This window comes from Saccostrea cucullata, unplaced genomic scaffold (assembly GCF_032062105.1).
Source record: "Saccostrea cucullata isolate Sc308-1 unplaced genomic scaffold, CSIRO_AGI_Scuc_v1 ctg376, whole genome shotgun sequence".
NCBI classification, from domain to species: Eukaryota; Metazoa; Mollusca; class Bivalvia; order Ostreida; family Ostreidae; genus Saccostrea; species Saccostrea cuccullata.
Window position 1 is genome coordinate 32,190 of NW_026933720.1, and position 119,630 is coordinate 151,819.

The 119,630-nt window shown below is 34.7% G+C and overlaps 7 protein-coding genes across 9 annotated transcripts; 5 read left to right on the forward strand and 2 right to left on the reverse strand.

The window, feature by feature from the left end:
• Positions 1-8,576: 8,576 nt before the first annotated feature.
• LOC134239055 (neurobeachin-like protein 1) lies at positions 8,577-52,374 on the reverse strand. The gene is given in 60 exon segments (XM_062721199.1): positions 8,577-9,668; positions 9,897-10,045; positions 10,332-10,493; positions 10,647-10,763; positions 10,988-11,082; positions 12,051-12,223; positions 12,398-12,507; positions 13,706-13,795; positions 13,904-14,017; positions 14,251-14,348; positions 16,500-16,523; positions 18,997-19,224; positions 19,756-19,886; positions 20,025-20,165; positions 20,436-20,560; positions 20,660-20,755; positions 21,460-21,567; positions 22,815-22,945; positions 23,049-23,191; positions 23,647-23,779; positions 24,177-24,301; positions 26,070-26,227; positions 30,447-30,596; positions 30,832-31,016; positions 31,431-31,551; positions 31,972-32,103; positions 32,391-32,497; positions 33,325-33,441; positions 34,303-34,435; positions 34,736-35,428; positions 35,672-35,760; positions 35,916-36,075; positions 36,299-36,457; positions 36,720-36,807; positions 36,809-36,829; positions 37,480-37,582; positions 38,027-38,183; positions 38,400-38,533; positions 38,878-39,049; positions 39,280-39,369; positions 39,716-39,804; positions 39,919-40,198; positions 40,359-40,478; positions 40,605-40,737; positions 40,918-41,045; positions 41,320-41,421; positions 41,611-41,714; positions 41,823-42,063; positions 42,191-42,289; positions 44,287-44,370; positions 44,501-44,607; positions 44,758-44,866; positions 47,352-47,531; positions 47,700-47,782; positions 47,867-47,940; positions 48,075-48,187; positions 48,259-48,340; positions 49,599-49,760; positions 49,953-50,044; positions 52,225-52,374. Coding segments are annotated over 60 exon segments (8,046 nt in total). The 5' UTR covers positions 52,285-52,374; the 3' UTR covers positions 8,577-9,526.
• Positions 52,375-59,439: 7,065 nt separating this feature from the next.
• Positions 59,440-80,345, forward strand: LOC134239085 (trafficking kinesin-binding protein 1-like; the record flags this gene model as incomplete). Its single annotated transcript, XM_062721243.1, has 17 exons — positions 59,440-59,617; positions 62,573-62,776; positions 67,005-67,081; positions 67,464-67,580; positions 67,875-67,969; positions 68,448-68,544; positions 68,714-68,792; positions 69,059-69,189; positions 69,918-69,992; positions 70,290-70,513; positions 70,717-70,995; positions 71,329-71,478; positions 71,799-71,953; positions 72,659-72,805; positions 75,465-75,561; positions 75,878-75,916; positions 77,199-80,345. Coding segments are annotated over 17 exons (2,820 nt in total), but the record flags the coding sequence as incomplete, so codon positions are not given.
• A 529-nt stretch (positions 80,346-80,874) lies between these two features.
• On the reverse strand, positions 80,875-100,206 carry LOC134239056 (uncharacterized). Of its 3 annotated transcripts, XM_062721201.1 has the most exons (16): positions 94,897-94,997; positions 93,703-93,738; positions 92,736-92,817; positions 88,259-88,339; positions 87,909-88,005; positions 87,413-87,532; positions 87,159-87,222; positions 86,818-86,955; positions 85,688-86,048; positions 85,064-85,487; positions 84,588-84,810; positions 84,040-84,236; positions 83,635-83,813; positions 83,240-83,418; positions 82,984-83,071; positions 80,875-82,798 (listed from the first exon to the last, which is right to left on the reverse strand). In XM_062721201.1, exons 3-16 carry the CDS (start codon positions 92,770-92,772, stop codon positions 82,530-82,532), a joined length of 2,457 nt encoding a protein of 818 aa, XP_062577185.1. In that variant the 5' UTR covers positions 92,773-92,817; positions 93,703-93,738; positions 94,897-94,997; the 3' UTR covers positions 80,875-82,529. The 3 variants fall into 3 exon arrangements, with proteins under 3 accessions (XP_062577185.1, XP_062577186.1, XP_062577184.1); XM_062721202.1 differs by lacking the exons at positions 93,703-93,738; positions 94,897-94,997 and adding an exon at positions 100,132-100,206; XM_062721200.1 differs by lacking the exon at positions 93,703-93,738.
• On the forward strand, positions 100,117-105,983 carry LOC134239058 (prolyl 4-hydroxylase subunit alpha-1-like). The gene is made up of 11 exons (XM_062721204.1): positions 100,117-100,437; positions 100,556-100,607; positions 100,740-100,873; positions 101,190-101,351; positions 101,493-101,545; positions 101,661-101,781; positions 103,137-103,187; positions 103,317-103,412; positions 103,565-103,633; positions 105,229-105,325; positions 105,579-105,983. Exons 1-11 carry the CDS (start codon positions 100,168-100,170, stop codon positions 105,647-105,649), a joined length of 1,176 nt encoding a protein of 391 aa, XP_062577188.1. The 5' UTR covers positions 100,117-100,167; the 3' UTR covers positions 105,650-105,983.
• A 2,889-nt stretch (positions 105,984-108,872) lies between these two features.
• On the forward strand, positions 108,873-114,346 carry LOC134239057 (flavin-containing monooxygenase 5-like). The gene is made up of 10 exons (XM_062721203.1): positions 108,873-109,000; positions 109,642-109,708; positions 110,947-111,064; positions 111,625-111,839; positions 112,040-112,196; positions 112,290-112,432; positions 112,526-112,623; positions 112,717-113,176; positions 113,358-113,523; positions 113,747-114,346. The coding sequence occupies exons 3-10, from the start codon at positions 110,947-110,949 to the stop codon at positions 114,007-114,009; spliced, it is 1,620 nt and encodes a 539-aa protein (XP_062577187.1). The 5' UTR covers positions 108,873-109,000; positions 109,642-109,708; the 3' UTR covers positions 114,010-114,346.
• Positions 114,347-115,444: 1,098 nt separating this feature from the next.
• Positions 115,445-116,968, forward strand: LOC134239086 (uncharacterized). The gene is made up of 2 exons (XM_062721244.1): positions 115,445-115,549; positions 115,667-116,968. The coding sequence occupies exons 1-2, from the start codon at positions 115,445-115,447 to the stop codon at positions 116,966-116,968; spliced, it is 1,407 nt and encodes a 468-aa protein (XP_062577228.1).
• Positions 116,969-117,528: 560 nt separating this feature from the next.
• LOC134239087 (uncharacterized) lies at positions 117,529-117,972 on the forward strand. The gene has a single exon (XM_062721245.1). The coding sequence runs from the start codon at positions 117,529-117,531 to the stop codon at positions 117,970-117,972; it is 444 nt and encodes a 147-aa protein (XP_062577229.1).
• The last annotated feature ends 1,658 nt before the right edge of the window (positions 117,973-119,630 follow it).

Below are 119,630 nucleotides of genomic sequence, written 5' to 3' on the forward strand. Positions count from 1 at the left end.
GGATATCTTTCTCGCTGGCTGAACAAAGACTCATCTATGCAATGAACCATTGCCAGTTTTCAACTTATGGCTTATTGAAAGTCTTTCTAGCTGAAGTGATTAATTATGGATTAAGCAGCGACTTTTTATTACTGTGTTCTTATTACATGAAAACTGCCATTTTCTGGGTACTTCAACAAAACCAAATGCTACAATGGTATCCACAAAATCTTCTAAGATGTTTCTGGGTATGGTTAAATCTTCTACTTAAATGGGTTTATGAGGGAGTGTGTCCTAACTTTTTTATGCCAGAAAATAACGTTTTTAAGTAAGATTCATGGCAATTCACAGGAAATGCTATTCCATAGACTGTTGACGCTATATGAAAAGGGTATATCATGCCTGCTACTGAGTCCTTCAATAAGGTCTTTTATCTTACCTGCACTTTTAAACCCCAGACTCTCTGTTTGTGAACAAGGAAAAAAATATTGTAATTTCGGAGGGAAATTTTGATGTAGAACTATTCAAAGAAATAAATAGCAATGATCCACCATTGAAACTGAATCTCTACACGCACATCATGGCATTGTACCAGATAAAAAAGTAACACGTTTTCCCCTGTCAAAGTATCAGGTTGTCATGCTACAAAAATATACATCAACAATCCTTCAGCGAACTGCATTTCTAATATATAACATGCACACAGGTTACGATATTCACACAGGAAATAGCAAAAATAAACAGATATACATTTTCGATAGAGTGTCCTATCACATGCTTAAATTAACAGCCAAGTTTGGTTGTATAACTGACATGTTGTACCTTGCCATGTATTATTACCAAACATGCAGATACGAAGAAGCATTATCTGTTATCGAAAGAACAAAAGTCAAATTAGCAAAGCCATATCTGATGTATCTGCCTACGGTAGATACAGACAACTATACAAACGCTGGTGGTGGGTGGTCCTGGACTAAAACTTCGCCTCGGTCAATATGAATATTTTTCTGGTGAATAACAAACCATATTCAACACCAAAAGAGTCCATAATTGTATATTATTATATAGTCTATTTATAGTCCCTATATAATCTATACAAACGCAAACAGTTCATTACACTACATATTCACCGGATTTTAGGCCGTATTCACCGGAGGGTCAATGCGCGTGCAGCGGCATTGTGACGTCACAATCAAAACATCGAACGACGTTGTAAACAATGGTTGCAACGGCCGCAGCGAGCTACGTATCTGAGGAGGAAAACAACTATTCAAACCTATTTCAGGATTATTTTTTAACATTTGGACGTCTTACACATAACGGAAGTCGGAAAGGAAAACACGGAGGTTACAAACTGTAATCTGGAGATTTTCTTCATTTTCAACAATGGAAGATCGCAAATGAAAATGGTGTCATACAGCCTTCAATGTCTTATCTATTCAAATCCCGACTATACAATAAAACAATTATGGACTCTTTTGGTGTTGAATATGGTTTGTTATTCACCAGAAAAATATCCATATTGACCTCGGCTTCGCCTCGGTCAATATGAATATTTTTCTGGTGAATAACAAACCATATTCAACACCAAAAGAGTCCATAATTGTATATTATTATATAGTCTATTTATAGTCCCTATATAATCTATACAAACGCAAACAGTTCATAACACTACATATTCACCGGATTTTAGGCCGTATTCACCGGAGGGTCAATGCGCGTGCAGCGGCATTGTGACGTCACAATCAAAACATCGAACGACGTTGTAAACAATGGTTGCAACGGCCGCAGCGAGCTACGTATCTGAGCAAGAAAACAATTATTCAAACCTATTTCAGGATTATTTTTTAACATTTGGACGTCTTACACATAACGGAAGTCGGAAAGGAAAACACGGAGGTTACAAACTGTAATCTGGAGATTTTCTTCATTTTCAACAATGGAAGATCGCAAATGAAAATGGTGTCATACAGCCTTCAATGTCTTATCTATTCAAATCCCGACTATACAATAAAACAATTATGGACTCTTTTGGTGTTGAATATGGTTTGTTATTCACCAGAAAAATATCCAAATTGACCTCGGCTTCGCCTCGGTCAATATGAATATTTTTTCTGGTGAATAACAAACCATATTCAACACCAAAAGAGTCCATAATTGTATAATATATCAATGAGATAATTACAGAGCAACAAACTGCTTTACAGAATGGACGAAATGGCTTAATAATTCCGCCCTTGGCTATTTCTCATATGCTAGAGATCCTATGCTACAGACACAATGACCCTGTAAGAGCACAGACGGTATTAAAAGATCTGTTGGAGCTAGTTCACTATGATCAGGGGATACATATACCGACATTACTCAGAGACATGCCATGGCAGATCCTAAGGATCTGTCAACAGAGAACAAAAGACATGAACACTGCTCTATATTCCTACCATCAATCACTCAGACAACATCCATACCACAGAATACAGGCGGCTTCTCTGAAGAGAATACAGAACATCATGGACTACATGTAGATATTGTTATACCAAGATATCTGTCATACTTTTGTTTGTAAAGATGTCTATATATTTCTGTTTTAATTATTTTTGTTTAATGTTTTGGATATTGCTGATGCATTAACTTTATTTGCAAATGTAATCAATATATGACTATGAAAATAAACCAAGATTTTAACTTGAATTTTGTCATGATTTTTTTCAGTCTAGTCTAAATCCTTTCACGGAGTAAATTTAAAATATTTCCATTTATAATTTTTTTCTGTGATAACTCTTTTAAAGTTATCGGAGTTTATATCTTGAGAATTCTACCTCAATGTAAATTAGGCAGGTCGATAGGTCAGGAGCAAAGGAATCCTAACATGCATGCAGATCTATATGATTTCTTTCGTTTGAGGAACGAATTAGACAGAAATCAATTTCTACTTGGTGTGATAATGAATTACTTTTTCGGAATTACAAGGTTTTCATTCGAATACCTGGTGTATATCACGTGGTTCTTTAGAACCGGTCTCGTTAGCAAGGCTATATAAGAGGTGAATAGTGGTTTAAATACCAGTTTAGGACGACACGTAGAGCACGATAAAGTTTAAATTTTATCATGATTTATTCAATCCAACATAAACTTGTATATACAAATTGATTTTCATATTTTGCATATGTTATGTACACTGCACAAATAAAGCTACTGCGTGTCGTTGCTATGTCCAAATGGTGTGTTTGTTCTTTATTGTACTTTCATTTGAAAGTAATGAATGGATTTAGAGTAGAACATGCGCATCTTTCTCTGTGTCTGACGCTAAGCCCTGCCTTTGTGTTTAATGTCAATGGACAAGGACTATTAAAATGGTATAGGATTCCTCGTGTAATTTAAATATATGTCTACATCTTTAAATCTAAATCTACAATTTTATTTTACAATGAAATGGAAATATAAGGAATCACTGTCTAGTTAGTAAAGTATGCCAGGAATATCAACGATAGTGGGAAACATGGGACAATTTATGCAAACGGGCTTCGCCCGCTATGCAAATTATCCCATGTTTCCCACTATCGTTGATGCCCTGGCATACTTTACTAACTAGACAGTGATTCCTTACATCATTCATACAAAGAGAAGTACACACATTCCTGTAATCCCGTCTAAAAATACTAGTAGTTTGTACTTATGTTGGTGAAAAGAAATCAACTTATTAAAAGAGTATCCGACAGCCATTTGACAGTGAGATTCTTAGGCCTCCATGACACCCGATCCCACCTGTGATATTTTAGATCTGTGTTTGCTCTGCTCATAATTTATAATATAATATAGTTTCAATGGACTCAAGAGTTTGGTTATTGTGCACTGTCTTCATATTTCACAGAGAGAAAGATTATTGTCATTTAAAAACAAGAGGCCCAGAGGCCACAGCGCTCACCTGAGCACATCGGGCTTGAATTTACTAACCCCCCCCCCTTCCAGGCGTTCATCATTTGAACAAACTAGAATCTACACTACCTGAGGATGATTCCATATAAATATCACTAATCATAGCTCTGAAGTACTTGAAAAGAAGATTTTAAAAGGTTTCCCTATATATCCCTATGTAAAACTTGGGTCGGCCATTTTGGTCCCACCCTATCCCCAGGGCCGGGGGTCATGATTTTAACAAACTTGAATCTGCACTACCTGAGGATGATTCGACATGAGTTTCATCTTTCCTGGCCCGGTTCTTTAGAAGAAGATTTTTAAAGATTTTTCCTATATATTCCTATGAAAAACTTAGGTCGGCCATTTTGGCCCCACCCTTGCCGCCCCAGGGGTCATGATTTGAACAAACTTGAATCTACACTACCTGAGGATGATTCCACATGAGTTTCATCTTTCCTGTCCTAGTGGTTCTTGAGGAGAAGATTTTTAAAGATTTTTCTTATATACTCCTATGTAAAACTGGGTCGGCCATTTTGGCCCCACCCTTGCCCCGGGGGTCATGATTTGAACAAACTTGAATCTACACTACCTGAGGATGATTCCACTTGAGTTTCATCTTTCCTGGCCCAGTGGTTCTGGAGAAGAAGATTTTTAAAGCTTTTCCTATGTATTCCTATGTAAAACTTGGGTCGGCCATTTTGGCCCCACCCTTGCCCCGGGGGTCATGATTTTAACAAATTTGAATCTACACTACCTGAGGATGATTCCATATGAGTTTCATCTTTCCTGGCCCAGTGGTTCTGGAGAAGAAGATTTTTAAAGATTTTTCCTATATATTCCTATGTAAAACTTGGGTCGGCCATTTTGGCCCCATCCTTGCCCCGGGGGTCATGATTTGAACAAACTTGAATCTACACTACCTGAGGATGATTCCACATGATTTCATCTTTCCTGGTCCAGTGGTTCTGGAGAAGAAGATTTTTAAAGATTTTTCCTATATATTCCTATGTAAAACTTGGGTCGGCCATTTTGGCCCCACCCTTGCCCCGGGGGTCATGATTTGAACAAACTTGAATCTACACTACCTGAGGATGATTCCACATGAGTTTCATCTTTGCTGGCCCAGCGGTTCTGGAGAAGAAGATTTTTTAAAATGCCATTAATTTTTAACAAATTCATGATTATCTCCCCTTGGAAAAGGGCGTGGCCCTCCATTTGAACAAACTTGAATCCCCTTCACCCAAGGATATTTTGTGCCAAGTTTGGTTGAAATTGGCCCAGTGGTTCTGGAGAAGAAGATGAAAATGTGAAAAGTTTACAACAACGACAACGACTACGACGAAAACAACGACAGACAACGGACAAATTTTGATCAGAAAAGCTCATTTGAGCCTTCGGCTCAGGTGAGCTAAAAAAGAAGTGAGTGTTGGGATAAAAAGATATGCAGCAATATACAAAACCTGACTTTGAGATACCTTTATATTTTAAATACCAGTGGTATTTTTAGCTCTTCTGAGCCAAAGGCTCAAAGAGCTAATGCTATGGCCATTTGTGTGGTGTGCGTCGTGCGGTGTGCGTTAACGTTTTAGAATATGGGCCATAACTCAAGAATCCCTTGGCCAATCATTGTCAAATTTGTCACAGGGTATCCTTGGCCCAAGGGCTACCTTTTGTACTAAAACTAGGGTTGGGACCCTAAAACAAGGGGAGATAATCAGGAAAATGAAACCAAAAGTACTGGTTGCTAAAAAATCTTCTTCTCCAGAACCACCAGGCAGATTTTCACCAAACTTACATATAAGGGTCAGGATATGTTGAAGATTGAAAATTGTTCAAGGCATGACCCTGGGGCAAAGGGTGTGGTCTCAAGGTCACTTCAAAGTTAACCAAAATTTACAATTAATAAAAACGTTGATATTTTGCTTACTATAAAGACTAGGATCATCAAATCTTATAAGTTGATGCATCTTAAGACTTCACATAATGTTAACACAAAAGTAGGTCATGGTGACCTACTTTTTAAATTTTACAGACTTTTGTTTTCAAGTTGATTTGGAGGCATATTTTGGACACTTTAAGGCCTATGATCATTAAATTTGGTCAGTTGATGCATCTTGGGTCTTCGAACAACGTCAACTTAAAAGTAGATCACCGTGACCTACTTTTTGAACCTTATGACTAATCCTTTCTAAAACATTTAATCCCATTTTTTGAGACACTGAGAGGTTTAGAATCATTAAATCTTGTACTTTGATGCATCTTGGGAATTTAAAAAATATTTATGAAAAAGTAGGTCACTGTAACCTACTTTTTGAATTTTGTAGGCATTTGTTTTCAAATTGTTTAAAAGACATATTTTGATTACCTTCAGACTAACGATCATCAAACTTTGTCAGTAGATGCATCTTTGGACTTTGAAAAATGTCGACCAAAATGTAGGTCACGATGACCTACTTTCAACATTTTATGGATAGATTTAAGTATCCTAGGTATTTATTGGCTTAGAATCATTAAATTTTGTGAGTCGATGCATCTTGGGTTTTCAGAGAGTGACACCAAAAACTAGGTCACAGTGACCTTCTTTTGACATTTTATGGCTTTATTTAAGTATCTCCGTTACTTATTGGCTTAGACTCATCAAACTTTGTCAGTTGATGCATCCTGGGTTGTCGGAAAGTGACGACCAAAAATTAGGTCACTGTGACCTACTTTTGCGGTTTTGTGGTTATATTTAAGTATCTCTGGTACTTATTGACGTAAAATCATCAAACTTTGTTAGTTGATGCATCTTGGGTTTTGGAGATTGTCGACCAAAAAGAAGGTCACGGTGACCTACTTTCGACATTTTATGGCTATATCTCAGGCACTTATTGGCTTAGAATAATCAAACTTTGTCAGTTGAGGCATCTTGGGTTTTAGGTGAATGTCGATCAAAAAGTAGGTCACGGTGACCTACTTTTGAATATCTCAGGTACTTAATAGCTTAGAATCATCCAATTTTGTCAATTTAGGCATCTTGCGTTTTCGAGAACTTCGACCAAAATGTAGGTCACTCTGACCTACATTTTATGGCTATAATTAATTATATCTGGTACTTATTGGCTTAGAATCTTAAACTTTGTCAATTAATGTATCTTGAGTCATCAGAAAATTTCAAACAAAAGGTGGGTCACTTTGACCTACTTATGGTATTTTATAATTATATTATAATATTTTCAGTCTTAACTGGCTAAATATTTTCAGCCTTTGTCAGTTGATGCATTTTGGGTCTTATGATACTAATAGAGTTGGAGGCTTCTAATAGAAGTGATAGATTGTACAATTTATCAGAAGAGCGATTCAAGGCCCTTGGGCCTCTTGTATATAACTAAATGAAATTTTACAGTAAAAATCAATTTAAGACATGGGGATGTAAGTATCGGGGTATCTAAAATTATGTTGATAATATTTGATTAGATATTTGAGAATTTATAGGAGTGATGACATTACTTTGGAATCAAAGTGAAGACAAAGAACAGGATTGATCTAAAGAAATTTACATACAAATATGTAAACAGGGCATAAAATTCGGGCCCCCTGAAATTCCAGAGGTGGAATAAGGTGCCATGGAGGAGTAAATAGCTTCTGTTTACTGGTCACACCCGGTGAACCCTGTGTACAGATCAAATAGATGGAGTATTCAGTAGTCAAATTTTGTATAAAAGCATGAGATGAAACATATAACAGCCAAAACAGCAAAAACAAAGTGTGATCAAATCATGGCCTTTGGTGCTAGCATGGGGTTAAAATAGGCATTCAAAATTTTCATCAAAATATAAGGAAATTGTTTTTAAAATTGGACTACCCAATGTATATTAAATCTGATTGAGGTAAGTATTGATTCAAATGTGTTGAAGTTTTTGCAATTGGGATTAGGATAAAACTAACAAGAGAATAAAATTTTCCATAATACAGGTATAAACATGGAAATTTTTGAAAGAGCAAGATCACATTACTATCCAGTTCCAGTATATCTTTAAATGTGGCAGAGGGAATGTGAATACTGCTGTGTGCATCTGTAGAAAAACTATATATCCATAGCCTATAAACCCTAGGCCTCGATAGCTAGCAAGGGACATGGGAAAACAAAATGCCTCTAGCTTCAAGTGTATAAAATCATATTCAATTTCTGAACCAAAAGGTGTGAAACAAAACATTTCTTTGGAAAATTAATCTATGGTAAAAAAAAAGAGTAATATTCCCATTTCCTTGGAATTTTAATTCAAAGGGGAAAAATACCTTGAGCATTAGTATTTTCTTAGAGACTTGTATGTCGACCATTACACTGAGATGGTTTCATTTTAGACCCCCTTTTTAGTGGTATGAACCTTGAATAAATGGATTTTAAAAAATACCAACGTCGAGGCATAAAATTGTATTTGAAGGTAAAGTATGCCCTTATGTCATCTTTCTGTTAAAAATGCATATTATGTCAAATCTCACCAAAGCTTTATTTCACCTGTTTAAGAAATGATGTTCATTTTGGTCTGATTTGTTCTACTTCTTTATGATCTCCCAATTCTCTGTTATAATTTTGATTGTTAGTGAAAATTCAAACCAATAAAGATCTTTGTAGCTGGCAAATAAAAAAATAAACATTATAAATGATAAATCAACATTTTCATTCTCAAAGACAAAAATATCAAAAGACTTTATTTCAATTCCCATCAGCAAATAAAAAATAATCTTTATAATAATACCTTTCCATGTATAAATCTGCATTGTTAAAATTGGATGCTGCAAGGAATTTACAAAGAAATATTTAAGTTACATGTACATTAATTCTTTAAAATGCAATAAAAAAGTCCCAAAATAAATCAGTTCACATTGCACTTTTTTAAATGCTCTGTTGATATTTCAGGAAACTATTTAGATATTACAGAATTTTTAAACAGATTGAATGAAACAATGTCATCAAAATACTTGATTTCAGATTTATACTGTGTACCAGATGATTTGGAAATCAATTTTGGTATAAAATTTCATATAGCACCAATTTTTGGCCTTGGAAATTCAACAGCTTATGTAATGTGTGCATTATTCTATACAACTGAGTGAACAATGCAATTGACAAAGATATGTAAACAGACAAAGTACATATTGCAATTATTGAGATATGCGAGTTACATATTAACACTTGAACCTTATTGGTGCAATAAAAATATCTTTTTAGGCCATAAAAACAATCTCCCATAACAAATAAATTACAAATTTTGAAATCTGTATATAAATATCACATTGACATGAGTAATGGTACAACTTTGTGGCATATCTGATAATAAACAAAAACAATAATCTGATAATAAGAAACAAAAACATTACTTATTCAGTAAAAATTCTCAAATTAAGTGACTGTATAACCCATCTCACACATGATAAAAAATAGCCACCATAGACTCCTCTTAATTATTGACCAGAGTAAAAAAAAAATTCAGAAAAAAAAAACATCCAGTAGTAGTGACTGTTACATATTTTGACACAGGCAATAAATTAATGAGTTCAGGGTCCATACCACAATGAATAATACAATTTCTTGATGTCTTTGACAATGGTAAGCTGTTTTTTCTCCTTAGTTTTCAGTCCCATGCCATTATCTGATTTCTGATCGATTTTTCACTCCTATGATGATCAATTTTCCGTCTCTCAGACCAGCGAAGATGTGGCTGTTGCTATTGGTGATGGCCAATGAATGAACAGGGACATGGAGTGGCAGGACTGTTAGTTGTCTGAGTCTTAAAATAACAAGAACGATCAACATAAAGCAAAACTTTACTAGTTGAAAGCATACACTAATGCCTATTTATTATTCAGAGTGGTATTTTTTGCATAATTATGATAAACATTGCAAAGTAATTAAGCACACATCAGCATGTAAAAAACTAAAATCAGATCATTTTCCACTGTTGTGGAATAAAATAACATAATTGATAATGACACATGATATAAAATTCTGTTCCTACCCAAACGTTTCCCAGATGCAGAGTTGACCCTGATTGTCGCCTGTGATCAGGTGATCTTCCACATTGATCACATGACCCAGCCCCTGACTCAGTCTCTCAGTACACAGGTGCTGTCCATTGATGGAGAAGAGATGGAGGGAGAACCTCTCCTGTTAAAAAATACTATGAAAGATAGATCACACATAAAGCTAAACCTGATTACCTCAGCTGCAATGGGACCAAGAAACCTTCAAGATACATGTATTTGAAGGTTTGATATGTTATGGTTAGAAAACAATGAGAATGAATCACATCATTTTGACATACCCATGGTATTTGAGATAGCAGAGTTTGAGATACTGAAGTTCTACTGTATATGAATTGTTTCAGAAAGCTTCAAACAACATGTGTTCATTTACTCATTACTACAGGTTGTATGAAGATTATACATTTTACCTTTGGTTCTATAGGCAATGTCTCATGGCAGTACAACACAATACGTCCCATATCATCCATTACCATGTGGGGGATATTTAACGTGTATCCCATAGTGCACGGCGGACGGAGGGTCCTCATGTAGTGTCCTCTACGAACGGTGTGTATAATCACAGTGCCATCCTGACAGTACAAAAGTTATCATTACCATTGAATTTATTTAACATTCCTTAAGACTAACACCTCCAAAATTTGAGAAAACAATGCATGATTTAAATTTATCAAACATTAAAGCATGCCCTCTCTATAAATTGATTGATTATGTAAATTAGCAACCTTTGAGGCTGACACAGCCGTATCGAGCTCCACAGAGATCTGGACAGCGGTCACCTCAGCATCATGTCCATACAATGTCTGAAGTCTCTTTGGGTTCACATAGCTGCTGTATCCTCCCTTAAATAAATCATACATTTCTCTACCACAAACACTTTAGATCAAATTTAATACATCTCAAATAAAGATACCAGTAGTTAACAATAAATCAAACACAGGTATCAAATAGCATTGACATAAAACAAATTGATTTCCTTTAAATAATTAAAATAATATTGAATTGATCATTAGAATCATACAAGGCCCCACTGTAAATAACCTTGACCTTTTGACTTTGACCTTACCTGCATGACCACTTCCCACACAATGCAGGAAGTATCCGCGGACCCAGTAATCAGCTGTCGTCCACAGTGATCCAAGGCCAGACAGGTCACCACATCTGTAATGTTCAAGCAATATGAAACTTATTACCTGTATATAAGATCTTTAATAATACATGTAATAATCTTTTGTAAATCTCTTAGATGGTCAAGACTTAAAACTCAAAGACTGTCAATATTTTTCAAAGTAACTAATATTAATTATATTGACTCTTTCTTTAAATAGAGAAATAGAGAGATTCTTTTTTACTGAATATAACAACATAATTTCAGTTGTTTTTTGACCCCTGCTGAAAGTGGGGGATATTAATTTTGGTGTGTCTGTCCCTCTGTCTGTCTGTAGTTCTATTTATCTGTAACACTTTCATTTCCAAGCAATATCTTTTGAAGCCTTTGAGCTTTTGCAATTAGGTTTTACACAATAACTTCCTATACCCTAAGGAAGATCCCTATTAATTTTGAGGTCAAAAGGTCAAGGTCATAAATTCAAAAATTTTGTCTGTTTTAACACTTTTGTTTCCACATGAAATCTCGAGAAGCCTTTGAGCTTTCGCAATGACATTTTATACCACAACTCCCTATAGCCCAAGGAAGACTGCTCTTTATTTTAAATTCAAAAGGTCAAGGTCATAAATTCATACATTATGTGTGTTTGTAAAACTTTCGTTTCTGGGCTATATCTCAAAAAGCTTTTGATTTTTTGCAATTAAATTTTATACCATAACTCCCTATGGCTCTTCCTGCCCCCCTTGAAGCCCCCCCCCCCCCCCCCCCCCCCCCCCCCCCCCCCCCCCCCCCCCCCCCCCCCCCCCCCCCCCCGCCCAAGTTCATCGCATTATCTACTTTTTTCCTTAAGTAGGGAGCAATGATTCCCCAATTAGCCTGTTTTTTTTAGCTGAGGGTTAATTATCATTGTACATATATGTAATGACACTGTATATAAAGTCAAACTTGCCACTAGTCACTAGTAATTAACATCATTAAAAATAAAGTTGATGTCAGGTGATCTCTGATTTAATACATGTACCTATATGTTGTATGATGTGGTTGACTTTCTTCCCCTTTCCCAGGTGATACACCTGTAAACTATTGTCCCAGTGACCAACACTGAATAGGAGCTTGGCATCATGGGATACCATAAAAAGCTTGGAGTCCACTTTTAGATTCGGTGAAAAGGGACAAGGCATTCTTCTTTTACTTCTATAAATAAAAATTAAAATATTCATAAAAACAATAAATACAAACAAATGTTTGCAAATCAGTGAAAAATAAAGGGATATTCAAAAGACACATCAATTTAAGATTTAGAAACAAAGTAAATTAGAGCAATTTGTATCAAATAAAAGCCTGAAATTCAATGGTTTTATGCCATACTTTGGGTTGCTGAGAGCTGGGTCCTTTTCAAATGTGAAGTAGTTAGAGATGGATTTATCATAGGGCAGCCAGCCATGTAGACCGATAATTCCACTCTCAGAGATTGTCACCTGGAAATAAGTCAACAGAACTCAGCAATACACAGCATATCTATCTTAGATGTTACAGTACTATGTGGAAAAGGTAAGGGTAACCAGAAGTCTCTGTCGAGACTTAAGCTCTACTGGTTTTTACTTAAGAAAAGTAGCAGTTGGGAATTGAAACTTTACAACAGCAATAAATAGAATAATGATCCTTGATTATAAGTCTCTTTATGTTCTTAGTGTAGTCTACTTGCATGCCACATTATATTATAATCAGACTAAAACTGTGTTTGGGGTGGTATTTTACAGAAATTTCTATCTTTAGTAATCAAGGCAATAATGTTCATCAAAATCAAAAAATGATAAATAGAATTGTGTATTGTATCTTAGTGTAGTCTTAACTTCTGTGCAAAATTATACTGAAATCAGAACAAAACTAGGAGGAGTAGTGTTTTGAAGTATATCATAGAAAGTTCTATGTTTAGTAACCATGGCAACATCATTCATAAGAATCAAAAAACCGATAAACTGAATTATGAATCTTAGTGTAGTCTACCTGTGTGCCAAGTTAAATTGAAATCAGACCAAAACTGTAGGAAGAGTAGCATTTTGAAACAATTTCACACAAATTTCTATTTTTAGTAACCATGGCAACATCGTTCATCAAATCAAAAACCAATACACAGAATAGTGTAACTTAGTGTATTCTACTTGTATGCCAATGTTATATTGAAATCAGACCAAAACTGTAGGAGGAGTAGCATTTTGAAACAATTTCACAGAAATTTTACTTTTAGAAACCGAGGCAACACTGTTCATCGAAATCAAAAACCAATACAAAGAATTATGTATCTTAGTGTAGTCTACTTGTGTGCCAAGTTATATTGAAATCAGTCCACAACTGTAGGAGAAGTAACAATTTTAAACAATTTCACAGAAATTTCTATTTTTAATAACCATAACAACATCGTTCATCGAAATCAAAAACCGATACAGAGAATTATGTATCTCGGTGTAGTCTACTTGTGTACCAAGTTATATTGAAATCAGACTAAAACTGTAGGAGGAGTAGCATTTTGAAAAATTGTTTACAGACAGACAGATGGACAGCTAGGCGGACGGACGCCAGAAGCATTACTATCACATAAGCTCTTCTGGTCTCTGACCAGTAGAGCTAAAGACATGGCATTTGAAATTTTAGTAAACTTTAAGTAAGAAAGTTTACCATAGTATCAGCCATTCCATGCTGTATGATGGACCTCGCTTGACTTCTAGGGACGGAAATGTACACCAGAGGATCAGTTTCCTGGGAAACCTGTACACAATATTTTTTTGGTAATTTATATAAATTCAAAACAAAGTAACATATGTCTAAACCCACAGTTATTGGTTTTTGTGAGTTAGTCTGAATGTAAACACTGACCTCCACAAAGAAAACCTTGAGCTGATGGAGAAAATCAAACACACACAGGGGGCGGTCAGCTTTGATGGCCTTCAGGGCCACTTCTTCCATTGTCATTCTTCTAGGATGGGCCTCCTGAAATATACGACAGAAAAAAATGTGCATTCATTTTTCAAAATAAAATGGAACAAATACCGGTAAGTACAATGTAGCTCTTTCACATGTCTTAACTGTTTAACTTCATAAAGTGAGGTGCGTTTCTTTCAGTCATGTGTAATAAGCTCACGCAAAATTCCCTCCCATTCCATATTACACTGCCTCGTAAGTTCACACAGAATTCCCTTCCATTCCATGCTATATTTTCTCACCTTCAGAAGCTGACAGGGAGTCTGTCCAAAGTTGTTGATCATCCCCTCTATAGCCTTCCTCTCTTTGTCATCCTTCACAGCATCCAAGTCAACAGCACCTGTAACCACAAGGAGCAGGTAACTCAGAATAACACTTACAGCATTACAAGACTGTAAAATTACTACTACATTGAATGTATAATCCAATTATTTTAATACCTACTGAAATGTTAGGTATACATGAGATGCAAGATAAAATACTGTAAATGTATTACATTTGGCGTGTATGATATTTGGCGGAAATTCAATTTTCAACAAGTTAGCGTAGATTTGATTTAGCGCTGTCTGAAGTTGCTAGTTAAAAAGTTAATATACAAGACATTTAGCGATGTACTTGAATTAGCGGACAATACTTTCTGCCAAAATCGCTTAATAGAATACTAAATGTAATACGTTTACAGTACATCATAGTAAGTAATACAGTAAAACTCGTTTAGTACGAACACGGATATAGCGAATTCACAGACATAACAAAGTTTTTCTGGGTCCCCGGCAAAATTCTTAACAAATCTTTGTATAATTTTACGGTTATAACGAACTCTGATATAATGAATTTACAGATATAGCGAACTGATTTTGAGTCCCGTTGAGGTTAAATATAATAAAATTTACATCTTTTATAATGACTTTAAAGATTATAAAAAATGATAAATTGAACTAACTTTATTTCCTTTTAGCATTTGTATAGACCATTCAATTCATAATAAAACCTTAGTTATCCAAGATATGTTTTGTAATATTTGCTTCCCTAACATATTTGGTAGTAATACTTGAAGGAAAACATGCACATTGCGAATTCGCTATAATGGTTAAACGAATTCATTATACAAATATAGAGAATTACGGATATAGCGAATTAAATTCACAGGTCCCAAGGACTTCGCTATAACTGAGTTTTACTGTACAACAGACAAAAGGGCTTTTAACACTTTACAACTTACAAAATTGTATGCAAAATAAACTGAATCCTCACGTCACAGAAATATTACGTTACCATTTCCCTGCAAGCACTTTCTAAAGTTTAGTGTAAATAATGTCATGACGTAATATTTTAATTAGAAAATAATTTTTCTTATTTTATGAGATTATGCAAGAATGAAATGGTTGGAATTTGGCAATAAATTGAAGATTTAATGAACTTTTTAAAGTGCATGAAAATGTGTGATTGTGGGGAAACGGTAAATGCGTGATTTTTTGTCAGAAATAGGAAATGGTATATGCGTTAAAATGCGTGACTGCTGGGAAGGGGGTTAAATGCTTATGTCACCTAAGCCCTGCTCTTCTTCAGAAAGTTATTTTAAAAAGATTTTTCTCTTAGTATTTTAATAATTATTTGGACTGTATATTATGGTCCCATCCTAGAATTTGCCATGACACTCAGTTAAAAATCTTATTCTGGGTCATAACACAAATGCATCTTTACAGCACATCAGCAAACGTTTTACAAAAAACTTTAGAATTTCTTATATATCTCAACTCTCAACTATAAATTAGGCTCTGGACAAGAAATCAACATTTGTTCAAGTGATCATGATTTAAGTCAAAGACTTGATTTTAGTCATAAGCAACAATTATGCCATAAGTGAGCTCCTATGGTGTGAAAAGCCCCATAACACATTAAAAGGTAGGCAAAGAAATGGAGATTGTGAATCTACCCTCATAAATGAGGGAACAAAACAAGTATCTTTATATACATGTATATAACTTAGTAATAAAATATTCAGCATTCCAGAATGCCTCAAAATTTCATTGTTAAAAGACTTTACAACAGGTTAATTTTGCAAACTGAATTTTTTTTAAATCAAATTAATCCTTCCAAGAAAGCATCAAAATTTCTTCATTGACCTAATTAAATTTTTTATTTTTGTGATTCTTTTGATGTTGCTGGTATACTATAATTTTTTTTTGACTACTGTAAGATTTTTTATAATGTTGAGTTATAATATAAAACAATAAATTTTTTGTAAAATTTGGAAAACCAAAGAAATTAACTAACCACAGAATAGGTGAAAGAAGGAATAATAAAAAAATCTTTTGTAACTATTGCAATAAAGTCATGCAGAGTTATATGAAGGTAAACTCAATTTTACTTCATAAAAAAAATAGACAGAAATGTATAATTTTTTAGTTTGAAATACTAAAAAAAGACTTAATATTAAATATGCTGAAAAATTTGAGTAACTTTTAGTAAATGCTTCAGCTGACATTACCAGAATCTAAGAAGTCATCATCTTCTATAAAAACAAGATATATTTTTGAAACAATGCTCTTACTACTCCATACTTAAAGTATTTGTCAGAGGCAAAATCTGTATGAACATAGATTACTTAATACATGTATACTGGCTTCAAAGCAATATTTTTCTCTTCTTCAAAATGAGCATTTCATAATTTTTTTACCATTCTTTACATTGATGTACTTTATTGACTAAAACTGTAAGGAAACAAGAGGCCCACGGGCCTTATAGGTCACCTGAGTATTGTGTAACAACTTTCAAACAATTAAATTTCGTGTTTTAAACCAGAGGCGATGAAATTCACAATTCACAATTTTGAAAGAGGCACCATTGTTTATCATAATTATTAACTTAGCATGCTTACTCTATTTACTTAATACCCAGAGGTAGATCGGAGTAACAAAGAGAAAATGTACTTCCACTTTATACCCAGTTGTGCACCTCACCCCAAAGGAGCCACTGACCCAGGGGCCACATATTTCAAAATTTTGCAAATTTTATCATAAAATGGTTTATTAATACCAAAGAGCAGATTTCAAAGCATTAATTTATTTTCAGACTATGTAACCCCCGACCCAGGGGGCATTTAAAAAAACACTTTGCTAGATGCACCTTTCTTCATCATAAATATATATACTTGGATCATTGGCATAAAACCCGGAAGCAAAAGAAAATATTTTCAAAAAATTATTGTATTTTTACTATATAATCAATAGAGCCCCACCCTAACTCCAGAACCCATGACCCTGGGGCCATAAAATTCACAATTTTGGAAAAGGCACTCTTTCTCATCATAACTATGTGCTTTGTTAGTTTATTTAATACCCAGAAGCAAAGAAGAAGATTTTCAAAGATTAAATGCATTTTCACTATATAATCCATAGAGCCCCGCCCTAACACCAGAACCTCTGACCCTGGGGCCATAAAATTCACAAATCTGGAAGAGGCACTCTTGCTCATCATTACTATCTACTTATTTACCGGGTAGTTTATTTAATACCCAGATGTAGAGAAGAACATTCTCAAAGAATTAATGCATTTTCACTATATAATCAATAGAGCCCCCCCCCCCCTTACACCAGAACCCCTGACCCTAGGGCCATAAAATTCACAATTTTGGAAAAGGTACTCTTGCTTATCATTACTGTGTGCTTAGTTACTTTATTTAATACTCAGAAGCTGAGAAGAAGATTTTCAAAGAATAAATGCATTTTCACCATATAATCAATAGAGCCCCGCCCTAACACCAGAACCCCCGACCCTCGGGCCATAAAATTCACAATTTTGGAAAAGGCACTCTTGCTCATCATTACTATGTTCTTAGTTAGTTTATTTAATACCCAGAAGCAGAGAAGAAGATGTTCAAAGATTAATTGCATTTTCACTATATAATCTATAGAGCCCCACCCTAACACCAGAACCCCTGACCCTGGGGCCATAAAGTTCACAAATCTGGAAGAGGCACTCTTGCTCATCATTACTATCTACTTGGTTAGTTTATTAAATACCCAGAAGCAGAGAAGAAGATTCTCAAAGAATTAATGCATTTTCACTATATAATCAATAGAGTCCCACATTAACACCAGAACCCCTGACCCTGGGGCCATAAAATTCACAAATCTGAAAGGGGCACTCTTGCTCATCATAACTATGTGCTTAGTTAGTTTATTTAATACTCAGAAGCTGAGAAGAAGATTTTCAAAGAATAAATGCATTTTCACTACATAATCAATAGAGCCCCGCCCTAACACCTGAACCCCTGACCCTGGGGCCATAAAATTCACAAATCTTAAAGAGGCACTCTTGCTCATCATAACTATGTATTTAGTTAGTTTATTTAATACCCAGTAGCAGAGAAGATTTTCAAAGAAATAATGCATTTTCACTGTATAATCTATATAGCCCCGCCCTAGCACTAGTACCCCTGACCCTGGGGCCATGAATTTCACAATTTTGGTAGAGGACTCAATGCTCATTACATTCATGCCAAAAGTTTGCTTGCTTGATGTCCGGGAGTAAAGAAGATTTTTAAAGATTGCACTAATTTTAGTGGTTTTGGCCCCACCCCTCAGGCCCAGGGGGGTGGGGACCATGAAATTCACAATTTTTGTTCCTCTTCACCCATAGATGCTCTATACCAAATTTGGTTGAAATTGGTTCAGTGGTTTTAGAGAAGAAGCTGAAAATGTTCAAATGTTAACACACGACGCACGACGACGGACGAAAACAGATAGCAATAGGTCACCTGAGTTACTCAGGTGACCTAAAAAGTGAATACTTGTATGCTCAACTTTACTAAATATGAAACATTCCATGCTGACTTTTAAAACTATTTGTGCAATTTCTGTTGTGTAAACACTTGTGACATCAATGTCAGGCAGGTTAAATTTACCGTTCATGATGAAATGACAATCAGACAGTGTCAACCTTAGAGATCTTGTACCACTGACTACCCGGTGACTATGACTCACCTTCGTAAGTACAGTAGTAGAAGACATTGAGCGCCTCCACGGCCGCGGGTCCCTTCTGTTTGTATCCGAATATCAGATCTATCCAGTTGTGGAGGTTGGCCGAGACGTAGTCTGACTCCAGGGCCTTCCTGTGTTTGTAGATAAAGTCCTCCGGAGACTTGGCCCACTTAGGGAGGATCACGTGATTGACCCGCTCCTTACAACCTTGAAGCTTACCAAGGTCAAAATCTGTCAGAAAAAATAGGACTCCATATCTTGTTAAGATTAACTAGCATTCACTCAAGAAACCCAATATCAGGGGAAGGTAACTAGATAACAACTTTCTCTCTCTCCATACTACTCAACAAATGATAACAAAAAACCCTAGTGTTTATTTATTGAATACTTATAGCTATATGAATCTCTGTTAATTTACAGGACTCCTGAAAAGGACGTAACTAAAGCATGATGCATGTCTTACTTCAGTATAAATTCATAGAAACACCAGATACTGTAAACCAACTTTTATTTGCGACAACTTTATTTTGCGACTTACCAGGGATAAACTAGTTCGCGACGATTTATTTTCACGATCAAGCCTATTTTGGATCTGTATTTAATAGGCACACAGACTTTAAGGACCGGTTCACGGCGAGAAATATTCGCAATATAAGAGCTCCTGCGAACTTCGTGAAAATTTCTCGCACATGAATAAAAGTTGGTTTACAGTACTTTACACTGTCTTTCTTGGGATGAGGGGTAATATAAGAATCCACAAACCATTGGTATTGACAAGAAACTCTGGGAGATAGAAGAATTCTGGGATCAGCTCCTTCACGTCATTAGGATTGTCCATCAGGGATTGCCAGGTAGCTGGGATAGAGTGGAACTGTCGGTCAGCTACGTCAAACCTAGTAAGAAATATCACATATAACACACACAGTCTGTCCACTATGTAAAACCATAGTGATACATAGCATTCAAATAAATCACAGGCAGGTTTCAGCCCACCATGTGGAGTTTGATGTTTGCCAGCAGATTAGAATTACCTGTTACTCTGTAGCTGTATGTGGAGGGTGGTGAAGGGCTCCATTCTTATCATGTAGTGCATGACCCCTGGGGCATTAGAGTAATGGGTACCATAGTGGAACTTCTCTATCACACCTGAGGGGTCCTCAAAACTATCATACCTGTGTTACATAAAATCAGAGTTGTAAAGAAGATGCATGTTACGATTTATATAAAATACATGTACAAATAAACTGTAGGATTTGGGAATTTCATTGTCATAAAAGCCACTAAGCAAGATACTGTGTATTCAAATCAAACTGAATTTTCCCCTACAAAACTTTGGTTAATGGACTTGCTTTCTCCAAATTTTCTTTTTAAATTATAAACTCACTCTCTCTCTCTTTCTCTCTATCTACTATTTTCAGGACATTGGTCCCTAACAGACTTACTTTTCTTTGACCTCTCTTTCATTTTTTTCATTGTTGGCTCCGATTGGTTTACTGAGATTTCTATACACTTTGGGATTTTCCAGATCTAAAGTGTCTGAAGTGTAATCTGCCAGTATCCATGGAAACTAAAAGATGAACATCAATAGCACTCAAAGAAGGGAATGAAACAAATGTTACTCTGTGACAAATTTTATCCTCTATAAATGTAAACAGAAGAATCCTACCACTGGGTACTGGCTAAGATCGTTGTACGTTCTTCCTGCTATCGCATTCAACTCTATCAGGTACTCAAAGTTACTGATCTCCCTTTGTATCCATTTCTATAAAACCACAAAAGAACTTTATTCGGTAATAACCAATATTTGCCCCCCAAATCAAACTTTGATGAAGATATATTTAATTAAGTTCTTAAACATGGGAGTATATGCTGACTTCAAAGCACTGAATATTTTCATAAGTAATGACGCCATATGTACGTAATGACGTCACAAACATGACGTAAATTTCAGTTTTTTATGAATTTTACAGAAAAATGCACATATTTCGTCGATATTTTGAGTAAAACTCACCGAGCTCATGTGTGTTCAGGATCAATATTTTGATATAATGTGTAGAATGATAATATCAATGAAATATGTCAATATTGTTCCTGAACAAACTTGCACTCTATAAATTCTAAAGCTAAAATTGTTGAAATTTTGTCCATTTTGTCCTCTTTCTGAAAAAGGATATAAAATCGGACTAGTTTGTGACGTCATAAAAACAGAAATTGTGAATACACTGCTTTGACACTATAATATTTTCTGTTAATTTATATTTCTCATACAATTTATTGAATTCAGCACATTTCAGGAAGTTTTCAAAATTTGACTTTTGTGGGGGCAAATATATGCAATATACCGCATATAGTTCTTTGTCACTATGAAAACCCTTGCTCCAAGGAAATGTATTAAAGCTTCAATGTATTAAAGAATAAAGACAAAAGTCTATAGAACATGTATATACATTGTGTATTTTTGGATACCTTGGTGAGTCCTGAGGCTTTGAGCATCTCTGCTGGTGACCTTGACACAGTATAAATCAGGTTTGGAGGTTTCAGGCTCAAAATCTTACTGTACACTTTATTTCTCTTCTGAAAATACAAAATCATGGGGTTAAATCAGTTCTCAATATACATGTATGTACAGTTCAAAAACAGTACATGTACTTATAAACTTGATTATTTAAACAAGAGGCCCATGGGCCACATCGCTCACCTGAGAAGCTTTGACCATTCTGTTCTTTACCAGATTTCCCCCTTGTTATACATAATGCATCCCCACCCTACCCCACTGATCATAATTTAGACATTTTGAAATCTACACTACCCCATGATCCTTCCATGGGCACATATGTTTCAGCTTTTTTGGCCCAGTGGTTCCTGAGAAGAAGATTTTCAAAGATTTTTCCTATATATTTCTATGTAAAATTTTGATTCTCCTATAATGGCTCCGCCCTTCCCCCGGGGGTCATGATTCCTACAATTTAGAATTTGCACTACCCCAGAATGCTTCCACATAAGCTTCACTTTTTCTGGCCCAGTGGTTCTTGAGAAGAAGATTTTCAAAGATTTTTCCTATATATTTCTATATAAAACTTTGATTCCCCATTGTGGCCCCGCCCTTCCCCCGGGGGTCATTATTTGAACAATTTAGAATCTACATTATACCAGGATGCTTCCACATAAGTTTCAGCTTTTCTGGCCCAGTGGTTCTTGAGAAGAAGATTTTCAAAGATTTTTCATATATATTTCTATGTAAAACTTTGATACCCCATTGTGGCCCTGCCCTTCTCCCGGGGGTCATGATTCCTACAATTTAGAATTCACACTACCCCAGAATGCTTCCACATAAGCTTCACTTTTTCTGGCCCAGTAGTTCTTGAGAAGAAGATTTTCAAAGATTTTTTCTATATATTTCTATATAAAACTTTGATTCCCCATTGTTTTTTCTCTTTTCTTGATTATCTCCCCTTGCGAGGGGATATGTCCCTTCATTTTAACAAATTTAAATTCCCCTTCACCCAAGGATGCTTTGTACCAAGTTTGGTCAAAATTGGCCTAGTGGTTCTTGAGAAGAAGTCGAAAATGTGAAAAGTTTACAGACGGACAGACAGCTAGACAGACAGACGGACGGACGGACGACGGACAAAATGTGATCAGAAAAGCTCACTTGAGCCTTCGGCTCAGGTGAGCTAAAAATCATTTTTCTGTGAAAGGTTATAATAAAGTACAGTAAAATTTTATACACTGCTTAAATCATGCCTTCTCTCTCCTCACTTAACTCCTCTCTCAAATTACAAAACTAAAGACAACTTTAGAATTTGCAATAAGAACTTTACCCTCGGTTCAAAGTTAAGGAAGAAATTTGTTTGGTCAATCATGAAAAGTTCAATAGCACTCCTCCGAAGATTATAACGACGAAAATGGATTTCTCTTAGAAGAGACAGGGACCACTTAAAATCTTCACCACCTGGTAATGAAATCAGTAGGAATTTAATCAAACCAAATATGACATAAATCAAAGTCATAATCAACTGTTCAAGGAGAAAGTTATAAAAACAGTGGATAGATACCCTCTTCTCTGTTTGAACTGCAGTCAAAAAAGTAAATATTGGAGGTTGTGACCTCTAGTCGACCTTTAACAACATCCACCAAAGTCACCAATTCACAATCTTCTGAGAGAACCAGTTTTTCTTTCCCTTGAGGTTCATTGTTTCTGCAATAAAGTAAAACAAAACATGTAAATGAAAGACACTTATGTTACCTTGCTATGAAATTTAGCTGACAACCTGTGATATGACTTATAACCTATCTGACCTAAGATCTGTGCTGATGACATGGGATATGGCCTATAACTTTCTAACCTGAGGTCTGTGCTAATGACCTGCGATATACTGTAAATGTATTATATTTGGCCTGTACGATATTTGGCGGAAATTGAATTTTCAACAAGTTGGCGTAGATTTGTTTTAGCGTTTTTTGAATGTGCGTTACATAAACCTTCATACACAAAGCCTTTAGCGATGTACTTGATTTAGCGGAGGATGCTTTCCGCGAAAGGCGCTAAAAAGAATACACAGCCAAATGTAATACGTTTACAGTATGACCTTTAGCCTTTTTGACCTAAGATTTGTGCTAATGACCTGTTATATGCCCTATAACATTTCCAACCTGAGATCTGTGCTGATGACACTCCAATCCTCCTCTCCAATGAAGTCCTCATCAATCTGATCCTTGGAGACCAGAGCCTCCCTCGCCAGCTTGATTTTCTTGATCTCTTCTGCAATGTCTGCTTCACTTGCCCCTATTATACAAGTATAGAAATATAACAAAGTTCACTGAAAATTTTGAATTTATGAAAAAATATTTAAACAAGGCTTTCATTTATCCCTATCTCACTTGTAGCAGGTTCTCAGCTTATACCTGGAGAGTCTATCTGCTAGTTGGGTCTCAGCCCTTAGTTAGATTGTCTTTCTGCTAAATGTAGCTGGTTCTCAGCTTATACCTAGACAGTCTATCTGCTAGTAGGGTCTCAGCCCTTAATTAGATTGTTTCTCTGCTACATGTAGCTGGTTCCCAGCCCTAACCTAGATTGTCTCTCTGATATCTGGTTCCCAGCCCCTACCTAGATTGTCTCTCTGCTATCTGGTTCCCAGCCCTTACCTAGATTGTCTCCCTTATTGCTGGTTCTCAGTCCTTACCTAGATTGTCTCTCTGGTAGCTGGCCTCTGTATGGGGGTCAAAGTAATAATTAGGAATCATCTTCACCTTCATTCTCTTAAAGTTTTCTTGATTTGATAACTTCCAATGCATCACAGCTGTGCCACTGAAATGAAGTACATCATTGAAAAAAAATGGGAAAAACCTGAATCTGTAATCTAAAATACTGTAGATTCCTAAAGATACGCGAGGAATTAATTTCCGCGTAATTTCGCGAGAAACATTACTCGCGAAATAATATAACTCACTTTTATTTTTATAGTGTTGAAATCCATGTAAATTCCATCGATCAACCGTCCATTCGTGAAATATTATTCTCGCGATTTGTAAGAGCCAGCTTGTGATAATAAGTACTCGCGAAATACATGTATAAGAATCTACAGTAATTTAAAAAACATTCTTTAAAAGTAGTGCATTAACTTGCAAAAATTTGATGATGCCATATTTTTCAATGCTCATGAATAATTCCATAAAAAAACAAGAGGCCCATGGGCCATATCGCTCACCTGAAAAGCTTTGGCCATTCTGTTCTTTACCAGATTTCCCCCTTGTAATACATATTGTGACCCCACCCTTCTAACTAAACATAATTTAAACAATTTGAAATCTACACTACCCCATTATGCTTCCAAATAAGTTTCAGCTTTGATTTTCAGATTTTTCCTATATATTTCAATGTAAAACTTTGATTCCCCATTGTGGCCCGCCCTACCCCCGGGGGTCATGGTTTGAACAATTTAGCATCTACCCTACCCTAGAATGCTTCCACATAAGTTTCAGCTTTTCTGACCCAGTGGCTCTTGAGAAGAAGATTTTCAAAGATTTTTCCTATATATTTCTATGTAAAACACTGATTCCCCATTGTGGCCCCGTCCTACCCCCGGGGGTCATGATTTGAACAATTTAGAATCTACACTACCCCAGGATGCTTCCACATACATGTAAGTTTCAGCATTTCTAGCCCAGTGGTTCTTGAGAAGAAGATTTTCAAAGATTTTTCCTATATATTTCTATGTAAAACTTTGATTCCCCATTGTGGCCCCGCCCTACCCCACGGGGTCATGATTTGTATAATTTAGAATCTACACTACCCCAGGATGCTTCCACATAAGTTTCAGCTTTTCTAGCCCAGTGGTTCTTGAGAAGAAGATTTTCAAAGATTTTTCCTATATATTTCTATGTAAAACACTGATTCCCCATTGTGGCCCCGCCCTACCCCACGGGGTCAAGATTTGTATAATTTAGAATCTACACTACCCCAGGATGCTTCCACATAAGTTTCAGCTTTTCTGGCCCAGTGGTTCTTGAGAAGAAGATTTTCAAAGATTTTTCCTATATATTTCTATGTAAAACATTGATTCCCCATTGTGGCCCCGCCCTACCCCCGGGGGTCATGATTTGAACAATTTAGAATCTACACTACCCCAGGATGCTTCCACATAAGTTTCAGCTTTACTGGCCCAGTGGTTCTTGAGAAGAAAATTTTTTAATGACCCAACCCTATTTTTCTCTTTTCTTGATTATCTCCCCATGCGAGGGGATATGTCCCTTCATTTTAACAATTCAAATTCCCCTTCACCCAAAGATGCTTTGTACCAAGTTTGGTCAATATTGGCCCAGTGGTTCTTGAGAAGATGTCGAAAATGTGAAAAGTTTACAGACGGACAGACGGACGGACAGACGGACGACGGACAAAATGTGATCAGAAAAGCTCACTTGAGCCTTCGGCTCAGGTGAGCTAAAAACTATTGATACATTCTTTGTCACATTTATAACATCAGGCTGCAAATTTTTGTTTTGATTGATAAACTTACTGTTCAGACCATACTCCTAGTGGCTTTCCATTTTTTCAGTGTTTTGATTGATAAACTTACTGTTCAGACCACGCCCCTCTTTCCCCGGTGAAGAACCGCTTGGTGGCTCTCCATTGTTTCAGTGTGGACTGATGCTGACTCTTGTGCTGGACCTCAACATTGTGGAACCTCTTCTGCTCGGAAGATTCTTTACTGTGGAACGGATCCAGGATTTTGTTCTAAGCAAATGAATCAAAACATTAAATCAAACATTAACATCTGCATCAGAATTTGGAAAATAAGACATATATGTACTGTATAGTTTTTTCTGGAAATGTGATCACCACATAACTTCACTCCTTTGTTAGGATTTCAGTTTTTGATCATACCAAGCTGCTGTCAGGTATTTTGTTACATTCACTGTAAAAATGCATTTCATGAACAGTTACTGAAGCATCCAAATATCCCAGAAAAATATACATAGAGTTACATGCACAAAACATCTTAAGTATATATACTTAAGATGTTTTGTGCATGTATCTCTAGTTTCTTTGTTTGAATAAGATGTTTTGTGCATGTATCTCTAGTTTCTTTGTTTGTGATATTCATCTCCTAAAGCCCTACCTTATCAGACTTTCTGATAGCTAATCATAGTTAGTGTACTAGATATACAGTGCCATTGTACTGTGTGCATAGAATCTTATTATGTTCCCCAAACGAAGTTGGGGAACATATTGTTTTTACTCTGTTTCTTATTATTATTATTAAGGTCTTCCGTTTCCAACGGAAGACCTTATTGTTTTCGTTCGGTTTCTTTTTCCCTATTATTATTCTTTTTTCTTCTTACCGATTTTGTGCATGCGAGTTCTTGGAAATGGCTCGACCGATTTTCACCAAACTTTCAGATCTGATAGATATTTATCTGAACCTTGTCGGAAATTTAAGTCATCGATGACGTCACTTCCGGTCGTGAGATATGGACGATTTTCTGATTTTTAGAGGGTCGGCTTGTCCTGGAAACTCCTTCGGAACGTCTTAAAATATTGACTCACGATTTTCAGCGAAAGTAAGGGAAGGTTTGCTGAGTTGCAAGCAGGCGTCCAAATCTTCATAGCGCAAAAGGCGCCGAAGCTCAGTGGAGCCAAAAAAATGTCTCGGAAATATCTCACAAAATTTGACATCTTTTGTTTTATATCTTCGTATCTGTTCATAATTTGTTAAAACATATAGAAGAAAAGTTGTACAGATTCACAAGACCTTTCATATGAATTCAAGAAAAAGGGGCTGTCCCCTCAAATCAGGGGCTCAGAAGGGCCAAAACTCTTTCATTTATATCTCTTTATTGATCAATAGTTTGTTATACATTACAGAAGCAAAGATATTCATCATAACAATTTGTAACAATATATTATAAAATTTTGATCATATGTTACGTAATTAGGGGTCACAAGGGGCCAGAATGTCACATCTTTGACTCTTTATATCTCAAAAAGGGGGAATATTTTGATAAGCAATATTGAACGAAAGATGATCAAAATAATGTTCTAAACAATATGCATACTTTGAATTTTTATAAAACGGCCCCATTAAGGACTTGGAGCGATGGCCCCTAAATATTTCCATTCAGCATATCTCCACCACGAGAAAAAATCTCTGAATAAGTGTTGAACAAAAATTTTTTTGAATGACAAGACCTTTCATTTGATATCAAGAAAAAGGGGCCGACCGCTAAAATTAAGGGCTCAGAGGGGCCAAAAGTCTTTCATCTATAACTCTATAATGATCAATATTTTGTTATACATTAATGAAGCAAAGATATTTATCTTAACGATTTGCAACAATATATTATAAAATTGAGATAATATGTTACGTCATTAGGGGTCACAAGGGGCCAGAATGTCAAATCTTTGACGCTTTATATCTCAAAAAGGGGGAATATTTTGATAAGCAATATTGAACAAAAGATGGCCAGAATAATGTTCTAAACAATATGCATACTGTGATTTTCTTTTAAATGGCCCTATTAAGGACGTGTAGGGGTAGCCCCTAAATATTTCCATTCAGCATATCTCCACAACGGAAAGAAATCTCTGAATAAGCGTTGAACAAAAAGTCTTTGAATTTAAACAAAAAGTGTTCAAAATCACGAGACCTTTCATTTGAAACCAAGAAAAGGGTCTGGCCCCTCAAATTAGGGGCCGAGAGGGCCCAAATCACTTTCATCTATAAGTTTTTGAGATTGTTGAATAAATCAAAAGAATTTAATCAAGTGAGAGAAGTGTTGATATTTATTTTGCAACAAATATCATAGTCAAAATCATATCTCATCTTATTGAAAAATCGGACGGAAGACCTACTCGTTGCTCGCAACGAGATCTCATCTAGTTAAGGTCTTCCGACTTCCTTCGGAAGACCTTATTGTTATTCGTCTGTTTTTTATTATTATTATTATTATTATTATTCTTTTTTTCATAGTTAGAGCGATATCTCAGCTGTGCGTGGATGGATTTAAAAGATTTTCACAGGGATGATGCATCATGAGAATATCTCCAGACGTGTTTTCTATTTTTTCGAAATTCACTTTCGTTCGCGATTTTTGGGGATTTTTGTTTTTTTTAAAAGGCATTTTGTCCAGCATTTTTCTCGAGAACGGCTAAAGATATGAAAGTGAAACTCACTGAGGTGACAGAACATCGAACTCCATTATGGGCAACGACCTTTATTTTTCGTCGTCTGCACTTCCGGTCGCAAACGGAAGTGAATTCAAAAAGTCTCATTTTTCAACTTTTTTGTTTTTCAATATTTTTCTTTTTGATTTACAGGGTTTATAGTGTGTCTTATGAGAATTCTAAATATGTATTCAGAAGCTTGATGCGTGCATTTATTGAAAAGATATGATCGAACCAAACTTTGTCCCACTGTCGGGGGTTCGAATCCTGCCGTGGGCGTTCCCAAATTTTTTCTTTGTTTCTATCATTTTTCAATTGTAAATGACTTTTCTCACTTTTTATAACATGTATGAAATATTTTGCCGATTTTTGAAAGCTATATTTAAAGATATTTCGAGGTTTATCTGTAATAATCATGATATATGTTGAGAGACTGCTGTATATGAACGTAAAGGGAAAAATACATTCTGAAACCTATTTCATGGGATGACGCAGCATAGATATCTAACGAAAAGTCGGTTTGAAGACAGCTTGTTGCTTTAGCAACAAGAACGCATCTAGTTCTTATTATTTTTCTTCCTGGGAAAATTTTGTCCGCGAGTGATCTTGTAAACTACACATCCGACTTAGGTAAAACCTTTTTAGGGTCAGTAGGGATGTTATGTAGATTTGCCGAACGAAGGTCATTTTGCGCGCACGTGCTTGCAAGAGTAAGCACGTGCAACACGTTAAATGGCCAATATAATGTATATTGCCTTAACTTTTCTATTTTTTGATGAATTGCTTTGAAACTCATAATGTAAGGATATATTAGTAGTATAGACAAGATGACATGGTCAAAATAGCAAGATCTCACGCGCATGCACGTGCGCTTTGCTCTGATTGGCTGAAACTAAAGTATCAATATCTTTCTTGTTTTTCGACGAAATCCTTTGAAATTTTGAACATAGCCATGTATTACGATATCCTACAACATGATGTATAGCAATTATCATGAAAACACGTGTATGCACGTGCGCTGCAATCTGATTGGCTGAAACTTTAAATAGCTATAACTCCATCGGTTTTCAACCAAACAGGATGGGATTTGGAACATAGATATATATAATGAACTTCTACAAGATGGTATGGTCACAATGCACATGCATACACGTGCGTGTACGTGCGCTGCAATCTGATTGGCTGAAACTTTAAACAGCTATAACTCCCTTAGTTTTCAACCAAACAGAATGGGATTTGGAGCAGAGATATATATAATGGACTTCTACAAGAAGGTATGGTCACTATGCACATGCATACATGTGCGTTTACTTGCGCTGCAATCTGATTGGCTGAAACTTTAAACAGCTATAACTCCCTTGGTTTTCATCCAAACGGGATGAGATTTAGAACATAGATAGATGTAATGGACTTCTACAAGAAGGTATGGTCACCATGCTCATGTATGCACGTGCGTGCACATGAAATGGGTACAATAAAAGATACCCTTGAATGAGCGTTTTTTTTTTTACTTTTGGATTAAATAATTTAATATTTAGCATATTAAAATATATAGATTGTGTAGACAATATGATATGGTCATTACGCACATGCATTCACATGTGCAAGTGTGCATGATAAAATTTCAATGAACATTAGTACACTTTTGGGTAAACGTTGTTAAAGTCTCAAATGCATAGAGTTTGTCTTATTTAATTACGCTTACAGGGAATATGACTATAAATTGGAGTTGGGGAGCGTTTGGGGAACATCTGTAATGGTCCCCGTTACAATTAGCACTAGTTATTACCTGAAACTTGAGCTTGGATTCTCCCTTCTCTCTGTTTTTCATGTGCATATTGACCATCATGGCTTCCTTACACTGTCCCCAGAACTCCCGAATGTTGGATTCTAGTTCTCCAAACGTACTCTCGTCAAAGTGCTGCATCTGAGGTTTTACCTATGGAGGAGAAAAGGATTTCAAAGTTTTTTTTTTATAAGAGCAATGAAATCATACGCTTCAATCCAATCTTGAAATAGGAACTTGTACACTGACCTTTATTTTTTATAAGATAATATTACTTATCTTAAAAATATATATTACATTTTACAAAAATAAGAATTTCTTTGTTGCCTTCTACATCACGTAACCATGTGAAATATTAGTGGTATCATTAACAATGAGTTTGACTTACATAATTCTCTATAAACTGTTTCCACTGCTCTGATACACAGAAGTTCTTAAAGTCATCAAAGAAGGTCGGACTGTTACTGGTCTGGGGAAGGTCAGGGAGAAGTAGGTCAAGGTTAAGGAGACCGCTGGCCTTGTCTAGTAGAGCCTTCATCACAGGAATCAGGAACGAGTAGGTGTCCGAATTGTCTGTTACCATGGAAATATAAATATACACGGTTTGACCTTAGAACAATACATATACTAGAAATGAAACAAAAAGAGCAATCACAAAATTTGTCTCTTATCTTTAATCACAGAAAATCATGGGGATTACTGTATGTGTACTATAAAAAGCAGGCTTCAACATTTAGTAGCTTTGGCAGGGACAAAGAATTTGCTAATTTATGAATATTGCTAATAAATCATTCATTAATACAATATATGGCATGTTAGTGTGTACCACTAATTCATGAATACACCAACAACTCAGCATCCAGTGATTGCACAAAATTTTTAATACAGCAATTTATGTACACATGCAGTACATGCCTGACTGCTTTAAACATAACTTTGTACAAGCTTCAGTTTCAAATGAATTCTAATTCTGACATTTTCACTTACCCCTAACAGCCTTGAGCACCATAAGATTTAAGTTTCCAATGAGAAAGGAAGCCTCGGCTGAGCTAGAGATGAGTTTGGTCTGGACCAGGGTGTGGAGTTTAGCTGTTGCTACAGCACACAACTGTAAATAGGCAACTTACAACTGTACAACTAATTACATATACATAGAAATTAAGCTGATTTTGCAAGTACAAAGTCCAATTTTACTATACTTTAACATGAAAAAAGCTTTCCAAATTAAAGCAAAGAGAGTTAATCCTTTCTGAGATTCTTTTTGGTGGTCTTACCTCTAGGCCTGGTTGACTAGCCAAAACTGGTGGCCTTACCACTAGGTCTGGTTGACTAACGTAGACTGCTGGCCTTACCTCTAGGCCTGGTTGACAAGCATAGACTGGTGGCGTTACCTCTAGGTCTGGTTGACTAACGTAGACTGCTGGCCTTACCTCTAGGTCTGGTTGACTAGCGTACTGTATGAGTAGACAGAACTAGACTGGTGGCCTTACCTCTAGGTCTGTTGACTAGAGTAGACTGGTGGCCTTACCTCTAGATCTGGTTGACTAGCGTACTGTATGAGTAGACAGAGGCCTAGGCGAGCCATCTCCTTCCATCCTCCGTCAGACTCTACGTCCCATACAGCCAGATTGTCCAGTAACGCCATCATATCCTCTATCAGCTGATCAAACAGAATTCTCAAATTCATATTTTATTCCTTTAATTAAATAATACATAAAAAGTTCAGGTTTATATCAAAAGAACAGGTAAAGAGGTTCCATTTTGTATGCATACTGACTGGGATACACATTCTAAATACATGTTTATACCTACTTCATAAGCTTCTGTTTTTACTAAGAGATACTTTTTCCCATTTTTATGCAACATTCATATTAGTTTTGAATGATAAAGGGCCTTTTAGAATGATTTGAAAGTATTGTACTAAGTACACTCTGCAATCTACCTTACCCTCTCACTGAATTTCTCCTTGTCTTGCTTGGCATCCTGGGACATAAAACAGTGAACCAGTTTAACCAGTTGTATCGCGTTCTCTGTAGGTGTGGCTGTATCCTGAGCTGTCAATCAAATAAAGCAGCTCCTACAGGTTCCCATACATTGATAATCCAAATAGTAATGGAAGTAAATTTATTCATAGAATTCTTCTTGCTTATTCAACATTCAGATTCTTTACTAAATCTACATCAAACTGTGCTTGTATGTTAAGTTTAAAGAGTAAATCTTAATTCATATTTTAATTAAATTGAATGTAATTGCGATTATATCTTCAAGAATCAATAATACTTGAAAAGAGAAAAAAAAATCTTGTAACAGAAAACATTTCAAATTCTCAATTCTCTTATCATTAGCTTTTTTCTTTTATTATTAGATAAAAAAAAAAAAGACTGAAAAAATGTGAATTAAGTTGAGTGTGATGTGAGTGTCTGGGTAAATATCTGGTTATTTTTTTATTACCTTCTCATCTTAAGCAGTTATAACATGCACCCAACATACACAAGGTTAACAGAAAATGTAAGCATGCAAACTAAGGGTGAACAAAAGCAATCATTAGGGAAACATTCTAAGCAAAACCTCTTTTTAATTTCATACTTCTTGTTTATTTTCAAAGTCTAAAAAAAAATCCATTTGAATGAACTTGACTAGATATTATGGTATACATTCTGAAAGATGTTTTGTTGTAGCATTTTAGAAGTAAACTTAACATAAGACTCACCAATACTGAAAATGAATTTGAAATTTCACTGTTTATAAAAATAAGTCATCAGCAGTTGTATATAGAATGAAAAGATGTAAAAGCAGAAAGTTTTGTTTAGAATGAGTTAAAATATGAATGTAACGAAAGGAATCAACTGATGGATCTAATGAGGGATAAACAAGCACTAACACAGCTTGATACTGTCAAGGATCTGAGAGGCGCTTTTAAGGGTAGAGGACAAAAGTTGTTGCATTTGATTGGACGGATCTTTTTCCAATTCAGGTGACCTCAATTGTTTCTCTTCATCTAAAATCAGACACAAGTCATCAGCAAGCTTAAATTAAGTGAAGTGACTACCCCCATACCATCTGCCCATAGCCATTACCCCCTCCCTACCACATCTGACCCCAGTCCCCATCCCTCCCATATTTACATGCCTGTACCTCCCCTAAAAGTTCAACCCCCATCCTACCCCTTTCTAAAGGTTCAATCTTAATTCTTTTTCCATGGAGTTATTTATTTTTCAAACCATAGGAGATTCCTTTTTTGTCATGATTTTAATATGTGTCTCCTTAAATGCACATTTTATACTTAACATTTTGATCAATCTTTAGTATTTTTTGGTAATACATGTATGTAGATGCAAATATATACTCTGTAGCACTATATATATTTTCAGTATTAAAAATGCTGTCAAATCTAGAGAGTCAATTTCTATGGAACCAGCTGTGTCTTGTTTAGACAATTTTTTACTGTAAAACCAAGTTTAACTTGAAAATGTAAACCTACATGTACCAAAAAATTACTTCAGCAGCACTCTTCATTAAAAATTGGGATAAAAAAAACAGTGAAAGCTAAATTAAGATGTGAGTCTCCACTACTGTTTAAAACACAAAGAAATTTAGAAAGACTACACAACATTCAAATACATGTATCAGTTATTATTATTACATATATACTGCACATGTATTGTAATAATGTGAGAAAGAAAAGCAAACACACTGTAATAACACTATAGAATACAGCAATATAAAACAAACACATCAATAATGCATATTGTGGCTATAAATATTGAAATAGATATCTTATTTACTGACAGAGCTGTGCACATTATATCACATACAGATTTATATAAACACACCTCGCCAAACATCAATGAATTCTAACCTGCGTCCTTTAAATCTGAAGTACAGGAGTGGATCATCATTTCTAGGAGGCGTCTCTTGATTTCCCATGGTGATCTGATCAATTCATGGTCTTCACATAAATGATCCACCCACGAAAAGACAATGCCTCTCTCCTACAAAAAACAAAACAAGAGCCCATTGACACAGCAGTCACCAGGCTTACCGAGGTAAACTCAGTCCTTCTGTTCTTCAGATTTTAAAGTTTCTTTTATCACTTCACAGAAATGTTATACATCAAGAAATAATAAATTTCAAATTTCTTTTTAAAGTTAAAAATTGATTAGGACATTTCAAGAAAGTGAAACTATCCTGGACAATACACGATCAAAATTTAATTTTAATCATGTTAATATTGTTCAAACAGTGCACAATATCTGTCAGTACAAAACAAACTTTTAAGAGAGTTGATTTACCTTCCAGGCAGCATCGTCAGAGCCCTCCACGCCTTTCCACATTATTGTGAGGAGGACAAGCAGCAGATTCTGACACAGCTCCTCGGTCCTCTCCCCGCTGTCCTTGACATATATTTTGTGGATTCCAAGGTTATCTAGAGCTCTCTGAATAGTATCCGCCTGCGTGAACCCTGAACTGACCCGCTTCTCTCTAGACAAGGTCGCAGAATTGTTTAAATCTATTGCACTATCACTGATTGAGAAAGAGGATGAAGAGGCCACGATGGAGGATGACCTTTGACCTACTGCTGTCAAATCCTCAACACTGGCACTGGAGCTCCTGCTGACTGACCTTGACCTATCATCCTCTGAGCTATTAATATCATCAAACGTTCTTGAAAGATAGAAAGGTGTTGTTGGCTCTTTTGGGGAAGACACTTTTTGACTATTATCACAGACGGAAACTGAAAGACTGTTAGGAACACTGATACTTGTATTGCACGAATCATTGAGTTGGGTTTGAGAATCACAGTCTGTAGCTGACTCCTCATTGAGAGTAAATTCCACATTTTTATCTTCAGAAATAAAAGAGTCTGACTGCTGAATTTCCTCTGTTTTTCTGAAGATGAAAAGCTTAGTTAAGGCTTCCTGCCAACCAAGCTGTTTAACAAACTGCTTGGCAGCTCCTGGCCTGTTCACCAGAATAAAAAGCAGCTGCAAAATAAAATTAATGAAATGAAATAAACGAATGCATAAAAATTATCAACCTTTAAGGGCCAGATCTCTGGACTGACAATTAAACAATAATACATGTACCTAATAGATGTACTGAAGAATACAAATAAATGTACAAGAAACTTAAATCATATGTACAGTTTACATAGGGACTCATAAAATTAGACAAAAAAGAAATTTCTGTTATTGTAACTGACGTTTTTATAATTAGCTGACACTCACCTGTCTACTGGCCTCTAACTTGATGTCTGATGCCGAGTAGTGGATCAGTTGTAACAGGGCCAGGATAGAGTTATAACTCTGAGGCACATCTGGTAAACAGATGAAAATTTCACTGATGATTAAACATTTAATGTTACTAAATATATGTTAAAATCAAATCACAGTTAAGACTATCCACTTTTTGTCAGCTATACAGCCAATAATTTATAACTCAGCTGTTAGTTTCTATATCCACCAGGCTTACCTAGTGCAGAGACTTGTTCTAGGAAGCGTTTGAACATTGGTCCCGAGACATCACAGTTTCTCATCAGCTCCACTAGACCTAAATGTCCAGTGTCCGATAAACGCAAAGGGAGCTTACTCTTCTCGTACACTTTGTCCGAGTTTAACAGCAGGTAGAGTACCTAATATCAGACAAGTACACATGATATACACCACTGTAAAGATCAAAATCAGAAATTCTAAATCAGGAGAACAATCTATATCTCTTATTTCTCTGCTGTGGTTCTAAAACATTTAAAGCTACATCTATAAACTTACACTGACACTAAAATATACATGTATAATGCCAAACACAATTTACCATAAAAACTGTCAATAATGAATGAAATGAAATTTTTTCCATACCTTGATTATTTTTTCATAATAAATGACAGATTTCCCAGGATGCACCAGCAGTCCGTACATGAGTTCACCCGTCTCTGGTTCAAACATCAGTAGGTGTAGCTGGTCGTTCTTTGTCTTACTTTCCAGCAGAGAAATCAGGACATCCATTGTCTCACACGCCTGGCAAACATCATTATACACAAAACTTATTATCTACATCATACCCTTAATTTATTTTTATATATTGCTTATCCTTCACTTAAATTTTGATGTTAGAGGAGAGTGCAGATTTTCCTTTTTAATTAAATTCTCAGAAAATTGAAGGAATGTAAAAAGCATTAAATTAAATCTTGAAAAATTATCTTAAATCTAATATATTATTCATTGATTATATAAAAACAAATGGTTGAGCAATGCTTTTTTAATTTGTTTGTAAACTAACCATATCTTCATCCTTGACAGCAAACAGGAATTTCAGGATGGCGTTCAGCTCATCATAAAAATTCAAAGATTGCAAAGACATAATCATTTATGGCTGGGGTAGAGGCTGGGCTATAAATCAACATTCAACTTATCATAATTCACCTTGACCAAAGAATCTGCATTACGAATAACAGTTAAACTTCATTTTCTATATGTTGATCAGAAGAAGAAAATAATCTTGTGCTTGAATTTTGTTTATTTTTTTCTCTTGGACACATCAGGTTTGGCATAATACAGTTTCAAAGTACATGACTGCATTAATTTACTTTCTCAAGGGGACTATGAGTTATCATCATAATAGACAAGATTTCAGATTACACAACATCTGGATTAGCATGTTTCACTGTCGCATCATGCTTAATGATCTTTTTGTCTAAAGTACACATAAAATTCATAAAAATATGCTCATTTGATAAACCACATACATGTATTAACTACTTTTAATGAAACCCCACAGCTTAAGTGAGTTATCTCTTTGTATTGACTGATTACCTATAAGCCAGATGTAGACTTACCTGTAGAACATTCTGATGATGTAGACTTACCTGTAGAACATTCTGATGATGTAACTTATAGAACATTTTTGTAGACTGACTTACCTGTAGAACATTCTGATGATGTAGACTTACCTGTAGAACATTCTGATGATGTAGACTTACCTGTAGAACATTCTGATGATGTAGACTTACCTGTAGAACATTCTGATGATGTAGACTTACCTGTAGAACATTCTGACGATATCCAGGACAAACTGAACTCCAAACCGCTTCCTGAAGAACTTTTTATCATCCTTAATGATGGTGGACAGGTACTGGATGTGACCTAAAACAAAATTTATCCAACTACAACTCAAATTAACTCACACATATAACTGTGTAAAAACACTGTAAACCAACTTTTATTTGTGTGTGAAATTCACGAGAGCCTCGTCACCGCCAAAATTTCTCTCCGCAAACCGGTCATAAAAGTTTCTGTGTCCATTAACAACATATCAAAATAAGATTTGATCGCGAAAAATTAATCATCGTGAACTAATTTACCTCTGGTAAATCATGAAAAAAAGTGGCCGCGAATAAAAGTTGGATTACAGTATATACATGTAATATCAGATTCTTTGAGAGATGAGGATAGTATCACATGGCAGTTTTCTATTTCTGAACGCAACCTCTGTACTCTCAAACCTCAGTATATTTTGATTATGTTCTCTAGATTAGGTATCTTGGTAAATTTTGAGTGGATTATTTGACTGATTATATAGGTACCCACCTATTCTGACAGGAAATTCACTGCTGCTCCAGATCCTGAAATCAAACAACAAGTACTGGTACATCTGGCTCAACAGAGTCTGGTTCACACTGGCTGTTGTTTCCAATAGCAACTGAACCGACATGAGCACATTCACATCTATCAACCGGGAATTCACCTTCAATGAAACACAATATCACATCTCAACAGTATTGTATGATTTTATTATTTGTAGATTTTACATTTTAGAATTCATTATAAACAAAAAATATTTCTGTAAAAATTATTTTCAACAAGTCATATAATTTAAACTTTATTAGTAGAAATCTTCTAACACACTTGGCTGTAATTTCATAGAAGTAGTTCTAGAATCTTAGTATCTGTCTACACTTACTTTTTGCAGTAGAGCCCCGATTGTCGCAGCCCCTCCTGTTCTGATCATTGCCTCCTGATTGGTTCCCTGTGAGTGGATCATGTGTCGCAGTAATGTAAGAAATCCCGCCACCTGATTCTGCTCCAGCTTGGAATCTGTCAAAACAATAAACAGAGAGTACTGTGCAAATTCTGTCTATATCATATTTACTAATAAAGTCAAACCCTTAAGGTGTGACACTTTTCTGAAAAAAAAATAATGATGTGCTGGACAATGCATTTCACCTACATACATGTGCAGTATTTGATATTTTTATGATAAAATTTCAATTCTCTTTCTGTTGGATATAAGTGTTTTCTAAAAACTGGTTACAAAAACCAAATTGAGCTGCAAGAATAAAGGAAAGACTCCACTTTTGGTGTTTAATGTCTGATGCCGAGTAGTGGATAAGTTGTAACAGGGCCAGTTTACACCAGACTAGGAGCACCCCATTTCTCACCTGAGTAGGAGCTGCTGGGGACGACCACCCAATCATCCTGATCCTGGTCTGGAGACATAGACTGGACAGCGTCCATCTGCTGGACAAGGTCAGAGTCAGGGACTGGTCCATTGTTGACTTGTTCCAGGAGTGGAAACAGAACCTGTATCCCCCCTATTCCGTTAATCACATCCTGAGTAGAAACAAAATTACCTGGTTCATTCATTTCATGTATTGATAAATTTATATGATGCTAAAGGAAATTTTATTATAATTTTTCAGGTAAGTTACATGGACTTAACCTAGTATTTAGTTTTGTTTGATAAGTTAAAATACTTCTAATAAGAGAAAACTTAATTTTACATAGAATCAAAAGAGATGTGTTTATCTACAGATATTTCTTTTATCACACCATAAACCTACCTTGATATCCCAGGTAACACACCTCTGGCCTGAAAAGTGTCCGTGATTTTGGTTAGGGGACAAGTCTACACACTCTCCATCTTTACAAGCCTGAAAATCAAATCAGGGTATTATTCAAACATTTCATCTGCTGCCTCTCAAAATATATTTGACTATACACAGAAAGCATTTCATAAACTCAAGTTCCACTTCAGCATTAAAGTAAAAGCTGCTCTATACCTTTCTTGTGTATTTAACATGTAGTTTACTACAACAAAACTTGGTTATATCGAAATCAACAGGACCTATGAAATTACTTTGCTATATCCATAATTTGTTATATCTGTACAAGAAATTCATTAAATTTAAATAGCTAGGGATCCAAGGTAACTTTGCTATAACCATAAATTCGCAATATCAGTGTTCGTACTTAATAGGTTTTACTATATTGCCTTACCTTAGCATTGTAGTAAACCACTGTTTTACCAGGAAAGTCTGTAAAATCTGGGAAATCGTCATCAAAAAATAGTACTGGATGATTTGGCCCTGAAAAATACACCAAAAGAAAATACTGACATTGTGAAAAAAAAAAATCAAGATGACACAGACAATGATGCAGCTGAATTTCACCACCAGATGCTTTCTGTACACTATACTGACCTGCCAGGTGCAGAGCTTTGACCTGAGCGGGGGTAACCGTGTCATGGAACACTGAGACTGACCCCAGCAGTCCCCCTAGATTGACTGGGACCCCCCACACATCCTCGTGGGTCCCTGTGGGGATGGTGGTGATCTCAGGATCGTCTGCGTTCTTTCTCGTGAACAGCCGTCTCAGCGGAGATTGTTTGATACTCTCAGTGTTTGCCGACTGGTTCTGATCCAGCAGTGCCTTCACCACAGCCTTGTTACAGGGACTACCTATCCTACAGTCTGTGAAGGGCTACAATTATACATGTACAATGTTGAGAAAATTTTTTAAATTGGTAAAATCTAACATATCTATCTGGAAAAATTGCATGTTAATTTATAGATACATGTCATTTCTGCAAGTCTGAAATAAAGAAACTGAATGTGGAATAAGACTTCTAAAATTTTTTCACCTCTGAGACATTGGGAAACTTGAGCTGTGAGCCGAGTTTGAGTTTTCCGTCAATGTAAATAAACAGCTGACTACTTGTGAAGGGTCGTCGGGAACTGCTATGGACAATGTCAATTGAGTGCTGCAATACAACAACAAATTAAACACAATCTTTTCTGCTTCCAAAACATGCATAAAATAAAACTGATATCCCATATTTTACAATTTCTATATACACTCAGATTAACAGCTACCCGTGGAGACTTACCCAGTGCTCGTCCCCCAGTGATGTGTCTGTGACCTCCACTGAACTGTGCTCTTTTCTGTTGTACACAGACACCACAAGGTCATACTCCATTGTAATGAATGCCTCAAACCCACAGCCAGAGTTGGAGACAAAACTGTCAATCAGAAAACATAATGGTAGTCTTATCCTAATTCTATCGCAAAAATCACAAGAAAATTTCAAACACATGATGTGAAATGTTTAGAGCATGTATTTATATCATACACAATATTTCTTACACACTGACATGTAAAGCTGTCTAGTGCCATACACTAGCTATGTTTTCTACACTGACCTGTAAAGCTGTCTTCTATAGACCTGTTCTGTAGTTCCAGCGGGGGAGGAATGGGAGTTTAGACAAACCCAGGTATGAAAGGCAAAAGCATTCCCTGGCCACTTCCTAATCCCAGGCATAGAAATAATCTATAACAACAAGATTAACACAGTCTACAGCAGTAAAAACTTCTGAATCAAAATCTATCTTCTATACATTCTCATAATTATGCTAATGCAAAAGGACCATATTCAACAATCATGTCATTTATTGGAGGATATCAAATCTGAAAGTATGACAGTTGGATTACACTCATATATTAGAATATAGAATGCACTGTACAAGATTACTATCTGGCAATTACTTGTTTACATCACAACTTGTTTTTGTATTTTTTTATGTTCGTAATGTCAAAGTTAATACCTCACTTTCCTCCATCAAAGTCAGGAAGTAATGAGCACCTTCCTTCCCATCATGCCTTGCCATTGTACATAATGCCCTCATCAATCTCGAAAAGTTAGGATTCTGGACAGGAAGAGTAAAATCATCAACATGATCATGCAAATGTAAGAGAAAGAAAACAAACAAAGTTAAGTTCAAGACTTAAAATTAACATTGGCACATGTATTGTTAGGTCAATTCAACTACTCAGGCTTTATCAAGTTTTGGGACCTGATGTTAAGATTGTAATTGTACATGTATTGTAAAAAGTACCTGATTTTCTTCCTCATCCAACTTTAAATGCCCTATCAGTTGCTTTAACTCTATAGCAGTAATCGAATGTGTGCCCAAGGTTTCCAGTAGATTTATTAACATTGCTGAAAAAAAAGGATGAAGTAATTGGTCCCTTAGAAACAACCTGACAGCACTCTTATATGCAAAGAAATTATCAAATTAACGTGAATATTCCAGATTCAGGTCCTTACCCACAGCTTTAGGGTCAATCTGTTTCTGTCTGCCCAGAACTTTGATGATGACAGAGATCATTCCCTCATTACAGCAGTTCATCTTGTTCTGTTTCTGAGAGCTCAAAGCACATAAGTGATCTGCCAACCAAATCTGTAGTTCCTTAGACTGAATATCAGGCAACCAGCACAGTAACATCAGTGCTGATTGAACATTTCTGATCATGTGACTTTTGCCTTCACAAAACTCCTCCTCCACCACCTGTAAATCAAATTATTTCAAATAACAATGAACCTGCATGTAGATAATGTACATTTATTTTAATATCAAAATTTGACATTAACTTTTATTCAGTATAATAATCAATCTATTCAGTTTGTGGATTCACCAGGTTGAGCACTCCTTTCAGCAGAGACATGGATGGCTGACCCAAGCTTTTTAGAGCTTCCACAAACTTCCAATACCCAACTCTTAATGCAAATCTCTCCTGAAACAACAGAAGATTCAGTTTAACCTTATACAATTATGGACTGTTAAGAAGGGAGACATCATCAATTATCAGGTCTGAGTAGGGTTGTCACCAGAGGGCGCTTGCGCCCGAGGGTGACAACCCTTCTCAGACCTGATAATTGGTGATGTCTCTCGTCTAAACAGTCCATGATAGTTTTTTAATCCTGAAGAATCAAAATTATCAAACAAATAGAGTAGAAAATAGTTAAGTCCTTGTGTTTCCCTACTCTGCTCTGATTTCATACTTTCAAAACATGTAAACAGACAACTTTGATGTCATAGTCACTGCATATTTAGCGGTCCTGCATATTAAGTAATTGTACGTTTATAATTATGAATAGGAGTTATCTGGCTTAAACTACTGTAATTTCATTCAAAGGGTGACAACACAGTTGTAACTGTGCATGGTCGCTATTTCATTGTCATCTGAAGGGAGACAACAGTTGTCACCCTGAGCGTGAGGGAGACATCATGAGTTGTCTCCCTGCATGTGACCTGCTCTAAACCAATCAGAGTCACTGTATAATATTGAAGGATACTGTATGCAGGGAAACTTTCACCTCCATTTTATTTTGGCTCCTCTCGCCCTACCCTCATTTGGGCGAATTTGAAACGGGACGAATTCAAAGAATACAGTATAATTTCTTAAACAAAACTATGACTGGGCGAATTTAAAACGGGGCAAAATTGTTTGTAAGTGTAAAAGGGCTAAAATAAGACGGGGCGAAAAGAACCCTGTATACAGTAATAATACATCTTTTGTTGTACATGATTGACAGTTTTAAATCTACAAAATGATATCTTACCTTGGCATTGATGGAGCCGGTGAGTACAGAGTTATCTTACCTTGGCATTGATGGAGCCTGTGAGTACAGAGTTATCTTACCTTGGCATTGATGGAGCCTGTGAGTACAGAGTTATCTTACCTTGGCATTGATGGAGCCGGTGAGTACAGAGTTATCTTACCTTGGCATTGATGGAGCCTGTGAGTACAGAGTTATCTTACCTTGACGTTGATGGAGCCTGTGAGTACAGAGTTATCTTACCTTGGCATTGATGGAGCCGGTGAGTACAGAGTGATCTTACCTTGGCATTGATGGAGCCAGTGAGTACAGAGTTATCTTACCTTGGCATTGATGGAGCCTGTGAGTACAGAGTTATCTTACCTTGGCATTGATGGAGCCGGTGAGTACAGAGTTATCTTACCTTGGCATTGATGGAGCCTGTGAGTACAGAGTTATCTTACCTTGGCATTGATGGAGCCGGTGAGTACAGAGTTATCTTACCTTGGCATTGATGGAGCCTGTGAGTACAGAGTTATCTTACCTTGGCATTGATGGAGCCGGTGAGTACAGTTATCTTACCTTGGCATTGGTGGAGCATGTGAGTACAGTTATCTTACCTTGGCATTGATGGAGCCGGTGAGTACAGAGTTATCTTACCTTGGCATTGATGGAGCCGGTGAGTACAGTTATCTTACCTTGGCATTGATGGAGCCGGTGAGTACAGAGTTATCTTACCTTGGCATTGATGGAGCCGGTGAGTACACAGTTATCTTACCTTGGCATTGATGGAGCCGGTGAGTACGGAGTTATCTTACCTTGGCATTGGTGGAGCCGGTGAGTACAGAGTTATCTTACCTTGGCATTGATGGAGCCGGTGAGTACAGAGTTATCTTAGTACAGAGTTATCTTACCTTGGCATTGATGGAGCCGGTGAGTACGGAGTTATCTTACCTTGGCATTGATGGAGCCAGTGAGTACAGAGTTATCTTACCTTGACATTGATGGAGCCAGTGAGTACACAGTTATCTTACCTTGACATTGATGGAGCCAGTGAGTACAGAGTTATCTTACCTTGGCATTGATGGAGCCTGTAGTACAGAGTTATCTTACCTTGGCATTGATGGAGCCTGTAGTACAGAGTTATCTTACCTTGGCATTGATGGAGCCAGTGAGTACAGAGTTATCTTACCTTGGCATTGATGGAGCCGGTGAGTACGGAGCAGATGACCTGTAACACAGACAGGGCCAGACACTGGGCCTCGGATCCCGTTAACTACAGCGGGAAATAATAAGGTTAGTCATATATAGCATTAAAATGTAAATACATGTAAAATGCTAAAACTGTGTCTTCTTTACCATTACATGTTAAAACCTATTAATTCTTAAAGTGCTTGAAATCTCACAGAAGTTTTCTGTAGGAGGGCCACCAGAGAATCAAACGTTCCTCCACTGACCAATGTGACCTGTAGAGCACCGCGATCCTGACAGGCCAGCATCTCATTGACAGCATCTACAACAGAGACGGAGGAAGAAGTGCCGAAAATTATGTACCATGGTATATAGACTAGATATTCACGAGCATTGTCCCCTTTTTTATCAATTCCCCCTGGTATAAGCCTTGTTTCCTTTAATTTATTGGTTTGTGTGCCTTCCTACTTACGGATCATACTGAGCTGCATCTGTTGATTAAATCCATTCTCTGATTGGATGTCGGCCGAGGTCAGTACCTCCATGTAACCCTCCATCACCTGAGACACCTCCACTTGTCTCTACAATCAACAATACACACCTGTCATCTTATCTGATACGGTATAGCGGGTTTTCTTGGTGGGTGTAAAATTTGGCGTTTTGCCTGCTGAAAGGTATGCCAATAATTTTGGCGTAATTTATATTAGCGGACACAGGGTTTCATCTCTTTGCAGTTGTACACTAAGAAGACTAAGTTAATTGTTAACTGACTATTTTAGCGATTAAAATTTTAGCGGGCTGCCATCAGAACGCCAAAATAAGCCAAAATTAGCACCCCGCTAAAATAACCTGCTATAAGGTACATTATTCATATCCGGGCATGAGAGGGGACCACAGAAAATAACATTTCACCATTTTACAATGAACACCATTTACTGTTTTTGTGATTAGGCTAGACAACAAAATAAGTTGATCACATATAAAGAAATTAGAAATTTAAAAAAAAGAGAGACTAAGAGGTAGTCAGTCACTAATTTGCATATGATGAAAATTGTCCACACTACCTGAAGATGATTCCATATAAAAAAACAGCTTTGAATTCAAATTTGATATATCCTATGTAAAATTTACTGTACATGCCCTAACAATCTTGCTACACTACCTAGAATCCACATATACAACATCTGAGTCCAGTGCTTCACTGAAGGATAGAGATATTTCCTATATATTTCTATGTAAAACTCTGACAATATTTTTGGAATGTACAAGTGTCTAAAAAACACTAGATCAAACTCCAAGAAAAAGCAAAGCAATATTCCTATAGATGCCTTTATATATACACTGACAAAAAGATGGATTATTTATGTCAAATAAGTTACTTTGTACATGCTTTTTAACTTTAGTTAACTCTTTGAAAAGAGATTTGTAGATTTTTCCTATATATTACACTGGAAGAAATATTTCATATATTGATCAAAGATTAGATGTTATGTATACACATGACATGGTTGCAGTCAAATTTGGGAAACATATATTCCTATGTAGAAAACCCACTTTTCATCAAACTTTTTACATACATGTTAACCTATTGTGATGAGAAAAGATTTTTAAAGATTTTTCCTATACATTCCTATGTCAAAAGCGGTAGCATTGCGCGCGTGTTGTTTAACATTTGGATTATCGAGGATCTTCCACATGAGTTGTAATATACATGTATATTTTAAGCCTATATAATGAAATCAGGTACCTAAACTAATTAATCTTATTTGAACAAATATCAACAGCAAAGAAGAATTCCACATGAAACACCTGGCCCAAGTTTGACATAAATTGTACAAATTCCTATATATTCCATGTAAAACATCGTTTTGCTTTGATTGAACAAACTGAATCTACACTACCTGAGGATGCTTCCAAGAGTGATCTTTGCTGAAATAGCCTAGAAGCAACAATTCTGAATGTTCATTCAATTTTTAAACAAAACAAGTGATGGCATGGTTTAATCTAGATCTAAAACAAGTTCGTATCTTTCGTTGTATAAATCAGATTTCCCGCGATGATCGAAAACGAAAGTAGAGATGTGCCACATGGCTTGGTCAATCGAATGATTTCTATTGACTTTATTGATAAAGTTGTGAGCTTCTGTGCTTTTAAAGATGATGTCAAATTTGTATTGAAAATTTTACTTCTTGCAAAAAAACATGAATTCAAATTTGATTTCCATGAAATTTACTGTACATGCCCTAACATCTTGCTCCCTAGAATCAGTCATATACAACATCTGAGTCCATGCTTCACTGAATGAGAGTGTAAAACTCTGACAATATTTTTGGAATGTACAAGTGTCTAAAAAACACTAGATCAAACTCCAAGAAAAAGCAAAGCAATATTCCTATAGATGCCTTTATATATACACTGACAAAAAGATGGATTATTTATGTCAAATAAGTTACTTTGTACATGCTTTTTAACTTAACTCTTTGAAAAGAGATTTGTACATCCACAGAATACACTGGAAGAAATATTTCATATATTGATCAAGATTAGATGTTACGTATACACATGACATGGTTGCAGTCAAATGGGAAACAAATTTCATGCAGAAAACCCACTTTTCATCAGACTTTTTAACAGTTCTCTGCATAAATGACCTTGATGTCAAAAGTTATGACCACAATACAATGATAAATCATTTATTTTTTTCTTTTATCTTTTTATTTTATTTTATATTTGCAAAATGATTGAAGTATAGAGTAGCAAAGAGTTTAAAGTTCTCATTCCAGAGATATTCAGAATGCAAGATTTTGAGTTTGAGTGTACCTACCACCTTAGATTTATTGTGCTATTTAAAAAAAAAAAGTACAAAGTAACAATAATATGTTACTTTCAGAAAACATTTGGTGCTTCAAGATAACTTTTCAGAAAACATGGGAAAAACTCTCAGATTCTCTTTGTAATCACTAATCAACAGTACAGAGTCTGTAGCTCTAAAATTCTTAATATGGTTTCTGCAATCATCTAAATAAGATAAGAGCCGTGCTTTGCCTTTTGGTGCCCTGCACTGACCTGGTCTGGACTTGATCCATGGATCACATGAACCATACACACAATACACTTGAGAGCGAGGTCCTTCATTTCTAGGAGATCCTGCCGCTGTTCATTGGCCGGTCCTGACAACTCGTTAGATGACATCATCTGTAGCAGAATGTCTAAGGTGGCTGGTGTAATTACCCTCAATGCATTGCTCTGAAGGAAAAAGGTTGTCTAATCAAAAAATCAGAATTTACATCACCTTCTATAGAACTAGACATTATCAAGATGATTTAAGGAGGAAAAAAACATTTATAAGTATCTTTCTCTCTCCATGCTCTCAGGCGACCATTTTCCTCTCCCCCTCTGAATGTTATCCTGTACCTGTGTTCCACACATCAGAGCTCCAAACAGATGGAGGAACGTAATCTTCAATGACACAGACAGACATGGCTTGTTACAGCAGTCTGAAAAGCAAATCACTCTTTATTTGTAGGGCTGGGCAGGGTACAATATATTAAAAAGGAAAAACATTAAATATAAAGATTTACCGTAGAAGAATGGCACCACCTCCACATGTAGTTCAGCTGGCCGGTATGTCATCCGACTCTTGTCCACAACCCAACTACAAATGTAACGTCAATAGGCAGTATGAATTGATAGATAATGCTTTCTTTTTGGGGTGATATGGAGCTTCAAAAACAATATGAACATGATTAAAAAAGAAATGCTTTAGGTATTAATTTTCCAAATTTTAACCTTTTGAGTCTCTTCCTCCAAACAAAGTAGGGATCGTATAAACATTCAAAGAAATGAACCATCAGTTTGAGGAACTCCTTCATCTGGACTTCCTGTAGAGCATTCTGGGATAGCTGGAACAGAAACTCAGACTTATAATACAGTTTTTATCAATATCAAAATAATCTAATTGAATGCAACTTACTTTTTCTGTTAACACTGTTCCTATGGTAACCAGGTGTTTCACAAACTGACAAGATCCCAGCAGTGGCACGTTATCATAATTCCTAGAAATAGAGAAGTCTAAAGGTGATATCTGATATCTCTAACTGATATCTCGAATATTATGGGAACATTGAAGCAAGTTGGGAGTTCTTCCACATGCTCTTTATGTCAGTCTACTAGAGTGTCTCAAATCCTTGGAAACTGAGGACCTTTTTTCTAGGTCAAAATAATGAGGTTTGACTGTATTTACATAGCAGACCAGCTTCTTTTAGACAGATTATAGATGGTTCTCATAAAATCATGCCATATGATATCCAATGGTGTCTGTATCTTAAATGACAGTCTAACTAGAATAAAAATATTTCAGAATACATGTATTAAACCAAACATGCACCCTGAGAATGCTAGAGTAATTAACTTACATGAATACATGAAATACTATACAATTATTGCTGTGTTTTGAGGTCAATACAATGATTTAGCCATCTGAGGAGTACAATATTCACCGAATACAATATTGACCGAAAAAAACAGCAATAACTGTTTTATTATATGATTAAATTATAGCAACTGCTTTATTATATGATTACATGTTAGCAATATGATTAAATGATAGCTAAATCATTGTATTGACCGAAAAAAACAGCAATAACTGTTTTATTATATGATTAAATTATAGCAACTGCTTTATTATATGATTACATGTTAGCAATATGATTAAATGATAGCAAACTCCAAAAAGTCTGTTTTTCGATTTAATTGAATATTTTAACAAGAAATTTCAACAATATTTAACACATTGTAACAGAATAAATGGTACAATAAAATATTGAAACATCAGCTTCTTTTGTCAGGTCAATCTGTCTATCACTGAACATTATAACCATTTTCACTTGAAGTTGACATTGTAATTGATAGTAATATTTGATGAATTGTTTAGAGTCAAAACTGGAAGGCCTGAGGCAATAGACTGAAAAGATGTTCTGGACATCTCTATGTGCTCTGTAACTGTGGTCTGTCCACTTTTACTTACTGAGTTACAAGTACTTGCATTCAGATTCGACAGTGTATTCGTTTCAGAAATACATGGACCCCCCACATTTTGAATGCCATATAATAAATATATTTATTCATTACATTGATACATTGAAACACAATTTGTATGAAATATTTCAATTTTTGTTTCATATTTGAATATAATGCTGAAAAAATAAGCAAATAAATACAGATCAATCAGTACTAACACGTATATATCTTTACTTACATGGATACAATGTACATACATTTGTAACATTTTTTTTCTGCTTCTGTTGAACTCACCTTGATATGATTATCAAACATTTTACGATGGACTCAGCGAAATGAATATGCTCGATACTCGAGTCCTCGTTGAATTTCTCCAGACATTGGTTGAGATGATGAGACAACATCTGTAGCAGGCCATCGGGAAGCTTAGTAAAATGGGGGCCCTCCTCTGAATATCTGAAAGTGGATTCATATTTATAGAGATTACAACTGTCAAAAACTCCTAATTATTAATTTTTCATGCTTTCTTTTTCAACTTTTCAAGGAATAAATCTGTACTGTTATATATAAATAAGGGGGAAAAAAGAATAACTACTACATGCACAAAAATTTTATTAAATATAATAAAGTATAGAGAGAAACAATTACCCTTCATTTAAATGCAAAAACTCCAGGTCAATTAAGTTCTGGTATGTGTCAACAAATTCATCTATGAATTCCTTTAAGATTGCAACATCATTCTGAAATAGAATTCAACAATATTTCAAACTAAATTGGCTATGTTTCTAAGGATGCAATTTAAAAATGGGTTTTTCTTCAAAACAATATCAATATCTTCACATTGCACATTCTGAAAGTCAATCATGTCAGTATAACACTCCTATAAAATATACAGTAATTTTGTAAATTTCTGAAGAGCTTCCGTTGGGCTCTCCCCCCCCCCCCCCCCCCCCCCTTTGGATGAGAGGAGGGGGGGGTGTCAAAACAGCATCCAGATCATTTGTGCCTAGCTATGCCTTTGATTGAAATACTGAGTCAAAGCAACATTTAATTCAGTGATGCAGCATGGTCAAATGTACATTAATACAAACCATCAGATTTATCAGAATTCTTCCCATATTATAAAATTTAAAAACTATTTCCTATAAATATTTGTGTAAACAAGGCCTGAATAAATACTTCCCTCAATGTGTATTAAATTTCAGAAGACAAGGGATATTCTACATATAAATATTGAACTTTACTGCTCTTTCAAAATGCTGTGTTAATTTACATTCCCTGTTAGCATGGTTAGTTTTTATCATTATAATTTATAGAATATCATAACTCCTTCATTCCTAACCAAGAAATAACATACATATTATATAGTTTTGTACTCAGTCTGATGTCAATATTATAAACATTTTAACAAGAGGCCCATGGGCCACATCGCTCACCTGAGCACTGTGGCTAGGAAAAAGTAGAACTGGTTTATTATTGAAAAGTTTAAATCCAAAAGTAGTCCCATGACTAATCATGGCTTTGCTATTCTTGAGGAAATGATTTTTAAAGAATTTTCCTATATATGTCTATGTAAAACTTTGATCGGCCATTGTGGCCCCGCCCTACCCCCAGGGGTCATGATTTGAACATTCTTGAATCTACACTACCTGAGGATGCTTCCATATAAATATGATCAATTATGGCTTTGTTATTCTAGAGAAGAAGATTTTTAAAGAATTTTCCTATATATTTCTATGTAAAACTTTGGTCGGCCATTTTGGCCCCGCCCTTCCCCCGGGGGTCATGATTTGAACAAACTTGAATCTACACTACCTGAGGATGTTTCCCCATAAGTTTCATCTTTCCAGGCACAGTGGTTCTTGAGAAGAAGATTTTTAAAACATGCCACCAAATTTTCATCAATTCCTGATTATCTCCCCTTGAATGAGGGCATGGCCCTTCATTTGAACAAACTTGAATCTCCTTCACCCAAAGATACTTTGTGGCAAGTTTGGTTAAAATTGGCCCAGCAGTTCTCGAGAAGAAGTTGAAAATGTCAAAAGTTTACAGACGGACAGCTGGACGGAAGACGGACATCAGGTGATAAGAAAAGCTCACTAGAGCTTTCAGCTCAGGTGAGCTAATAAAGAGATTTACGAATTAAATGTACATATCAAATGGTAAAAGAATGATTATGATTTAGTGTCAAGCATGAATGCGCTATGTAATACATCACTCAAGGTATAAATTGTTGTGTTCATAAACATGACCTTCTGTCATGTTAATAAGTTTAAATGAGGATATGAGGGTTGAATAAATATGATGATCAATGTATGGATTGGTACCAAAATTAAAGAGTATATCCAGTATCAAAAGATGAACTTCCATTATGTATTGGTCAGGCAGTTTGTCTCTAAAATTCTGCACAAGAGTAAGGAAATCAAATATCACTGATCACTTTACAATATATCTTAGGCTGTTTTGAAATTAAATTCTTAATGTAACCAGCAGATTGAACTAAATCATGATACTTGCTGTAATTCTGACTGACTGAGGCAATTATCTGGATCATTTGCTCTTGTTTATTTCTAATATTTCAGCATAGAGCATTGTAAATATAAACATATCTAGGGCCTAACTTTGTGCATCATCATGGTAGTATCGTTTATATATAAGATATATTTGGAAAAGGGGGAAAGTTCATTAAAATAAGGAGGGAACCTAACTCGGTCTAGCTTTCTAGTTAACTCAAACTAACAGCAATAATTATCACGTTTCGATTTTTGCAGATTGTTGTGTACCAATAAATGCACGATGTATTGAGATATAGGTAAAGGTGTGACATTGGACGTCCCCTTTCAAGCAGTCAGCTCTCCATGTCTATTTTTGGAGAGATGATACAAACTGAAACGGTAAACAAAGTTTGGGTGTATCTCACCTTGGAAGAAAATCTCATCCATATCTGAAACAATTTTTCAGCCGGTGTCAGCTCGGCCATGGTTTTAAAACATTGACTGAACGTTTCAGTGCATCCTATTTTCCCCTCTTCTCATCATCAGGTTAACAGCTTCCGGCTTCTTGACACAGGTGTTCATCGCTTTTGTTAAACGCTTATTGATTGGCTCACTGGAATTCCCGTTTTATACCGGTTGTTTTCATTCGGTTGCTTCTCTTATGGGGATCATTTCAAAACAGTTCCTTGAGAGGGAGCATATCAGAATAGTAGAAAGTTTTGATGTCGAGAAACTCGGCATAATCACTGCAGATTAAATATTTTTTTTGTATTTTTTGATATTTAAAATGCCCCAATCTTATGTTTGAATTAGTGTCATACCGACAGAAAAAGATAAATCTTCAATACTAGCACTTTTAATTGTAACCCCCCATCCAAGCTTCAGCGTGCAAGATTTAATTTGTTTTCTAAATATATTTTTTTTTACAGTAGACAGAAATGTTGGTTTATTATTGTACATAAGAGCAGAATCTTCAGTGGATTCGAATACAACATGTAGCTCACGTCATTTCCATATGTTGCATTCTTGAAAAATCATCGATTTGACACAAATTAACGTCTGAGAAAACACTAGATGAACATGATGAACAAAATACCTGAGCTATTTTCATAAGGAAAGTACATCTATAAAAAAAATTTTATCCAATAGTAAAATAATATCATATTATTACAATGAAAGCCAAAACATTATTGCGGAAACAACCGAAGTTCCTGTGGGGAAAGTGTTAGTGTATGGTGGGGGGGGGGGTCCTCAATAAAACAAATACCATGACTTTCCTTTTTATTTTATTTTATTATTATTCATTTATTTTCATTTTGTTATTATTATTATTATTTATTTTTTTTTTTTTTGCTTGTCAAGGAATTTTTGATAGATGATGTGTCCCCGACTGAAATGAAATTGCTCTCTATGGGCCCGAATCTCAGATAGTAAAATTGATGTCTATAGATCAGGATTTCCAAACCAAAATTTCAAATGACATGCAAACAACTTCAACTACAGATTTAACACCCCCCCCCCCCCAGCCCTTCCGGATCAAATGGTGATAATATCTCGAAAATGTTGGACTGAAAAACTGAAACTTTTTCAATCATTTCAAAATTGACATTGTCTGTCATTTGGATAAATCATTAACACCGTGCGTATGAGAGTAGCTAAGGTAGATTGCAATTAAACGAATTCCGAACTAAAATTTAAAAGCTGTTTAGTTCCAATATTGCAAGTAAATATTCCACGGTCTTGCATTTTTAAGGCTCTGTAAAGGTTGAGGATCAGTTCTTGAACTTATATATCGATTGTGTTCAGAGCCATAAAAAAATTGTTCGTTATTCTAACGGAGGAAGGGTACGTGTGGGTGAATGCTGAGGACAGTATGGAGGGAGCGATAAAGACTGCCCATGCGCCCCCTAAAAAAACGAAATAATAATTAAGATGAATGGCAAAGGAATCTAAATTAAGTCTATTCAATAACTTTGATGGAAGGTTATCCGGATTGAGAAGATTTTCCTTTATTTTTTTTATAAACTCTAACTTTTCCTAAAAAGTGCCATCCTACACTGTAAAAACAGTGTTTAGAATCTAAACACAAATCTAAACACATTTTTTGTATCAATTTTTTTTTTTTTTTTTTTACACATTTAGCTCTAAACGTGTCTCGTTTCTAAACACGTTAGACTTCATGTGTTTAGTTACTAAACATCGATGTTTAACCCCTAAACACTTAAATCTAAACACATTTTTTGTTTCACTTTTTTTTTTACACGTTTAGCCCTAAACACATCTCATTTCAAAACACATCAATTTTTAAGTGTTAAGTTGCTAAACATGTTTACTTCCACAACATTAGATCCAAGAATAGTTTAAATTATAAACTATCGCAGGAAAACATATATTTGGAAGAAAAACATTATTAAATAAGTTTCCTACAAATACCATAACATTATTGAACATTCAAACATAGATTTATTTTGAAGAATTTTAAATTCAATATACACATATAAATTAAAAATTATAAATATTTTTTTGCTTGTGTCAATATTAATCAGCTCAGCAAGCATGCACTTATTCCTCATGTCCGTAACAAAAATTAATCAAGCTTATTAATTTCCTGCAAGTCTTTCACTAGAAACACACGATCACATGTTTTCGTCCATTACTGCCAGAAAGGAATCCATTCCCATCATACAAATGTTTTGGGGCTGTTTAAATATATACCGCACAGTACACTTCACGAAATTCAGTTTCCTCTTAAATGCAAAAAGTGCTGAAGATGTACCAACAATTGCGTGGACTTGGAAATGACACCATCTACTCTGAGACGTGTAGTTTTGCTTCGGTCTGGACCATATCTTGTAAGAAAGAAATGAAATTATACTAAAAATATGCCCCTTGCTGACTGATAGCTAACTGGCTAATATATGCAACTTTTATTGAAATCCATTTCACAATTATGTATTTTTAATACTGATACGGATATAGATATTTTCAATGACATTCTATGTAATATAAACTCCTTTCTAGCTTTCAGGAATGCAAAAATAAAAGAAGGAAATCTTGATCTACAATTGTGTACTTGCAACGTTTCTCATTGTAGTCAATTTATGTAAACAGACCTTTTATTGTAGTAATATATGTTGCATTTCAAATGCATTTCACAATCCCTTCCTGGTTATCACTTTGGTTATGATTCGCCTCATTAAATCCATCATCTTTAGCTTATTCTGGAATTTTCTTTAATTGTTTCGATAACCGCCGCTCTATTAACGTTCAAATATATTACGCGTAAACACATTTAAGCACAGATGAAGAAACAAACTTTTGTCAAAGAAGAAAATAAAAGTGTTTAAATTAAAATCTAAACACGTAGTTTTTAATTTTTTATACAAACACAAAAATGGAATTGAAGTGAAAAATATTTGTATATCTAAACACGTTTGAACACCACAGATATATATAGAAATTTATTATTTGCATCATTTGCAATGAAATTAGGCCAAAAAATATATACCAATCCAGGCATCCATTTTTTGTTTGTATCATCTGTCCTTAAACATGTTTAGGTCTAAACACGTAATGGAAGTGTTTATTTTCTAAGCGCAGTTTTTACAGTGTTGTTATCCATATAAAGATAAAAATCTTTGATTGACCAGCTAAGTGTTAGTTCACTTTAAGCTGACGGCATTATAAGGATAATGCACTTTATGGTGTATCTAAAGAAAAAAAAGGTTTTCCATATTATATTAAATCAAACAAGGACATAGCTTAATTAGCCTCAAACTATATTTGATTTCATTGACTGAAATTCTGAATGAAGATTAAGCCTTGGGATGAACTCGAACAGAAGCACGCTAATCACTGATACCTTCAGAGGGAGAAGAAAAAACGATTGATGGTAACAGCAGAGGTAGATTTGAGGTTCAATATAGAATAAGATGTTTTAAAAATCAATTAAAGTCATGACCAAACATTCTGTTCATGCACAAGGTACATCTTTGATTTCATTCTTAATGCTTGTTTATTTGTGTATAGATGGTCATCAAGACAACACTATATCTTTTACCCCCCTCCCCCTCCCCCACTCCCTTACACACCCCCCCCCTCCCCCACTCCCTTACCATTTACAATCAGAGCTTGAAATCATAATTAATTATAATTCAAAGAGAACCTAAGAAAAAAATAGAATAAAGTAAGATTAAAATTATTTTTACATGTATCTATTGTCAAGAAAGTACGTAGTATCATTCTTGGAACAGGTACCCCCCCCCCATTATTTTAATTTTGTTTAAATATACCAAGCATTAATTTTTACTATTGAAAATGTTCATTCATTTTCAAAGCCCCCCCCCCCCCCTTTTACATACACATAAACTTTCTGTTTTATCATAGAAAAAACAAATCAATTATTATAGTAATTTGGAAATGTATAAAATAAAATTCAGCTGTGAAAGAAAGTTGGAATCTACCCACCCCTTTCGCCACAATCTTCCTAACCCCTCGAAATCATTATTTTCGGCTTTGGAAAGTTTTCGTTTGTGGATCCGCCACTCATCTTTGCAAGTTTCTTTCACTGTATTTGATTGGTGAAATTTGTGGAATTAAACCAATCAAAATTGCTTTTGCATTTTAAGAATAAGTTTTAAGTGTCATGGCGGACAAGGGTAAGTCAAAAACATATGAAAAGTATTCAGACGATAATTAATAAACAAGTATGATCTTTTTTGACATTTCAGTACTATAAAATGGATCCATAACAAATGTTTTTTGCAATTCATTTACTAAATACATGATCTGATCATTCAGTTTTCGTAATAGTTTGGTGAATCATCTGATAAATATTCATAAAGCAGGTAATACTTTTGTTCCAGTGTTTAAATTGGATATTTCCTTGTTTACCTTTGTATAAAGACACGTGAGGTCCACTTATATATTATATCCGCAAATCTGGAGCGAAATATATAGATAAAGTTTTGACATGTTCGAATTTCCTCTATTTACATAGCCCGAGGAAGGAATTTTGATGTTAGATAACATTTTTATTTAGCAAACGGACATTGAAAACATTAACAATCATTAAATCGAATATTTTTAATATAGTATGAAATCAGACTGTGTACCAGCTGTGTACCTTGCTGCATTGCAATAATAACAAGAATAGATATGGGTTACCCCATATCCAAAGATATTCGACTTTTAGATTTAATATGTTTAACAGTGTTTAATGACGTTTATAAAAATAAAACTGCACTGTCTAGTTATAGAACTTGTGTAAATTTCGATTGAATAAGTAAATTTGGTCATATAGTCTCCTAACCATGCTAACAAACAGTACACATACCTATGTCCGCAAGTCCAGTTAGCCTTGGTCTATACACACGTGCGATGGAGTTGTCAAACGGACTCCCGCGAACAGAGAAGTGACGATGGCAGACAAAACTTTTTTTCACATAGATCACATGAATACAAATTCTGATTCATAAAAATTAAACGATTGTCAGTTTAGAAATCCCCGGCCAGTTCGGGTTTTGTTACACATTTTACAGGTACTCTCCCCATGTGTAGTTTGTCTACACACGTGCAGGAATCTGCTCAGGGATTGAAAATTCCGTCAGTTAATGTGCTACACACACAGAATGATTTTTTTTTCTCTTAGAGGAAACTATATGATAATTAACGAACAATTAACATGATTTTAATACTGTTGTTGATATATAATAATCACTTCATCAGTGAAAAAATATCAACCGAAGAATGACCTAGATATTCTCTGTTATCAAACATGTTAAAAAAAAAGCTGAGGAGGGAGCAAATTTTACGATATGTAGGAATATTAACATTTTTTATTTGCATTTAGGGGGGAAAGTGATCTTTGGAGGAAAAATTAAAATTAATTTTGGTTTCTTTTACGTATGACATACACAACATTATTCTTATCATGAACAATTATGTTGTATCTACTTATTAATGATGGAACTATTTTCGTCGGAACAATTTGTGTGAGTCGCTGCTGACTACAGTAATATATCTTGAACTAATAGTATGCACTGATCGAATATATTAAAAACCCTCTCCAAAAGTATTTTTATCAATTCCATTTCATTTTTTCTGCATGACTGTTTTTGAGAGAGTACTACAAATCCAAAGGATCTTCATGTTGATGCAAAAATAAATTATCTGTCAAATGTTAATTAAAATTTAGATCTGATTGATTAAGTAAATTTGGATATAGATGAGTAAAAATGCCATATGCCATTACTTAAATATAAATTAATTTTAAAAATAGGAATGATGAATTCCTACTACATGTACATGTATAAATGTCAGAGGCAATCTGTAAATGGATAACAATGTCTTTTTATAGTTGATAATCCAGAGTCTTATGCTTTTGGCCAGGGAATTTATTATTGTGCAGTAAGAGTGAAACGGTTCACAGTGGTATCGATTCACTGTGGTATTTCTTCTCGGTTCGATGCACAGTACAAAATCTCTATTTTCAGTTCGGTTCGTTTTTCGGTCAGGATCTTTATTCAGTTGGGTTTGGCATAAGGTATAAACATGTTCCTCCATATAATTCAGTTGTAATTAGTTCAAAAACGTAAATTTTTGTGGACTTAAAGTTTGTAAAATACTGTTTATTAGTCAAATCAATGAAATTGATTTCTTCTATCCATTTTGCACATGAATTATTTGACTAGATTAAGTAAAGGAAGCATAAAACAACAGTTGAATTTTTTTCCTTCTATCAAAAGGTATCGTATCGAAAATAACCGAACCGAGACCAAATTTTACGATATGTATCGAACCGTGAGGGAGGCATATTGTTTCACCCCCTATTGTGCCACATGAAATTTGTATTCATTGATAGCCCAACGACAAGAGTTGTTCAAAAATCACCTTAGTATATAGTGGAGAAAAATAGAATTTTTTGTTAAAAAGCAATTATTTTAGCTTTATGAGCATGATAAGGTTAACTATTTCATTTCACATAAAGGAAGATTTTCATAAGATACAAATAACAACTAAGCCCATCTTTAAAAATTGTTTGACTGTTTAATACCCTGTCTAAAACTGGCAGGCTAAAATGTTGAAATTTTGTGAGAAAAAAGATTTTCCCACTTTCCTACCAACCCATTTTTGTTAAGGGGGGGGGCAATCAAACATTATTTTAAAGTAAGATGGCCTAAAGGAGAAAACATTTTATCGGTAGCGGAAGTAGTGGAAGTTTAAATTTCAATAGAAAATGAATGTAAACAATGTACCAGTGCCTGAAATAATTTTTTTTTTGGTCAGTTACTGGAGACCATGTAGCATATCATCCATTGATGTTAAATTCATTTATTATTCTCAGATACGAAATAATTTTTGGTTTGAATCAAGATCTTTGTGGCAATGAATCACAGTCTGCCCTCCCTCCTCCCAAGTCCAGGACCCCCTTCCTCCTTACCCCATGCAGCTAGCCATTAACCTAGAAGCATATTTTCCCTAAATTACCAGTTGTATGGTCACTTCTTCACTTTAATAAATGATATATTTTGGAGAAACACAGAATAGTAAACCCCTGATTCTCATTTTTGTAATCTTTATGACACAGGTTCTACTCTTTTTTTTTAGGACTGTATTGTTTGTTCTCTGTATAATTGTGATACAAACCAAGGACGAACACCCACACCCTGTATGTGAGGGTGTTTTGGAATGGTGTACTGTTAGCCAACAAACTGGACCCAAATGATGAAACCCTCTACGCAACCTGTGATGTAAGTGCCCAAGATGGAGCCCCAAATGACCCCAACTTAGAGACCTCAGAAGCTGGATGTCTGACTGGTAAGATTATATTGCTAAAAAAAAAAACAAAAAACTAAACTGTCTAATAAATGTATCAATACCAAAAATAAACAACTCTTGAAGGTCTAAAACTGCAATATTGATGGTAGAGATAACCATAACCCAAAATGGCATTGCTTCAAGTATATGTAGATAACATAGCATATACAGGTAAACCTTATAAGTTTGTCTCGAGATTATATATTCATTACCAGCACTGTCTATTTGTTTCTGTATGCTATGATTTCATGATGCAGTGTTTCATCAATATGAATGGTGAGTGTGAATAAAAAAAAATGTACTCATGAATCTACTGTATTTGGAAATAAATCAAAAAAGGAAAGCATAACAGGGACAGTAACTCTTGCATCCCTATCATAAAGATCTCAAAGAACTTCATAAAGAAGTCAAAACCTTAAACCATAAAAACAGAATTAAACAAGTCAGGATAACATTTTTTTGGTGGGGGGGTTATTATGACTTAGTTCTAACATGAATGTATATATGAACTAACTTCATGTACCAAATGTAACAAATGCTAGCCAGATCATGTGTCATGTACACTTCACAGATTTCCTTTTACGGTAGAGCAAATAAAAAAAAAATAAAGATGATCTTTTGTGGGAGGTTTAGCCAAGATTAGAAGATGTTACACATGTTACATAACCAGGGTTTGATATGGAGAGAAAAATCTCAGGATTTCGCTAAGTTTGCATAGGGTTTGTTTTACCTGTAGGTTCATAGTGACATAGGTATTTAGGTCAGGATATATATATTCTATAAGTGAACTTGAACTCACCTGTGCAAATGAATGCATTTACTGTTAATTTGTTTTGGAGGTGTGATAACGTATATAAATATAAGCACAGGTACATTCATATCAAAGATCACCTGGATTTATATATTAAACAGGTAATGATTTATGTATATTGATTTTAATACTTATAAATACATGTTTTCATAATATTTTACATGTTTTTATCAATTTATATGTGGTAGGAATGGTAGGCATATTCTACCCCCTAATTAAACAAGGTAATTGTTTAATTAATTTTTACTAAATGACTTGTACTTGTGTGTAAATGGATTTACATTCATTAAATTCTTGGCAGATGTTTTATCTTAGATCAGTATTTAAACAAAGCAGGAAATATATATCCATTACACAAATATACATTGTATTGTTACAAGTTTTAAGTTTGTTTGTTTGATGACGATTTTTCTTTTTGAAAAATTTTCCTGCTCTACACATTGTATAGATAACATATAGTCTAAGGTCTACAGCTTGCATAGGTTGAAATAGAGTCTAAAAAATTAATTTTCTAATGAACTATTAAAGCCAACTGCAGGGTTTCATTAGAAAATGGAACATAAAATTGCTATTTCAGGAAATCCCATTGAAGATTTTATGCATAAGTATGCATATTTAATTAAGTATATAGAGTGGGAGATTTATTAAAGTTTGATTTAAATTATGAAGATTTACAGTTTTTTTAATTCAATATCATTATTATGAATGTAATTTTAAATGCACTGTATATGAGCAAATGACAAAGTTATGAATTAGAACATTCCTTTAACTCTCAATGTAAGAGGGCTGAGGGTCGCAAAGTCAGACTTTAGATCTTAAGTTTATTTGTTTCAGTAGCATAATTCCTCATTTAATTGATTTTTAAGTTTTAAGGGAAAAAACTACTGGTAAAATTGTCATGGTAATTTATTAGTTGAATAAATTTTGATGGAACAATGAGGATTCAGCTTATGCATGTATTAATCAGCGAATAGATCAGTCCAAAAACTAAATTTAAGAAAGAAATCAATATTCCATGAGCTATATAAATGTCATGTCAAACTATGCTTTGAAGCTTATACAGTAAGAGAAGGGATGGATGAGGATAGAGATTCTGTCTATACAAACTAAACAGTACTAAGGAACTAAATTATACAGCTATATTATACAGTAGCCTGTAACTGTCAATTTATTCAGTTCTGTTAGACTTGATAATGATTAAAACACAACATAATTAACATTGGAACACATCCCAGACAATGCAGACTATAGACAGAGTACGGTTTCTGATGCAAGTTTTGCGCATCATTGACTGACGTTTCTGAGAATCAATGTCAGTGAGGAGCTTTTGTATGTAATCCAATGTTAAAGAGCTGATGTAGTGTTTGTGATGTAGATTTCATAGGGATAAGTCTACAGCTGGTAAAACATGTGGGTATTTTCATATATTATGCATTACATTGTGTGTATTCACTTTAATATTTTGTCAAAGATAATTTGTAGGCTCTGTGGATATCTGTATTTTTTTGGTGCTATTTGGTAGACAACTTTTAAATGTTTGATATAGAAAGACAAGTTTATCTAAACACAGTTTTAAACAACATGCCTTTAATAGCCTAGATATATACATTTAATCTGTGTTTGAGCAAATTGTTTTAAAGCAGAACTTCTTTGTCCCAGATTTCTTTGTTGTTAATGTAATATGTCCCAAATGGACCATTATCCATGTCTGCATTTAGCAGTTCATATAAATAAGTCACAGACATATGCATGTATTATACACAGACTCCCTGATTTCTTCAACTGGTTTACATTTATTGGGTATGTTGAATTAATTTGATAAGATAATACTGTAGACTCCTAATTATTTGCGAGGAATTAATTTACGCATAATTTCACGAGGAGCATCGCTAGCGGAAAAATATTACTCACTTTTATTTCAATGGTGCTGAAATCTACGCAAATTCTGTTGATCAACCATCCATTCGCTAATTATGATTCTCGCGATTTGACATTAAAGAGCCAGTTCACAAAAAAAAAAAGCACTCAAGAAAAATAAGGAATCTACAGTATGGTTATAAAATTCCTCTTTATTTTATAGGTGTGTTTTCTTGCAAATCCCTGTCTTTATACCTTTTTCTATAGAATTCCTCTATGTTTTGTAGATGTGTGTAATCTTGCGAACCTCCCTGAAGTAGAGATCCTCAGTCTTATAGAGGAGCAGATTCCCAAGTATCGCCTGCGGGCGGACACCATCACCAACTTCTGTGGGTACGAGAACGAAGACTGGATCCAGACCCCCCTCATCCCCATAGACGAGGATCTAGAGCTCTCTAATGAGCAGATCCAGGAAACGCTCAAGTACTTTGGTAAGGAACAGGGATGGATTTCGTCTGGGGAGGGGGTAATGAGGGGGGGATTTTATCAGGAGAGGGGGTAGTTGATTGGGAGGGATTTTATCAGTTGAGGTGGGAAAGGAATGGGGAGGGATTTTATCAGGGGAGGGGGTAAAGAGATGGGATTGTTGATGGGGAGGGTTAAGAAGGGGGAGGGATTTAATCTGGGGAGAGGGTAAGGAACAGGGAGGGTTTTTTTCAGGGGAGGGGGTAAGGAATGGAGAGAGATTTTTTCAGGGGAGGGGCTAAGGAATGGGGAGAGATTTTATCAGGGGAGGGGGTAAGGAATGGGGAGGGATTTTATTGGGGGGTAGTAAGGAATGGGGAGGGATTTCATCAGGGGAGGGGATAGGGATGGATTGTGGCGACAATTACACAGAGAGAAAGAGGGGGAGAGCTTTTTTAAAAAAATCTTTATACCATGGACTGTTTCATGTATTGATTTTGCTGTAGGCTGATATAAAAGAACTTACCGAAATGAATTTAAGCAAGAGTTGTATTGTCTATGTGAGATTAAGTGTATTGCAGAAATAAATTCATCAGTAATGAAAAAGGGGACATCTTTTTGGGAAATCATCTCCTTTCACAATGAATAGCTTTATAGAGCTGTATAAAGATTGATTGATTGTATACTGTTTGACGTCCCTCTCCAGAATATTTCACTGATATGGAGATGTCACCATTGCCGGTGAAGGGCTGCAAATTTAGGCCTATGCTCGGCACTTACAGCCTTTGAGCAGGGAGGGATCTTTATCATGCCACACCTGCTGTGACACGGGGCCTCGGTTTATACGGTCTCATCCAAAGGACCGCCCCATTTAGTCGCCTTTTACGACAAGCAAGGGGGTACTGAGGACCTATTCTAACCCGGATCCACACGGGGGATCTGTATAAAGAGGTTTGGGATGAATTGCTGTGTAACAAACAGTTGTGATCATTTCTCTAAAGATAACAAAAATTCTTCACAAGATTTTTTAAAAATGAGATTAACTTTTTATTTTGTTTATTTACAAAGGCGTATATTTTGAAATGTGCAAAGATGGCAGTGTTTTTCAAAGATTATTAAAGTTCAGGTTTACCTTTAAGGAAATTAGTTCTATTTTTGTAAGCTAAGATTTACTTAACACCTTTGAACTAATTGAACATATTGTGACCTATAATGTAAAAAAATTACAGTGTATAGAAAACGTGTTCAAAAATGTTATTGAAGCGGATAATAAGATTAGCAAACTTGCAGTCTATGTAGATTGTCAAGTATGTATACCTTGTAAAAGAAATTCAATAGGATTCTAGTTATCCATTCATAATGTATGTGTGAAACAAAGCACTGTTCCAGTGTGTACAAATGTTCTTTTTAATATTTTACCTTGAGTAGTTCTGATGTATGTCTGTTGGGTGATACCCTCTGAAAGTTACTGGAGTGAATTTAAACTCGCTGACCTAAACCCACTGAAAAGAATAAGGCAGCAGTTTTGAGGGTGTAATAGTCATTTCAATCAAAGACCTTTTTATAAGGTGTAAGATTGTTTTGGCAAAGTGTCTTGCTTTAAAATTTCAATAGCTTTTAATTAACATATAAAGTAAGATTGGAATTTTGCCATATGTTGACTTCAACAATAAGAGTATTGAATAATTCTCTGTCAGACTTGGACTTATAAATTACAGAATATTAATTGCTTACAGGATTATTTTATTTGTGTACCTGTAAAGCTATACTGTTTACGTGAATTGTCATAATTGGATTACCTATTGCTTGTTGTTGTTTGATGAAATATAAATAAAGGATATTGGCTCATCATAGAATCTTGACAAACCTGACAATGCTGATTTAAAATTACAAGGAGACTTTGATCTTCCATCCAGAATTGCTGAACAAGTTGAATGCAAATTGTGAAATATGAATTTTTTTCTATAATTCCTTCCATCAGTTCCTAAGATAAGGCATTGTAATGCAGGATATACTTTTTGTGTATATTGAAAATTAAATTGCAACATCAGCATAAATAATCAGTCATCGATATTTTGATTGGATTCAATGTCATTAACCTGGTGGACTTTGAGATTTCAGTCCTGTCAATAATTCCAATGATAAGTAAAGGACAGAAATTTAATTCCAATATTGATGTGACAGCTTTGTTTACAATAGTTCAGTTTGAACATGTAGTACGCAAAAAATGTACCGAGAAAAATTGATGCCATTTCCAATAGCAACTGATGAGACCTGTCATTTGACGGTGATTTTCTGGAAAATATTGGCTACCTGGGAATAATTTTCCTCATGGAATATTTATCCTGGTGACTGGCTGATTTGTGTACTAGTGGCAATAGATTGGATATTGATCTGGTGATGTGTATTGGTTAGTCCTGTATATGGGTGGATATTGGCTTTGTTATACATCTCTCTGCCAAGTGTACAGGGATTATTGACAAGAACTGCGGGTATTATTGTGTGTTCCCAACGGTGATAGAATTGTCATCCCATTAACACTTCATTTGATGAAAAACAATTTATTTAATGGAAATATTAGAAATGTATAAAGAAGGCAAATACGCTTCTTGGAAAGTATATATAATACTGTTATTAGGACTGGTTTGCTGAATATTAAAGTGAAAAAAATGACTCTGAAGTTTAGGAAAATGAAGTATGAATGTTGACTCAGTAGAAATGAAAAGTTTATAAAATTGTGGAGATTGAATCACAAAGTTCGTAAGTTAACATACTTAACAATGGAGTATGGATGATCAGTTTGAATCGGGGAGCAGTGCAGACAATAGCCTATGGAACCTAGCAGGTACACAGATACGTATTTAATCTCCATACTCGGGGTTTTTGGCACATATAGCATGTCTTTTATGTAGGCTGCATAAACATTTTAATACACTCCTTTTGTAGACGACGTCAAAAGTTTAACGGCATGTTTTGATCTCTATTTGAATATGAGCCAGGCATTTAAATACACAAGATTAGTTTAGCAAATTCAAAACATAAAATTAAAAGGAAAATTTTTGTGTCAAGTTATGCAATTTCTTAGAAATCAAGTGTAGAAAACTTGATTGTTTAAGCTTTGTAAACTTGACAAATATGTATTAATGGACGTGAACGATCCGGGTAAAATAAGGTTGGGCGATAAAACAATCATTTGGGTTTGGATTATTTTTCGAGCTCTATGATTTTTCTGCCAACTGGATTCTAATACCAGGGTACATGCACAGATTTATGCATAATACTTCAACATGTTAAACTAGTTTGTTTTTGGCAGAGGAGTGTGCATGGGTTGGCCAAATATTTCAGATTTAATGGTAAGGTTTTGAAATTGTTCATTTGCGAGATCTTCAATATCCATGCAGAACTTATAAATAATTTATTACGTGTAAAATTCTCATTGTCAAATATTCTTGTTATTATAGTTATTATCCCATTCACCCAGTTCTAGCTTTGCAATATTATCTGGTACACATTGTCTCAAAATTGGTAAATAGCCAGTAATTAGAGATTTTACTTTTTAAATTATTTTTAAAGAATTAAAATCATCAATTTGCAAAAAAAAAAAAAAAATAAAAATAAATTCAAACAAAATTCAGTTAATTAAAAGTTGTCTTTCTGTGGGTTCAAATATGTGATTTTTACAGTTGTTGGACAAAATTTCAATTTATATGGAAATATGGACATCTTAGGTCTTACACTAATGAATAAATTGCTAAAATGTTTGTTCTGTAATGGATGTATCTCAACATATTTACTCCAAGGACATTTATTAAAAAGATGCAAAATTACAGATCATTTTACTTTTCAAAGACATTGCTTGAAAATGAAAAAAAAAAATTACATTCATTTGACAGCAAAAAGGGCTCCTTTTAGAAAAAGAATCAGAGAAATTTTAGTGAGGATGCAATTTTGGTATTTTGAGCAAGGGTATTGGGATTGCTTGAATTGAATTGATTAACAATTCATTTAAAATTTTAAGTTACAGTTATCTTCTGTGTAATCACCATAAATTGCTAAGATTCACTTTTGCTAAAATTAAATACTTATTTTTTTAACTAAATGCTGAATTTTCATCTTTCATTTTAAAAATTTCCTTATATGGTACTTTTTAAAAGAAACAGTTTTAACTTTAAGATAAAGAATTTCTGAGGTGACCGACTATTTGCTATCTCTGCTAGAGCTGTACATTTATGTGATCTTTGTTTTTTTTTTCAGTGCTATGTTCGGACCGCGTGACCCAGATGACTAAGACGTATAATGATATAGAAGCAGTAAACAGACTCCTGGAAGAGGTACATGTCAAAGTCTAACGACACAAGTATTATCCCAGAAAAAGAAAACCCTGTCAAAAGTACATGCACGCATTGCAAGGCAACTATTGACCGGGAAAGGGGGATTTAATAAATGACATGAAGAGGCACTGGTTCATTGCATTAAAATCAAGGAATTATTTGTACAGTATTTTATCAGGAAGTCTTGCCAAATTTATGATGTCTGGCTTTGATATGCAATTGAGCCAGAGATATCCTGCAATATTAAAATTAGAGACCAACTTGGGATAATGCTTTCAATAATGACACCTTGTTATGTAATTTTTATCAATGATAGAGAATGCAGAAGCTTATTTCATCTCCTTGCATGCAGAGGAATTTATAATTTTATTTTATTTTGCAGAAAGAAAGAGATTTAGAGTTAGCAGCTAAAATTGGACAGACCTTACTGACAAAAAACCAAGAACTTTCAGAAAAAAATGATGTATTAGAGGAACAGTTAGTTCTACTTACAGAAAAGGTACACAACACCAGCCCTGATTGGTCAGTCTCCTGCAGTTGAGTTGCAAGAGTACAATGTATAGGGGCAAATTAAATGCAGCAGAAATGTTTCCAACACAGTCTTAATGTTTTATACTTGTATATACCAGTGAATTCAAGATATGAAGAACACCTTTTTTCCTACGTGTTAGAGTCTGCATCTTATGTGTGGTTGGAGATTTGTTATGTGAATGTTTGGATTTTAAATTGTAATTCACTTCCATTAGACAAATATCATTCTTTGCTTTTAATTCCCAATCTGTATTTTTTGTAGGTAAATCAAATCAAACATGAGTTATCACTGAAGGATGGGCTACTGCAGGCCTTCTCAGAAACAGCTGATTTGTCACCGGGCGAGGAGTCCTCCAGGTATGCTAGAGTAATCATTAGTGAACTAATAAAGAACAGTTAGAGAGCAGAAACTTTGTCCAAACTTTCACACATGTCTCTGTTATTACCTGTTTGGTATGTAAATTAATGTCACATGAATAGATTTTTACCTGCTCTTTCATGAGTTGATGCATGTTGGTTACATAATTTATTTCTAATTATAGGTGTAGGTGTGTAATCTGTAAAAATTATACTGTAATTACAGGTGTTACTTGTATTGAAAAGTTATTTGTTTTCATGTATTCATGTACATTATAGATACCTTGATATGTCTCAACTTTTAATTACAAATGTTACCTAGTATGGCATAGTGTCTGTACTACTATGTTATACATATACTGTACAACTGATTTATGTATATGCGTTAAACCTATGAACTGTATGGTTCTTGGTAATAAACAATACAATACAATACTTCATTACACAAGTAACTTGAATTGTCTCTTGATATTTACAGCAGCAGTAATGACTGCTTACAGCACATTGGAGGAGCCTGCGCTCTACAGACAAAAGTCAAAGATCTCGAGGAGGAAAATCTCAAACTCCGATTAGAGGTCTCTATTAGATTTAGCTCAATTAGCTGTAAAAATCTTCTCTAGAGTTAATTTAATGTAGAAATTTGTCATTTCCAAAATTTAAAATTTAAGAACATGAGGCAGATATGAAAAGAATAAGAAGAAACTGAGAGATATATTTAAATGATATTAATTTTAATTTGAACAGACTGAGCAGCTTTCAGCAGAAACCTCTAAGTATGAAGAAAAAGAACAGAGATTGGTGGATGATTGTGTGGCACAGCTAAGTATGTACCAGAGTATACAGAATGTAAATAAATATGTCATACAAAATATGATTTAGCCTATAATACATGTATTATTCCCTAAAGTTATATAAAGTAATAACCACAATTCGTGAATTTTTTTGTCTCGCTTAAAAAGAGTTAATGTCTACCTCGCGAAAATAAGGTCTTGCTAAGATTTTGTGATCTGCAGAAATCTCATTCTATCATTGACCTTTGTATGTAATATTGCATGCTCTTTTCACTTAACAAAAATACTGTGTCCTCAGATGCCAAGAAGAAGGAACTGGACCTCCTGGTTGAAGATTTACTGAAGAAGACAGAGGAATGCAGTGGTCAAAAGGAGGAAATCACCAACCTGCTGGCTCAGGTGGTGGATCTACAAAAACGCATCAAGATCGTAAGTATTTCTGTACATGTCTGGTGGTGGATCTACAAAAACGCATCAAGACTGTAAGTTTTACTGTACATGACACGTAATGCATAAAAAAAAATTAAGCTGTACATGACAAAAGGTGGACCTACTAAAGATCCTTCAGGTCTCTGTCTCTGGCAAAACAATTGAAGGGTTGAAAGTTTGATGATTTTGGTATATTATAAAAATAGCGAGTGGAAAATTTGACAATCTACCAGTATTTAACAGTGCTCTCTACCTTGAATATGAAAGTTGATGAGTGAACATTTTGACAATTAAAAGAAATTCATCAATTTTGTCAATGTTTTCACATTGTCAAAGTTTCCACTTTTACAGTATATTAATGAATTAATGAATTTCATTAAAGAAATTTCTAAAATGCTATCAATGTCCACATAAAATATTTATAAGCTGTTGAATGCATTTGCTAAATTGCATCACATGCAGATAAGAGACTTTAAATGAATGATTTCAAGGTGCATTAAGATACATGTATGTGCTCTAGATCTCTTTAAATATAAGACTAGGTAATGTGTATGAGGTAAGGTAAAGGGAAAATCAATATTTCCTGGAGAGCTACGTGCTCTAGATGAGGATGTCAATGGTTTTAGGTGACAGAACAAATCTAATGTACCGAGTGGATTTACTGGATAACTATAAGATATTTATTGTAATTATCTGTATATATATATGTGTTGTTATATTTATTGTAGGTGACTCTGGAGAACATGGAGTTACAGAAGCACCTTGAAGCTTCACAAACTGCACAGAGACAGCTGACTTCAGAGGTCTGTATCAAATCTCAGACTGTGTGTATGTACATATTTCTATTCTTCATTCATTCATTCACTCAATCATATGTTCATCCAAAACATTCATTCATTTAATAATATATCATCATCCACATGATCAATTATATTTTCACGAAACGTTTCATGATTACAGTCATTCAGATTCCATTTCTATATTAAATGCTTTAAGGGAAGAAAAAAAAACACATTTAAATAGGTCTTAATCATTTTTTTTAAAAGTACCAAACACATTACTACATGTATTATAAATGGCTAATTTTCTTTCCTGATCAGCTTGCCAGTCTGAAGGACAAACATGACGAGATGTGTGCGATGTACGAGCAGGCTCAGGAAGAGATCCGTGAGCTGCGACGTAAACAAAAGCCGGGGGCGGTCAGACATAACTACATGTCCTCATCAATGCTGAGTCTCCCCTCAGACTCGCTGGCCTCAGAACTGGAGAGCTCACTCAGGAGCGAGTGTGATTATCCCCCCGGTTACTCACCAGCTGAGAGAAAGTAAGGCACTCTCACTGTCTTCTCTATAATCAGATTATGCACAGTAACACTATTTAACAGTCTTGGAGAACCTGTAATTTTTTTCAGAAAAATCGTAAGTCATAATGATTATATCTATATAACATATCAAGAATGTACACTGTTTATCATTCTTTCTTCAGAAGCAGTGATGCCTTTAAATATTATTTTTCCAAATTCTTCAGAGTACACAACTGGAAGATCTTCGAGACTGCTAAAGCTGCACTAAAGGCCGGAAATTCCCGCAGCTCTATGCCCGGATCAAGAAGTTCCCTGGCCCCCTCTGTTAGCCCGAGCATGCTAAATCTAGGTCACAGTCCCCCCGGGGCCAGTAGCCTGGACATGAGTCGTAACGACAGTGGTGGAGAATCAGCGTCTGTATCTACCAGGAGTTCTATGTACTTCGCTGACGTGGAGGGGAGTGAAGCTCCGACAGATTTAGCAGGTCTCAACAGTCTGTACAGGTAAATAAAAAACAAGATTGAGAGCATTTAGCAGTCTACAGGTAAACAGGTAAGGGACTGGAAAGTCTGTAAAGGTAATCAGAAAAGATTTACAGCATTCAGAAGTTTGTAGTAAACAGAAACACATGTTTTACTTCCTTTTACATTCTCTATAGGGAAACAAAAGAACAAACATGAGTTTTACAGGATTTAACTTTGAGGTCTATACCAAACTTACTGCTTAAAAATCAGATCTTTTGAAAAATTTTAAAAATGATTGATAGATACTGACAGGTTAGACTAATTATTGTTTTATTTAAAGGAAAACTTATTTAACCACATATACCTTTGTAGGAATGAGAAATGTCAGTATGGTAAACCAGGGATTCCTGGGTCGAATGATCTGGAGACAGCCCTACGTAAGCTGTCAATACGGCGAGCTAACGAGCTTAACGAGCGTGACTTCAGGGAAGACGAGGAGAAGAGACAGAGAGAAAGGAATAGGTATGACTTGTTAGGGCAGAAATAGGCTGTGTAAGGCCAAAATAGATGGAAAAAAATGTAGAGAATTGATTTAGTTCAGTTAATGTTTTTCATGGATAACAACATTAATATTCTGATACAGAACAGTGACTCTTTAATACCATAAAAGATCAAATCAGTCAGGATCAGTGATTGTGTGTTGAAGCTTTGCATTCAAGTTCACATTAGCTCACAATTGATATGAATCTTTTGAGATATTTGTCAATAAGATTAACTTGAAAGGAAGAAAAGTTCTCCTCTGACATGAACCTCTAACTGACTATATGTCTTTGATGTGACAGGACGGAGAGTGATTTGTACGACACGCCGGGCACCTGTCGTACCCCGGACAGCACGCTATCAACAGGAAGTGGACTGTCTCAGTTCTCACTGACAGGAAGTAACAACCCGTACTACCGTCTACCACAGAAACTACGAATCATCAAACCACTCGAGGGTAAATCAGACTTCTGTAGATTTCAAATTTATGTTTCAGCTTTTAAAAAATTACCATTTTTTCCCCTAATTACATTAACTTAAGATGCCAGAGATGCTAGATTCAAAACTCATAAATGTGATAGACTTGAAGTAACAATTAGTATCTTGTAAAATGTTAGTAAAATCCAGTGCATAAATTTTACATGTAATTAGAGGATCAATTACATGGTAGTCAGGATAGTTGGTTGCACACGTCTAGCATAAGCAATGTATATGCATGTACTGTAACTGCATGTAAGGCACCATCTGAGTTGTTAGATAGGTTGATGTGAAGCTCACCTGTTGACTGGCTCTTTTGTTTTCTGTACAGGATCTGTATACTATATATATAGGGTTATTTTCACCTCTCTTTATTTTCGCCTTTTCAGTCTTGCAGAAAATTTTGCCCCATCTTAAATTCGCCCAGTTACACTTTTGTTTAAGAAATTTTACAGTATTCTTGGATTTGCCTGTTTTAAATTTGCCCAACCGAGGTAAGGGCAAAAGGGGCGAAAATAAAACGGGCAAAAATTTCCCTGCATTCAGTACTATATTGACAGTTGATTGTTGTTGAGGGCACCTGTTGACTGGTTCTTAGGTTTCCTGTACAGGTTCTGTATACTATATTGACAGTTGATTGTTGTTGAGAGCATCTTTAGACCGGCTGCTTGTTTTTTTTGTACAGGATCTGTGACCTTGAGACAGTGGCAGCAGCTGGCGACCCCTAAGATGGACAAACTGTTTGAGTCCAGACCTGGAGTGGCCACTAAAGGAGAGAGAAAGCTGGACATTGAGGTGGAGACGTATAACCTCAGTGACTTTGAGGAGGATGGTAGGAACTACTACTGATCACTATAAAGCTGTATTCTCCTGGTTTTTATTACAGTTTAAGATTTATCATTTAAAAAGAAAACAATTCCAAACTGAAGTGTTAAATAATGGGTTTTATATGAATTTTTAGCTCACCTGAGCCAGAGGCTCAAGTGAGCTTTTCTGATCAAAATTTGTCTGTTGTCTGTCATCGTCATTGTCGTCGTAGTCGTCGTTGTCATAAACTTTTCACATTTTCATCTTCTTCTCAAGAACCACTGGGCCAATTTCAACCAAACTTGCTACAAAGTATCCTTGGGTAAAGGGGATTCAAGTTTGTTCAAATGAAGGGCCACGCCCTTTTCCAAGGGGAGATAATTATGAATTAGAGAAAAATTTTTTTTAAAAATCTTCTTCTCAAGAACCACTGGGCCAGGAAAGATGAAACTCATGTGGAATCATCCTCAGGTAGTGTAAATTCAAGTTTGTTCAAATCATGACCCCCGGGGGCAGGGTGGGGCCAAAATGGCCGATCAAAGTTTTACATAGGAATATATAGGAAAAATCTTAAAAATCTTCTTCTCAAGAACCAAAGGGCCAGGAAAGATGAAACTCATGTGGAATCATCTTCAGGTAGTGTAAATTCAAGTTTGTTCAAATCATGACCCCTTGGGGTAGGGTGGGGCCAAAATGGCCGATCAAAGTTTTACATAGGAATATATAGGAAAAATCTTTTAAAATCTTCTTCTCAAGAGCCACTGGGGCAGGAAAGATGAAACTCATGTGGAATCATCCTCAGGTAGTGTAGATTCAAGTTTGTTCAAATCATGACCCCCGGGGGTAGAGTGGGGCCAAAATGGCCGATCAAAGTTTTACATAGGAATATAAAGAAAAAATCTTTAAATATCTTCTTCTCAAGAACCACTGGGGCAGGAAAGATGAAACTTATCTGGAATCATCTTCAGGTAGTGTAGATTCAAGTTTGTTCAAATCATGACCCCTGGGGGTAGGGTGGGGCCAAAATGGCCGATCAAAGTTTTACATAGGAATATATAGGAAAAATCTTTTAAAATCTTCTTCTCAAGAACCACTGGGCCAGGAAAGATGAAACTCATGTGGAATCATCTTCAGGTATTGTAGATTCAAGTTTGTTCAAATCATGACCCCTGGGGGTAGGGTGGGGCCAAAATGGCCGATCAAAGTTTTACATAGGAATATACATGTATAGGAAAAATCTTTTAAAATCTTCTTCTCAAAAACCACTGGGCCAGGAAAGATGAAACTAACATGGAATCATCCTTAGGTAGTGTAGATTCAAATTTATTCAAATCACGACCCCCGGGGGTAAGTTTGGGGCCAAAATGGCCGATTATAGTTTTACATAGGAATATACATGTATAGGAAAAATCTGTAAAAATCTTCTTCTCAAGAACCACTGGGCCAGGAAAGATGAAACTCATGTGGAATCATCCTCAGGTATAGCTGCAGATCTGTATGGTTTTATATATTTGCCTTTGACCATAACGCTACAGCTCCCGTAATGCAAAAGAGGGTGCAATTTACAGCGCAATATTTTTTGCGCACTTTTGGGGAGAATTTCTCCACCTTATAGCATTGGTCAATCAACTACCTTTCACCCCCTAATTCTAGGCACATTATTTAACTAATCTATCTATTTTATCCACCTCCCAACCCTTATTAGTCATCTCTACAAGTGATAAACTTGCTTGATTAAAATTATTTGTTAAATTGCTGAAAATTCACTTCAAGCGAGTTTATTGCCTGTAGAGACAACTATAAATGGTTGGGAGGTGGATAAAATATACATGCATATTGCTACAGAACATGTCTAAAACTGGGGAGTGAGAGGTAGGTTATAATGCTATAAAGTGGAGAAATTCTCCCCAAAGTGCGCAAAAAATATTGCGCCGTAAATTGCACCTTTTTTGCATTACGGGATCTGTAGCGTTATGGTCAAAGACAATATATAAAACCATAACGCTACAGATCTGCAGCTACCTCAGGCAGTGTAAATTCAAGTTTGTTCAAATCATGACCCCCGGGGGTAGGGTGGGGCCAATATGGTCGATCAAATTTTTACATAGGAAGATATAGGAAAAATCTTTAAAAATCTTCTTCTCAAGAACCACTGGGCCAGGAAAGATGAAACTCGTGTGGAATCATCTTCAGGTAGTGTAAATTTAAGTTTGTTCAAATCATGACCCCCGGGGGTACGGTGTGGCCAAAATGGCCGATAAAAGTTTTAAATAGGAATATATAGGGAAACCTTTTAAAATCTTCTTTTCAAGTACTTCAAAGCCATGCTTAGTGATATTTATAGGGAATCATCCTCAGGTATTGTAGATTCTAGTTTGTTCAAATTATGACCCCCTGGGTTGTTAAAATTCAAGCCCCACCCCAACCTCAGTAAACTATCAGTTCTGATCTGATATGTGCTTTTTCCAAATCAATTGCTCAGGTGAGCAATGTGGCCCCTGGGTCTGTTGTTTTTATCTGATGTGGATAAATTAGATGTATATTTTAGAATCAGGAGCTCACTGAATAGAACTTCACTAATGAATTTAAAAAATATTTGCCAAAGAAAATGATCAAACAGCAATAGCAATATCAGTAAATTGTGTAGGTAAGTTTCAGTAATGTGTAACTTTCATTGATTACAGATGATTACCAGGAATGTCCCAGTAAGCGGTTTGAGGAGAGTTCTACCATTAACACACTGACAGACTCCAAAGTCAAACATCCATCAGACTACAGCAGGTACGAAGGGGCATAACTCTTATAGACAGCATGAATTCTGTATGATTGTATAATAATGTGTAGATTAATAACATTATAATAATTTATTAAATAATTATCATATTTATTATTTTAATTCATTATGATATTGAAAATAAATTTAATTTCATCATACATAAAAAAAATATTTATTTTGCACATGGAAGCATTCTCTCTCCTCAATTTTCAGAGTTTAATTTTTTTTTTCATTTTTGATTACGGTACATTTTTTGTTGCTGAAGCCTGATTTTGATTGGTGTGAATTTTTGAGTTTGATTTGAATGTTACTTTTAAACAGTGATGAGGAAGAGACACTTTCTGAATGTGATAAAACTGAGTGAGTTATCTCCTCTTGAGTGAAATATAAACAATAACTGGGATAAGATTGCTCTGTAGTGCTACTTATCTATATAACCCATTACTGTATGCATGAAACAGACATCCAATATATTCCAGGGTTTACTTCATGTCTTGAATTTAGCATGCAGGTGTTTTTACCCATTTTATGCTAAAGATATACTGTACATACATGTACCTGATCTGCACAAGTTAGATTTTAAAATTGATTTTACAAATTCAGAAAAAAATTAAATGTAATCTTCTGGAGTGCAATTTTATTCAATTCCTTCCCAGTATCACCCTTTTGTTAACACATAGAAATTTTCATCCCTATTAATGCAACTATCCCTGCACATGTGCATTGATGAGAGCATTTACAGTATCAGTAGATAATCTTTATTTATTTAAAGTTGGATTTCGTAAATATAAAACATTGACCCTCAGGAGCTATTTTTGGACTGCACTCATTGAAACCTGTAAATATAAAGTTCACAGCTAGCTCTGCTAGTGCTGTGTGGCTGTGCTTGTTTGCTTGGTCAGATTAATACATTGCATGTAATAGGTGTAGTCCTTACATTTTCCAGAACCAGGCGAGTTCACTTCGCTCCAGGTACAGAAAGTGCCCTGTTATTTTGTTCTGGTAATGCTTTGGACTGTTCAGTAATCTATCACATTAAGTTAAAGTGATACTACATGCAAGATTTCACTACACATTTTCGTTTTTGCTTGTATTTTTTTTGTATTTTTATTGAATCAATGTCACTGCATGCTTTTTTGGTTTATGAGGATTTTGGTTTCAGAAAACAATCTAACAAGAAACCACCTGTAAATACGTCTCACTGTGGTGTTTAAATTTATATAAAACAGGTTTAACTTAGAATTAAAAAAATTTATAGTATATAACATATTTTCTAAATACTACATGTATATAAACCAATTTTGATAAGTATATGACAAAAACCTGTGAGACTAGCAATCAAACTAAGTTCACTTTAAACTGTTACTAAGAAAGTAAACCTCAGATCAGTTGTGAAATTCAATTTTATTTATATCATACTGTTTTTCAATGGGTATTTCACAATATAAAAATTACATTCAGTCATTGGAAAAAAATGTAGATCAATCATATAGTTGCTCATGAAATATACCTTAAATGTTATTCAAAGTCCCTTTATTATAATTTCTTCTCAATATATCAGACTTTTTAAGGTGGATATGAAAAGGATCTCTTTTACTTTAGTATATTGTATAACACTTTAATTTGTGTTTGTATTTTTTAGCCCCAGAGTTACTCCATCATCCTTTACCTCAAGAATGGCAACAGGTCAACAAGGTCACGACAATGCCACTAGTACATTCAGCGTATCGATGGGACTGGCATCCATTCTGAATGAGAGAGATCTGTTCCCGCCATCCAAGGATCCAAAAAGTAAATCAGAACCCGCCGGGAATCCCGACAGGGTTGACAGCATTGTGTCCGATTCCCATTTTGAGATTTCCAAAATCACAACGTCTTCCACGTACACCACCAAGACAGACAGCAGGACAGAGGTGTCTATGGGACTAAGTTTACCCACTTCTGGCACTGGTATACCAGAACCGAGTTTACCCCACTCTTCTGCTACACCATACAGGGGGTTACCATTTGATCACCTTAACCAGGGCACTCATGTGTTGATGGACACCCTGAAACATACAGGATACTCAGTCCTAAACTCCAGGTACCTCGGGGGGTTTCTAGGTTCTCAGAAAAAAGAGACAGACACTGCGCCTACTTCCGTATCCAGTAGTCAGACTCCAGTGTCATCAACAGCTGACAAATCGGATGTGATTCATGTGACGGCTGGGAGCATGACAAAGGCTGAAGTGTCAAGGATAAGCTCCTTGTTTGGGCGTGCCCTACCAGGGGGCGTGTCGGGGGCGTTAACACAGCTACGCCAAAACGGTATCTTCTAACAATACAGCAATTAAGACTGTAGAGAACATGATTAACAGAGACACTGACTCTAGGTGATGGGTTTCTGTGGTGTGTGCCTTATCATGTAGCATTCAGATTCACAAGCATTAGTTATCTACCTTGACCTATATACAATCATCTGTGTGGCATTTGTTATCTGCTTTATATGAATCATTGCAATCGTTATCTTAGTTTTTACCACCACATTTGTTGTAATGACATACTGTATATGTACTTAGAAGAATTGGCAATATTATAGCAAAGGACTAAGTACCAAACCTTGCCAAGGCCTTTAACAGGGTCTGAATTGTCTCACACTAGTCAGGTTTTAAAGCATTTACAGGAGAAACATATTGTACTTTTAATTAATATCTACTCTGAGGTATGCATTTTATTTACTTCCCAGCAAAGTCTTAAATTAACTCTTCCACAAGGTTAAAGATTTACACCAAAAAGAAATACTTAAGCATTGATCTTGTAAAATAAAATAGAAAGAAGTTACAAGTAGAATTTTTGCTCATGTATTGATCTCTCTCATTTGTGTGCTAGTAGGAAAAAAGGTTAAAATGTTGAATTATAGTTAAATTGTTCACATCCATGTAAGAATTCCAGTGGCAGTAGATAGACGTTAGATTGATATTCCATCAGTTAGAACTAGGTCATGTTGAGTTTACTTTATTGGCATTAAACAGTACATACCATATGTGGTCACACTGTATATTTTACTGCTGGTTAATTTTCCCTGATGGCTGCGTATTAATGTTTCCCAAGTATGGGGTTGGTGTAGTCACACACATTTACGTGTACATGTACATGTTTTACTAGGTAAGTGTTTGTAATATCTACCTGCTTTTATCATCCTCCATGAGGGAATTCCAGTTGATATGTGCTTGTTTAAGTTTTCACTGTAAACATTATTTTCATAAATTTATAAGATTTGTGCTGTAGACCAGTAATTAGTCAGGGATTCCAGTGTTTTTGTGATATAACCTTTGTGATCATGTATATACTGACTGTATATAATATAACTGTGCTGATTTTATGTTAATGAGAAATTTTTACCTGGAGTTTTACGAAATCGGCAATTAATGTTCCAAGACACAGATTTGGGTCAGAGACTGACAAAGTTAGGGCTGTGTTGTGTCAAATGTTGTACTAATCAAGTTCTGTACTAATTAATACTGTGGTTAAAAGTGAAGATGTCAGTTTACTTAGTCTAATGATTATATATCTGTGAAGACAAATTGGGTGCATTATAAGAATCTCAGTCTCTCAGTGTTTAGTGTGAAATACAGCTGTTACAATTACGTTTCCAAGAAATGTCTTTCAAATGTGTTGTTCATTTAATTACTAAAATGACCCTTTAAAAATTTTTAGAGATTGAAATATAATCTACCCTTCTACACAAAGTGTGAAAAAGTTCAGAAAATTGAAGCTTGTGAATATATGTATGAATATATATGTCATATGCAAAAGCAGAAATTGTAAACATGTACAAAATATGTAGGAATTTAACGTTACGTCCAGTTTGTTTTATTTTCCTTTCGTGATTGTATCTGTTCAGTGTTGATGACAATTGTTCTTTCTAAATGTAAAACATTCACCTGCCATTCATTCAAACAAGAATTTTTGTAATCCAGTGCTTAGATTAATTGTCCAATTTTTGTTTTGTTTTAATAATTTGGGTCCATTAATTTGTGATTTCCCTGTTCTGAAAGTTAAGCGGATTCAATGAGCAGGGCTGAGATTTATTTGACAAAGAAATCTTTTCACTAATGAGAATTTTTTTGTGTCATGACTTTCCTATTTTGTAACCAGAATTGTGTTGTGATATATACATGTATTTTATTTTTTACGTCTAGGATATATATACGTTAAAGGGGATTAAATAACTTACGTCTACACCTGTAAGCGGAATCTTGTAATCTTAGTACGGACAAAAGGCAAGCTCTTTTGCCCTAAGACTTATTAAAATCTTATATGTTCATATGTGCCAAAGTTTTAAATTGATTTTGGATAGATTTTGTTTTAAGTGTAGATAGAAGTCGGGAAGTATATCCTGAGTAGTGAATATTAAGTCGTTAGTTCTATACTTTGCCTACACCTGATTTTGTACTTTAACGATATTTTTTTTCTCTTTCACTTCTTTACAAAAAACTTTAAGTTAATGTACACCTGTGTCATGTACAAATTCTTTTCAGAACCTTGGAAAGTAATTTACAGAGTTTTTATACATAGAATATTATTTGTATTTATTAAGCAAAATTTACTAAATTGTCCGAGATAAATTTACCGTTCTGATTTGTGGGCCGTTGATTGTGGGATGGACACATCCCAGTATGGGTGCTAAGTTTCGCTGTAGGAAGCCTGTTTTTATTGTTTTTGATTGTTTTCCTTTGATTACTATGCAACAGACCAGAGATCTATATTCCCTGGATTCTGTTATAGAAAATAAACAAAGAGTAAATTATTTAGTGTTTTTGTTGTTTAACTGAACAAGGGTACATCTGTGTCCTGCAGGATGAATACAGCCTAGATAAAATAAGATTAAACTTTGAGGAATTTTGGAGAGTACAGGAAAATATAAGATTGAATGGTAACAAAGATGTCCAGCTACTGGAAAGAAAAACATTGATATAATCAGCTGTCAAATCAGCAATATGAAATGGAAGCTGGTCTAAGTGTGGCGACTGTCCTAACTGTATACGAAGAAACATGAGGGCAATTTATTTGGTAAATTTTTGGTCTTGCATAACTTCCTGGATGTTTTTTAGAAAAGATGAGTTAAGGTTTCATGCCGATATATTCATGTAAGGGGATAAAAAGAAGGGGGGAAAAATACATAAGTCTAAGAAAAGAACATCAATGTAATGCCTGCATCCTCATGTAGTGTTCCATTTCGAAAAAAAAAATTAAATAATGATAACAGCAGTGTGAATCAGATTAATATTATAGCCCTTCTGCTTCATGTTGATATTTACAGACACTTTTCAAACACAACAGTTTTAACAGCTATTTATTTGTTAACATCATATGTAAAATTAGTCACAACATAAAAAAGTGTACATTTAAACAAATAACTCAAACAAGAGGCCCACGGGCAGTGGTGTTCAACTACCGTTAAGTATTTTCTCAACAATCTCGCTACACATATTTAATTTTAGCTCACCTGAGTTGAAGGTTAAAGTAAGCTTTTCTGATTAAAATTTGACTTTTGTAATTGAGGTCAGCATTGTCAAGGTCATAAGCTTTTCACATTTCCATATTGTATATTGCAAATTTGTTATGCCAGACTTCATTTTAATTTAATGTTAATTTTTTCAAAGAATAGTTCAGAATTTTAAGGGATATTCCAAAAAACTTAGCTTAATACATGTACCTGTAAATTTGCAATACCGTATATATGTGTTCATTGTAAATCAGTTTTAATGTTGAGTAATGAAAGTTCATTAATTACTGTAGAATTTAGTTAAATCAATACATTACACATGTACAATAATCCATACACATCAGAACATACGAGGATCAGGTTTTTATTTTAATCAGAGCCCTTTACTTGATCAGGTAAAAATTGTGGCCCAAGGGCCTCTTGTTCAGTCCACGGCAAAATATTGTAAAATAAATCACTAGTCCAAGAAAAAGGGATGGAAATGAATGACTCCAAATGTTTGAAAATTGTTTATAAAGTATATGTCAACATCAAAAACAGCAACAATGCTGGATTCATGTAAATGATTGGATAACATACAAAATATGTTCTGGTATTATGCATACATCTGAACATAAAAATAAAACTTCCATGACTTTAGGAATTACTTAATTATTAAAACACTATAAACTTCGGCACTATGATAATGTTAAAAGTATAAAAATTATAATATCATAAAAATCTCAGGCTTTAAAGTGTATGACAGAAAAATAGCTATAAAACACTTTGAAAAAAATATCATGCCTCTTGTACGTACATGCTTTGTATACACACATACACAATCTACATCCAACCAGCCTAGCTGTTCTACACAATGGTCAAGCTAAATTTACAACCCTGAGTTTTGAGACAAAAATATTTTTAAAAAATTGATATTTCCTATTTTGAAAGAGGAAACTATAAACATCTTTTAAAAAAATCAAAGTCATGCAAAAAAAACAGACATAAAAAAACAGATAACAAGTGATTCATTAATAATGCAAATGATATCAAGTTTTAAATGGATATTTGGATGTTTGGCATTTGTGGGAACATTGACAGGACTTACAATTCACAGTCTGCAGTATTTCAGTCACAGTGTATCCATGTTCAAGATACTGAGGTTCAACTGTATATATGTTTATAACCTAAACAGAGGTTTAACAGTTCTGAATTGAGTGAACCTGACATAAAATCATTTATTAAATCGCGAGTGTGCCACCATTACATCAGATCAATTTTAAGTTCTCAGTATCAGTGATATTATTCTCTAGTCTATGTGACATTAGTGAAAATGTTATAAATTATTGTAAGTATATTGAAACATTTCTGTAACCAGTTATTGCTACGAGACAGTGTAATATTAAAACAAGTTTTAAAAAATGTACATTCAAATATTTCATTATTTAATGCCCATTTACTGGTTGTCAAAACTGACCTATCGGTATGCTTACATACACTCAACATTTATCCTGCAGGGAGAGCGAGAGGGCGACTGTAGAGAGTATGGTTGTCGTAGCCGTAGGAACGGTACAAACTGCCCTTGACGGCGACTTCCTCGAGGACCCGCATCATCATGATGGACAGTTTGTGGTCCTCCTGCGTGACCCCCAGGGTGGTGTACATAGACGACAGAGCCCCTACGTAAGCCGTGGTCAGGTTAGCCTCGCGATCCGCCTCCGATATCACACGGATTTTATCAGCCTCAGCTTTACCAGACTCTTTAATCTCATTAGCTGTGGAAACAAAATGTTCTTACTTTATGTTTTTTGCAAAATATAAATATTTTGTTCAAAAATTTATTAAACATATCTCAAAGCACATGCAACAGAGACTAGACATTTATAAATTGTAGTATTTATGAAATAAATTTTCCTGCATACGTATACTTGACTTGCTTGAGGTAGCGTAATTCTGTTACCTTGATTGCGTGCTAGACTAGTATTACGTTCTGTAATTTTGTCTTCAACAGCTTTGTCTTGCTTCAATTGCTCTGTAAACACTTGCTCCTGTGAATAATTTTAAAAAAATCCATTAAAATATCTATGAGGGAAGTCTTTGAATTCAAATACTGATTGCATATCTATGAATTAATCCATTACTATGTAAATTTAAATGCTTTGATATCCATTTACTTTTACAGCTTTGCCTTTTTACCTGGGTGGCTCCCCTCTTACCTGAAGTATAACACTTGTGAGGAACCGCTCCAGCACCTCCTGTGGTATGTCGACCTTTGTGAGTTGGAAGTACACCACGTAGATGTGGTATCCCTGGCTACAGTTGGCGGGTCCCAGACAGGTGGTACAGACTGTGTTGTTAGTACAACTAGTGGGACAACAGTTCGGACAACAGTCACCTGCCAGGGTAAAATACACAATCAGATCACATGGAATCTAATGGCCACCAAAAAGAACTATATACAACAATTGCCATTATCTACCCCTTAAAACCGAACTTTAATTAATTAAGAGGAAAGTTTTAGGGTTTATTAAAACAGTTACTTTCAAAACAAAGAATAGAGGCTCAGCATAATCTATGCACAATTTCTGATCCAACTTTTATAAATACTCACCCTCTAGCCTTTTCTTGAGTTGGTTGTGGAAATACGACTCTAGATAAGCCCGCTGGAATCTGAAGTAGTCCACACTGATACTAACAGCCGAGTTCTTCACTCTGCTCTCTGTGATGGAGCGAATGACAGAATCGTACCCCGTACCAAACTTCCTGTGTAATGTCCCAATCTCTGACTTCCTGTTCAAACAAAATCAACAGCATACCCAATGGAATGTGTGAAATTTTTTTAAATACACTTTACAATACAACAATGGACTTTCAGGTGATTAATATCATAATCTCAATGGGACTGCAAAAACAACTTCCAGACATGCAAAAAGGAGACATTGACATCATAAGTAAAGATTTTAAATATTTGTGGACGATTATGAACATTTTGTATTGAGATCATTAAATGACTTACTTGAGGAAGTACTGCAGATGATACGTAATTTGGATGCTCAGTTTATCAGCAGTGAACACTTCATGTGACTTGGTGATAACGTGAGCGCTGCGTGAAAACCTCAGGAAAGCTGTACTGGGGCCAAGGATATAACAACCAAAATCATATGTTGTCGACCTATCGACCACACCAGTCACTTTGTTGTACTTCAGAGCATACTACAATAACAATGAACTCGCTATAATTAACATATCTACATATCAGGATGCCAGTAGTTTCTGTCTGCAAAGAAATTCAGACTGTAAAATATGTACTACTAACTCAATAAATCTTACAAGTAAATGATGGTGAAATACAGATGATTTTTAAAATGGATGTTCCACAATTATTTTCCACCAGCATTTTTGCAAGCATTAAGATCCATTACGGTAGGTCTTTAGATTTTCGTGATACCTTATTTTCACGAAATAAACATTTCCTCCTTATTAGTGAGACAATAAAAGTTTATTTACACTATAAACATATTATGTTTTATCATAAAAAAAACAGATATCTTCTCTTTTACCCACCTCATGATAATCCAGATATACGAAACTGCTGGGGAACAGACCCAGGAATACAATGGCCGCCACTACTGAAATCGCTATGGCGATGATACATTTACTTTCTCTTGAGGTCCAGTCTCTGTTTCTAAATAGGAACCTCCAGCATCGAGTCAGAAACCTGCCGACTGCTGTACAACAGGAGTTCAGGCGACCCATGCGTTTACACTCAAATTCCTCAGGCTCACTCCTGAAAAAAGATGCACACCATTTCATCAGTATATTATTGTTGACTAAGTCAGCAGTGGTGATATTCTGTAATACAAAATATCTGACAATATATAATTAATATGAGTTGTTTGTAAACCTTTGTTAATCAAACAGAATTGCAGTGAATGCAGAGAATTTTCACATGTTATTTTGATATACTCAAAAGAAATATGTTGTGATACTAAATAATTTTCCAGTCCTTTGTGAGTGACAAATACAAACTCTAACGATACCTGTCTTCAGTGAGTGACCCCTCCTCCATTCTCCTGAGGTGTGTTCTCCTCAGGTCCTTCATTTTGTCCAGTAATGGCTTCCTCAGCTTTGCCTCCTTCTCCTCTGCTCCTTTCTCCTCCACTCCTTTCTCCCCCGGACCCTCCTCTACCTCTGACTTCTCGCCCTCTCCTTTCCCCATCATTGAGGAGATAGGAGGGAGGGATTTCCCCACCAGTGTCGTGTCCTCTCGTAGCTGGTCGGGGAGACTGTCTACAGGCCCCGAGTCTTCTGCGTGGATCTTGTTTTGGGAGGACATCCGCTTTAACAGGAGGGGAGGGAGGGCTCGGGTCTCCTTTGTTTCTGGGGTACAGGAGGGCTCAGCTTCTACATAGGCTGCTGTGGGAATCTGAGGGGGGAGATTTTCCTGATCAGGAAGCTCCTTACCTGGTAATCAGAGTAAAAGAAACATCCTTATCAAGGAGTAACAACAAACCTGAGGTATGTTTTTGTTTTGATTTACCAAAATATGTAACAAGATTGCAATTTTTGTAAAAGCAATTTACTACAATATTGACTTGAACATTTTCAAAGGAAATATCCTGTATTCAGTATTCCACACCCAATGAATCCCAATAGATGTTCACCTGTCATTTCCTCTATGACCTCTCTCTCCCCGATCTTCTTTTTCTTCTTCTTTGATTTTTTCTTGGCTTTCCTCCAGGATGATTCCTCCTCCCCCTCTAACACCCCTACTTCTGTCACCTCATCAGGACTAGTGTCGCGGCGCTTCTTCTTTTTGGACTTTTTACCTGTCTGCTCTGCCTGCTCGTCTAGGACTGAGTACTCCCCGTTTGTTGAAACCAGTGTCAGGGCTCCATTCTCCCCCCTCTGTGACTGATCAGGAGGGGCCTGTAGCTCTACATCAGGGATTTCCCCCGCCTGTCTCTGTACAGCCTCAGCACTCATTTCAGTCATGTCTCTCTCAATGGCTTCTCTTTCAAGGAACTGTCAATAAATGTCAATATTAAGAGTTGTTTATATACAGTTAAAGTATATCACTGAGGGAGTCAGCAAGATTCCAGTTCCCCAAGAGTAAGTCTATTTCCCGAGGCGCTTGCGCCGAGGAAAATAGGCTTGCTCGAGGGGAACTGGAATCTTGCTGACTCCCTCAGTGATATACTTTAACTGTTTTATTATACCGATACAAACAAGACATTTGAAAAAAGTTATATTCAATACTGTATTCTGTAAGAATGCTTAATTCCAACAGAAATAAATAAAAAAATAACAACAAAACAGAATACAGACATGAATAGAATTAAATTTTATCAATAAATCAGTTCATTGTCCGAGTTTTTACCTAGTAAAATGGAAAGTAACATTACGCAATTCTTGAGATCGCCATTTCTGTTGTCGTTTGCTACCAGTAAACTGGTTCTTTTTGATTGATATTGGACCAGTTGACTCGCGATGCATTTTGATTCATTAATGAATATTCATAAGTTTATTCGGAACATTTCTAAGTTTGTCGTAAGTTGAAAGAAAATGCAAAGTGTTCCGAATAGGTGTGTATCAGTTCATCCAAAAAACATACTTTTTTTGCAGGGAATCAGTCTGTTTTGCAGGGAATCGGTTTATTCACGGTGATTTTCAGGAAATCAGCAAAATATATCGATTTACTTTTATATAGTGAAAAATTGGTAGAGGTATAATAATATATCCTAACTCTAAAAGAAAATTCCTCTAAATTAAATCCTCATAATAACAATCTTACCCTCTTCTTTTTTTTCTTTTTCCTGGACTTTTTTGGGGAGTCTTCCCCCTCTGTGGTTCCCATTTCTGTTTCTCCATTCATGTCTTCTGTCCATGTGTGACTGGAGTTATCCGACCTCACCTCAATCCTCAGTGGAACCTTGAAGAATGAATTAGAACAGATTAATAAATTTGATTTCACCTGCTGTCAACTTCTACTAAAATTGCTTTTTAATTAGAGGTACAGTGTACATGCATGTTAATAATACTTTTACTTTCTTTAAATCTAGCTGAAAACCAAATTATATTCTATTGATTAGCAATCGACATATGTACATGTAATTGAAAATAAGAGCTATTTACCATTTCTACTTCATTGGTGGGCTCTGACTTTATTTCACTTTCTTCACCATCTCTCCTCTTTGATCTTCAATAATTAACAATCAACATAACAATAGTCTTCTCTCTGAGCACAAATCTAATAAGATTGTGCCCTGGCCTGTTTCATATCAACATCCTGTAGCTTTAAATTTTTTAAAAATTATTTCTTTGACTAATTAAACTACCCCTTCCTCTTTACATCACCATTACCTGATTGAAACCTTAATCGTGCTTACTTTTTACTCTTTTTCCTTTTTAGTTTACTTTTGTCCCTCCCTAGGAACACAGTTTCTCGGGGCCCTGACGCGTTACCCTCCCCGGCGTGGGTGGGACTTGCATCCTCTGTCAGCTCCTTACTGTCAAAATAAAAAACATCATCTCAATTAAGACTCTAAATAAATATAAATAAAACAAATAGTAACGAATAAAAAACTGTCAAGATAAAAAACATCATCTCAACACTCATATTCACATCAAAATAAATATAGATAAAACAAATATTTCTCAAAAAAAAAAAAGCTTACATGAAAATATTCAAAGCAGTTTTCCATGTATCGTACAAAAATGATAATTAAAAAACATTCAGTTGGTAATCAGGGGAATTTGTAGATTGTAGGTAGAAATACAACTTACAGATCACATTCAGCCATATACACATAGTAAACAGGAGAGTACAGATTATACGTTATGGGTACATTTTCCATAATACATGTATGTAGAAATAAAACTTACAGTCCTTTATATCCCAGGGCCACTGCCTCCTCATATGAAGGTAAATATTCCGCGGGAATCGCTGGCTCAGGGTGAACAAAACTGTCCTCCCTTTGTTCTACAGAATACAGGAGAGAAAGAAAAGCTTATAACAAGGTTTTATTAGATTAGTACCATTAGTAAAAACAAAGTCAAATATAAACTGTTTATGATAAAACTGTATATTTTGTGTGTATGATGAAGTCAAATCCTAAAGTGTATTATAAAATATTTAATGTATATACTGGTACCTTGCCATAAAACTGATCTTTTAAAAATTATGATTTGGAGCTCTTTTACATATATTTCTAACACTTGGGGATAAATCTTACCTTCATATAGCTGTCTGAGGGCATTTCTGTCCACTGGAGCTATTGACAGTGTGTTACTCTGTATTCTGTCGCGGACTTCATCTATATTTCAAATAAATACATTTTAAATGACTAAAACTTCATTTTATTATACTTTCATGTTACATACTAAAATCTGATTGGTTTAGACGGAGTTAACAATCCGTTCTATTTCCCTCAGCCTCAGCAACACACGTGACAAAGTGTAACACAATGGTAATGTCACATGCGTGCAAATCATGCACGTACGGTTCACCATAGAGTTCTCAACACGTCAATTGTGCGTTTGAAAGAAGCCAAATAAACGACGTCAATAAAGCTTGTGTTCAATGTAGCTTACTTGAAAACAACAAACGACAGAAGAAACATGCTTGCAAGTGCAGAAATTGCAAAAATATAGGATTTTCTGAGAATCGGTTAATCTTTTTCGAAGCTTTCTTATGAATAAAATAGAAGTGGGAAGTTTGAAACCTTTTCTAAATGTGAATGTCAAGACGATTGACAATTTTTTTCTGTCATCCTTAATCAATAAGACATTTAGTATAATAAAATAAATGGTGTCTTTTTTGGAGGGTAACAGTTGAAACTGACACCTCAAGGAAAACCATTGTCAATCTCTGCTGACACGTTGGTTGACAATGGTTTTCCTTGGGGTGTCAATTTCAGCTGTTACCCTCCAAAACAGGCACCATTTATATAGTAACACATCCCAAAGGGCATATAATATAACAAGAGGCCCATGGGCCACATCGCTCACCTGAGTAACTTTGGTGATGCAACTCTTTACCAGATTTCCCCTCTCGTTATACCTATTGTGGCCCCCTACCCCCTCCCCTGTCATGATTTTAATACTTCAGAATTTACACAACCCCAGGATGCTTCCACATAAGTTTTAGCTTTCCTGGCCAAGTGCATGGTTCTTGAGAAGAAGATTTTTCCTATATACTGTATTTCTATGTAAAGGTTCATTCTCTATAAGGCCATTTTCCGGCCTACGATAAAACCACTTTAAAATGTAATTTTATATAACTATAATCATTCTAGTTCATCATTTTGATGTTTGTTTTTCAACATCGATCATCTAAGTCACGTGATTTAGAGATAAAAAATGGCTGTCAGTTAAAGAAAAATTGAGGGTAGGTCTATTTAAATCATGTTTTTATTCATGTTTCTGAATGTAAATGATCAAAAATTGTTTATTTATGTCGGAAATACATCAGACCTAAGTACTAAATTCGAAGATTTTTTAAATTTAAGTTTCAAGATATTTTTTATGACAAGAATTCTAATGCATCCATTTTTGGCATATTTTGAACGTAAATCTTTACAAAATTCACACTGTATGGTGCTGAAAAAGTTTGATTTGCAATTTATTGAAAAGTATTATATCATATATAATTATATTGTAATTGTATATCATTTCTATAGATGTGGTACTTATTTTACGCATAAAAAACCATGTTAGAAATGAGGTTTCTAAGTTCCTATTGAACTCTAAAAGTTATGTATCAAATGTTGAAAGCACTGAATGGATTTTGATTGTGATTAAATGAAACTGAAGTTGTAATTAAGAAAAGAAATTCAACAATTGCAAAAAAATAAAGAATTAACAGCATAAGAATGTCAATGCAAGTACATGACTTTCCATATATACATGTAAAAAGTCAATACATATATAACTCAGAGCCGTTGCATTAAAATATACATCTCTAAGTAAAATGAAATAGCGTCGTAAAATGGCTTTGCTTTTATTCAATTACTCGTGCTGCACGATATATTCAATTAGAAATGCCTTCTAAACTTTATGTATTTACATGTATAAAAGTTGAGACCCCCCCCCCCCCCCCCCCCCGCCCCTCATGTGTAACGGCACAGCATAAAATGGATCAGAATTTTAGCAGTTCCTTCAACTATGCATATGGACCCTTAGGGTTTGATGCTCCTTTCCCGTTCTTGAAACCTGTAGGTTAAATTCAGTCTCTTTCCCAGTGCAGCGTCAAAAACTTGTTTAACACGGACAGTGACAGTTCCCTACCTAAGTCTTTAGCATTTAAAGTAAATGTCATCGGTCTTTTGGATACTATCTTTCTTTCTTTTTTTTTTTTTTTTTACAAAAAAGGGTCCCGTCCTGCGTTGGGCGTTGATTATTATTGCAACTATGCATTAAACACTTGATCTTAATTGGATGATTTCTTTATATGGTTAAAAAATCCTTAAATGGGGTAAAGCAACATTCATTTATCAATCACATAATACATTTAGGAATCCCCCTGCACTTTACTAGTTTATTTTCTAAGACAGGACTAATGTTATCGTAACATATGTCGATGATATCAAACAAGTGTGATGAAAAGATTAAGTCCTCTCAATATTAAGACCCAGTTAACAAAATATGGATCACGTGATACTCGTACGGAAGTGTCCATATAAAAATTTTGTGTTCCCCCATAGGAAGAAAGTCTATAATACAAATAATAAATGCATGTTGCCACTTCAACAAAGATTAATTGCTTTCATCATTTCTAGAACATATACAGTACTCATAAGGAAATACAAAGAATATTTGCAGAACTCATAACGAAGTTCAAAGAAGTAGCATATATAGTTATACTAAACTATCATTATAAATATAAAAGATAACTCATATTCACACCTTATATTCTATAAAAAGTTCTTATTTCTTAATTTTTATTAAACATTTCAAGGAAACGTCTCCACTTGTAATTTCATGACATCCAGTCTTCTCAGTCCTTTGATTTTCAGATTTTTAAGTAAAAAGTTCACTTTTTTTTAGTAAATATGCATGGCTGATATAAACCTTAGTAAATTAACAGAAAATTGAAATGTAACGAAAAGTTTATAAAAAGAAATAATCTACATAAGCTGATATCCTTCATTGTGAGTAGTTAGCTTTTTCTGCAAATATCGTAAAAATGAAGTGAAAAGTTTTTTTTAGATGTCATAACCACCTTTAACCAAATTCATAATTTGGTAGTCACTTTTTATGTTTATTAGAAATTTACATGCAAATTTTGGTGTTGGTTAAAGGTGGTTATGACATGCTTAGGAGTTATCAAACACAGCCACCCTCTTGTGTTTTCCCATTACTCTAATGCTAATACGGACCGATAGTACCCTACTTTGTGACCCTATATCATTAAAAATACTATTGTATCATTAACCAACCAATATTTATCATTAAATTGGAACACAAGTCTAGTGATTCATGCAATTTTTAAGGGAAAAAATACTATCTGAAAATTTGAAGTCATTGTAGGCCGCAAAACGGCCTTATAGAGAATGATCCTTTGGATTCCCTATTGTGGCCCCGCCCTACCTCTGGGGGGTCATGATTTTTATAATTTAGAATATTTACATTTGCCAATGTCTTCCCTTGTATGACAATACAAAAAAAAAATGAAATTCAATTTTCGATGACATGCAGTCGGTCACATGATCTGACTTTCTTGCGTATGGAAAGCAAACTGCACGAGACATTTGGAAATTCTTGACTGTGACGTAATATGACGTCGTATTTATACGTTATATTGCATTCAATAACAAACTCTAAATACGACATTTTATCTTTGTAATGTGAATAGAAATAAAAATTTAAATATAAGAAATAAAATATCATTTTTAGAGTGTCAATGGGATATGACATGAAGTCGGTACGTGATCAAATCTACTATAAAACGCCCTTCGGGCATTATAGAATTTGATCACGTGACCGACTTCATGTCATATCCCAATGACACTCTAAAAATGATAGTTTATTTCTTAAATCAACACTAACCAAAGATGCTTCCACATAAGTTTTAGCTTTCCTGGCCCATTGGTTCTTGAGAAGAAGATTTTAAAAGATTTTTCCTGTATATTTCAATGTAAAACTTGGATTCCCTATTTAGGCCCCACCCTACCCTCGGGGGTCATGATTTTAAAAATTTAAAATCTACACTACCCCAGGATGCTCCCACATAAGTTTCAGCTTTTCCACCTAGTGGTTCTTGAGAAGAAGATTTTTTAATGATTAACCCCATTTTTGATTTTTCTTGATTGTCTCCCCTTGTAAGGGAAATTGGTCCTTCATTTTAAAAATTTAAACTTCCCTTCACCCAAGGATGCTTTGTACTAAGTTTGGTTAAAACTGGCCCAGCAGTTCTTGAGAAGAAGTTGAAAATGTCACACCGTGAGACGGATGGATGACGGATATTGGGTGATCAGAAAAGCTCACTTGAGCTTTCAGCTCAGGTGAACTTAAAATATATCATATACACAAAGGGAAATGTTCAGAAACTTATTTATGAATTTTCTTCATAGTTCTTAGTAGAAGTTTGGAGGAACAGCAAAGTTAATTTTTCATTTTTACTTAATATAAGGGACACAACCCATGTACATTGTATGGGAATTCAAACCCCTCAAACAAGTAAAATAAGTTTAAGCATTTTTTAATTCTCACCATTTCCACCTGTTTTGTGACCAGCTGGATCAGCCATTGCTTGGCTTTAGCTACAAATGTGTCAGTTATGTGTCTCCATTTTCTACAAAAAGTAATTCAGCTGTGACAATTTGAGTGCAAATTAGTTAAAACTCAGGATCTGTCAAACAAATTAAACAGCAATTAAAATTGTGCATAGATTTATTTTAGTTCAGAGGAATATAACTTTCACAGTGCTTTTAAATTCAAACATATCAGTAGTTCTTTTTTTCATGAAATTAAAAATACAGTCAAACTTCGTTATCTCGAACCTGAAGGGACTGAGAAAAAACTTCGAGACATCTAAGGATTCGAGATATCAAAGGTTATTTAATAAATACTTAAAGAATATTATGTGGTTGGGGCTTCCAAATCACTTCCACATATCCATGGTACTCAAGATATCTGGGTTTGAGATACCAAAGTTCAACTGTATATTGAAAGTGTTCGCAATCCTCAATTCCAGTACATCAAAATTGAATATAATTGTGATGAAAAATGTGTCAATTTTTGTGCTATTACTGAAATTCATCATGAGGACCATCTTTAATAAAATTTGTTTGCCCTCTCCCTAATCTCAGCCAGATCTTGAAGCCAAGGGACTAAAAATTTTGGTCTGCTGTCCCTGGAAAATTTTTAGTCCCTCCAACATCTCGCTGAGATTACCCTCTCAAGACCCACCACTAAAAGGATTGGGTCGGAGGGTAGGTAGTATACCCCCCCATCCCACAATTTTCAGCGTCAATGCTGAATTTTCTAAATTATTAAAATTGAAAGAATTTAATTTGCATCATGACGTAAGAAAATTTCGATACCAAAAAATTGTTTATGGAGTTTTAAAAAAAGGTTTGAAACAGGTAATTAATTTATCTTGTAAGTAGGAAGAAGGGAACTGAACATTAAAGATGGTCCAGGCCATGTTATGTTATGTTCATAATGTCTACTCTACCCCATTTACTCCGTGTTGTGTCACCATCTGACATCTCTGAAACTATATATGTTTCACTGAAAAATTATTTATGCACAAGATGTTCATCGTCGCAAACCACGGTCAAAATGTATCCTCTCCCATTCTGGCAGTGGTTGAATGAGAATAGAATTTTTTGTAGCTCATTAAAATATTGGTAAAGCATATAGTTGGATGATGAACTATGTCGCGACCTTTCACTATCCAATCGCATTATACAAAATATTTCTTGTATACTTATGATGTCAAATGTTGATTTCAATTGCAATGGAAACAAATATTGTCATTGACTGAATATGATGTCTCAATAGAGAGGCGTAAATATTCAATATTACGACACTTTTCTGTGATCAGAGCAGCCGTGGGTAGAAGCACACTGAGGCACCTGAATTTTTTTCAGTAAGTCGCTAAATTAGCCAAATATCGAAAAAATCTACTCCCTCTATATAATAAATGTATTTATAGCGAGCGCAGCGAGCTCAATAGACTAACGTGTAAGAACAGAGGGAATTCGGATTGAAATCAGCCAAATTTCTCTGTGCAACAAAATTCCTGCACTACCCAATGTCCTTTGCGCGAATATTGCCGAATAAATAAATAAATAATAACGTAGTGCATATATGTATTTATATATATGTTTTTCGACAAAAATTGCACTATATAGAAGGGGGTAAGCTCCGACGAGCTTTGTGACGTCGTATGACGTCAAAGCTAGTCGAGATATTCGTGCGGCTTGACGTTCGAAGTGGCTGATCTCAAGTGTTTTTGATGGTACAACTGCGCTCGCCCCAACGGTCACACCGTAAAACATATTATATAGAGGGGGTAGAATCTTTCAATATTTGGCTAATTTAGCGACTTATTGATAAAAATTCAGGTGTCTGTGGTAGGAGAGACTCAGGACCGTGGCTTGAGATGATGCAAGATGTTCTAAGTACACATAACTGTATTGTAGCCCTTTACCACAGGAATCGGCAAATTTATTTACAATTAAACTGTTAAAGGGAAAATGAAAATCGGGTCCTGCCAGTGAGTTTTGCAAGTGTAAGAAGCAATTAAAGCAAGAGGTCACTTGGCAGGAAAAACTCATTGGTAAGATAACTTATTTCTTGAGTAAAAATGTGACATTCAGCCAATGTATCTATACAATGTGTCAAAATACAGCCATTTTCTCACCTGTCACTGTCTATTTACGTCGGTTGACAGGTTCGCCAGAAAGACGGATTGTTTTTGTTTTAGATACAAGCGCCAAACATTTTCCAAACGCTTGAATGACTAATTGTTAACTTTAAAACTTATTGGGACAAATTAATTTATTCCGAAATTGTCCCGAACCTAAAAAGTAAATGAAATGAATTCAACATTTTCTTAAAATTAGCATTTTTGCTTGAATAAAATTTTTCACGATCTCAAAACATTAAATCTAGCAATAACAGGCAATTTTTAAAAAAATTTTGAAACCACACTTGTTTTACATTAAAAGGAAGGTCATCTTTACAAGGATTTCAATGGTGTAAAGGTTATTTAATTTTTCAAAAAAGATATAAGTATTTGAAATTCGTAGCATTTGTTTGTGTAGCCAATTTTTCGGTTATAAAGAAAATAATAATAACACTTGAAGAAATGTAAATTGATATATAACAATTTTAAGTAAAGCATTTACTGCTGCATTTTAGTGAAATCAAATGCAAAATCTATTAAACTTTTTGTTTTCAAGCCCCTGATTCCAGATCATTTTTCAGTTTATAAGTATAAATTGTAGGACAAATACCTTAATGTTATACCAGATAGGGAAACCAGGCACTTAGTAAGATAGAACATGAGTACTTTTAATGAAGTACACATCAGCAAAGAAATTTAGATTTTGTTTACATAATGGATTTTAAATTATTATATAAATATGTTGTTATAAAAATGTATTATCAAATATTGCAAAATAATATTGTTAGAATATTTTTATTTCTTTTTTGTTGAAACAATTTGATTAAAATATAAATCTAATATTTAAAGAACACTTCAAAAGTATTAGCATTCATTGTTTTTATTTTGAGCAATTCAAATTTTAAAATAATGCTAATCTAGCTGTACGATATACTGGTGCATGTGTATAAATCTGATAAAAAAAATTCCTGAAAAAGAAATTCCAAGTATGAAACATTCCCTTAATCTGTTCAATCACTTGATATTCTGTTATAAAAATTGTTTAAAAGAAATATATGAATTTATAAAAATGAAAACATATAGATCTATTATAATAATTATAATTATCCATACATTACACCAATTACTGCAAATGGTATCCTAAAGTTGCAGAATGCAATGATACTAATCAAAGTTCATAGATCTGATTCATTAAAATCATGCATTTTATTTACTTTATTATCTTTTTTTAGCATTGTAAGAATATAACAGCTTGAGATTGACATTGATCAACAAATATACAACTTAGAAATAATGCCTCCTCAGAATCTCCGATGTTGGCGGGAATTTGTGCCCCTGTTAAAAATGTCGACGTTTTTGTCAAGCATAATAAATTATTGCGCTCCTATGCGCAACGATTTATTTTAAGAAACTATATACCAAATGAAAGAAAAATGATTTCTCCTTCTGTTTATTGCTGTCAAAGTATTGTCAAAACGGCAAATTAACGAAAGAAAAAGTTGAACACGATATGTCATCTACTTTCGCTTTAAATTTCTATTTATGGGACTTGATCTACGTACCCAAGATGTTTTTAGAAATCTCTATCTTTCAGCCTTCATAAAACATTCATATGACTGTCTAATATCACGTGCTTAAGCATTATAATGCCTATTTATAACATCAGGGTTTTCTCACATAATGGCCGCCATTACGTCTTTGTTATCTATATAACCGTGCGAGTATCTCGTGTTATGCATTTTTTACGCCCTTTTGTCAGGAATCGATGTATGTATTATCCAAAATGGTCTTTTAACTTTTAATCTGAGTCAAGAAATTAAAGTATGCACAGAGATTTAAGCTGTTAATTCACTTATAAACATGACCTATTTAGCATGGAGCAGAATAGGAAAGTGCCATAACTCGCGCATGCCTGTCATTGCTATTAAATCTAGCCATCAACTTTTCATTAGTGAATAAAATTTAACATAAATGTATTTCATTGTGCAAAACGTCTTTAGGGCCTTCAGTTTCTGTCAGACATCTTAATGAATTTTTCATATTATTAATTATGATACATGTACAGATAGACGGATTGTTTTTGTAGATGTAGATGAAATACAGTATACGAAAATATATCAATTAAAGTCTGGTGCAAGTGAAATAACTGTCGAAAACTTTCAATTTCAATCTATTTTAGCCCAATGTAGAACAAAACCTTTTATTATACCTCATTATAAATATTCTAAACAACGTCTTATCTGATTGGTTCTAAGTTATCACGTGATAGGGCCGTAAAACTTCATATTTCCGGGCCGTCGGCACGCTTTTCATCATATAGCTATGACGTCACAGCCTACTCCACTGCGTCACAAAACTGATGACAATGTGTTGAACAAAGGGTTTTATAGTAACTTTACGTAAAAAATGAAAGTGAATTTGAGAGCGGTGCCGAATTTGAAAGTTTATGTTTATTTCAAAGGTTTTGTTTGTTTCGGTATAATAAACAATCTTTTGAATTTTTAGGAAACTGAAGAAAGAATTCAGCCAAGTATTCCCCCCAATCCCTCGGGGAAGAGATTCTGAATAAGTCTTTATATTTCCCTCACTATCATGCAATAAATGTATAATGTTCACCTATAGAAAGTCATGTGAATTCACCAAGTGAGCTTAAACCCCCCCCCCCATTTTTTTTTTTACATGCAAACAGAAATCTAGGAATTATTCAGTAAGTAAATAATAAAATACTATAAAGCGCTGACGATTATTTAACTTTCATAAGTTTTTTGCCCCCCCCCCCCCCCCCCCCCCCCAATGTAGGAGCTAAGCAAACCAATGATAAGAAAGTGGACTGCGGACTGACGGAGTTAACACTAATTAAATCCGAACATTTCATAGAAAGACTTTAAGTTCCCGGGTATCTTACTGCGACTGGAAAATAGTAAAACAGTTTCCCGAGGCCATAGTGCAATGATGTTTTAATTCCCTGGCATGCATACATAACAAACTAGACAGTGATTCCTTATATTTCTGTTTCAGTGTGAAAAAATATTTTAAATGTAATTTTTTTAAAGTTTTCTAATAGATTTAAATTAAATTGAGATTGAAACTTCCGAACATTTTCTCCTACACTGTCCCTATTTCAATGATCTCAGAGATAGATTTATCTATACTCTTCCGTATTACATAAACAATATATTATTATTTGGTGAACAAAATCTTTCATTGGCAGATAATGTTCTGATCTTTAAATCTGTCCAAAAATTTATTGTAGCTACAAAAAGATTCATGTGATCAGTTTTCCCCATAGTAAATATTCACTACTCCATCTCTCTTGGGTATGTTACATCCTGTCAACTGCATGTAAATCATTTTTTTCTCTTCACTATATCCCCAATCTTTTATTGTTATATTTCCCAAAATAGTATTTATATTTGTAACTGCACCTGTAGTTATTCATTAATTATCTTCTACTTTATGTCAAACTTTCTTTTGTTTGTTTTTTTTCTTCACATACATATTGTACATCAATAATTCCACGTATAATTAGAACGTGTTTCATTTGTGTAATTTAACATGATTTCATATTCAATATGTATGTCAATCTCAAATATAATACAGCTCAAAACCGTGTTATATAACTATCTAATAATTCTGTCATCTTTATCATTAATAATTAGGAAACGGAAAATAAGTTTTTAAATGTAATCCTTTTTTTTTTACTTCTTGCCTGTATTTCTTGCTAGTCATGTTCAAATAAAATATGGTTTAAACTAAATTACACGAGGCCTCCCATGTTAATTTCAATAGTTCCCACCCACTGACGTCAGATATAAAGAAAGTCGCACGAGATTTACATGCATATTAAGCTTAGCAGCTCCTGTGCTAGGCCTATCGCTTTGCGAAATTTACATTCCGATCGAATGGTCAAGAAATCAACTCACCTTAACTTTCAAAGAGTTATAATCACAGAGAAAAACAAACAGAAATGGAAATAAATACGAGGGTTGATCCAAAAATAATGTCACAACTTCGATAAAATTGCTGCTAGTCGACGTAAATTAACGAAATTATACACGATCGAAGCTATACATATTACAAATAAGTCCTGAAAAATTCAAATTAAAATGATTTATACTTTTCAAAATATCGAATTATATACAAAGTGCAATTATGGTAGTCGCCGCAGCTAAATAACATCATGTGCTGGATTCGCGCCGTCATCACTTATAATCGCTTCCCCTTCCTTTCATTAAAATATTAGAGATTCACGAACACATTTACATAATTTATGTTTCACATAATTATATATTATAGGCACCCATTGTACATTCACTCTATACATAATTTAGTTCTCTGCAATATTTTTTTTGAACAGTACCATGAAACAAACTTAAAGTTTCTCATATCGCTCTAACGGTCTCACCGTCTCTGTTTTTGGACAACGTCAGACACCATTGAACATTTGCGTCCGAACTCTTTTTATTCGGTCTTTTAGTCCTCAGCTGATCATTCAGTGACCCATGATCCGCTATAATAGCTAAAACCACCTATAAATAAGTCTCTAATTTACATTCTATCCTCTGTGTGTTTGATTAATCATCGTAACTGTTTTTACCGGCGATTTCCCGATTTTAAAGCAAAAACGCATTACAGATCGTTCCAGCGGTTTCTCTCCATTTTGACATTTCTTTTGTTTAATACAGCAAATTAAAACAACAATGTTTATGATCAAAAAGCAATGACGTCATTTTATTTTCATCTTCAGACTGGAAAATGTCGTAAAATTTTGTTTATTAAAATATTGGGCGATTAAACGTTTTTTTAGATACTTTTTAACGTGTTTGTCTTTTTTCATTCTAACAATTTACACTTTAAAACGTGACGTTTAGTTGTGACGCGGCGACACCCCTTATGTTTACTATTTTAAACGTCTATAAAATTAATTCATGTAAACATTATTAAAGGAAATTTTCAACTTTGATTAGTTTTATTTTTTTGCATCTTTTGGTATATTACATTTGATAATCTGACGTCAAATATTAAAGATATTGACACAGTGATATTATTTTTGGGTCAACCCTCGTACGTGTTCGGGCTGATACGTGTTTGAATTGTAAGTAATACTGATCGATATGAATGAATTCACGTTAAATAGGCAGACGTTAACAATAAACATGGATGCATTTATGTTTATATTGTTCATGTTTGCCTATTAGAAGTGTGTTATTTAGTTTTTATCTTCTCTTCAAAGAGTTTCGAGAATTTTACCGCAAGAAGGAACTTGAAATATCAAAATGGCCGACGATGGATGACCTTCACGGTGCCATGACAGGACTTCTCCAGGTTTGGTCAGTTTATCACTTGAATGCAGATGACGTCATTGCTGGTGTCATTTTTGGTGCTCCATCAACACCGTTGTCAACAGATGATATACTTCTTCTGGCTGAGCATGCGCGGAAACTGGAGTTTTACACAAAAGAAATTGCTCTTCGCCAAGAGTTCATGAAACGTCTTCAACTGGAAGAAAAAGAGCATTTAAAACATACTTTAAAGTTGGCAAAAGCTTATCACAATGTGAGTTCATCAAAATCATTTTACGGTCTAAGAATTTTTAACTAAATGCATACCTGTATACTGTATTTCCTTTTTAAAAAAGAATTAATGGTAACAATTTTTTAAACATTACATTTAGAACAAGATGTCAAACACAGCAATGAAACTTTTATCGCCTCTTCTACTGACAGGTTCGTAATCCAATTAATATGAATTATAATCAAGCGCATAGATCTAATGAAATTGGAATACGTTTTGAAAATCTTCTTTTGACTGAAAAATAGTATTGTTTGAAATAATTTTTTGTATTAAAATAATTTCAGCACACGGCAAAGTAAAACCACTTCTGATTAAATATGGACAAGCAGCAAAAAATCAAATTACACCGACAGGAGAAGTCAACGAAGAAAGACAGATTGCTTCTGAGTCCGACCCACTTTGTCGAGGAATCACCAAGGTCGACATTTGTTTTCAATACTCAATGCAATGTTAAAAGGTTAAATGTATAATGATGTTTGATAAATATGTATTTAGGAATATATTTTTTAAAAAGTACTTCTAACTTGTCTTAGTATGCTGGTATTTTCTGAAGATGAGGTATATCACCTGTTCTGTTTGATTAGTTTGGGTCTATTTAAAAAAAAAAGAATATGACCTCTCATTTGTTTATACTTTTTTACTCACACTCCTTGGTTGGGACGGTATAATTGAAATATATAAATCTTTAGATATTTATAGAAAATTTAAAAAAAAAACTATATAAATCTTTACAGACACCCAAAGAACGTTCAGAACTGCACTGCACTTTAAGAACTAAAATCCCGTATTACTTAGTCAAAGAAGAGGTCCTTCATGTTCACCCGAGAGTGTCGCTTTTTCACGAGGTCTTATCCGAGGACGATATCAAAACTTTGAAAAGATACACAGCTCAACAGGTGAGAAAAAATGAATTGAGACCAAATGATATTTATAACCGATAAAAAGTTACTAATAATATTTTCAATATTTTTTAACGAATTCCTTCATATGTAATTTAAAAATGATAATTATAAATTATTTCCTCTCTTTCTATTTAGGTCAGTAAACCCTCTCCAGCTGAGACTGAATTCGTCGACCTTGCAATGACTATGTATGTATTTGTCATATATTAGAATTAATCAACCACAGAATACAGTAATTTCATTTATCTAATACAGTGTATGTAACACATACAATGTATATGCTTTTCTTGTGCTCCATTTCAGATATCAGTTAAATGAGAAAAAATTTAGGAGGTTGTCTGACAAGTTAAGCAGGAGGATGTCCCTAATAACTGGATTGGGTACTCACTTAAAGACCTCCCAATCAGATGTCGAGGACTTTCAGGTATACAAGTGAACTGATTAACAACAGCCCTAAATACTAAGTAATGTTTTTTTTACACTGACTGAGGTCTTTTATACAAATGAAAGTTCTTAATTGAATTCTGAATTGTCTACAAAACAATCTGATTAACTCAGATTTGAAGAGAAGCACGCGGTGGGTTCGACAGGTAGAGCAGCAAGGGAAGATTTATTGTTAATGGCACCTGATCCCACCTCTGATTTTCAATGTTTTGAAGTTGCTATATTTTAGCATGATCACATACCATCTTTCCAATTGATGTACCATTATACGATGAAATTATTTACTTTAAAAAAGCCCATTTTAAATTAAAATATTGGGCAGGGAAAAGAAAACAAATTGTGTAGAATTGTATATATGTATTTACGTAAATAATTTGATAAAGGGGAAATGAAAAACTCATGGATATCATTTGTAAAAAAGATTTTTGATAGATGTGGTTTATCAAATATACACGAGGAATATTTTTATAACTGCTACACTCAAACAAAGATTAAAAAGGTCAATATATAAGTGGAATAGTGAAGTTCAAGAATCTCAAAAAGTTTAAATTATAGAATTTTTTAAAATCAATTTTTAGTGCGAGAAATATTTAACACTGTTATCATATAAATTTAGAAAAACTTTCGTTAAATTTAGAACCACAAATCACCACCTTCCAATTGAAACAGGTAGAAGGAATGGTTATTGGTACTCAAAGAAATGAAGATTTTGTAGCTTATACAGTAGTAACCAGATAGATGAATATCATTATATATATAATTTAAGAATGTAATGCTTTAAACCACTGAGGAAAGTTTATTTGAACCAAAAAATCCAAATATTATCAAGTTTTGTGAAGTCATGTGCCAAAATGATGCTGATTCCTTGAAAAAAAATTATGTACATTTATTTCTAAAATTAATAGTATTGTCTGTTCTCCTTAGTTATCACCTTCTGCTTGACCCACTGTATTATATGTATATATGTTTTATATGTTTCTGTACCTCGTGTACCATTTACATGGTTTTGAGTAAATAAGTTGAGTTGAATTATCTTTAAATGTACAATATATGTTTATCACCTTAAAAAAATGAATGCATTCTGCTTCAAATGGGTGTTACAGTTGGATAGGGTCTTAGCAAAGGCATTAATGTGATAAAGCTTAGAGTTAATGCAGAATTAAGAATGAAGAAGATAACAATTGTATGATATTTTAATTCAACTGGAAATAATTCTCTTTGGTACAGAGATGTATTAGCACATGTAATATATTTTTGGGGGCTTTGAAATGTCCATATATATTAGTTATACGAGTCTAATTTTCTTCGCCTTCTTCCACGTTTCTCTCTATAAAGGTAGTCAATTACGGAGCGAGCGGTCAATTTCCTCTACACAGCGACTGTAGGGTACGTAACATACACTGATTCCCTCTTTAATCTGATTTTGAAGTGTAAAATATCAATCGTTTAATATCTATACTTTCCCCATATGTTGCTTTTTATAATCTGAAGACTTGGTTATTTCTTATTATTCAGTCTGAGGCACTATGGACGAGCACAGACGACAACCAGCTCCCTCTGTCTCCCTATGTCAGATATTCAGGTGACAACATAGCTACCTGGATCTACTTCGTAAGTCAGATTTTTTACACTCAATATTTATCAAATTTTAACATACGTGTGACAATTCTGGACCAGGAATTAGTCCCTTATTTCTTTCTGTGGTCCAAGAAAAATTGGAAGGTTAAATAAAATTTTAACATTTCATTTTTGTAATTTTACAGATGAGTGATGTTGGTGAAGGTGGTGCTACAATAATGCCAAATCTGAAAGTCCGAGTAACCCCTGTTAAAGTAAGTGGATACATGTATATCATATATATTTCTAGAAGATCACGATTATTAATTATCCCTTATATACATACCTGTAGCACTTAGTAAAATAGCATTAAAAATCAGGGTTTAAAACTCTTACAGTAAGTTTTAATTATTATCATATTTCATAAATATAATTATGTAACTTAGATAAATTCCTTTCTTTCAAAATGACTCTGCACAAGCTTGAAAAATAACTGGGTTGAATTGAAGAACTAAATTATAATTATAATTTTCAGAATGTACGACATATTCAAATCAAGATTTTTTTGTAAATAATTCCAAAATTTAAATATGGAAATAACTATAAGTATTCAAGCTAAGTTCATTCAAACAATACAGATTGGAAGCAGAGCAATCAGGAGCCTCCAGAAACATCAGAAGCGGGATCAGATGCTATGGATGAGTGAGCATCCCCTGTTGACCGAACACACCCACCCGGTGCTCTTTGTCATGACATGCTCGTGTGTGGTGGTTAGCATGGGTTGCTCACTTCTTGAAGGCACCTGATTCCATCCTTGATGTTTTAGATGTCAGTGTTAGCTAAACTCCTTAATTGTATTGTTTTAATGGACTTTTGAGCTTGAATACCGCTCTTTATTCACTTCTATATAAAAGAGCTGTTATAGTGCCATGAAAACAAAGACTGAGAAGTTTAAAGTAATAAAAATGTGAACATGAACTTCACACATTAGACAACATTGCTTTTATGATGCTTTTATGATGCTCGAATTTTTATTTTTATACATGTTCATCAATCTTATTCTGTGGCACATATCAGAACAATATATGGTAGGAAGTTAAGAGAATTGTTTTATACGTTGACTCGATATATGCCAGAGAACTTGAAATAAAGCATAATAAAAGTGTCATGTATGAAAATTTTAACGAACAGGATGTTAATAAATACTCAAATTACTAAGTTACGTAAATTACGTAAAATTACAATTAAAAACTACAGTATGACAAGACTCTCACAAACCTGTTTCATATTTAGATAGTTTACTGTTTATGATTATCCAAAACCATAACTTTATGAAAAACGTGATGACTTCAAATTTTCTATCGCAGCGGCTAACTTTCCTTACTTATGTAGCAATATACTCTTTATAACCTGCATATGAGGTTGATGTCTTCTAATTGTACCCAAAAGCATGAAACACATTCGAACATTTTCTAAAATGAGACAAGCTAAATTGGCAACATGTTGATAAACAGGGAATTCACGAGTCTCCTTTAAAGTCACCATTTTGCAAGTTTTTTGGTCAATGCAATGACATTTTCATCTTATACAACTTAATCATGAAGTCGAATGCCGACTGTTGTAATAATGTAATTGTTAAGTCATTATTTACGCCCTGATTTGTCTAGGGATTTTTCCGTATTCCGGATCAGGAACACATGACGGGTGTGACCAGTCAATAGAGATGTTTACTCCTCCAAGGCACCTGATCCCAGCTCTGATTTTTTGGAGACCAATCTTGGCTCTGCTACCAATTTAAATAGCTTCAATGGACGTTTGCGCTTGATTATTGTACTTAATCTCCATATTTCATTCAGTAACGTATTTGTAGGGATCAGCTTTATTTTTTTACAATTACACACCCGACGGAAACTGTGATTTACTCACTCAATATGGCACGTGTCCGGTGGCGCTAGGCACGCGGTGGGGTAAGTTTGATTGATTGATTGGTTGTTATTTCTTACTTAACATCGATTTTGTAGTATTTCAACCATATTTCAGTGGAATAAATTGTTCGAGAGTCCTTATTTATCAGATTTAATGATTAGTTCTACTATAGGGATTAGTTTCTTCTGTGAATATCTAGCTTTAATTATCAGAACTTTATTTACCATGCTGGGATTTTGAATCATATCATATCAAATGTGTATTGTATTTGTGAACAATAATATTTATTTGCAGATGCTGTAAAATTAATAAAACAAGGCGGACAAATTTTCCGAAGATTGTGTGACATTTCAAATGATGAATAAACTTTCGCATACTAACATTGTGCGTAAGAAGTGTTGCTTGTCTCATTGTTGTTTACTTTGGTTACTGTAGTAGTATATTTGTAATATATGGCTAACAACACATTTCTGTAAAATATGTGCTTTAGTGCCCATAAAGAATTAAAAAAATTAAATAGTATTTTACAAAATATGGGAAACTTAGTTTTAGAAATTGTAATTTAATAAAATGTGGAGCACGTAGTTCAATTAGAATAGGTCGGTATATATGGTTGTCTATTTCTTTTTGCGAGTCATACATGATATTATAAGGTATAGCAGAATTGTTTTATAACTTTTTACTATGTATTATTTATTTATTTATTGTTGTTATTTATTTATCTAAAATATGTGGTTGAATTATATTCGACAATTGCAATATTTCGATTTTTGAAGTGTAATTTTAAATCATTAAATGACATATGTTAATATAATAATCTCTGCAAGATATGCATGGAGACTTAAGACAATTATTAATGAGTACATTATAAAATGTCATTTTAATATTATTGAATAAATTTCTATGAATTCCTCTATAGAATATTCGTGTTCTTTGTTTTCGTCTCCAGATACAAGAAAGATCCCTCTTGCCTCCAATATTTCTCCGAAGCTCTAAACATGCTAAAGTTTGACTTAAAATTAGACCTTTTCCTCTATGGTTATCCTCAGTGTCCCCACCTATAAAATACAAGTTTAATTCGTTTTCCGTCACTTTCATGTTAATTATCAATTTTATCTATTTGTATAAATTCTATTTGTACCTGTACAATTTTTTGCTACCATGCAGTTGTGTTCACTTTAGTTTTGATGGAGAAACTCCGATATCTTTAACAGCTGGCTTTCTTTATGCCTTCACGGTCAGTTTGTTGTTTTCTCTTCGTTATTTTATTTTGTTCAATGTTGTGTATTTCTTCAATTTTCATTCTTTCATCCCTTATTTCTTTTTTGAAAAATGAATATTTTTAGGAGGTTTTGTCGTTTTTCGTTTAAAGAGATCATTTCCTAAGTTCTAGGGTCGGTGCATTGACCTTGTCAGCAAATACACTCTATCAGTAAGTCAAATGCTAATGTTTTTCACACAAATTGTTTGGCCATTATTTATACTGCATTCTCGACGGATTTTTTGGTATTTCACTCCGATCTAGACAAGGGGCACACAGCGGATGTGACTGGTCGGCAGGGAATGCTCACTCCTCTATGAAACCTAATCCCACCTCTGATGTTTCAGGGGTCCGTGATTGCTCTGTTCTTGAATTAATTAAATGATAAGACTTTTGAGCTTCATACCGTTCTTTCCATATATTGCTTTTTCCTTAAAACTTCAAAGTAAAAATTTCCCGTCCTTTTCATACGTTTGTTCTGGAAGCAATTTAGATTTTTTAAACTGTATTTTTCTGGGGTACTTTGTTAAACCCCCTTTCACTATTAAAGAACATCTCTCGTCTTGTAAAACACAATCTCGCTTTTTTGAATTCCTTCAACTTTAAGTTGTGTAGTTTAAAGAATAATTTTTTTTGCGAAGTTTTTCCATTCATGTTATGTGTATCTTTTTCCATCATAAGAAACTGTAAATCAACAAATCTTTGCAATTGTCTTACAAGTTTCTCATTAATGTTTCATTTGCTACATGTAAAAAAAAATAACATCTTTGATTCTTAAAAGATGGAGCAAATTATGATTCTGAAGTTCTAATTCTGATTTACATTAAAGACAAAGCATATACATAGTTCATCCTGATATCTATTTAAAATTGTACATTTGTTGCATTATTTGTAATTTACGTTCAATAAATGGGTCTTGTATTGGAAATTTCAAATTTATATATTGTTTGTTTTTGTTTTCGATGTTAATCTGAATGCCTGAAAAGGCCTTTTTAAAATCCTTTCAGTATGATCTCTGCATGGTATATATAATATCCCTTAAGCTTTAGAGTAGTTCTTAATTCGTCCTCCAGCCTTCAATCCTTTCAGTATGATCTCTGTATGGTATATATATAATATCCCTTAAACTTTAGAGTAATTCTCAGTTCGTCCCTCCAGCCTTCAATCCTTTAAGTATGATCTCTGCATGGTATATAATATCCCTTTAGAGTAATTCTCAACTCGTCCTTCGATCCCTCGAACTCCAACTGATTAAAACGAAACATGCAATTCCAATCCATTCTTTTTTAAATTTAATTACGCGTGGAAACTTACTTTTAAAATTCTTTTTAATGGAGAATTTAGAAACAATATTTAAAGGGATCTACTAATTTTTTCTAAACAAAAAGTTATCATTTTTTAAAATTTGATATATTACACGAAACTCAAAATAGATACACCATCGTGTGTGACACATACATCCATTTCATAATTGGTCATTTTATTTGAGATAGACAGTTATCACAAACTAGCAACAGACTTTATGATAACATAACTTCGATTTTCTCATCGTTGACTCTCAATTTTCATGTTACAGCTAGCTAGTACGCATGTACCATTGTCAGCTGTTTATCTCTCCTAGATGATTCGATGCACGGGAGCATGTACATGTACTAGTAGTCTGTAAGTAGTCTAGTGCTAGTATTTTTTAAATTATGAGATGTTTGCTTATTTTACCTTCGATGTACAGTACATAACTGCAATATGATTTTAAATCCTTCAGAATGCAAACATATGTTTTTACGGTTCCCGTATTTCTTTTAAATAAACTTCCATTTTATTTTTGAATAAATATATATTTATAAAAGAAATTAAATAATATATATAAAATATATAAAAGAGGCCTGAATTAAATGGCCGCCATATTGGAAGCAATTTGTCTTACCAAGTTTAAGAAAATATAGCAGAAATATTTGGTGGAAAATCTTTATCAAATAATTTTTTTTTAAATACAAAAATTTATATACTTCAGAAAAATAATGATTTCTAATTCAAAATAGCAAATATAAAAATTTTAAATTGGTTGAACAATGAAGGAATATGAGCATTTGGACCTCCAGTATGGCGGCCAACGGGAAGTAACTCTTGGTCAATCGAAAACTATCTATTTCATGTAATCCATTATTCCCGGATGTTTAGACTGATTTTTAGTTCCCTAATTTATTCAGTTGTTAAATGTTAATTATTTGTCAAGAACATACCCATGCAGTGTTTTGGGCTTTGGTGAAATCTATAAAAAGTCTCAAGTCAAACTAAGAAGTTCATCCGTGTGATTTAAATTTTTGCAGTTACTGCGCTCCATACATTTTAATCCCACAAACTGAACTCTCGACTTTGTTTATTATCGTGTAATATAAAGGTACCCAGGGGTAGATATGATTGTTCGGATCTTTAGATATCTGTCTGATTGCTCAATGTAAGTACAATATCTATATCATGCATTTATCAGGCTAAAACAGTTTCAGACACATTACCAGCACTACATTTCAGTGATTTCTTACCAATGATACAGCGATTATATGTCCAAAACAAGGTAGATTTGTAACTAGATTGCGAAGATTTTAAAAGAGTAAAATATCTTCTAAACCAGCTGCCATTACAATTATAGCAGACACTTTTGGAAAATTCGCCAAGTAGGGAATCTCCCATTTGTAATCATTGTGAATGTATTTTTGCCCAAATTTGATCTTTAACAGTTTCTGACTACACGTGGTTTTCACGTTGAAAGGGGTATATTTTTAAATGCCAAGAATGTCGACTAGTCTGTTTTATTATTTAATTTTTGTATTTATATTATAACAGACAAATACTCCACTTACACTACGAAAAAGAAGGCTAGGGCTCTTGTAATATCTATACGGTACCACATTTTTGCCATTATCCCTTAATAGAAAAAAGGAGCACCTGCGTTACTCTTGGAGCAGATATAGGAATTGAAGATTAAATGGGGATTTTTTCAATTAAATATAACATTTTATTTTTCCCCCAGTTTATAGTTTTTTGATATTAAAAGAATATTTCATATAACTTATTTTCCCTTTTGATTTTATCCTCAAGATGAATTATTTGGTCCAGTTGGCCTTGTCGACGTCATCTTGAAATTTCAACAAAAAATAATTTGAAGGTATGTATCGTTACAGTAATTATGTCACACACAAAACTTGCCTTCTGTGTATAATACTGTAATATGTATTTCCAAATCTGTTTTAAATCACTACATGTGATAAACGTACCTAAAGTGTATAAAAATATGCATTTAAAATAAATCAAAATAGTAATTTTGTAAGATTGATTATTACGTACTGCAGCAGAAGTTCACGTAATTTTGTTTAATGTTAAGGTAAGTCACTCCTGAAATTTGTTAAATCAAGGATTTTTTGAGAAGTATATTTTGGATAAGTACTCATAAAGTGTAACTCAAACTTGCAAAGAAAATAGGGGGTCAGTATGCATCCTACTGATCTACGGTACATTTAAGTTGACCTTTTTGCACTTAAATTTCATCTCTTTGGTTAATTACTTTAACCCTTATTATATTTGATCAGATGTAAGCATGGCAATAAATATAATGTTATTTTACGTAAAATAGTTTGAATAATATTTATCCTTAAACAAATCTTGCAAATTAATGCGCGTAAATTATTGTGTGACCATTTTGCACTAAAAAATAACATATTTGGGGTATTAAAAAACTTAATAGGCAATAAAAAAATTTCTTATATCAAACTTTTTACGACTTAAGTGCTGATCAGTCACAAGTATCGAGTAGTTTAAAATAATGAAAGAAAAAGGTGATGTTAATTTTGAAATATTTGTCAAAATATGTGATTTTCAGGCAAAAAATGGTGTAAATTTGATCTTGACTTCTTTAATATATTTTCATTTTTTGGAAAAGTTTGTTGAGGGAAGGTGTAAAACTTAGTTTAAAAATATAAATTAAGACCTATATTAAATATATTTAGCAATATCAAAACGGAAAATATTCTCCCAGTAAAAGTATGTGAGGCTAAATTTCCATTACATTAAATTTTATAAATATGCAGATTTGCAGAATTTTCTGCTAGATATCCTTCCACCAAAAGAAATAGTCCCTCATAAATCTTGCTTCTTTGTAGATTTTTGAGCAGTTTTTTCATTGAATGTTAAAAAAATTTACATTGTTGAATTTAAATATGTTATAAAAATTGAATTTTAATAAGTTGTGTTGAAGTAAAAGCTTCTGCGTGAACTTTTCTAAAAAGCTGACGAGTGACTTACCTTAAGTGCACTATCCGCAAAAAACCCACTGTGCATTCAATAACATAATTTGCTTACAGTCAATAAATTTTAGTTTTTCATATATTATTTGAACATTTCTTTTAGATGACCACTGCTAAGCGTGTAGCAGTGATTGGGGCGGGAGCTAGTGGACTGACCGCCATTAAATGTTGTCTGGACGAGGGAATCACCCCTGTTTGTTTTGAGAGGTCAGACTACATAGGTAACCAGATTTACCACTTGGACTGTTGACAAACTGTACTTTTATATCTGTATTTTTTTTATTTTCTATCGTCAACTTCCGTTATCTATGTAGCAATATGTAGTAGTATACCCTTATACCTACCTGCAAACAGTTTCTACTTAGAGATAAGCAAATTAAACAGTGACATCCACAGTCTCGTTTAAAGTCAAAATTTGACTTTGTGGTCGATATAATGAACTAGTTAGCAAATAAACAAAGTCAAATGTTGACGAACATTATGTAAACTAATTATTATGGTGTCTGACGATTTTTCACTTAATCCTGTCATGATGACAAGATGCAAACGGCGTTTGTGACTGGCTAATATGGGATGCCTATTCCTCCATGACATCTGATTCCACCTCTGGTGTTTTAGATATCCATGTTTCCTCTGCTCCTAATTCGTTTGGTTCTGATAGACGTTTTAGCATGGCTATTGTTCGTTTTCTTCATATTTCATAATGAAAGCAAAGTGTTGAATTTTAATGCTCCCTATACGTTGCAGTACTGTAATATCCATTTACTGCCCCCTTTTATAGGAGGTCTTTGGCACTACACCGATGAGTCACGTGACGGCCAGGCCTGCGTGATGAAGTCCACCGTCATTAACACCAGTAAGGAGATGATGTGTTTCAGTGACTTCCCTATTCCCAAGGAGTACCCCATCTTTATGCACAACAAATATGTCCTCAAGTACTTCCACCTGTATGCGGAGAAGTTCGACCTCACTAAGCACATTAACTTTCAGACAGAGGTAATGAACTTTAACAAAACATAGAGTGTTTTGGAAATAAAGAGGTCTTCTTTTTTGTTTAGATACTCAACTTGTATGAATAAGAGATAATCTCGCATACCTGCAAATGACATATATATAGTTTCTCAGAAAGGTGTGCTGAGATAAAATCTTGTCCTTCCCCGTAAGTATTTTGAGGCGAATCCTCTCCATATTTTTAGGTCCTAAGTATCAAGAAACACAACGATTTTAAAAACAATGGATGTTGGGATATCAAAACACGTGATCTAAAAACCAATCAAATTAAAGAACAAACGTTTGATGGTGTGTTAGTCTGTACTGGACATCACGCAGAAAAAAATATTCCTACATTTCCAGGTGAGACATTAGACTGTACATCGAAATTCAAGTCTTTACGTGTATCTTAAGTGAATTTCATTGAACGAAACTCAAACTCTTTATATTCTTAAGGCCTGGATAAGTTCAAGGGAGAGATAATTCACTCACATGACTACAAAACTCTGAAGGGATACGAGGATAAGCGGATAGTTATTATTGGCATAGGAAATTCGGGAGGAGACGCCGCGGTGGAACTCAGTCGTGTAGCTAACCAGGTTCTTAATTCTGTCTTCATCACTATTTAAAGTATTTTTGTTTACTTTTTAAACCATACGTCCAGTTAAACAATAAGCTTTTCTCTTGTGTAGGTTTTCTTGAGTACACGGCAAGGTTCCTGGGTCATAAATAGAGTAGATAGCTTTGGATATCCAGTGGATATGATGAGGACAACGCAATTCAATTTTTGGTAAAACATTTCTTAAAAAAGTAAATGATCTTTACGTCATACCTATTTTCCATGTTATATTCAAAATTAATACCTTAATGCCTTCGTAAACAGGATGATGCGGAAGATTGTGCCCGCTTCTGTTACTCAATGGATCACCGAAACAAAACTGAACATGAGATTTGATCACGCGCTTTACAGCCTTAAACCAAACTTCCCGCCGTTATCCCAGCATCCAACAGTCAACGATGACCTTCCCAATAGAATCATCAGCGGCAACGTCATCGTCAAACCCAACATTAAGTGCTTTACTGAAACTGGTGTGGAGTTTGAGGATGGTACAAAAGAGGAGAACATTGACGTCGTGTTTTTGGCTACAGGGTATATCTTTGGGTTTCCGTTTTTGGACAAGTCTGTACTGGAAGTAAAGGAAAACCGAGTTAATTTGTATAAATGGATGTTCCCACCTGATCTGGAACACAACACATTGGCGGTGATAGGTTGTATACAGCCCTTAGGAGCTATCATGCCGCTCTCCGAACAACAATGCCGACTCTACACAAGGGTTTTAAAAGTATGACGTTTCCTTTCAAAGTAGCAGTTAAGACAATTTCAAAAGTAGTTTGGAAGTAAAAGAGCACAGATGTGTTCATTTGATTGAAAAATAATGAGCTATAGGTCGTTTCACAATTTCATTACAAACTTTGCACATTTGTTTATTTTTTCCTATAAAATAATCCTGTTTTTTTCTTCAGGGTGAAGTGAAGTTACCGCCCTCAAATGAAATGTGGCAAGACATAAAAGATAAAGTGACAGCGATGGCCAAACGTTACGTTAAGAGCACCCGTCACACGATACAAGTGGACTACGTGGTGTATCTGAACGAGTTAGCTGCCTTGACTGGCAACTGTCCTGATCTCGGTACGTATTCATTTTCTATGCTCAGTCTCTGTTGTCGTGATCTTATGTAGTCTCTGTAAATATATTGATTTATACAAGGCATCAGTTTAAATGTCTAGTCTACTTTTAAAAAAATTAGTATCAAAACTTTGGTAAAAAATATTGCAATAATAATATAATGAATAGGAAAAAATGGGTAAATGAATATTTTTCTCCATTAATGACCAATATTTGTTTATTTTAGTAAAACTGTTTTTCAAAGACCCTCGTCTAGCCATGGCTTGTTTCTTTGGCCCCTGTACACCGTATCAGTACCGACTGGTGGGCCCCGGAAAGTGGACAGGTGCCCGGGAGAGCATTCTGACTCAGTGGAACCGGACCTTTTACCCACTGAAAACGCGACCCATGAAAAACCCTCCCCGGGAATCCCAGATCACCTTCTTCTTCTTCTTTCTGCTCATTGTTGGGTTGTTTACTTTAACTATTCACTTACTCTTTATGAGATGAATAAATATTAGATTGTGAAACTACTGACAGCTATTGTAGGTGCTCACATGATTGTGTTCTCTGGATATAGCCGAAAAGTCTAAGTGATACGACACTTCTGAAAAAAAAATTTAATCAAACCAGACATCAAGAAACCAAAACTTTACTGAACAACTTGGAATGGGAAGTGAAAATACATTTTTCCTGTTTTGGATGACATTGTACTTATGCTGTTGTATCAATAGAATTTTGGATGAATAGATATTTTATACAACATAAAAGCGTAAATTTGATTATATTCTGATTCTTTTTCATGATATTCATGTTGTTTCAGGATATTAAAAAACTGTGATATTTATATATATATATATATATTAATGGACTAGTAAATATTTAATTCAAAATATATTATATTCTTGAATTATGTGTTGTTGTTTTCGAAATGAAAGTGAAATTAGAAATTAGAAATAAGCTGTCAAGGCAATCTTGAGAAGTGTAAAACTGTGTATAGAATACATGTAAAAGTCGTTCAATTTCTTGATTAAAAAATACTTTAATTTAGTGAATAATTTTTAAAGCTAATGTTAAATAATATTATTAAATAAAGATTTGAAATGTTTGTTCCATTTAAAAAAAAATAAATTCACATATGAAATTTACTTGCGGGAAGAAGATTCTTAATTGCAACACAACTACATACGAATTAAGTACTGCAAATGACCCAATCTATTAAAACAGTTTACATGTATTAAATATAAAAAAAATAATCAGATTCATTTATATATATTGCTTTTTTATACCCCTACATACGATAAGGAGAAGGCAAGAGAGCATATTAAATCTTACTTGAACATTTCAATGTATGATAAGGCCTTGTTTTCAAAACCAAAAAAAAAAATCACAGAAATGCTCGCTTTCTTAAAAGAAAAATGGGATTTTGTGTAGAAGTAAATCTGCTAAATGTTGTGTGATGCGTCTAGTGTGTTGGTGTTGGTGTCTGTGTGCTTGTCACCTCTCGCTTTCAGCCCTCACTGTTGGCTAGCAACAAAGCGAAACGGGAAGCAATTTGTAAGTCTTCCTCTGCCAGTACATACCCTCTCCACAACAAGTCCTATGCGATGCCTCCACGTGGAAGCAGACGGATACTGGGCACCTTTCGGCCCCAGGCTAACTTCGCAAGGGCGTGCGGGAAGATGAGGCTCGAAAGCCTTGGTCGGCAACTCATCTAGGAGAGAAAACTCTGATTACAATCCGGATTTAGTAGGAGACCGTTAGCAACTACTATGTTGGCCCTCAGACATAAAATTGGGGGTTGGACTTAAGGCTAATCACCTCCTTCCATAAAAAACAATTGATTACGGAAACCGTTGCAACAATTAGTACCACTGAAAGAAAGGCAAGCGCGACATGCGAGATTCCGGATGAGGATAATTACCTTCATTGGGAATTCGAGAGAATGACGGCAATCAGGAAAAGCCGAGAGGACCCTAGCGGCCTGACAGGAACGCAGATGCCATCCATAACAACACCTAAAAACATCACTAAGATCGGATGTTGGAACGTAAGAACAATGTTCCAGATTGGAAAAACAGCGAACATCGTAAGAGAGTTTAACAGATATAAGTTTGACATAATGGGACTGAGCAAAGTCAGATGAACAAGCTTTGGTGAACTTAAGACAACCTCTGGAGAGACCATCTTGTACTCGGGAGCTGAAGAGCATCATAGAGGAGTAGGACTTATACTTAGCAGGAAAAGCCGACAGAGCTTGAAGGAATGGAATTCTGTTAATGACAGAATCATCAGCGCACGCTTTTTCTCCCGCTTTGTTAAGCTAACAATGATACAATTATACTGCCCAACAAACGAGGCAGACGAAGCGGATAAAGACACCTTCTATGAACGGTTTCAAAGAGAGATCGCAAAAGTGCCAAAACATGACATACTGATGGTAATGGGTGATGCAAATACAAAAGTGGGAAAGTCAAATGAAGGATGGGAAAGAGTCATGGAACAAGAGGGCATTGGGATTATGAATGAAAACGGCATGAGGTTAGCAGAAATGTGCGCTCTTAACAATTTAATCATCTGCGGAACCCTCTTTAAGCACCTCGACATACACAAGCTTACATGGGAGTCACCGATTGGAAGAGATATGAACCAAATTGACCATGTAATGGTGGACGGCAGGTACAAGAAGTCTATATGTGATGTAAGAGTTATGCATGGTGCAGATGCCAATTCAGATCACCTTCTAGTATTGGCTAAAATAAAGATGAAGCTCAGCAGAAACTTAAAGCCGAAGGAAAGCAACAGGAAGATGTATGATGTCAACAAGATGAAAGATCCAAATATAAGCAAAGGATTCCAACTTGAACTAAGGAATAGGTTTCAACAACTGGTCGATGACGAAAGCACAATTAATGAAAAATGGACTCTTGCAAAAGAAGCATATAATGAAACAGCGGAAAAGATCATGGGCCAGAAGAAAGGGAAGCACAAAGACTGGCTAACTGCAGAAAATAGCAGAGCCATAGACGAAAGGAGAAAACTAAAGGAAGAAATAGGAAGATCAAATTCGGAAAGAATAAAGGAAATCAAGAGAGAAGAATATAAGACCAAAGACAAAGAAGTGAAAAGAAGAGCAAGAGCTGATAAAAGGGAAAATCTGGAAGATGTAGCTAATCAAGCAGAAAATGCAGCAAACACAAACCGTCTGAATGAAGTTTACCAACTGATCAAGCAGCTTTGTGGGAGAAAAAGAAACAGGACAAGTGGCATAAGGTCCAAGAATGGTGAACTTTTCATTAAGGATGGAAAAATATTGGAGAGAGGAAAAAGCATTTTGAAGAGGTCCTTAATGTCCCATCAGAAACAACAGATTTACCTGAAGGATGCACCATCCAAGAGAATGAAATTGCAGAAATTGACACAACACCAATTAGAGAAAAAGAGGTTAAAAAGGCAATCCAAAAAATGAAGAGGGGAAAGAGTCGGCATAGATAACATGAATGCGGAGCTACTAAAGGAAAGCGTATCATATTCAACAAACTTATTCAACAGAATCATCAGTGAGCAAGAAATACCAAAAGACTGGAAGAGATCGCTCATTGTCAAAATACCCAAGAAAGATCTGACAAAATGTGACAATTATAGAGGAATATCACTACTATCAATGTCATCTAAAGTGTTTTGCAGAATAGTGATTGACAGAATTAGAGATAGATTAGAGGACAGACTAAGACCAGAGCAAGCTGCATATAGAAGAGGAAGAGGAACATCAGAACAGATTTACATTCTAAGAAATATTTTAGGACAATCTATAGAGTGACAAGCACCATTGTACATAAGTTTCATAGATTTAAAAAAAAAGCCTTTGACAGCATAATAAGAGAGTAACTGTGGGATATATTATGGCAGTATGGAATTCCGGGCGTGTACGTGGATATCATTATACGATGGTAGTTCTAGTTGTTCATAGAGAATGGAAGAACAACAGACTGGTTCAAAGTACAGACAGGAGTGAGACAAGGTTGTGTTATGTCTGGGTTCCTGTTCATCATTGTGGTAGACTGGATAATGAGAAATACCAACAATAAGAAGAGAGTCATACGTTGGAAATTTATGTCCACTTTAGAAGACCTGGATTATGCAGACGACTTTGCACTTCTTTCCAGCAAACACAGCGACATGCAGGAGAAGACCAGGAGATTACATGCTGTCGCAGAATATACAGGCCTAAAAATTAACGTCGATAAAACAAAAAGCATGAGAATAAATATGAAGAGAAAGGATGCCATCAGGTTGAATGATAAAGAAGTAGAAGAGGAAGAGGTCGAAACATTTCTCTACCTGGGTGCCAGTGGAAAAGACCGGAGGAACCGAGGCAGATGTTGGGAGAAGGCTAGGCTTAGTCAGGACAGCCTTTGCATCCCTTGCCAAGGTATGGAAGTCAGCACAATACAGCACAAAGACCAAACTTAAGATCTTCAACACGAACGTTCTATCCGTGTTGCTGTATTGTGCTGAACTATGGAGAACAACAGAAAAAAACTTGATACATTCCACCGAAAATGCCTTAGAAGAATCCTTAAAATACACTGCCCTGAAAAGATAACTGACCAACAACTATATGAAAGAACAAGATCCATACCTCTATCAAGCACTATCAAAAGAAAAAGATGGAGATGGATAGGCCACATCCTGCGAAGGGAAGAGAACTCACATGTTAGAACCGCTCTTACATGGGCCCCTGAGGAAAAGAGACGAAGAGGACGGCCGAAGAACACCTGACGACGCTCTGTTGAGAGAGAAAGGGAAGAACTGGGCTGGAACAGTTGGAAGGAAGGGCAAGTTGTTGCCTGTGACCGCCGTAAGTGGTGTTCGTTGTTGAACGGCCTCATGCGTCCTCCGGGGACGGAGAGGATAAGTAAGTAAATAAGTGTAGAAGTAAATGAAGTTAACCATTTTGAGTAGTATAATAAAAGGAGTCAATGGTAATATGGGCAAACAGATTAAAATGGGGAAGAGGAAATATAACCTTTCCTTCCTGAAGCATGGATTGCTTTAGTGTCCTCGCCCCCTTTAAACAACTCATTCATATACAGTCACCAAATGCAACCCAAATAAACGCATGAATACAAAGAAAGACGTCTTCATTAATTTTTCAGACCTAATGGAACTATAGGATCCTAGCTTTTATTAAAACTTGCAAAAGATCTCTGGAGAAACTATTCAAATAATCACTTCAAATTTGATGCTATTATTTAAAGAGGCTTTACTTATCTACCTATATATCCGTGACTGTAAATAAGGTTGTTGATATCCCTTTTTCAACAATTTGTTTGTCAATAGCTTGCCTCGTTTTAGAATTTGTTTGTAGATGAAGGATATTCTTAGGTATCAAATCAATTGGTAGATACAAACCCCATATGCAGCTTATAAGAATGTATTGAGAAATGTTTGCGATGGCTAGAAATGTTGATGTCATCACGTTTATCGTACAATTGCGCTGTTGGTCACCAATAATGTATTTTCTAGTTAAAAAAAGCCAATATGAAACCGATATTGACGAAACTGCTTACCTGGTATTTTTGTTAAGTTGACTGGAATACATGTATATCGAGTCGACATATAAATGGAAGTTATTGTTTTTTGATAATACGTCATCAGTATAATTAAATTTAGGGTTGAAGACCACAGCAAGTGTTTCTTCTTTTCATGCTTAAGATTTTAAAGAAATTTTACTTCATATGAAAAACAGAAATATGTTTACTAATGATGGGACCAGAGCAATTAGAAGCAATGAAAATTCCAACAGATTTTGGTAGGCTTTATCTCGTATTTCAGATATTTCAAGTAGAAACTCAAACATCTTTTAAATTAATACATGTACAATGTATTAACGTGTACAATCAGAGAGTTTTTTTTCAACAAAAAAGCAAATGAACAATGCCTAGTTAGTGAATTTATAAATTCCATTTTCATTGAAAAAGCAGGTTATGCAAGGATATTAACAGTCTCGTTTAAAGTCAACAGTTTTTTGCAAATTATATGGTCGATACAATGACCTTGTCAACAAATACAATTTAGCGCTGACTATTGACTGACTGGCGTTTTTAATATACAGTTTTTGTTCAACT

Excerpts from the sequence above, each read along its gene's own strand:
- LOC134239056 (XM_062721202.1), bottom strand. The coding sequence starts at position 92,772 with ATGGCTGATCCAGCTGGTCACAAAACAGGTGGAAATG. Across the intron at positions 88,340-92,735 it reads TCACAAAACAGGTGGAAATG|ATGAAGTCCGCGACAGAATA; the intron begins GTGAGAATTAAA and ends TTTGAAATATAG. Across the intron at positions 84,237-84,587 it reads TATATCTGGATTATCATGAG|TATGCTCTGAAGTACAACAA; the intron begins GTGGGTAAAAGA and ends TTGTTATTGTAG.
- LOC134239086 (XM_062721244.1), top strand. The coding sequence starts at position 115,445 with ATGACGGCAATCAGGAAAAGCCGAGAGGACCCTAGCGGCCTGACAGGA. Across the intron at positions 115,550-115,666 it reads CTAAGATCGGATGTTGGAAC|ACAACCTCTGGAGAGACCAT; the intron begins GTAAGAACAATG and ends GGTGAACTTAAG.
- LOC134239087 (XM_062721245.1), top strand. The coding sequence starts at position 117,529 with ATGTCTGGGTTCCTGTTCATCATTGTGGTAGACTGGATAATGAGAAAT.
- LOC134239057 (XM_062721203.1), top strand. The coding sequence starts at position 110,947 with ATGACCACTGCTAAGCGTGTAGCAGTGATTGGGGCGGGAGCTAGTGGA. Across the intron at positions 112,624-112,716 it reads ACAACGCAATTCAATTTTTG|GATGATGCGGAAGATTGTGC; the intron begins GTAAAACATTTC and ends CTTCGTAAACAG. Across the intron at positions 113,524-113,746 it reads TGGCAACTGTCCTGATCTCG|TAAAACTGTTTTTCAAAGAC; the intron begins GTACGTATTCAT and ends TGTTTATTTTAG.
- LOC134239058 (XM_062721204.1), top strand. The coding sequence starts at position 100,168 with ATGGATGACCTTCACGGTGCCATGACAGGACTTCTCCAGGTTTGGTCA. Across the intron at positions 101,352-101,492 it reads AAAGATACACAGCTCAACAG|GTCAGTAAACCCTCTCCAGC; the intron begins GTGAGAAAAAAT and ends CTTTCTATTTAG. Across the intron at positions 105,326-105,578 it reads GGCGCTAGGCACGCGGTGGG|ATGCTGTAAAATTAATAAAA; the intron begins GTAAGTTTGATT and ends ATTTATTTGCAG.